At 43.1% G+C, this 144179-nt stretch overlaps 1 protein-coding gene across 1 annotated transcript; it reads right to left on the minus strand.

Moving 5' to 3' along the window:
- Window positions 1-5843: 5843 nt before the first annotated feature.
- LOC311223912 (uncharacterized protein) lies at window positions 5844-66785 on the minus strand. Its single transcript, XM_084308679.1, has 2 exons — window positions 66669-66785; window positions 5844-7754 (listed from the first exon to the last, which is right to left on the minus strand). The coding sequence occupies exons 1-2, from the start codon at window positions 66748-66750 to the stop codon at window positions 7393-7395; spliced, it is 444 nt and encodes a 147-aa protein (XP_084164805.1). The 5' UTR covers window positions 66751-66785; the 3' UTR covers window positions 5844-7392.
- Between the last annotated feature and the right edge of the window lie 77394 nt (window positions 66786-144179).

The raw sequence follows: 144179 nt of genomic DNA on the forward strand, positions 1-144179 counted from the left end.
CAGTTGATTGTGGGCGGGCGGTGGCAGGTCAGTGCCTATTCACGTCAGTGAGCGAGTCAAATCAGAATGGCTTGGTTCAGTGGGGGAGGATTTTGTCTCATCTCAACTGGAGGAATGTGCCAAAAATTGAATTTGAGACCTAGACAGTGTTGGTACAACGCCACATTGCTAGAAAACAATGCAACCCCCTGGAAAAGGCCATTTATAAGATAGTTCCCCTTTAAAGATAATACAGCCATAATGATTTATGTAAAGACACTTAACGGATGTAAACTTAATCTGAATGTTTCCCATTTACCTCTGCTAGTCCACATTTATCAATACCAGTTGTTTTTGTGATGAAATGTGATATTTGTCCAAATAAATCCATCAAAACATGGATGGAATAAAATAAATGTTTACATCATTAACCCCCCTGTCTGCAACTGGATACTTGACTTCCTAACCAACAAACCCCAGTATGTTATGATATTATCTCACCTCCTCCACCCACACGCTGAGCCCTCTCCACCCACGACTGCACTCCTACATGGCACCAACACCAGTATTGAGCTTGCAGATGACACAGCGGTGGTGGGCCTCAAGCCAGTTCCCAAGCCAAGTCAAACTCTGCCCCTTCATGGACTCGCATGGCCTCACTCAGAGCTGGAGGTCGTCTCACAAAATCAGGAATACATTCTGATGAAACCCCTCGAATACTTGTTCCCGGCAAGCAACATATTTCCACGTTGGTAATCAGACACTTCCACAAGCAAGTTCATCCCCAAGGCCGGCACTTCACAGGAGCCATAAGGGGTAGCTGGTGTTTGAGTAGCTGGGAGGAAAGTGATCTATCAGCAGCAGAATCCACAACTGCATGACTACGTGTGAATAATGAGGAGAAGATGGCGAACATGCCTGCTGCCCCAAGCAGCACAGACCCTCTTCACTTGGAATGTTTAAGCGTATGATTTCTGATCATTGTGTGACCTGTAATGATAAAAAATTGTATTCATCTGTTGTGGTTCATGTCCTGTGAAAATTGCTGCTTCATTGTGTACCGTTTTGGATTTGTACGATCGTCGTTTCTGTAAACGAGGGAAACTTACTAAACGTATGATTTTAAATAAAGAAACATGTCGGGTTAGATGTGTTCAGCCCTCGGGTATGTGTCTTTTTTCGTGTCTCAGGGATGTGGGGGTGGTGGGTGCCCAGGGAGATTGGGAGGGGGTGGGCCGGGTTGATGGTTGAGCTGGGGCAGTGGGTGTTTTTTTTTTTTTTTTTTTTCAACTTTTTCTCTTCCTTTTTCTGTGATTTTTCTCCCATCCCAATTTTCCTCTTGTGCCAATTCTCCCTCCCCTGTCCTGATCGTTGCTCGCATGTGCCCCCCACTGGCCGGTCGTAGGGAGGATAGAAGCCCATCACATGTCCCCTCTGATACATGTGGAGGCAGCCAGTCACATCTTTTCACCTGCCAGCGCGGACTCTCATTGGCGAGGAGTAACGTGTGGGAGGCTCACACTGCCCCCGCGATTTTCCTGTCTTTGCTGTGCAGGCGCCCTGACGACAAGACTACCACCCATCGACTCCCCTCCCACTGGCTCTGCCAATTGAGTCAGTACGACGGCCGGCCCAAGCCGGAGGCAACGCTGACAGCCGGATTCGAGACTGGTGTCTCTTGCGTTGGTGACAAGCGCAATGTCCGCTGCGCCACCCAGCCGCCCGTACAGTGGGTGTTTGTTTAATTGTCTATACATTTTTTAAATAAAGTTTGTGCATTTTGAAATATGCATAAACAGATGTATAAAAAAAATTAAAATTAGAGAACGGGCCCTTACAAATTCAGAGCACAGGGGACATTACACAGAAAGACAGTTAAAATCCTCAGTGCACGTCACACAAGAATGGGTGGCAAACATAAAACGGAGTCCAACTAATTGCGATCCTCGTCCATGTGATGTAGACTGGAGCGCTGTGGCATAGGGAAATCCCCAGAGAGACAGACTGTGTGTCAATGTCCCCAGGATAGGGACACTAATAGAAGGCTCTCTCTCTCTCTATGCACAACGCCTACTTCTTGTCCCCTCTCTCTCTCTGTGTGAACTAAGTTAACGTGACAGTGTGATGTCTCACAGACTCTCCAGCAGGATCTCATGTGGTTCCGAGTCAAAGGGCACCTGATCAAGATCAGACTACTGTATATGAACCCTTCCACAATTGGAAGACTGTTGCTTATAGGCTGAAGACAGGGAGGGGTCAGGCTGGATAAGCAATTATGCAACAGTGACCTTTACCACATTCATAAACAAAGATCAGTAGCTCGTCCTCTGCATGTATAAAAGACAACATATAAACCTTATGTTAAAAACACAATGAACCCACATAAACAGTACCTTCCTTTTTGATGACTATATTTTATGGTCCAAGTCTGAGCAGCACCGGTCCTCGTCTGAACAGGTTTAGAGCCTGAACTATTCAGGTCATATTCTCTCACTCTCTCTCTCTCTTACACAGGCAGGAACACAGAAAATGCATGGGGATACTGTATTGAAGTGGAGTGATTGCAAGCAGATGAACGAGGGAGGCAAAAACTGTGGTTTTGGTGACATCTTACTAACAAATCCTGCCCTTCTGCCCCTCAATCGATCGGCCAAGCCCTGATATGGGAAAACCGAAGGATTCGTATACTGTGGGGACAGTGATACAATGGTAATATAATAGGTTGGAAAACTATTTTTTGAGTTGAGTTGATCAAAGTAACGGCAACAACCACATAATTGTATTTTATTCAATTTCCTATGAAAGGAAATACATTTTTTTTGTATCAATCTGACACGACTCACTATAATCTAAACTATGATATAATAAATATTTAGATCAGGTTAAAAGAGGTGAACTTGGTGAGTTTAGGTGAGCATGGTGAGTTTAGGTGGGCAGTTTAGGTGGGCATGGTGAGTTTAGGTGAGTATGGTGCGTTTAGGTGAGTATGGTGAGTTTAAGTGAGCATGATGAGTTTAGGTGAGCATGGTGAGTTTAGGTGAGTATGGTGAGTTTAGTTGAGTAAGGTGTCAACAACAAGTTTAGGTGGGTATGGTGAGTTTAGGTGAGTATGGTGAGTTTAGTTGAGTAAGGTGTCAACAACAAGTTTAGGTGGGTATGGTGAGTTTAGGTGAGTATGGTGAGTTTAGGTGAGTATGGTGAGTTTAGGTGAGTGGTGAGTTTAGGTGAGTTTAAGTGAGCATGATGAGTTTAGGTGAGCATGGTGAGATTAGGTGAGTAAAGTGAGTTTAGGTGAGTAAAGTGAGGTTAGGTGAGCAAAGTGAGTTTAGGTGGGTATAGGTGGGTATGGTGAGTTTAGGTGGGTATGGTGAGTTTAGGTGAGTAAGGTGAGATTAGGTGAGTAAAGTGAGTTTAGGTGAGTAAAGTGTGATTAGGTGAGCAAAGTGAGTATAGGTGGGTTTAGGTGGGTATGGTGAGTTTAGGTGAGTAAGGTGAGATTAGGTGAGTAAAGTAGGGATGCACGATATTGATTTTTTGACACCGATACCGATAACTTTATGCTCCTCAAGCCGATACCGATAACCGATATTTATTGTATTATAATATTTTTTTTAACTGATTGATATATATATCAATTTTTTTTTTTTTTTTTTTTATTTATAAGCTCCGACGTCATCGGTACTGCTATCGGTACTCGAGAAATTATGGAGTTTTTTTTTGAGGAATTTAAACGTCGCAAACTAATCTTGTTGGCAGTTGTCTGCGCGGGGAGCTCTGTGCTCTCTGCCTGCTGTGCTCTCCTCTCTTCCCCTCCCTCCCACACACACACACACTCACTCACTCACACACACACACACAGACACGGGTGCTGCGCTGCCGAGTAGGCTACAGACAGCTCTGCTCTCATAATGGCGGACAGAACGAAATGTTCAAAAGTCTGGGTCTATTTTACTAAAGTCGATCTATCTATCTCTCCTCCCTCGGTCTCTCTCTGCCTGCGCGAGCGGGCTGTGCTCTTACACACACTCACTCTCACACACACACACAGGTGCTGCCGAGTAGACAGCTCTGCTCTCGACAGCACCCGTGTGTGTGTAAGAGCACAGCCCCCTCGCGCAGGCAGAGAGAGACCGAGGGAGGAGAGATAGAAAACGGCCAACAAGATTAGTTTGCGACGTTTAAATTCCTAAAAAAAAGTCTGGGTCTATTTTACTAAAGTCGATGCTGACAACGCTCATTGCCACAAGTGCAACAAGACATTTGCCAGTAATGTATAAGCGCTGGTACTTGTCAATGTGGCTGGCGGGGAGATAACGTTAGCTCCGAGTAGAGTAATGGCTGACAATCCGGAGGTAAATAAACGAACGAGAGCTTCTGATTGGTGGTAAGAAGAAGAGGTGGGTGCAAGCCGTGGGACGTAATTGGCAGATCGACTGTCTGTCTCCGAATGTAACGTGACTACGTCACAGCCAAGAAAGGGAGCGCTGGATTTGTGAAAAACTCCCTGTTCCTAAACCACACGCTATCAGTTTTACCACAGTACTGGCAAAACGGGAGGAGGCTATAATAAAAACAAGCGCCCTTCATCCAAATCCACCCACACCGGATTTCTTTTAACCAAAAAATGTATTATGTTATTGGAGCTATCAATAACGTTATCGAGTTTATCGGGATGACGTCATAATTGCTGATATCGGCCCGATAATTATCGGCCCGATAATTATCGTGCATCCCTAGAGTAAAGTGAGTTTAGGTGAGTAAAGTGAGATTAGGTGAGTAAAGTGAGTTTAGGTGGGTAAGGTGAGTTTAGGTGAGTAAGGTAAGTTTAGGTGAGCATGGTGAGTTTAGGTGGGTATGGTGAGTTTAGGTGAGCATGGTGAGTTTAGGTGAGTAAGGTGAGTTTAGGTGAGTAAGGTAAGTTTAGGTGAGCATGGTGAGTTTAGGTGGGTAAGGTGAGTTTAGGTGAGTAAGGTGAGTTTAGGTGGGTATGGTGAGTTTAGGTGAGCATGGTGAGTTTAGGTGAGCATGGTGAGTTTAGGTGGATATGGTGAGTAAGGTGAGTTTAGGTGAGTTTAGGTGAGTAAGGTGAGTTTAGGTGGGTATGGTGAGTTTAGGTGAGTATGGTGAGTTTAGGTGAGCATGGTGAGTTTAGGTGGGTATGGTGAGTTTAGGTGAGTACGGTGAGTAAGGTGAGTTTAGGTGGGTATGGTGTAGCGCTGTCCCCGACTAAGGATTTGGATAGTCGACTTTGATTGGCCGAAATTTGCCGATAGTCGACTTGTAGTCGACTACCCCCCTGAATGCAAAAAAAGTATAATAATAATTTTTTTTTTACATTCCATTTGGGCTGTGGGGGTGTTTAATGTCTGAAGGAGTCGACTGAAGGTGTTTTGTCCGTTTTTTTAGGCAGTTAGCCTCGCTGGTATGTGCGCTATTAGCGTTAGCCACGCTTCAAGACCTCTTTGCTTTTGAACAAAAAAGAAAGAAAAAAAGATATATATATATATCTTTTTTTCTTTCTTTTTTTTGCATTCGACTAAGAGGTTGGCAGTCGACTACGGCTCCTTTCGATCGATTAGTCGACTATTCGACTAATTGGGGTCAGCCCTAGTATGGTGTGGTCCTACTGTGAGGAAGTGAAGTGGATTCATGTACTCAAATTCCAGTGACAAGGTTTTAATTTATTAATAGAAGGTGTATTGATTTTTACCAACCCGGGTAGTACAAGAACATTGTCTTTTAATGCAAACAAATGACGAGCACAACGTGAAACGCAATTAACTGTTCAATGTTTTGAATCTTCCTAATCAATGAAACATAACTCAGATAATTCCCTTAATTTCTTTTATTGCAAATTGGTCTACAAAAGACAGCACGCATTCTATCAACAGCTCGCTAAAAACACACTCGAGAACAACAGACACAAATCGATTCGATGACATGAGTAGAGAAGGTGACATGAAACACAATCCTGAGATGGACAAGTGTTTCTATTAACTTTATTTGTGCGTTTGTTCAGAAATTGTGATTGGATGTGAGTTCCCAGTGCAAGATGTTAGGAGAGTAGTACAGTGAGGAGCCATTCTAAACATCCCACCAAAGGCCTCTATTCAATCAAATTAGTAAGTGGGTTTTTCTTGAAATCTAAAATATTGAAAAACCTTTGCTGCAAGAAGATTGCGCTCTCCAACCTATTAAGGAATAACTGATGATGACGGTTCCATCATTAGCCAATGAATTGCGGTTTCTTTATTTATTTTCAAAAAAAATTTAATTGATTGAATCGAGCACAACCCTGATAGGTACATACATCTCTTCACCACCAACACCACAGAGAATAAACACTCCTAGCAATTAATGAAAAGGCATCTATCACTACAATAATGACCTGTCTTTAGCAGAGTAATAAAAAAACACAAACAAATAAAACATGAAACAGCAAAGCAAGAGCCACCCATGATCTCTACTTATTTCTATATTTTGGAATGTAAATATTGATGGTAAAGTATACAAATAATAATACCAATTGATTTTAATACAAATTATTATAATTGTCTTTACATAAACACCCCACGTATCTGGCGCTCTTGAGTTTAGCGTGGAATGGTAGTGAATTAAAGAGAAAAGGACAACACAGAAAACAATAAAAGTATTAAAGAAACCACAAACAAGTAAGAAACACACAACATTGTAGAGTAAATGTATGATAAAACCTTCAAGACAGAAGTAATAATACAATCATGGATAATACAATCTTGCTAATGTGTGATTGGCTATAATCATAAGCTGATATATATCCACTAGACTAGAGGAGTGGAGATATGATACGATACAATATGAAATATGTAAAAAAATATACACTTTCAATACTATATTTAGTTTCGTTATACTGTATATAAAACTCCAGCGAATGCACATTGCATACTACAGGGTTACATGGAAAGTGCACAAAAATAATATTGCTTCTTGCATCATCAGAGGAAGGCTACAGCATGTCGTAGTCTTGTTATTTGGTAGGTGTGTCAGCTACGGCCTGTTTTGGCAGTGCAAAAAGGGTTTAGATCCACCTGTCTATGTAGGTGGACTCACCCCCTATGACACAAAACATGTGAATCCCTTCCCACTGTCCGCCGTACAGACTGAACGGAGAATCTCATGTTTCACAGTGTTAACTGACGATGTTCAGGTTGAACTGAAGCCGTGTCATCTGCATGTAGATGACCTGTTGGCTCTGTAGTACCGCAGGAAGCGTTAACAGCATGGTCGTCTTCTACAGTTAAAGATACACACGTTTCTTTTATGAAGCTCTTCTAAGCTGTCCCAGCACACCTGCTAGGTTGATGTTGATGGTGTGTGATGGTGTGTGTGTGTGAGTGCGAGTGTGTGTGTTGGTTGAGAGGTGAAGGCAGCCTCTCACAGGGCTCTGAGTCGAGCCAGGAGAGCCTCTACATCTGATTCTCCGTTAGTTTTGGTGCCGGTGCTAGTGGTGGTGCCACAGGTTGAAGGATGAGGGAAGACCGGAGGTTCTGCCACCTCCACCTCCTTCTCCGTCCCTCTATCTCTCTCCCTCTCCCTCTCGGGCCCGTGGCTGTGACCGGGGGTGTGCCTGTGCCTGTGTCCCGGCTCTGTGCGTGTGGCTGCCTTGCCCCGGGCTACAGATGGATTGCCCTCCGCCTCGTAATGAGCCTCCTTGGCAGGGAGCCTTTTCACCGCCGCCAAGGCCACATTCATATTCTGCCGAGAGCGAGACCTTTGCAAAGGTACCTTGGTGTTTTCTGCCAGAGAAAGAAAAACAGAAAAGAAAGAGTGAGTGACTGCAGGAGTGAGTGAGTGAGTGAGTGAGTGAGTGTGTGTGGTGGTGGTGGGGGAAAATTGGCCAGATCTTGTGAAGACGTTTATTCCGCATTTGAAAGGGAAAGTCAATGCATTAATGAGAGTGAGGAGGAGGGGGACAGCGAGGTCGAGAGAAGAGAGGAATGGAACAGAGGGAGGGAGGACATAAAGGAGAAAGGAAAGCAACATCAAGCAGCGGGAAAAACACAGAGGCGTCAATCATACTTCAGTCATACCTCAATCACACCTCAATCACACCTCAGTCATACCTCCTCCATCATACCTCAGTGAAAACAAATGACAAACAGGAAAAGAAACATTAGACAAGAACACAGCAGCGTGGGAAGAGATACAGGTAAGTACACATAAGCAGCACAATATACATTATAGTCTGGGAACCATGGGGTTGAACCTTGTTTTGTCGGTTCATGTTTCTTGGAGCTTGGGGGTACCTCTTCAAAACACAAGAGGGTGCTCGGTGATATCCCTTGGGCAGTTATAGATATGAACCCCTTCATGCCAGAAAATGCCCTTATGATATGCATGCTGAATATAAATTAAATGCATACAATTACATTATCTAATGTTTTTTCATACAAGGGGTGATGTGAAATTAATATTAACCCTTTCAAGCCAGGCCTGTAACACAACTTTTGTAGCAGTTATTAGCAGCGACACACACACTTACGTTTGCATTGTGTTGGTCCATTTATTCATATGGTGAACAAAAAAATTTGCAACAGGAAAAGGGGTGCAGCTCTTTACCCCCCACAATTATTAGGAGTGAGCACACACACACACACACACACACACACACACACACACACACACACACACACACACACACACACACACACACACACACACACACACACACACACACACACACACACACACACACACACACACACACACACACACACACACACACACACACACACACACACACACACACACACACACACACACACACACACACACACAGTGATGAGAAGAACATATCTTTGTCCAGCAGACTGTGGCATTGGGCCAACCCACCATGATGAAATGGGTATGGCTGATCTACTGCAACACAGCGACTCAATAAGCGTACTCCCCATCCTCCTCCTCTCATTCCCTTGACCCTACCTCGCCTCTCCCCAACACACACACACAACACACACATATATATCTAGACTTGTGAGGACTACTGACATAATTATATTGACTACAGTACATGCCTATTTGCGCATTGGCAAAACTATTTAAAAAATAAAACATCATTATATATGTATATATTTTTTTTTAATGTTCCGTCAACATATTTTGGCTAAATATGCCTCGTTTTATAAATGTGTATTGATAACATAGTGCTGTAAATCATTTTCTAATAAATATGCATGATTTGCCTGCTGGTGCCCGGCGCCACTTTGGCGACATCTAGCGGCTCGTGTGTGCATATTATATAGATAATATAGATAGAATTAAAGCCATATTTGTTGTCTGTCGATTGCCATTTCAGGCGACAAAATCTGTTCAGCGGTTCTCGAGTTACATGCCGATATGTGAGGCGTGCGCTGAACGTTGAAATGATGCAATACATTAAGTGTGGGGTCGCCAAAAATAATCCTAAATAAAATGGGGTCGTGGTATAAAAAAGTTTGAGAACCCCTGCTCTAAACACAGGTGCCTCCCAGACCTCCTAAAATCCACAATCAGTTATTTGACTCCTCCCATATCTCCTCTATCTGACTCCTCCCATCTCTCCTGTCTGATTCCTCTCTTTTCTATCTGACTCCTCCCATCCCTCCTCTATCTGACTCCTCCCATGTCTCCTCTATCTGACTCCTCCCATGTCTCCTCTATCTGACTCCTCTCTATCTGACTCCTCCCATCTCTCCTATATCTGACTCCTCCCATGTCTCCTCTATCTGACTCCTCTCTATCCGACTCCTCCCATGTCTCCTCTTATCTGACTACTCCCCTCTCTGACTCACCTTTCCTCTATCTGCCCCCCCTCTCCCCTATTTGACTCCTCCCCTCCTCAATCCAACTCCAATCACCTCTATTTAACCCCCCCCCCCCCCCCCCCCCCCCCCGCCCTCTCTACCCCCCGCCCCCTGGCTTTCTATCTAACAGCACACAGCCTCAGTGTGACAGACAGCCAGACCTCTGTTGTGAATTACAATGTCCTGAGTAGATTTAAGACTTTATCATGAGTATATATGTGTGTGTGCGTTGAAGAGAGAGAGAGAGAGAGAGAGAGAGAGAGAGAGAGAGAGAGAGAGAGGGCAAATCCATATTCATGTGACCTTGAGCACGAGTCTGAGAGGAGTGACGGGAGGGAGGCGCCGCGGTATTTCACGTCTCCTCAGCACCAAGTGCCCGGAGAAAAGGAGGAGAGGAGAAGAGCGGCGTACTCTGTCAGCCAATCGGTAATGAGTTTGGAGCGTGGCCAGTCTGTCATGACGGTGTGTTTTATGGGCTGACAAACGACAGGGAACGTCCCTGAACACACACACACACACACACACACACACACACACACACACACACACACACACACACACACACACACACACACACACACACACACACACACACACACACACACAAAAATAGGGAGGGGAGATATAGAGGATATAGGATAGCAGGTGACAGAGAGGAACTAACAAGCAAACGTAGCAGTCAGTAAGCTAAAGATTACAAACACAAACACCTGTATATATGCGTGTGTGTTTGTTTGTGTGTGAGCACATGCACACGCTCGCACACTCACATTAATCTTCAACATAATGCAAGCAATTTCCGTGATGCCAGCAGACACGAAACTAGTTAGTGATACAACAGGCAATGGTGGCTTCTTGGAGGGTGAAATGAGCAGGCTGTGAGTTGCTCTGCTGCTGTGACTTAACATTCACCACTGTCATTATTGCTCTGTCTGCTCCCTCTCTCCCTGTGTTTGGTGGAGTCTCACTTGTAAACAATGGCTAAATTATTCCCCCACCTTGGTTCCTTACTCTCCCTAACCGCCCCTCCCATCACACACACGCACACACACACACACAAATTTAGATTTCATGCCACGTTGAAGACGGTATAATTCCCCCCCACCTCCTTGTGGTTCTTTATTCACATAGAATACACTCCCCTAACCGCCCCTCCCATCACACACACGCACACACACACACACACATTTAGATTTCATGCCACGTTGAAGACGGTATAATTCCCCCCCACCTCCTTGTGGTTCTTTATTCACATAGAATACACTCCCTCCCGCAAATGCCCCCCCAAGCCTGCTCCACCCCTCTGGCCAATTGTGTCTCCAGAGAGTTCTGTCCACCGCTGCCCGCCTCCACCAGAGGGAATCAAGAGCAATCTTCACGGACGGAACACATTCAGAGTTAATGTGTTTAGAATTGATGGTGTAAACTCGTATTGAAGAGTTCATTCTGGCATTGGAACAAAGAAGCCTGGACTCTAGACTAGTCATTAAAGAAAGAAAGAAAGAAAGAAAGAAAGAAAGAAAGAAAGAAAGAAAGAAAGAAAGAAAGAAAGAAAGAAAGAAAGAAAGAAAGAAAGAAAGAAAGAAAGAAAGAAAGAAAGAAAGAAAGAAAGAAAGGAAGAAAGAAAGAAAGAAAGAAAGAAAGAAAGAAAGAAAGAAAGAAAGAAAGAAAGAAAGAAAGAAAGAAAGAAAGAAAGAAAGAAAGAAATAAGAAGAGGAATACGAAGGGAGGTTTCACACACTTCAGCATCTTGTTAAATTGACTACATTTATATAATGCTTTTATGAAAAGCACTTTACAACTTATTCTTATTTACAACACATTCACCCATTCACTCACACACCGACTGGAGGCAACCATGCAAGGTGCCAACCTGCTCATCGGGAGCAGTTAGCGGTTAAGAGTCTTGCTCAAGGACACGTCTTATTCACCATTTAAATTAATAATATTGTCTCATCTTTGAATCAGTCAAGTTCATCTTTATGCGGATGACACTCGCTGACTCTGTACAAATAGCCATTGAGAACTCAACTCGCCTTGAATGCTTTGCAAGATGTGCTTATTCATCTTGAAATGGTACTTAATGAAATAATACCCAATTCATGCTGTTCTCTGGAGACAGGTATTCACAGAGAGTGCACACACACATGCGCACACAGGTATTTCTCACAGGCACATAACCTAATAAAGGAAAGATTATTCACTATTGAAATTAAAATGCATCACCGCTACAACAAGACATGAATTGACAATATTTTATTTCCAACAGGAAGGTGTCTGACACGTTGAGCCACAATAAAATGCCTTCTAAATCACAGAACAATTTGCAGCTGAATAGCTTCAGCCTATACATAACAGCTTTAAGTGCCTGCCTGATAACTTAAGTGGCTCAAATCATTTGTTACATCCTAGCGTACATGCGAGGGCTCGGCAGCCAAAATAAATCAACACAGTAAGTTCATTCATAGGTCTGTAGGCGACTCATTAGAGCCGAATCCTCCTCGCCAATCAAAGTGTAAAAAAGGAAATCCAGATGCCACCAAGTTAACGTCCAAAAGTCACGCAGGCTAGGTACACACTCCTGCCATTGCCCTTGTTCAAGGTACTGGCATTACAACTGGAGTTGGTCCCCAGGCGCCCGTCTGGCTGCTCACCTGCTCCTAAGTAGTTAGGATGGGACAAATGCAGAGGACAAATGTCCCTGCAGGGATTATTAAAGTATAACTTAACTCTCTCTCTCACTGAAGAGTGACCGACACAACAAGTCTGTACCCTTTATTCTTTCTTCACCCTTTACTTTTTTTATTCTGATATATTTGTATTGTCATTTCTATTGTACACCTCCCACCCTCCTCCTCTGTGCTGCTATGACCCCTGGATTTCCCCAAGGGGATTCATGAAGATATACATCTTGATATATCTTGGAGGTACATCAAACAAAACCAACCAACCAACCATGCCCCCCCCCCCCCCCTTCTCCAGATTGAAGTTGATATCTATTCCCACATATATCAATTTGGGTCTCCCTCCCCCTTGCTGGAGTATCCTTCCAGAAAATAATCAGCATGACGACAGCGTTAGGGGATTGTAGCCAACATGTCAAGCACGTACTGTACGTCTGCACATACTTTATAATGTATGTAAAGCATATACAGCCATACCCTGATGATAAACCCCCTCCCAGTGCATCAGACACCAGTCTCTTCCTGTCCTCTCTTGCCTCTTGCTAGCAAGTGAAAAAAGGAACGAAGGGGAGAGGCAGAACATAGTGATAAATGGAGTGTCCCTCTACCAAGCTGTGCTTCCTGAACACTAGTTAGCCTGCCTCCAGCTCAGCTGTGAAAACACGGCTGGTGAATTACCACCAGCCGAACGCTGGGATTTTTTTGGTCCGCAACTGTCAGTTCATCTGGTCCCCGTGACATTAGTTTCTATAAAAACTACTTTCACTAATAACACATTCAACATTCTGAATCCACAAGCCACCAAAAACAAGTTTCCTACAGTAATAATAATAATAATAATAATAATAATAATAATAATAATAATAATAATAATAATAATAATAATAATAATAATAATAATAATAATAATAATAATAATAATAATAATAATAATAGATTGGATTTTAAGAGAGAAGCGCCTTTCTCAGACTCAAGGACACTGTACAAGGAAAGGATGGAAAAAAATAAGAAATAAAATTGAAAAAATATAATAAAATACATAAAAGATCTGTGTATAGTAACAACAAGAAAAAACAAATAAGATAAAAGAGATAAAAAATAAAATAAAAAGGAGGCAAGTTCTGTCCAATTGGATGAAGTGGTTGAAATTAACAAACAAACAAACAACAAAACAAAACAACGGAATCTGTGGCTTAAGAAAAAAAGTCAGGGGTGGGCTACTTGGGAGCGGGGCCGTGTTGCGTGAAGGCAAGTGTTACAGGTGGGTTTTTAGCTTGGTTTTGAAGAGGTTGATGGTGTCAGAGCCTCGGATTTACAGTCTGTAAAACATCTTCAACATATGAAACTGGCTCCATAGCAGATCGAGCCGAGTGAAACAGCCCACTAGCTGGTGTAGATGTGAATCTCAATCAGAACAGCCCACTAGCTGGTGTAGATGTGAATCTCAATCAGAACAGCCCACTAGCTGGTGTAGATGTGATCTCAATCAGAACAGCCCACTAGCTGGTGTAGATGTGATCTCAATCAGAACAGCCCACTAGCTGGTGTAGATGTGATCTCAATCAGAACAGCCCACTAGCTGGTGTAGAATTTAGGGCTGCACGATTTTGGGAAATAAGTTTATTGTAAAATGCGGCTTGCATCTGGCCTATGCGTCGGTCTTTTCGGGACACTGAGCCTGAAAATGTGTATTTTTACCTGGGAATCTGTACTTCTGTACTTTACTCTCCCTCTCTGAAGTCTAAACTTCACAACACACAATCTAAACCCCCTTACCTCCCTCTCCCAAACGTCCTGGTTAAAACAAAAAAAATATATATATAAAAAAAAAATATATATATATATATATATATATATATATTGAGATCTTATTATTTTTTTTGTGATTTGATAATTGCATCATTCCAAATCGCGATTTCGATTTAAAAACGATTAATTGTTCAGCCCTAGTGTAGATGTGATCTCAATCAGAACAGCCCACTAGCTGGTGTAGATGTGAATCTCAATCAGAACAACCCACTAGCTGGTGTAGATGTGAATCTCAATCAGAACAGCCCACTATGACTGTGTTACATCTGGATAATTTGATTCTGCTGGCACCCGGCATGGAATGTCTGTTGTTGAGCTGATGTACTCTACCGTACGCTCTTATTGTTTTTTACCATTAGGGCTTGGCACAATGTCTCTGCTTTAAATGACTCCAGCTCACGAGGCTCTGACAAGAAATCCCTATAAAGGATTTAAATGTTGTTATTGTTGTTAAGTTCAGGCCATATTAAAACTAATCTGGGTCCTGAGCTGCCTTGTGTTGATAGTAATAGGCATGGTCTAGGCGTCTTGCATGTAAATGCGAGAAGTCTCATTCCCAAATTAGATATATTCAGCGCATGGTTTTTGACAGCCAAGCCCGATGTTGTTGTGGTCTCTGAGACATGGCTGAAACCCTCTACCCCTGACCACATTATTAATATAGCTAGGTTTAATGTCTTCAGATCGTAAGGGTAGGGCTGGGGGGGGGGGGACGGCAATATATGTCTCTGAGAAGCTGCAAGTTACTGTCCTTCATTCAGTCTCTATTCCTCGTCAGTTTGAATTTTGAAATCGTTCTGGGTAATTCACCTCTTACTATACAGTATATGGCTGCTAAAGGCCTCCATCTGCCATTAAAGATTCCATCAGTCTAACTGATTTATTATCTAGATTTAGTTCTTCTGAACTCATTTTACTCAGGGATTTGAACTGGGATTGGCTGAGTGATAGTTCTGAAAACTTCAAACTTGCTTAATTTATGCCAACTTATTAACAGTCTCACTAGAATCAAATCCTTCCAAACCTGACCGTAATTCTCTTCTTGATGGTATCCTTACAAATGCAGTTCATAAATATGTATCTATAGGTGTTTTTTCCAATGACATCAGCGATCATTGCACTATTGCATGTATTAGGAGCACAAAATGGCCCAAGACAAAATGCCTGACTGTTTTAAATGCCTCAGTTTTAAACAGTTCTTTAAACAGGTCTTCATTCACGATTTGGCTGAGGTTAATTGGTCTCGTTTTGCATTGCTAAAGTGTTTTTAATGTTTTTAATTGTTTTCTTATTACTCCAATGTTTTAAGTTATGTGTTTGGACCCCAGGAAGAATAGTCTTTCACCCATGGGTGTGGACTAATGGGGATCCAAATAATGAACAAATAAACAAACCCTACAGTAAGTAACCCCTCCAAGTTTTGGACTACAGTGAAAGCCTTACAGAATAAGAGAGTGGCTGTATATGTGAGTCTCAATCAGAACAGCCTAATAACTGGTGTGTAGATGTGCCTGAGACCATCACAAGGAATTTCTAGACGGAACCATCAGCATTTTATTAAATGTGTGATGTGATGGCAATTCTCAGGCCTGCAAAAAGCCCCCATTCCAATACGAGAACAGAGTGTGAGAGACGTTTATATATTCTTTTCTATCTGCAAACAGCAGCAGAGGAATTCACATTTTCCTCTTGTCAGATAATTTGCTCCATTTGCATTTGGCACTTAGAATGAGGCTGATGAGCTTTTCCTCTCACCCTCCCTTGTGAGGTTTGGAACATTTGATCATTCTAACTGGGAAGAGAGACAGACAGAGCCAGCCAGAGACATGAAGGCAGAGACAGACAGACAGAGCCAGCCAGAGACAGACAGACAGAGACATGAAGGCAGACAGAGACATGAAGGCAGAGACAGACAGACAGAGCCAGCCAGAGACAGACAGACAGAGACATGAAGGCAGACAGAGACATGAAGGCAGAGACAGCCAGACAGAGACATACAGAGACAGTGCCTTATCCGTAGCTTAACACTGTATTGCACTATCGCAGGACCTTAGCATGTCTTTTACCATGCATTTTAAAAACTTTTATGTACATTATACCCGTTATGTCTTATTACTTGTATTATTGCACAATCGCTTCGGGCATGACCACCCGCATCTCACTGTATGCCTTGTATGCCGTGACAAATAAAACTCTTGACTTGACAGGCAGACAGAGACATGCAGAGACAGGAAGACGTGGCTGTTTCTGTCTTTACAGTGTTGGACAGAAAGTTCACTGAATTCAACACACACACACACACACACACACACACACACACACACACACACACACACACACACACACACACACACACACACACACACACACACACACACACACACACACACACACACACACACACACACAGACACACACACACACACACACACACACAGACACACACACAGACACACACACACACACACACACACACACACACACACACACGCTCGCGCACCCACACATCCAGCCGCCATCACTCATTCCCAACTTGATTAGCTGGCTGGCTTGGCAGTTTGCTGATCGAGCTAAACAACAAAATGCCACATTATATTCACAGCAGAAATATTTCCCTAAGATCACAATCAAGGCAGATACACAGATTTAGCAGTTTCCCCTCATCTTTATTGGCTAAAACGTTTGTCAGCAGCTCACTTGTCAGACATCACAGGCACAGCTGAGACCTGCCTTCATTAGCTAGGATCTACAGACAGGTGACAAATTAAAGGAACAACCAACATAAAGTGTCTCAGTAAGGTGTCTCAGAGAGGTGGTTCAGTGGCTCAGTGATAGGGATGGGTACTGAATCCGGTACTTTTAAGGGTATCGACCGAATCACGTCGGTTCTACCGAGTACCGATTCACGTGAGATCCACCGGTATTATACAGGGTGTTTTTATTTTTATTATACATTAAAAAATATATAATAATAAATAAATAAATAAAAAAGTCAGTGTAGTGTAGGTTTCGTTACCGCAAAACGAAACCTACAGTATGAAGTGTGCCGCACGGTCACGTCAACGTTCACGCGCACAATACACGCTTACCTAGGATTTTACTTGATTCAACAACAAAGCAGTCGGGGCAATGGCAAGCCGAAACCGGTCACAATTGTGGTTACACTTTACAAAGCTAGATGCAGACAACGCTCTCTGCAATATTATATATATATTAACAAATTGTTCTAAATAAATAATAATGATAATAAATATTTAGAAGTTTGGATTTTTTTTATACAACTGAGGTAGGTAGATAAAATAATTTGAGACTAAAGTACAGAAAAAAGGTACCGTTGGGTACCAGTATCAATTCACAGGTGAGGTGTCTCAGTGAGGTGTCTCAGTGCAGTGTCTCAGTGCAGTGTCTCAGTGAGGTGTCTCAGTGAGGTGTCTCAGTGATGTGTTTCAGTGAGGTGTTTCAGTGAGGTGTTTCAGTGATGTGTCTCAGTGAGGTGTTTCAGTGAGGTGTCTCAGTGAGGTGTCTCAGTGATGTGTCTCAGTGAGGTGTCTCAGTGATGTGTCTCAGTGAGGTGTTTCAGTGAGGTGTTTCAGTGAGGTGTTTCAGTGATGTGTCTCAGTAAGGTGTTTCAGTGAGGTGTCTCAGTGAGGTGTTTCAGTGAGGTGTTTCAGTGAGGTGTCTCAGTGAGGTGTTTCAGTGATGTGTCTCAGTGAGGTGTCTCAGTGAGGTGTTTCAGTGATGTGTCTCAGTGAGGTGTTTCAGTGAGGTGTTTCAGTGATGTGTCTCAGTGAGGTGTTTCAGTGAGGTGTTTCAGTGAGGTGTCTCAGTGAGGTGTTTCAGTGATGTGTCTCAGTGAGGTGTTTCAGTGAGGTGTCTCAGTGAGGAGTTTCAGTGAGGTGTTTCAGTGAGGTGTCTCAGTGAGGTGTTTCAGTGAGGTGTCTCAGTGAGGTGTTTCAGTGAGGTGTTTCAGTGAGGTGTTTCAGTGAGGTGTTTCAGTGATGTGTTTCAGTGAGGTGGCTCAGTGAGGTGGCTCAGTGAGGTGGCTCAGTGAGGTGTTTCAGTGAGGTGTTTCAGTGAGGTGGCTCAGTGAGGTGTTTCAGTGAGGTGGCTCAGTGAGGTGTTTCAGTGAGGTGTTTCAGTAAGGTGTCTCAGTGAGGTGTCAGGTCTCTACTAAGACATTCCCTCATTTGGTGTTTTGTTAATGGTGGTGGTAGATATGAATTTGGCTTAGATCTGGTGCGACTATGAAGGCCAACGCATATGATTCACATACTTTTCATACTCATCAAAGCATTCAGTGACCCCTTGTGCCCTGTGGATGGGTTAGGGTTAGTGTCCTGTGGATGGGTTAAGGTTAGTGTCCTGTGGATGGGTTAAGGTTAGTGTCCTGTGGATGGGTTAAGGTTAGTGCCCTGTAGATGGGGGCATTGTCATCGTTTCTCCAGTAATTTATTCAGGTTTCTTCTTTGACTTGTGAGCCATCTGTATGAACTAAACCCTCTACCCTCATCTATACACTCCCCTGGTATCCATCTAGTAATTTTCCTCACTGGGCTTTTAATACCAGTCACTAATTTCATACCTACTTGTTTTTTGGTAAAAGCCTGTGTCTGCCTGCCATGTCTGTCCGAGAGGAGCTGCACTCATCCCAGTTTGATTAGGTTTTAGCTCTAATTTAAACCACTCGGTTGATGAGGACAACGTTTTCCGTCTTCTAAAGAGACATCAATCCAGTTGTTGTGCTCAAGGATTCAGTCCCACAGCAACGAGATGCACGTCGGAAGAGACGCACAGGACTGGACTCGTATCACTGATTTGTGGCTACCGGGAGGACACTACTTTATGAAGTATGTAAAGCAAGAAAGGCCAAATGCCGATGATGAAAACTATTAGCACATCACAGCCACCAGTCTGTTCTTGTCCTCTCTTTTCAGAGAGAGAAAGAGAGGGGAGGGAGGGAAAGAGAGAGACAGAAATAATGAATGAGATAAACATACAAGTAACTCTATTAGCTGTGGAAAGCCGAGAACGTGATGACTACATTGGGCTTAAGGGACGGCCTCACCCTCTGGAAGCGCTATGGCCACCGTTTATCTACATTAGAAGGCAGTGAAGGAGAGAGAGAGGCCAGGAGTGTGTGGGGAGGAAGACAAAGCAGTGGAGAAAAGGTAAAAGCAGGGCAGGCAGAGAAGAAGGATGGAGAGAAGGAGAGAGAGATGGATGACATTAAAGACAGAACAGAGAGAGATAGAGTGAGAAAGGGAGGTAGACTAAAAGCCAGCGGAGATGGATTGAGAAGCGGGGAGGAGAGGAAGGAGGAGGAGAGGAAGGTTGGCGATGCCACCTTGAGTGGAGGGCAGGTAGCAGAGCAGGGCTAATAGTGTAAGCAGAAGAAGCAGACCAGAAACCGCCCTCAGCACTTATGGACGACCTCCTCTCAGTCTCCACAGAGGTCACACCCTACATGCTAAACAGTCCCACCGCTCAGCGCCACGCTGTTGAAACAACGTGTCCACACGGAGACCACAGACCGAAATTAAGAGCGTACCCGCGGCCATGGAAATTGTGTCTGGGACGGTGCGAAACAGATTTAGAGACGGTCCCGCGGCGGTAGATGAAAAAAGCCTGTATTCATATTTCATTTGGTTTTTATTAGGATCCTGATTCGGGAGAAAGCGGCGGCTATTCTTCCCGGTGTTCCAGACAAAACACAACATACTGAACACAACCAAAATAAAACATGACTACTGCTACTACTGTAGCAAGGAGACACAGAACACAAAGGCCTATCTGTTTGTACTGAAAACAGAAAACAAAAACAAATTTCATTGAGAAAATATCTCATTTCTGAGTTGGATCCCTTGAGCAGACCGTGTCCTATTATAAGAATCTAGTGTTTTGAAGAATAATCCTAATAAACTGAACTAAATTCTACCGGTTCGATTTTTACTGAGGACATTGAAAAGAGAACAGAGGTACATACTGAAACTGGGCTTCACTGCATGAGGTGGTTATTTCACTTTGATTCAGGTATTCTTTGCTACTCAAATTGAAAGCTATTGTGGCCAGTTGTTTGTTTCAGGTCCTTACTGAACTGAACTATGACTTTTTACAATTCTATAGATAGAAAGCTATTGTGCCCACTGCCCTGGTTCTCAGGTATCGAATAACAGCCATGCTGTTACTGTTTATGTGAAATATAGGCCTACATTCAAACTGCACTGCGTCATTGAAAATTGTGAAGACATGAAACTGTACTGTTGATTGACAGTTGTTTTAACTGTAATAATCAAGTACCACATTCCAATGGCCGTGAATGTGTTAAGCACTGCAGGCAAGGTAACATCATTTCCACCGTGGTAATGTTGGAGGAGAATAATGAGTGGATAGCCCTCCTATATGGGTGTGTAATTGGCATTGTTGTGCACGGGCCACGGAGTGGTCCTGCGAGCAAGCCCATTTCTTCAGAAGCTTATTATCTTTGAAGGCTAACAAGCATCGTTGGAAATACAAGGGGGACAAAGGGCAAAAATGCCCCAAGAGATCTCAGAATGACCCTAGGATATGAAGGAAGGGGTCAAAAATAGACCCCAATATTGTCAGCAAAAATATTTAAATGGTTTCGATTCCCGCTTAGGGGCCAGGTTTCCGTGTTGCCAGGTACCCAGGTGGGTTATCTCCCAGGCCTTTCTGTGTGGAGTTTGCATGTTCTCCCCGTGCTCGCAAGGGTTTCCCTTCCCGATAAGAGAAACCCAATGGAAAAACATGCACAACAGATCGCTAACGCTGTCGCTTTCCCTGACGAAGACGGACAGGAGCACTTGGATTGGTCCCCGGGGCGCGGCCCCACGCCGCATCCCCTATCTGCTCCCGGCTGCCCTTGGGGAGGAAGGACGACGGGATGGGTCAAGCGCAGAGACTCAATTTCATCTGCAACCCAAAAAAAGTGCATGTGTGTGTTCCTGTGTGTGCCGCCCATCGCATGTGTGTGTCACTGCATGATGAATAAAGACTTCTTCAAAAGTCCAGTTTATTATTATTATTATTATTATTATTATTATTATTATTATTATTATTATTATTATTATTATTATTATTATTATTATTATTATTATATATCACTAGTCTGTTTCCTGCTTTCCTTCTCTATCTGGGGAGAGAGAGTTTATATATTCATATTGGTGTTACGAAAAAAATAAGATAATAGCCCAGAAATGACTGGAATTACTTTTGTCAGCTCTCCTGAGTCGACACACGTGAGAATAGCCTGCCTGGAAACTGCGTGTGCATGCACACCCACACACACAAACACGAAGGAATGACGTGGTGGAAGCACGAGGTAGGAAGATGAGGTAGAAGGATGTGGTAGGAGGACTAGGTGGAAGGATGAGGTGGAAGGACTAGGTGGAAGGATGAGGTGGAAGTACGTGGTAGAAGGATGAGGTAGGAGGACTAGGTGGAAGGATGAGGTAGGAGGACTAGGTGGAAGGATGAGGTAGGAGGATGAGGTAGAAGGATGAGGTAGAATGATGAGGTAGGAGGATGTGGTATGAGGACGTGGTGGAAGGATGGGGTAGGAGGATGAGGTGGAAGGACGAGGTAGAAAGATGAAGTAGAAGGATGAGGTAGAAGGATGAGGTAGGAGGATGAGGTGGAAGGACGTGGTAGGAGGACGTGGTGGAAGGATGAGGTAGGAGGATGAGGTGGAAGGATGAGGTAGAAAGATGAGGTAGAAGGATGATGTAGAAATATGAGGTAGAATGATGTGGTAGAAGGATGAGGTGGAAGGACATGGTGGAAGGATGAGGTAGAAGGATGAGGTAGAAGGATGAGGTGGAAGGATGAGGTAGAATGATGAGGTGGAAGGATGAGGTAGGAGGATGAGGTAGAAGGATGAGGTAGAAGGATGAGGTAGAATGATGAGGTAGAAGGATGAGGTAGAAGGATGAGGTAGAAAGATGAGGTAGAAAGATGAGGTAGAAGGATGAGGTAGGATGATGAGGTAGAAAGATGAGGTAGAAAGATGAGGTAGGAGGATGAGGTAGAAAGATGAGGTAGAAAGATGAGGTAGGAGGATGAGGTAGAAGGATGAGGTAGAAAGATGAGGTAGAAGGATGAGGTAGGAGGATGAGGTAGAAGGATGAGGTAGAAGGATGAGGTAGAATGATGAGGTAGAAGGATGAGGTAGAAAGATGAGGTGGAAGGATGAGGTGGAAGGATGAGGTAGGATGATGAGGTAGAAAGATGAGGTGGAAGAACGTGGTGGAAGGATGAGGTAGAAGGATGAGGTAGAAGGATGAGGTAGAACGATGAGGTAGAAAGATGAGGTAGGAGGATGAGGTAGAAGGATGAGGTAGAAAGATGAGGTAGAAAGATGAGGTAGAAAGATGAGGTAGAAGGATGAGGTAGAAAGATGAGGTAGAACGATGAGGTAGAAAGATGAGGTAGAAGGATGAGGTAGAAAGATGAGGTAGAAGGATGAGGTGGAAGGATGAGGTAGAAAGATGAGGTGGAAGGATGAGGTAGAAGGATGAGGTAGAATGATGAGGTAGAAGGATGAGGTAGAAAGATGAGGTGGAAGGATGAGGTAGAAGGATGAGGTAGAAAGATGAGGTAGAAGGACATGGTGGAAGGATGAGGTAGAAGGACATGGTGGAAGGATGAGGTAGGAGGACATGGTGGAAGGATGAGGTAGGAGGGCGTGGTGGAAGGATGAGGTAGGAGGGCGTGGTGGAAGGATGAGGTAGGAGGGCGTGGTGGAAGGATGAGGTAGGAGGACTAGGTGGAAGGATGAGGTAGGAGGGCGTGGTGGAAGGATGATGTAGGAGGGCGTGGTGGAAGGACGTGGCAGCTAGCAGGCAGCTTGTTAGCTGCCTGTGTGCATTAGCCTGGCTGTAATTAAAGATCATTACCTGGCAACACACCAGTCACACAGCCTCTGTCCCTCAGCTGTTAATCACAGATACCTGTCTGACCGACTCCCCTGAGAACAGAGACAATACTGATACATGGAGAACACTGACACATAGAAAGAGACAACACTGACACAGAGACAACACTGACACAGAGACAACACTGACACATAGAAAGAGACAACACTAACACAGAGACAACACTGACACATAGAGAACACTGACACATAGAGAACACTGACACAGAGAACACTGACACATAGAGAACACTGACACGGGGACACCACTGACACATAGACAACACTGACACATAGACAACACTAACACAGAGACAACACTGACACATAGAAAGAGACAACACTGACACAGAGACAACACTGACACATAGAAAGAGACAACACTGACACAGAGACAACACTGACACATAGAGAACACTGACACATAGACAACACTGACACATAGACAACACTAACACAGAGACAACACTGACACATAGAGAACACTGACACATAGACAACACTAACACAGAGACAACACTGACACATAGAGAACACTGACACATAGACAACACTGACACATAGACAACACTGACATATATACAGAGAACAGCTACAACACTGACACAGAACAGAGACAGAGGAGTAGAGGGGGAGGGGGAGGGATGAAGGTTGGTGGGGTGGAGGGCAGGTTTAAAAGGTTGTGGACTGGAGGGATGATGAGGAGACGATCATGGTGATTTAGACTAGACGGATGATACACACCTACAGTGGAAGCATAGCGGGAGGGAAGAGGAAGCAAAGGAGGAGAAGAGATTCTCCAGGGTGGATGTGCTAACCAGCATAGTTATACTTACTGAAGCCTGTTCTGATGTAATGCATATCAAGGGATTTCTCTCTCTCTCTCTCTCTCTCTCTCTCTCTCTCTCTCTGTCTCTCTCTCTCTCTCTCTCTCTCTCTCTCTCTCTCTCTCTCTCTCTCTCTCTGAGCCCTCGTAGCTCAAAGGTTTGCTACACACTGGTGTCTAGAGAAGAGCAATATACATGCAATGATACATTCATAATCAATGTTTTACTGGTGTGTGTGTGAATGAATAATAACAAGAGAGGAGCACATATTCATAGAAAGGAATAAACAGCAGGTAATCCATGCACAGCCAACACTTCTGAATAGTTCATTACCAAGTTAACAGGCTTGAAGCTTTACCTGAACCGTCGCCACGAAAGAGAAACACATATTCATAGAGAGGAATAAATAGTTAGTTAGAGAGAGAGAGAGAATGGTACCTGGAAAATGTTTCAATGAAGAAGTGAGTTATTTTGATGTATACAGTAGGTCACTTTGTGTGATTCACCCACCAACACAAGCATACAAAATATTATTTAACTAGCCATGGCAACGGCTAAACAACAAACACAAACAAACAAAGAAACGCACACACGCACGCACACACGCGCACACACACACACACACACACACACACACACACACACACACACACACACACACACACACACACACACACACACACACACACACACACACACACACACACACACACACACACACACACACACACACACACACACACACACACACACACACACACACACACACACACACACACACACACACACACACACAATGGAGGGAGACAGATGGAGGGAGAGAGAGAGAGAGGGAGATGGAGGGAGAGAGAAAGAGGGGAGATGGAGGCAGGGAGGGAGAGAGAGACAGAGAGAGAAAGATGGAGGCGGGGCGGGAGAAATAAAGACATGGAGGGGGGAGGGAGAGAGAGATGGAGGGGGGGATGGAGAAAGAGACAGAGGGAGGGAGAGAGAGAGGGAGGGAGGGAGGGAGAGAGAGAGGGAGGGGGGAGAGAGAGAGGGAGGGGGGAGAGAGAGAGGGAGGGGGGAGAGAGTGGGGAATGAGAGAAAGAGAGAGAAAGCAGTGAGTAAGGGTGGTGGGGGTGTGTGTGTCTCCCCCAGGTCTTTTGCCCCTGAGTATGAAGCCCAGTCACAGTGACATGACGTTAACACGCCTTGCTGGGTCTAACAATGTCTCCAAAGCAAGCCTGGCTCCCCATCACTAGCTCTGCCTCACTGTCGGCCTGCACACAGAACCCACGCTGAGGAGGAACATACTGAATAGACAATAGTGTGGCTAACTTCACCACAGAATACAACGTTACTCCCCCTGGTACACTGTGAAAAGAGATGTCACCAGTTCTGTATGCCGAGTTTGGAACATGTTATGACGGGTCAAGTCTATTAACTCATTGACCGCCATGTTGGGAAATGGATCTGACTATGTGCTGCCACGCATTAAACCAATGGAGTCGCTCACCTTATTTGCAGGGATATAACTATTTAAATATTATAGCTATATATGCAATACTATGGCCCATTTGACATCGAGTATCTATCGTTCAAGATGTGGAAAAGGAATATTTTTACCATCCATACATTATCGTTTTATACCGTGGTGGTGAATATAAGTATGTTTTTAGAGTGGTCTGGGGTAATTCCTGGAAGGCTAGTAATGACCCGTGACACATAGTATACTTAATCCATTGGCATTTCGTCCCTATACACGCTACAATAAAAAATTCAAATGCATATGATCGGAATATTATGTTCCATCATGCATGCATGAAAGGGGGGGGGGGGGGTCGTCTATGATTAATTGATTGTCAATAACGGCATTCGTTAGTACAACAGCATACGTTGATCAGGGCTAAGGCTATGACAACAATGGACAACCAAGCTGAAATTGACGTTAAAGTGCTCTTACCTGTGGCCAATGATAATTCAAAAAGAATTATTTGATTGCCATCTGCTAGATCGTATGTCCATTTGGCCCACACCATAACCCCCACAGTATAATGAATCCGGCGTCGGATTGACGATTCAATGCGATCATGTGAAGATCTTGATCCACGTTACAAGAAAACTCCGCCCGAATATAAAAAAATTATAAAAAATTAAATACAAAAAAAAAGAAGAAAACTCCGCCCGGATGACTTTCAGTGACAAACAGCCCCATACACAAAGATACAAAGGGGTTCAACATCGGACGCAGGGGCGGACCTTCCTACAGGCGATATAGGCGGTCGCCTAGATCCCCCCGCAGGGGGGCACCAATTTTTTTTTTTAACTTTTTTTTTCTCGTCGCAGTTTTGGCGCCCCCCCCTCTATATCTGCAACCATTATTTTTACATAAAAAATTCTAACATAAGGGAAAATGAGCCAAAAATCTAAAACGGTCGGTCGGTCTGAGCCTCAGCTTTAGGTGTTCACAGTCAGAACATGCTAGAGCGCTGTGCATTGATGGGTATCGGTCAAGTGTTTATAGAATTGAGCATTGAGGAAAGAAAGACTAACATTAGATAACTATGAAGAGGCAAAAGCCATCCGGCCATCCAGTTTAAAAAGAGAAGAAAAGAAGAAGACGAGAAACGTGCCAAGGTGAAAGGTATGCAATTTTGTACAACTTCCAAGACCTGCCACACCAAGAGCTGATGAAGCAAGCAGAGGCACTTGTACACACCTTAAACCATGGAGGGCAATCTGATTTGGATGGGAAGGAGCTGGCTCATGAGTTGGACAATTTGATGTGATTGATGACTTTGCAGCGAGGAAGGCCAGAAGGATTGCACTGTAAATGGAAACCAGTAGGAGCTACAGGCTAACCTTGAAGTGATGATAGGGAGTGGAATGTAAATAGTTCTTTAGACAAAGTTAATTTGTAATTTTCATTTATTTGTTTGTTTATTTAGCATATTATATTTTGATTATATATGTGTAACATTATTATTATTATTATTATTATTATTATTATTATTATTATTATTATTATTATTATTATTATTATTATTATTATTATTATTATTAGTGTGTTAGCTAAGTTGTTTATTTGTTTTAATTCTTTAGTGTGCTCTTTACATTTATTCTTAGCTCTTGTTCTTGCTTGTAAAAAATAAAGGTGCAGTACTTTACTGTATAACTGTTAACCCTTTCACTGCCACACGACGGAGGGTTAACCCTTTACTATCACACAACCGACGGTCGTGAAATGGTTAACCTTCTGTGTATTGTCGCAGTGAAAAGGGTTAACCGGTTGGTAGCACGGCGATGTTTTGATTTTTGGCTCATTTACCCTTATGTTAGAATTTTTTTTATGTAAAAATAATGGTTGCAGATATAGAGGGGTGCGCCAAAACTGCGCCGAGCAAAAAAAATAAATAAAAATAAAAAAATCGTTGTTGGCATTATTCGATTGGCGGGCTATAACGAGTTAACTAGTTTTTGGCGGGGAATAAGTTAAGGTATTTTTGTCTTATTTTCTTTTGGTACCCTACTGACGCTGGTTGGTCTCAATGCTTACAACAGATCCCATTAAAGGTCCAATAATGGATCCTAACATAAACAAAAGGTGTGGCCCCACCACTAAAAATGAAGACCGAGATGGAGATGTGTTTTCATTCACTAGTTGACTGATACAAGGACTAACACTAGACAACAGGTAAATATGACTGAGCTCCTGGTACAAGGACTGACACTAGACAACATGCAAGCATTCTCTAGTTGACTTGTTATGTTATAAATGTGCTTCTTGTTATGTTATCAATGTGCTGCTTGTTATGTTATGAATGTGCTTGTTATGTTATCAATGTGCTTGTTGTTATGTTATCAATGTGCTGCTTGTTATGTTATCAATGTGCTTGTTATGTTATCAATGTGCTTGTTATGTTATCAATGTGCTTGTTGTTATGTTATCAATGTGCTTGTTGTTATGTTATCAATGTGCTTGTTATGTTATCAATGTGCTGCTTGTTATGTTATCAATGTGCTTGTTATGTTATCAATGTGCTTGTTGTTATGTTATCAATGTGCTTGTTATGTTATCAATGTGCTTGTTATGTTATCAATGTGCTTGTTATGTTATCAATGTGCTTGTTGTTATGTTATCAATGTGCTTGTTATGCTATCAATGTGCTTGTTATGTTATCAATGTGCTTGTTGTTATGTTATCAATGTGCTTGTTATGTTATCAATGTGCTGCTTGTTATGTTATCAATGTGCTTGTTATGTTATCAATGTGCTTGTTATGTTATCAATGTGCTTGTTATGTTATCAATGTGCTTGTTATGTTATCAATGTGCTTGTTATGTTATCAATGTGCTGCTTGTTATGTTATCAATGTGCTGCTTGTTATGTTATCAATGTGCTGCTTGTTATGTTATCAATGTGCTGCTTGTTATCCATAACTGTTTTCTTTCCACACAAGTCTTACAGTGCAAACAACAACAAAACCAGATTCCCAATGTATTGGGGGAAGTCGGGAGCAGAGTTTGCCTATAGGAGCGGTTAATGTGCTGAAGTCAAAAGAGATATTTACAAACAGCACAGTGTCCTCTCTGCGGTCAGCTTTCTAAAGGCACAAACAGCAACGTTTTAAGACATAAAGCGAGCGCTGAAATGGAGACCCACTTGGCAGATGGCTGCAGCAGCCCGAGCACTCGCTCCTGCTTTACACTAATTAGATCTACATGCAGGGTAATGGGCTGAGAATGTTCTCATACAGGGACACAATCATCTCCTGGGCTGGATCTCCGTGTGTCTCACACACCCCTCTCTCTCTCTCTGTCTCTCTGTCTCTCTGTCTCTCTCTCTCTCTCAGTGCTCGTAGATGATTCTGGTGATGGTGTTACTGTGTCTGTGTCGCTGGTGATGGTGTTACTGTGTCTGTGTCGCTGGTGATGGTGTTACTGTGTCTGTGTAGCTGGTGATGGTGTTACTGTGTCTGTGTAGCTGGTGATGGTGTTACTGTGTCTGTGTCGCTGGTGATGGTGTTACTGTGTCTGTGTAGCTGGTGATGGTGTTACTGTGTCTGTGTAGCTGGTGATGGTGTTACTGTGTCTGTGTAGCTGGTGATGGTGTTACTGTGTCGCTGGTGATGGTGTTACTGTGTCTGTGTAGCTGGTGATGGTGTTACTGTGTCTGTGTAGCTGGTGATGGTGTTACTGTGTCGCTGGTGATGGTGTTACTGTGTCTGTGTAGCTGGTGATGGTGTTACTGTGTCGCTGGTGATGGTGTTACTGTGTCTGTGTAGCTGGTGCAGGCTGCATCCTCTGCTATGAATTAAACATCTCCTGCTTTGCGGCTCTGCTGCTACCTGTTGTTGTTTGTGTGGTTGCTGCTGCTGGTAAACAGCTAATGCATATGTATCTACCCCCCTCAGCCGTCCACACACTAACTACAGGTGTCGGGCTGCCTGCCTGTCTGTCTGCCTGTCTGTGTCTCTGTCTCCCACAGTGTTCACCTGTCACACTGGGAGGGGAGAGTATTGATCCCTGGGCCTTCAAATGCCTCCGCACACATAGACAAGACACACACACACACACACACACACACACACACACACACACACACACACACACACACACACACACACACACACACACACACACACACACACACACACACACACACACACACACACACACACACACACACACACACACACACACACACACACACACACACACACACACACACACACACACAGCTCTCTCTCAGTCTGCCATCAGTCAGCAGTGTGGATTAATGAGCTAGTTGACTGATGAGGAATAGCGATTCCATGATAGACCCCCAGGATCTACTGGGCCTGTTAGCATATAGAGACACTCTAAACATCTCTCTTTATACACATACACAATAATAATAATAATAATAATAATAATAATAATAATAATAATAATAATAATAATAATAATAATAATAATAATAATAATAATAATAATAATAATAAATATGATTTATATAGTGCTTTTCTAGAACTCAAAGTGTCATTACACTAAGGGAAGGTGGTAATGAGACAGGCATAACACAAACACACAAGGATGGATATGGGAGGGGCTATGAGAAGAGGTGGGTCTTGAGGCAGGATTGGTAAATTGAGAGAGACCCCGAGTCTCTAATGTCTTTGGGGGAGGAGGGAGCCGCAGAGCCGGGGAGCTGCCCTGGGCAAGGCTCACTAGGGACGGAACGGTTAATACAATTTAATAAAAAAAATCCTACGGTTCGGAGTAGGCCTAGAAACCATCTGGTTCACTTTGCTACTATAATATATCACTTGTGGCGCGTATACGGAGTGCTTTTGTTTGTAGAACTGGCAAAGCATGTTGTGTAGAAGGAGCATTCCATTTACTGCAATGCAACACCAGAAGTAGGGAATACTAATTTTGTTCAAATAACGTAAAACATAAGCCACGCTGTTATCATTTAGCCTGAACGCAAAACCCAGTGGAACCTTTCAGTTTCCCAGGTGAGGTGGTAAATGGCTGCATTTATATAGCGCTTTTATCCAAAGCGCTTTACAATTTGTTCCTCACATTTTACCCACTCACATTCACACACCGGCGGCAGAGGCAACCATGCAAGGTGCCAACCTGCTCATCGGGAGCAGTTAGGGGCCTCTAGAGTCTGGGCTGTTATGCTCCTCCTCCCTCAGAATTTTACATAATATGAAACTACAGGTTTATACCTTCAAAATAAGCCATCAATTGTAAAATCTTTCAATCAATGTCCTATGAAACATTCTGGTAACATTCTAACTAAATCCCAGTACAGAGCTTTGAAAGGAAGAAAGTGAATTCAGCTATTTTATGAAAGGACTACACTCCCAGAATTCAATGTGATCAATGTCACTCCAGACCAATTCACACCTGAACAAAGGCCCAGCTTCCAGTCTGTCGTTCCTTTGTTATTCCAATGACTAGACCCAAGAGGCCCATAGAGAGTTTTTATGTGACACACACACACAGCATGTTTATATCTCGTTTATATCACTATATATATAAAAGATTAATGAAACGGAATGCATTGGTATCACTCCGGAATCACGTTTCACAATCACAGTGATCAAGTAAATAAAATGTCCAACTCGGGCAACGACTCTGCAAAATGTCGAGCCCTGTGGATATTATTGCGAGAGATAATTCATACATATTATGAAAAGCCAATGTGTTCTTTAGAATTTGGAGGGGGTAGCGACAGTCTGACAAGTCTCTGCGGGGGTCTAACACCTATTCAAAGCGCACACACCGCTCTGTCTCTCAGTGTGTGTGTGTGTGCGCGTGCGTGTATTTTCGTTTCGTGACGCGATGTAGTTCTCTGGAAAACCGGGATAATTACAACCATACGATCTAGCAATAATTAAACATATTTACAAGTCGTATTAAGTTTAGAAAATAAGGAGACATATATATAACATCTCAAAGCACAAAAAAATGCCATTTCTCTATTTTGACTGATTTCTGAAATGCGCGACACTCTGGCCATTTCTGACACATCCTCTCTGCCTTTGTTTACGCGCACGCGGGTGCAAACAGCGAGGTCCGACTCCAGAGGGTAAGACTTCTGATGACCACTAGGACCCACAGAACATTTATAATAAGTAAAGACTTCTGATGACCACTAGGACCCACAGAACATTTATAATAAGTAAAGACTTCTGATGACCACTAGGACCCACAGCAAATTTATAATAAGTAAAGACTTCTGATGACCACTAGGACCCACAGAACATTAATAATAAGTAAAGACCTCTGATGACCACTAGGACCCACAGAACATTTATAATAAGTAAAGACTTCTGATGACCACTAGGACCCACAGAACATTTATAATAAGTAAAGACCTCTGATGACCACTAGGACCCACAGCACATTTATAATAAGTAAAGACCTCTGATGACCACTAGGACCCACAGAACATTAATAATAAGTAAAGACCTCTGATGACCACTAGGACCTGCAGAACATTTATAATAAGTAAAGACCTCTGATGGGCACTAGGACCCACAGAACATTTATAATAAGTAAAGACCTCTGATGGGCACTAGGACCCACAGAACATTTATAATAAGTAAAGACCTCTGATGACCACCAGGACCTGCAGAACATATCTAATGAATAAAAACCTCTGATGGCCAATAGGACCCACAGAACATCTCTAATGAGTAAACGACACACAGCCGAGAGGCAGAGATTAATGCTATGTTATCAGCAAGACACAGAAACACAGCTGACAACAACGCTTGCCACGTCCGTGGGTTGTTTCTCACTCTGTTTCCACAGTGGCCCGGGGTTCAAGTGAGGTAAGAGACGTAAGATGTAACACAGGAGGCGTTCGGAGGGCGGACCGTATCGCGGGGAGGATCAGACGGCCAGGGCCATCAAACAGCCCATCTCAATGGGAGCGTATCAATCTGACCAATTAGCACAATCTGGGAGCCCCTGATAACACTGGCGAGTCTCAACATCAAATAGGTGATTACATAATTCAGCGTTCGATTGAAGTCACTCTTTCATTCTCTCTCTGAGGTCTCTCTTTTCTTCCATGCCGTTGTTCCTACCTCCAGCTGAGGGTGGCGGCGTTGTATTTTACGCTGAGGTCGCTTCTTGACAGCTCTCAATATGCAGGGCCAGTCCTGCCAAACAGACTTATGAATTCCAAACAGCCCGGAGTCATGCTCCATATTTCATTGAAGTTGAATATTTAAAAAGATCAACCCACTCAATACACTATAAAACCTATCGTTCAGGGGCCTTGTGTCCTAAAAATAAAATCACATCTGCCATATCGCATTACAGAGAGCCACGTCAGCCTCCTGTTCTTCTCTCTCTCTGACGGAGGCCCTCTGGTAACCAGCCTGGTTCCATCAGTACAGGTTCATCTCACTCTCTGAACAACCACTCTCTCCTGCTTTCTTTCTCTCTTTGTTATTCACATCCATCTCTCCATTCTCTCTGTGAATTGTATCGGTTCTCTCTTTTTGTTTCTGGCACTGTTACTCTCTCCATCTCTCCGCCACCCTTCCTCCTCTCTGCAGAGTCTTTGGTGGAGCACACAGACCTCTGGTCGTTACTCTCTCCATCTCTCCGCCACCCTTCCTCCTCTCTGCAGAGTCTTTGGTGGAGCACACAGACCTCTGGTCGTTACTCTCTCCATCTCTCCGCCACCCTTCCTCCTCTCTGCAGAGTCTTTGGTGGAGCACACAGGCCTCTGGTCGTTACTCTCTCCACCACCCTTCCTCCTCTCTGCAGAGTCTTTGGTGGAGCACACAGGCCTCTGGTCGTTACTCTCTCCACCACCCTTCCTCCTCTCTGCAGAGTCTTTGGTGGAGCACACAGGCCTCTGGTCGTTACTCTCTCCACCACCCTTCCTCCTCTCTGCAGAGTCTTTGGTGGAGCACACAGGCCTCTGGTCGTTACTCTCTCCACCACCCTTCCTCCTCTCTGCAGAGTCTTTGGTGGAGCACACAGGCCTCTGGTCGTTACTCTCTCCACCACCCTTCCTCCTCTCTGCAGAGTCTCTGGTGGAGCACACAGGCCTCTGGTCGTTACTCTCTCCACCACCCTTCCTCCTCTCTGCAGAGTCTCTGGTGGAGCACACAGGCCTCTGGTCGTTACTCTCTCCACCACCCTTCCTCCTCTCTGCAGAGTCTCTGGTGGAGCACACAGGCCTCTGGTCGTTACTCTCTCCACCACCCTTCCTCCTCTCTGCAGAGTCTCTGGTGGAGCACACAGGCCTCTGGTCGTTACTCTCTCCACCACCCTTCCTCCTCTCTGCAGAGTCTCTGGTGGAGCACACAGACCTCTGGTCAGAGGAAACCTCCAAGGCAAAAAACAAACAAGAAAAACAACAACTAACCTTCATACTGTCTTCTACTATTATGTACTTAAGTACTCTACTATGCCTACATATATTCCTACCTACTATGCTAATATGTCTATACTAAAATGCACTCAAGAGTGTAGCACTCAAGTTCAACACTGTTTGATGAACAATCATACTTGATTGTAGATACCTGAAAATAGATAACACGATCATCTCTGACAAATTGAGTGTGGCAAATTGTTTAAACACTTTCTTCACAACTGTTGCTACCACTTTGGTGAACAAACTGCCGATCCACTCTGGCCGATATGGCATACAGCACATCCAGGCCTTTTATAAGGAACAGGGTGTACGTGAAAATGATTTTAAATTAAGATTAAATTAAAATAAGAAGCAGGAAGTGACGGGGGCAGCGTGAGCCTCCCACGCGTTACTCCTCGCCACTGAGAGTTCGAGCTGCTGCGGTGAAAAGATGCGACAGGCTGCCTCCTCGTGTACCGGAGGGGACACGTGATGCAAGGCTTATGTCCTCACTACAACCGACCTGTGGGAGGCATAGTCTAGCAACGTTCAAGACAGGGGACGGAAGAATTGGATATATGAAATTGGGATATTAGAAAAATAGAAAATGGGGAGAAAAAGTGGATAAAAAAAAAAACATTAGTTGACTATGAGTTTTCAGGTTAGGTGTTATTGTACTTATTTTTAGGGTGTCCTGTCTAGTGTACGTGTCCATTCGTGTTTTTGTGCCTTTTATGTTCCATGTATGGACCACAATGGAAACAAGCCTTGGCTTTATTGTGTTTTATCCATTTTTGACCAGCGTGTTGACACTGTTATTGTTTGTTTTTCAAATGTTTGTCCTACGATTGTGTCAAAATAAAGTATTCAATCAATCAATCAATCAATACTTACTCTTAGCTGCCAAAGTATACCCTTCCTGCTGACTTGTTGTACACAACTTGTAAGTGGCTTTGGATAAAAGCGTCAGCTAAATGACTAAATGTAAATGTAAATAAAGTGAGAAGGGAGAGAAATGCAGCAACAACTCCAGCTAGAACTGAATCCAGTCAGTACACAAGGTGGTTTCTCAGCCAGTCTAGGGTCCAGTACACAATGAACACCTTCTCGCCTTCACCTCTCCTCTCACTACCTCTCACCTTGCAAAACTCCGTAAACAAACAATCTCTTTCTCTCAATACTCGCTCCTACCTCACCTCCTCTCAACTCAACTCTATCTGTCCTAGTGTATTATTGTGTGTGCGTGTGGGATGTGGGTGATCTAATGGTGCACAGGTGTGTTCTATCAGTACGAATCAGCTGCCTAATTGCTTCCACTCCTCCCGTGGCAGTAGTATCGCCCCTGTCCTTCACATATCCATGAGACGGGGGTGATATCTGCCACAATATATATATTTTCTTTTAGGTTTGGGTCATTTTATGTGAATATGAAATATGCTGTAGGCCAATTACTGATAACTGTATATATATATATATATATATATATATATATATATATATATATATATATATATATATATATATATATATACACACACACACTGTAGGACTGAGCACAATGGACGTATGGATGGATGGATGGATGGACGGACAGTGGGATGATGGGTTGGGTGAGTGCGTCAATTAGTGACAGTTAGATTGTCGTTTATCTACATGGCTGTTCTTTCTATTCATAAGTACGGGTCATTTTAACTGTGAGAGTGGAAAAACAGACGGAAGCTGTTTGCTGAGACACGTTGATTTTCTTGACTGCTGCGATGCATTAAAAAAACATTGAAACATATCTCAGAGTAGAAAACAGTGTTATTCTCTGGCGTGTTCCTGAGTCTGCACCCATGTTTCTTTGGTCAACGTTGTGGATGAGTGGGTTAATCCAGCACTGGTGGACGGCTACTGGGCACCTGAGGGCAAAATTATGTCACCCACTGACGTGCACGTCCATGGGTAAAAAACCTCAGAGTAATCTTGAAATTAGTCCTATTTATGAGAGAACGAGTGGTTTTGAACACTTCATTCTGACCCTCTTTGGCCAACTAAAATGGTACACTCTCAACTAGTGTTAATAACAGTGACAACCAAAGCAACACATAATACAACTTGGAGAGAAGCAACTTGGAGGTTTGGAGGAAATGAGGTTTGTAAATAAAATTGGAGGTTTGTAATGAAAACTGAGGTTTTCATTACAGTCTTTACAAAAAAGGCATATAAAATCACACAGAATATACAATCATAACAATTAGACAAGTAAGGATAACAATCAATTGAGTTGAGCTGAGTTTATTTTATCTCAAACCATCAACCATATAAAAAACACAATAAAAAGGATAAACTAAAGAAAATTATATAAAATATTACATTCTTCATTAAATGATAAACAAATGAGTTTGAGAAGGAGCAGAAGGAAGCAAATGCTTATCTAGTCCTTTATATCATACATAAAACAATCTCTTCCAAACCTAAAATAGCAAACAAAATCAACATCAATAAAAAGTAACACAAATTTTTGTAGCAATAAAAAGTAACAATTTTAGAGCTCCTCGTTTTTGTACTCAATGACAGTTTTCCTATACCTATTTTTTAACCGTTTTTTGAGTATTACCTGGCAGTACATTATGTCTTGCAGTTCTAAATGTAACTATGTCCATACATTTCAATGTTTGTGTCTTTAAAAATAAATTATTAGTATGCTCACGATACCCAACATGATTTACTATTCTTATTGCATTTTTTTTGCCCTTCTGTAGGGTGCTCTTATAGGTATTTCCCCAAATGTCCACACAGTACATTAAATATGGCAATATAAGTGCGCAATACAGAGTGTGCAGTGTTTTTTGGCTCAGGATGTGTCGTATTTTATCCAGAATGCCAGTGCTCCTAGCTATCTTAGTGCAAACATTTTTTATTTTGGGTTTCCAGCAGAGTGTATGGTCAATTACCACACCCAAATAAATTCATATAGTCTTTCTATTATGACATTTGCAATTTTCACTTGAACATCTGCACTGATTTTACGATTTCCAAATAGCATACATGAGGTGGACACTGAGGTGGAGAAGAGGATCCAGCTCTCTTGTGGATAGAGAAGGGTGGGGGTTAGGGGGGGTTCTCTAGGTGTGAGATTCAAGTTATTGTTGGAACAAACAAAGGGATTCCTCCACACACTATTACTCAGTAGTACTTTACATTTTAATCTAATCTAATCTAAAGAATGACAACATCAGAGGGATCCAGGATACAGACGTGTATCATCAGCGTAGGCTTTGAGAGACACCGCTTTCTCCCGGATTCTCCTGTGTAGCGTGAAGATGAGATTCCAGATAATAGGCAATAAAGAAATAGTGGTGGAAACAGATTATGCTGCTCTCCCTTCTCTATGGAGGTATTTCACTGCTCTATGGAGGTTTTCTCAGAGCGAGAATACTAACAAACACACAGGATTGCCATCAGGGAGTGCTGACAATCAAATAATTTCAGCCAAGCAGGGTACGCCAGCTGTGTGTTGTCCCTGGAGGCCTGGCGCCCCGGGCAGCTGCCCACGCTCTCTCTCTCCCCACTGCCCATCCACCCGCAGGTACCGATTATCACAGAGGAAGTCAAATGATACACAGAAGAAGCAACGCAAGGCAGGCACAGGGAGGAACTCACCATCTGACTCCACGAGGAAGCGATAGTCTTCAGCCAGATTGCTGTGACATCCTAATAATTACGTAAATTGAAGATAAATGTTGATTATTATTCCCTGTAATGAAGTGGAATGACTGATGATTTAATCATATGTTTTGTGGATGTGAGGGGGGTGGGTGTCCTGGGATTGTGGGGGGGGGGGGGGGGGGGTAAGCGGTTGGCACTTGAGTCTATTTTCTTTATAAAACATGTAAATAGAAAAACTTTAATAAACAGATTGATATAAAAAAAGGTTTGATCATATTGACTGTGACAGTGTTGAAGTTTGATTCAGAGCTCACACTACAGTGACCAATAGGAGGCCTATTCCCACAACACTTCCTCTGATGTTGACACACACTAGATACAAAGTAACGCAGATCCTTTGATTAAAAAGACAAAAAAAAAACGAAATGAGCCGAGTGATACATCAAGGAAACAGATACTGTACAGAGGGAGGCTCAGAACGTCATCATACAATATGTATGCAGCTCTTAACTCTGTACATATGCTGTACGTGATATTCCCCAGAGGCCAACTGTCCCCCGTTTGGGAGGCGTGTAGCTTATTGCCAGCGGAAGAGTGCAAGAATGCTTCCGCATTCGTCACCGCACGCCAGTACGGTAATGCGCCTTTCCTTTCGCCCCGCTCAGACAAATGCATGTAGTACATTGCAACACAACGCAGCATTTCCGCGTACATTGCAACGAATCACTTGGAGTTTGAAAGTGATATCGGAAGAAACTACTCAACCTCGGCTGTCTTTAACTATGAGTGAACACAACGCATTGTAACGTTAACGCAGCTGTCAACTGTACTTTACTATGGAATATACATGTATATTATCGCGACGCGTCGTCACAGACTAAACAGTGTTCTGGATTTTCCTACAATGGATTATTGATTGTAAATTGAACCCTTGCACTGAAGAACCATTATGAATCTGTGTTAGAAAATGTTTTGGATCTAAATCACTTGGAGTTTGAAAGTGATATCAGAAGAAACTACTCAACCTCGGCTGTCTTTAACTATGAGTGAACACAACACTCTAACTTACCATGTTTAGATAATGAAGTACTCAACCTCTACTGTATTTAACTATGAGTGAACACAACACTCTAACTTACCATGTTTAGATAATAAAGTACTCAACCTCTACTTGTCTACTGTCTGACTGAACACAACACTCTAACTTACCATCTTTAGATAATGAAGTACTCAACCTCTACTGTATTTAACTATGAGTGAACACAGCACTCTAACTTACCATGTTTAGATAAGTACAGTTGACAGCTGCGTTAACGTTACAATGTGTTGTGTTCACTCATAGTTAAAGACAGCCGAGGTTGAGTAGTTTCTTCTGATATCACTTTCAAACTCCAAGTGATTTAGATCCAAAACATTTTCTAACACAGATTCATAATGGTTCTTCAGTGCAAGGGTTCAATTTACAATCAATAATCCATTGTAGGAAAATCCAGAACACTGTTTAGTCTGTGACGACGCGTCGCGATAATATACATGTATATTCCATAGTAAAGTACAGTTGACAGCTGCGTTAACGTTACAATGCGTTGTGTTCACTCATAGTTAAAGACAGCCGAGGTTGAGTAATTTCTTCTGATATCACTTTCAAACTCCAAGTGATTCGTTGCAATGTACGCGGAAATGCTGCGTTGTGTTGCAATGTACTACATGCATTTGTCTAAGCGGGGCGAAAGGAAAGGCGCATTACCGTACTGGCGTGCGGTGACGAATGCGGAAGCATTCTTGCACTCTTCCGCTGGCAATAAGCTACACGCGTTTGGGAGACGTGACAATACTGGGGGCGGAATCCACAAAGGGTTTGCGCGGCTTTTTACGATGCAAAGCCGGTGCAAATAGCACTGAAACAGAGTGAAATGAGGTGGTAACTGCGTTCCATCAGCATTGCGTCCAGTGCAATGAGGTAATATGGGCGGACATGTTCCCCTTTCTATGCAAATGAGCCTCGTCCAAAAACGCTCCCAATCCACAAAGCCGGGCGAAAATTGCACCGAGCAGTTAACGCGACGCACCTACCGTCCTCACAGACATGGTGGTAACTACAGGTAAGCGCAAAGCCCTAAGCGCTATAAAGAGGCATCATGCCAGCGTCACTGCCAGCGTCACAGATGATCATGGCAGCAGTAATTGTTGCCAGAAGCAGGCATCGTAATGCCAGGCATGCCCGTGAAAGAATATTTCAAAGGAGAATATAACCTTTTTATTTAAGTGAGACGGAAATCATCCGGAGACACAGGTTGCCAGCTCAAGCCATCCTTGATCTACTGGATGAAATCAAGGATGATATTGAGCCAGCCACCCAGAGATCCCATGCAATTTAAATGCACTATTTAAATATTGTTATTTAACATTGTCTGCTTTCCCAATGTTGTCAGTGTTATTGATTTTGAAACGAGATTTAGATTTTGCATCATGCTGCAACTTTTATTTGTGTTATGCATTGCTCTTGCTGCTTGTTTTATTATGTATTCATTATATAAAGCACTTTGACCTGCAATCCTTGTATGAAAGGTGCTGTATAAATAAAGATTATTATTATTATAATGATTGAGTGCACTGCAGTGTTCCAATTGTACCACCACGCGAAAACGATTGTACCACTGCACACTCATATGCTCCAGAATAAACTTAATATATAACGTTTCATCGGGTCCATGAGGAGCTGGAAACAAGGCCAATGAAAATATGGCTAGGGATTAAAAGGTTAACAGGTTACAACAATGGCTTAAGTCTGAATAAACTGAACCAAATATAGAATATATGATACTTATGAATAATTTCACAAAGAAAGGTTATGACTATAACAAATAACGTCTGTCAAATGTTACAAAAGAGGATTCGATTATTTAGGCCACATTACGAACATGCCGTTCTGACTTAGGCCATTTTAAACCTGACTTAGGCCACAGTACTTCCACTAAAAATAATATATGAATTAAATTAACACATTTCCACTTAACATTCTTTTTTTTTATCCACTTTTTCTCCTCTTTTTAAAATGTTCTCCCATCCCAATTTCGCTGTGCCAATTCTCCCCTCCCCTGTCTTGAACATTGCTCGCATATGCCCCCCACTGGCCGGTTGTAGGGAGGATAAAAGCCTTGCATCACGTGGAGCATTGGAGTCTATGAGAAAACTGAAACCGGCAGAGCTTATTTTTTTCTCCCAGTTTACCAAAATCACTCCTAATCACTCATTTCTGAACGGATTTTTATGAAATTTGGACATGTACTACACTAGACTATGGCTTGTGGCTATGGACCCAGGGTGTTTTTCCAGCCATACCAATTCTTTGGAAATATACTTTTGGATATTGCAACTACTACAGAAAAACATGAGTAACAAGTTTTTCTACAACTCAAGTTCAGACCTATGTTACTCTATTTCTTTAGCACTAAAAGTGAAGAGACCAGGCTCATGCATGTGCTATAAGTATAAAGTATAGTATTTTGGTTTGCAAAAAAAGTATGCAGTCTTCAAGTACAAGTTCAATAATAGCCACTTTTCTGCCCACTTCGGGGCCAACGCTTGACGGCCAACCACGTATATATACGTGGCAAGGTTGTTTTGGCTTTTATTCCATTGTAATATCCTACTCAATGTCACCCTGCAGCACTGCAGATTTACCCTACTCTTGGAATTCGGAAAAGTGCATTACCGGCCAGATCCTCATAGGGGCGCTGTCTCGATAATGCAGTGTTCCCTGTTACAGACCAGTGTTTATTTAAATGTTTTATTATGAATAGACCACTGCACTTCCGCGTTACATTGAAATCGGGGAGGAGATAGCGGGGGGAGCAAATTAATGAATGTGGATGAGAGCCGTGATGTAAGTGGTTGCAGCTACGGCTGTGGGGGTGCTAGAGACATGATCCAATAGACTTTTATGCGCCTGAGTTTCCTGAACACGGCGCGACCCATTCCTAATCGATCAGAACTAAATCGGCCGAGATCAAGTCCCTTTTCCAGCACCTACTCCCCATACACATGCGCAGATTGTCAACAGAGTCTGGACGACGCAAGATGACGCACGAATGAATGTGGACTGTTCCATCAGAGGGGGGAGCTTCGGTGGCCAGTGTCCTTTCAGCCGAACATGATAATGAAAAAATTACATCTACAATTACCTCATTGAGTCTCCAGGTAGACTCAATGTTTATATTTAAAGGGGAACTCCAACATTTTGGGAAATTAGCTTATTTAACATCTTCCCTGGAGTTAGACAAGAAGATACATACCTTTTTTGTCTCTGTGTGTGCATTTTAGCTTTGGGAATAGACGCTCCGTTAGCATAGCTTAGCTTCATCACTGGAAGTGGGGGAGGGTTAGAGCCTTACAGTGCCTTACAGTGTATTGCAAGGTCTGACATTGACCAAACTTGATATGCATGACCTTGGTGGGCTCTAGGTCAACTCCTGAAAAGGGGGTCAATGTCAGACCTTGCAATCAAAAGTTAGGGGGCTAGGACTTCCGGTTTAGCGTAATATGTAGCACACGCATTTGGCAACTGCTCCGCTCCCACCAACGTTAATTTAGTTTAAAAACATTATTTGGACAATACCAAAAGAGATTAGACCACATCGTATGTATTGATAAGACCTTCTACTAGCTACATCAAAAGACAACATGAGTAAGAATAGAGGAAAGCCGGGAAAGAAACAAGATACGGTAACTTCAGCGGCGCAGAAAGAAACACGGTCAAGAAGACACGTTCCAGCCGACGCGGTTAAAGAGCCGTTGGCGACAAGCCCCGACGTGGAGAATGAAGAGGAAAATACACCGGGACCATCGACTATGGTCCCCGACAGAGAGTCAATAGATTTCAACATAACAGGAGTGACAGGAACAAGCTCCGTGAAAGATAGAGCAGCCGATCTGGATAAGATAATAGCAAACAAATCCACCGTCACTGCACCTATATCACCAATTGAAACAAGCAGTACAACCACACCACCCGATTTCAACACACTGTCTAACCTGATGAAAGAACAGATTACACACATCGAGGCGCTCAAAGCAAACGTCGAAGATAAATTCGATCGCATCGATGCTAAATTGGAGGAAGTCAAGAAAGCGGTCGCTGCACAGTCCGAGCGAATCACGACAGTGGAGAATTCGGTGACAGATATTACACTGGCAGTCAAAGTGATCGAAAACACCATCGACAAGGGCATGACAGAGATGGCAATTGAGATAGAAATTGTGAAAGAAGCATGCCGGAGGGAAATACAAGAGGTTAAAAATGAATCGATGGAGAGGCTACTCGAATCCCAACGCTACCACAGGCGAAATAACATCTGCATTGTAGGGCTTGATGAAGCAGTAAATTGCGAAGACGCCAACTTTCCAACAGTGCTATCAACGATTTTGGGTAACAACCCTCCAAACAAAGTGCCGAAAGTGGACCAAGTTTACAGAATCGGTCCTCGGGAGCAAAGAAACAAAGGGCCAAGAGTCATCATTGTTACTCTGCGGAAGACATCATTAAGAGATGACATCATCAAAATTGCTCGCACCCAACGTGGGAATCTGAAATATGGTGATAATTCAATATTTATCTACGAAGATCTAAGCAAAGACGCCATCGCTCGACGTCTACCATACAAGGAGGTGATGCAAAAATTGTTCAAAGCTGGTCACAAGCCAAGGCTAGCATACCCGGCGCTGTTATCGATCGTGGGCAGTGACGGCCGCAGGTTTGGATTATGCACACCTAAAGAGGCTGAGGATTATTTGAATCGACATGGAGTGGATACCCCAAGGCAGGACGACAATGTCTGAAAGCAGATAAGCCTCTTTCTCAGTGTATATCAGAATTAGAATGACTTTATTGTGTTCATCAAGGTAGCAGACGATATGCAGGCCGTCTATACCAATGCGAACTGTGTATAATACGATCCGTAATACATTATAATTTCAGACTCTGGTCTCCGGGGACACAAATATATATCATTGCAAAAAGATCAATCTGGAATATTCTGGGTTTATCGCTCGAATGCCCTGGGTCTCTTAGATCATTCTGGAACATAACAACAGTCTATTGGCACTAGTATATTCTACATCCTTCTAGAATATAATGCACCATGACAACGAAGGCCTACAACTCTAACATTAAACATCCGGTGTGTATATACATAGCAGATAATCAATTGAATGAAGTTCAATCAGTCCTTAATAATACTTTAAAAATCAACCACACCTAAACGTATGAACACTACAAGGTTATTCTAACAATTTAAGTAATCACTCCACTGATGAAGTGACTGGCACATTGAAGCTCTAAAAGGCTCTGCTTTTCTATTTTATCTAATCAGTTAATTCGGTTCTAGTGGCTTCTCCACGTTGATTATTATTCTATCTCTCATTCCTTATCTATATCTTTCTTTTCTTTTTTTTCTTTTTTCTCTCTTATTATTCTATTTTTTATCTCTATCTTTTAACTTACATTGTTCTTTTCCATTGTTCTTCACATTAAGGTGTCAATATTCTCTACAATCTTTTCCTTTTTCCTGACTTTCCTACATGTTAGTAGAGGGTTCAAATGAATATGTCGATGAAAGTTTATTCTCTTTTTTTATTTTTTGTCATTTATCACAATATTTCATTACAGTAAGGGAAGGTGCAAGACCAAAAGCGACATTCTATTGCATTAGAATGAAAATGTTAGATCCTATGGCAATTAGCATAGGAAGATTAGGATTACAATGCTCAGTTTGGGCAATCCGGTGGACTAAGGGAGAGAGTCATTCGCGGAGGATGTGTTTTTGGAACACAGGCCTGTACGACTCTCTGGGCGAGGGGAAAATAGGGGATTTTTATTTGTATATATATATGTTTTTAAGCTCGGCTCTCAACGGGACCTCATTAATTGGATGTACATCTATTGTAGCTTCACACTCCAGAAGCATTACCAAAAACTACACAAAAACATGCATAGATTATGGCTAGTTTGAATATAATGGTATGGAACACCGGTGGGATAAACAAACAACACAAACGCAAAAGCGTGCTCACACTGATGAAAAAAGAACATGTGGACGTGGCTCTATTAAGCGAAACGCACATTTTAGAGGAAGACATAAATACGTTAGCGGATAACATATACCATAATATTAGTCACTCTTCTTTTGGTACGAGAACTAGAGGTGTAGCCATAGTCGTCAGACGTAAATTAAATATCGAATTGAAAGGGGTATGGTCGGATGCTGAGGGGCGTATAACTATAGCTAGGATTGTACATAATAACAGGAAAATTGCGTTGGCAGCGGTATATGCCCCAAATTTGTACGAAGTAGGTTTCTTCACTTCACTAACCGGAGAAATGTTAAACCATCCCGAGTACTCATATATAATAGGTGCGGATTTTAATGCCATTTGGAATCCAAGGTTGGACAAATCTTACCTTGCCTTTTCCAGCGAACAAAAAAATTCATCTAAAGCATTAAAAGATTGGTCAAAGTCTACAGGGGTAATTGATTTATGGCGTTCACTTAATCCCATGACCCGTAAGTACTCCTGTCGTTCGGCGAGACACAACACATTATCCAGAATTGATTACGTCTTTGCATCCCCGAGAATATTTGATAAATATGAAGTGGAAATGATACCCAATGCGCTATCAGATCACTGTTACTTAATCCTGAAAGCAACATTTGGTACACTATCTTCCCGGGCCCCAAGATGGCGTTTTAATACTATGCTGCTTAACAACAAGGAATTCATTACACAATTTAAAGAAGCTCTCACAGTATTCCTACGGGATAATGCAAACGCGGAGCAAGACCCCAGAATATTATGGATGTCGGCAGGGGAGGAAACTAACTTTTTGGCTTACCAGCCAACTGGCGAGTATCTGATTTTTTTTACCAGACAAACAGATTTTTTACCAGACAAAAAAAATCGCTAATTGTGATAATTACTTCTTTGTATGTCGAGCCGCGTCAATGTTGTGTATGCATCTGGGTAGGCACACTGTGCCTTTAAGACAGCACAGTGGTCTTACGACAGTGCTGTGAAAGTACCGTCAAGTGTTGTGGTAACGTCAGTTGGGTTGGTGTGCTGTTGACGTTGTGCACATAGATATCTATGGTTGTGCACACAGTGCACTGGTTGAGCTAGCCCCTTTCGTGACTGCGATGTGCAAGCCAGGGGCTTTTGAGCATGAAATAAAATGTCTAACCTTACGTCGTAGTCCGGTGCTTTTTCGGAAACATTATAGTCATAACAGATACACCTAGCTGGCTGCTTTGAGCACACGGGGCTAACGTTAGCTAGCAAGCAGCTATATAACGCTAACTAGAAGCTAACCACTGTATACAGTTCTAGTAGACAACATTACACCTCTGTGATTTAAATGTGTCCTTACTCCTTAGTAACTTATACTCGATGGTTGTACTAGGGTTGGATGCAGTTCCCCGTTGGTCAGTCTGTCTGTTTTCCATATTCTGCTGTGTTTAACGTTATCTGTTTGCGAGTGCTCCTGATGGCTAGCCTAGTAGTACCGCGGGACTTTTATTATTATATGTCCGCGGGTTGGCCAGTACTGCGCAAACGTTTATTAAACATTATATGTCCGCGGGTGGTCTTGTGCAGTGCTCTCGTGGCACTGTCTGTCAACTAAAGCGAACACTCAGAAGACGCGCACCGTTTGCCAGTCCAGTGATTGCAGAATGTTTTATTTTTTTGTATACTCGCCAGAGTGGCGAGTGGTCTTCATGAATCACTCGCCAAACGTAAAAAATACTCGCATTTGGCGAGTAAAGTGGCCTAATTTCCTCCCCTGGATGTCGGTAAAGGGTATGATCAAGGATTTCACGGATAGATTTTCCTCCATATTGCGCAAAAATCAATGCACAAAACTGTCGGAAATGGAAACGCTTTATTCAACGCTTTTTAATTCTTTAGAATACAACAACTCTACTAGACTAGAAAACCAAGTTAACATTCTAAAGACAGAGATCAAAGCAATATACAGACAAAAATCGGAAATGCAAATACGCAGCACAAGACAACAGCAGTATTTCCAAGGTTCTAAACCTAGTCACCTATTAGCCATGCGATTAAGAATTAATGCAAAATGTGCAGATATAACTGCCATTAGAAAACAACAAGTACTTGTAACAGACCCCAAAATAATAAACGATACATTCAAAGAATTCTACTCCGACTTGTATAATTCAGAAACGACCTTTGATCAAAACAAATTAGACACATATCTTAATCAAATTACTCTCCCTAAACTTTCGGAGGACGACGCTAAACAGTTAGAAGCACCGATCACATTAGAAGAACTCAAGAAGGCCATATCCGGAATGAAAAACGGTAAGGCTCCGGGAAAAGACGGTATCCCATCAGAAATGTACCTTTCTTGCTGGGACATATTTGGACCCTTATTACTAAATATGATCTTATACTCAGTCAAGGAGGGGAGCTTCCATAAACACCACAATATCGCACTCATTTCAGTCCTTATCAAAAAAGACAAAGACCCCACTGAGTGCGGTAGTTACCGACCTTTAAGCCTTCTCGGAACCGATGTCAAACTGTACTCTAAGATATTAGCCATCAGATTGCAAAAGCATATGACGTCTTTAGTTCATCCGGACCAAACTGGCTTCATAAGAGGTCGCCTGATCAATGATAACATAAGGCGAATACTGCACGTACTAGATGCAGACAAAGAGGACACCACACCTAAGGCGATGCTATCCCTGGATGCTATGAAAGCATTTGACAGGCTGGAATGGTCGTTTCTATGGGCAGTATTAGAAAGGATGGGGTTAGGAAAAGGATTCATTGATATGATTAAAGTACTATACAAGGACCCATCGGCCATGATTACAACAGGCACATTCATCTCCGAAATCTTTCCGGTATCACGCTCAGCCAGACAGGGTTGCCCTCTTAGTCCCGGACTATTCGATCTATCATTAGAGCCTTTAGCACAATTTATAAGACAATCCCAACACATAGAACCAATCGTAATCAAGGGCACACAACATAAAATTAGTTTATATGCGGACGACGTAATATTGTTCATGCAAAACCCCAACACCACATTGCTGCATCTACTCAAGTTGATAGAGAACTTTGGTGACTTATCGGGATTTAAAATAAATTGGCCTAAGTCGGCTTTCCTTCCTCTTAACATCCGTGCAAAAAAAGACACAACCCTCCCAGGCGCGATACCCATGGTTAAACATTTTAGATGCTTGGGTGTGGAAATATTTCCCACCATAAGACAAATGGTGAAGCACAATTACACAAAAATACAGAACAAAATCAAAGACGACCTGGACAGGTGGGCAAAACTTAAAAACTCAGTACAGGCAAGGGTATCAATAGTTAAGATGGATGTATTACCAAGAATCAATTTCATCAGCTCAATGCTACCGTTACCTCCTCCAGAGGGCTACTGGAAAAGATTACAATCCTCCACATACAAATTTATTTGGAATAACAAACCACCTCGCATAAAAAGATCCACCGCACAGAGAAATAAAGCAGACGGTGGCATGGCAGTTCCAGATTTTTTACAATATTTTAAGGCTTTCACATTAAGACCATTGAAAATATGGTTTGATCCCCAGGCTTTGGTATCTTGGAGAGAATTGGAAGAAAACATAGTAGCCCCACAGAGACTGAAAGACATAGCACACACTAAACTTTCAATCAAGCATTGTGAGCGGGAATTTGGCCCCATAATTACCCATGCAATCAGAACATGGCGGGAAACACAAAAGAAATATCCTAACCCTCAAAAATGGCATAATCACACTCCCATATTCAATAACAATGCACTCTTAATGGGAAAACGCCCTATAAGATTCCCTATATGGGAAGAGCAAGGCATACACTCATTAGGGGATATTTTTAATAACCAGGGCTTCTGTAGTTATGGCGAAATATGCACAAAGTTTTACCTCACCGAGTCCACATGGCTTTTTTACATACAGTTACGACTATGTCTGAGGTCTCACGGTGTTCCATTACTCATACCAATTGAACACCACAGATACCACACATTTTTCTATGAAAGAGAAACATTGGGAGGTTTTGTATCGGGTTTTTATTATCAATTACTAACGTCCTCGTATGAAACCCTTCAACTAGACACTGTCTGGAGGAGGGATATACCAGACCTGGAAAATGACTTTGATTGGCAAGGAGCCTGGGCAAATGTCCGACTTACATCAAGGAACCCGGATCATCAACAAATCAATCTGAACTATATTCACAGGCATACTTGACTCCTATAAGACAGTGCAGAATGGGGCTTAAACAAGACTCCAAATGCTCCCAATGTACAAATGGGGACAAAGGAACATTTATGCACATGTATTGGGACTGCCCACCAGTTAAGGCATTCTGGAAAGATGTGTCCCAACAATTATCAATACTCGTATCTTGGAATATACCTGTACACCCCTCGGTATTACTATTGAATGATGTTTTTGAGTTTGCAGTGAATCCACAGCTAAAGAGATTGGTTTTATCGGGTATCACAGTAGCTAAAAAGCTGATCGCATCACGCTGGTTTCAACCGGAAAAAATGTGCCGGAAAGTTTGGTTTCTTACATATCTCGATGTGATATATCAAGAAATATCTACAGCAATAATTCTGGGTCTCAATGAATCCAAAATGTCAATGTGGGTAGAAGTGGTGGAGAGAATAAAAGCTAGCTTATAATGGTAGTGTCTGGTTAGGAGTGAGGGATAATGGAGGTACTATCCAAGGGGGGGTCCGGGAGGGGGGGTTCGAGCTGGAGCATATGTGTGTAGGGTTTTAGAAAATAGGTATTAGGGGTATATTCTATACTAACATTTATATAATTGTAATTTCTCTGGATATACACTGTATACGGTTAAAATGTTATTATGGACTATTTTTGTTTTATCTTGTTTCTGTACTTGCATGTAATTTTAATCACCTTGACTGAAAGTTTCATTATGCATTATGTGTTGAGTACTGAATTTTAATAATTTTTGTTTTGCAATAATAAAAAAAAATATAAAAAAAAAAAAAAAATTAGGGGGCTAATAACCCTTTATAATTTCAGTGCGCCCCCTAACTTTTGATTGCAAGGTCTGACATTGACCCCCTTTTCAGGAGTTGACCTAGAGCCCACCAAGGTCATGCATATCAAGTTTGGTCAATGTCAGACCTTGCAATACACTGTAAGGCACTGTAAGGCTCTAACCCTCCCCCACTTCCAGTGATGAAGCTAAGCTATGCTAACGGAGCGTCTATTCCCAAAGCTAAAATGCACGCACAGAGACAAAAAAGGTATGTATCTTCTTGTCTAACTCCAGGGAAGATGTTAAATAAGCTAATTTCCCAAAATGTTGGAGTTCCCCTTTAAGTGCAGTGGTCTGTAGCCACTCACACTACCACAGAAGCTCCCCCCTCTGATGGAACAGTCCACATTCATTTGTGCGTCATCTTGCGTCGTTTGGAAAGACCAAATGAAGTATAGTATATTTATAGTAAATTTACTGAGGATGGACAGATAATGTTGATATTTAAACATAAAAAATACAATACATATTAAATGTATTCATGATCATCATGCAACATAAAACAATTGCAGGCACAATTTGGGAGAGGAAGGGGTTTTAGGTTGCGTGTTCTAAGTTCCAAAAAAAATTACTTAAAGTTTAAAGCTCAATATATCAAAACGTGGCACTTTACAGTGAACAGGAGGTTTATTTGTATTAAAAACAATATTGTTTTCATTTAAATGTCTGGAAGAGCTCAAAAATAAAAATGTCAAATGATATTTCCATTGCCTTTTTTGAGTTGATCTAAATGTTACTGATTGAATGAATGAATGAATGCATTATTTATTTAGAATTCTTTTTACAACTAAACACGCGAAAATGATAAGTTTGAAGCACAAAAGGCTTATAGAGCAACCTACCCCTAATTCAAAAACAAATTCAAAAAAGTTAAAGTTTGCAAAACGAAAAATAAAATAAAAATCAACAATCAACAAAAACCGTTCCCGAAAAGAACATAAGTCAACATAGGAAAATCAATACTTCATGGTAGAGAAAAACAGATTCTACATGTTAAATTTGACTATAGGATTCTAGAACCATGTTTTTAAACTTATTTTTAAACTTAAAAATACTCCTGCTGTTTTTTATTTCATCCGGTAGATTGTTCCAGACTGACACAGACATACTTTTAAGTGTGGTTCGAGCTCTAGGCTGTTTGAAATTGAGTGCTCTTCTTAAATTATACCTCACCTCTCGTTCTTTAAACAAAATGTGTAAGTTGCTTGGCAGTTGATAACTTCTAGCTTTAAAAACTATCTAACACAAAAATGTTGTTAAATGGGCATATAATATCGTCTCATATCGATTGCAGGCACCTGAATCGTATCGTATCGTGGCAGACTTTGTGATATCGGCAAATATCGTATCGTTGTCCAAAGAATTGATATCGTATCATATCGTGATGACACTGGTGATTCCCACCCCTACTAATTATGTGGCAAATTGTTGAAGAAGTGATGACACTCGACAGGCATGACATGTTTCATGGACTGAAGGTCCTGGAACTTTCTCTCCTTGATTGGCAGAAGCATGTGGAAACGTTGTAATCCGCGCTGTCAGCTCATTTGGCACCGGTAGCCTCTGTGGCAGTGCTTCCTACGCAGAGTTCTCTGAGAAGGAGAGCTTGTAATGGACCTCGCCATCACTGCTAAACTGAAGAGCCAGCAAATCATGTACAGTCGGATCTCCAGCTTTTTAGCCTGGTCTGATGCTCGACAAGTACGATTTCAGTATTTCATCATGCTAGACCACATTCACATGGTAGGGTGATTCTTGAAATTGGCAAAAAATAACACACGCTTGACATAGGCCATTATACTAACTGGATAGGAACAGCAAGATCTTTTCAATTAACTCATTGACTGCCGGGGATTAGCCATGGCCCTGTGGTAGCATTGCCACACTTTAAAAGATAGGACTGAGTCACCTTGTTTGTAGAGCTATAACTATATTCTATATTATAGCTATGGATACAATACTATGGCCCATTTGACATCACCTATCTATCGTTTCCATCCATACGTCCCGTGTTATACCGTGGTGAATATAAGTATGGTTTTAGAGTGGTCTAGGGTAATTCATGAAATGCTGAGTTATAGCCCTACAAGTCAATTCCACTATCGACATTGCCATTTCTTGCCTGTATACGCTATTATTATACTATTATACGCGATAACGATATGATAATGCTATCATATTTCTCGATATCGATAATTATAATTTTTTTTTTTTAAACAACAGATGTATGTTTATTTTGCAGCAATTCTTTGTCGTTGCCGCCATCTTTATCCAGTTCTCAGGCTGCAGCTGGTTTAAAAGCGAAAGTAAACCGGCTTCTCTGCTGGCTGTGGCTCCAGGGGAGTTGAACAGTTCTGGCTCTGCTAGTTTATTTTCGCTCTTTTGGCGCTTTTTTGGTGGACAAACCACTGCACATGTGCACCGTGACTCGTGACTGGAGTCTAGCTCTGCTAGCACACATATCCTACTGTGTACAGACGGTTTCAAACTGTATTTTAAATTAGAAAGCAAACTAAATAAATGGACAAGAGAAAAATAAATCTCAATTTGGTCAGTATTGTCATTTGGACAAGCAAAGCCATTACTTTAAGTTGCAGGCAAGAAAGACAAGTCTGTCCACTGTCTCTGGTTTTAAAACTGCCCTGTTGCACGGATCAACTCAGACCTCACAGCGTGTGTGCTACAGCATCACCCAAACATATTCACCATTGACTTGTTGTGTCCAAAAACGTAGGCAAACAGCCACAGATACACACACACACGGAGGCCCAGCCAAAACAAGGGGTCGAATATATTCCGTTGCAACTGTGCCAAGTTGCATTCACTTTGAATGGATAAATTACACAGTTGCACTTGTAATTATTCGCACCCCACAAAAAAAATAATAATAATTATATCAAAAAAAAATGTGGATATTCGATATCGATTATTAAAATATATCGCGATATTTATCGTTATCGTTATATCGCCCAGCCCTACTACCACCCCTGCAGGACTTATATAACAATGCAAATTGGGGGTGCAAATCCAGAGCCTGCAGAATAATGAAAGACCCCCACCACCCCAACAACAGCCTGTTCAAGCTGCTGCGGTCAGGCAAGCGCCTACGTACACACGCTGCGAGAACAGAGAGACTCCGGCTCAGCTTCTTCCCCCAGGCCATCAGAACACTGAACACTGAACTCTCCACTCACAAGTACACATGAGCACACACAGACACACACACACATAACACTCATGCGGCAACCGCCAAAACAATCACTTTAAACAAAATGATACTTTAAATAATGGAAAAGTCACTTTAAAGGAAGGAGGTATTGTATAGTATAGTTTAGATACATTAAGAGTTAAAATTGTATATTGTATAGTAGTGCACATAGGAACCAGTTTCTCAGCAACTATGTCTTTTTTTATCATGCATATCTTGTGTCTTACCTATTTTCTTTTTTCTATGCCTATTTTTATTATTGTATTTTGCACAATCAATGCGGGCATGACCACCCGCATTTCACTGTATGCCCTGGTGTATGTGACAAATAAACCTCTTGATTCTTGAGAACGGCTGCCCTCGCCCGACAAGGAAACATGAAACCGGAGACATTTGGCCATCCCACAGGCGAAGGTAGAAGGGTACAAAGGGTGCTCAATACCGCCATCTAACGGGATGCGGCCGGTATTGCACTTTTACATTCTCAGGCTGATTCACCATGTTAACACCAAGTCTGTGTGCCTGTAATGAATAGAAATATCGAATAAAAGAAATAACAATCAAATAACGAGTATACTCGTTGTTGGTGTTCAACGATTGGCGCCCAATAACTTGTATACTCGTCATTGGCAGTGAATGAGTTAAGAATGTAGGCAATTTTACCAGAGGTGGCCAGCATTATGAAGAGATGTCTTAAGCAATAACATAATTTTCCTCAAAGTGACATAAGCCATTATTTTAATAATGTGACAATATGTGAATTCTTAAAATGGGTGGCATTCCCCTTTAATATCCGATATACCTCCCAGCTCTACTGCCCGTACACATGAATGAATGCTCCTTTGAGTTGAGAGATAAGAGAGAATAGACATGAGAGGACCAAGCCCTAACCACACAATATAAGCCACTTCATATTGTATCTACAGATTGACATTTTCAACATGCAAATGTTATGCTTCCATTTGACTTGAGAGTTCATCTGCAAAACACACACACTGGGAAGGTTGTGACATGGGGATTAACACAAATGGCAAAGAGGCCAACAACAGTTTCCCCAGTTGAATCAAATAATAGTGCAGATGAAACAAAGAGACAGTCTGAGCGTGGAGGTGGGGGATGCCAGAAAGATGAATGTACACTCCTGCTATGCAACAGAGGTGTTAGGATGGGAGAATAATAGATGGCATAGAGGTGTTACAATGCAACATAAGTGGTACAATGCAATAGAGGTTTTAGAATGCAACATACGCGTTACAATGCAACAGAGGTGTTACGATGCAACAGAGGTGTTACGATGCAACAGAGGTGTTACAATGCAACCGAGGTGTTACGATGCAACAGAGGTGTTACGATGCAACAGAGGTGTTACGATGCAACAGAGGTGTTACGATGCAACAGAAGTGTTACGATGCAACAGAAGTGTTACGATGCAACAGAGGTGTTACGATGCAACAGAGGTGTTACAATGCAACAGAGGTGTTACGATGCAACAGATGTGTTACAATGCAACAGAGGTGTTATGATGCAACAGAGGTGTTACGATGCAACAGAGGTGTTACGATGCAACAGAGGTGTTACATGTACAATGAGAAAGAGGTTTTATAATGAGACAGGTGTTACGATGAGCAGAGGTGTTACAATGCAACAGATGTGTTATGATGGGAGAAAGAGAGATGAAATGGAGGTGTTAGAATGGGAGAAAGATATAAGCAACGTGTGTTACAATGGGAGAAAGACAGCGATATAAGCAACAGAGGTGTTACGATGCAACAGAGGTGTTGCAATGGGATACACAAGCAATAGAGGTGTTATGATGCAACAGAGGTGTTACGATGAGACAGGTGTTACAATGGGAGAAAGACAGATGCAACAGAGGTGTTACAGTTCAACAGAGGTGAAAAGATGGCATGATGGGGAGAAACATTGACAGTTAAAATGAGCAGGAAGTCAGTTGACTGGTAGGATGTGAGATGGGATTGGGGAGATACATAGTAGAAAAAGGAGAGAGGATTGTACCTGTGTGTGTGTGGATTAGGCTGGGTGTGTGTGTCTGTCTCCATGTATCCAGGCTCCTGAGTATGTGGGCCATCAATAAAGAGCACATACTATTACTGTATGGCCAGTTCCCAGTTTTAATATTTACATTTTCAAACTATTTACAAACATTTGCATGTTTGTATTTGCGTGTCAGCATTAAACTTTTAAGCTCCTGTCTCTTTAAATGAAAATTAAACTGTGCAGCTGCACTTCCTGGTTCACAAAATTAGATCAAACTGTAAAACTAGGTAGTGCAAATCAGATCCAGCAATTGTATATCTTATCTCTTGCATAATATGGTCTCTTAAAAGGAAAAGCAAAACTGATGAGGGACCTGCTCCTGGTCAGTGGTGGAAGAACTACACAGTTCCTTTACTTAAAGCTGCTGTAGAAAACATTCAGCAAATGAGTGAATCTTCTGATTTTAAAAATCTTCGCTATTTTCACCATTCTCTCAGCAACCGAGCAACTGATCAGTAAAAGGATTTCACCAAATATAGTGGAGTAAAAAGTACAATAAACGTACATTTCTTACTTAAGTACAGTTATAATTATTTTCGACCACTGCTCCTGGGTTGCTTCCTCCCAAAAACCACTGGAGCTCACTGGCATCTCAGTGCAATTACGCCTGCTGCCGAGTCCCACTGAAGGCCAGCCAGCGCTACTCGCATCAACAGAGAGACAGAGAAAAGGACACAAATGAAGTGACAGAGCAGCACGGCTGGGTTAAGCTGTCCGGAGGGCTGCAGCCTCAAACTCACACTATACAGTTAGGCCTGGCAATTAAAAAGACACGCACCACTGTGCTGCTCTCTGAAGAACACTTGCACATACTGTACGTTAATACATTTACCCACAGGGCACACGTGCCACACACAAGCCACTGTCCGGATTCTATTAATTGATTTTAGTTCAGCGTTTAATACTGTGCAACCCTATACCCAGTGGCGGCCGGTGTGAACTACATTTGGGTGGGCGTGGGGGGGTGAAGGGGGGGGGGGGGCAAGCGGACAGCTGACCAAGCGAATACTGACTCGAGTCTCGACATAACGTTACCCCGTTTCCAACGTTAAGTCAAGTTCATTCATACTACACTAGTACACGTATGATCAACCAATAATGAACACATATATATATCTTGTCATTTTAAACAAGTTACCATTCATTCATTCATCCATTATGCGTCACCCACGGCGAAATTAAATGTTATAGTTCAACAACAACACGCTGTGTTGAGAGAGCGAGAGAGAGAGAGAGCGAGAGAGAGAGAGCGAGAGAGAGACCGCATTAACTCACTTTGTTTAGTTGAAACGTGGTCCATGAGGGCTTGATAAAGTGTATATGTCCACTGTCCCATAGTCCCAGACTGTTGATGTATATCCACTGTCCAGACTGCATCCAGCTAGCCAAATAGCTTCTTGTTAGCCAAGTTAGGCACACCAACACAAGTACTGTGATGAGCTGTGTCTTTGCCCATTTCCGCATCGAACAGCCTGCAAACTACCTGGCGTTCTATCGCCCTGCTCTAAGACAAACTCTAACCTTAACCAACTTTGAAAGAGTGCCTAAGCTTAACCGTCGAAAGAACTTGCCGTCATGCTCTAAGACAAACTCTAACCTTAACCAACTTCGAAGAGTGACTAAGCCTAACCAGTGTAGAAACTGACGTCGGCCAATCAGAGAGCGTCTCCGAGAAATGCGGCTACGGAAAGTATAGATGCTGCTTGCTTAGATGATATAGATCGCTTGAAAACGCGCCCGGCTTCCATCATATTACATCATATTTCAACGCACAGTGCGTTACGTGCGTTGCCCTATTTGATTGGTTGCGAGGATACAGCGATGAAACCAGTGCACGCCCTGCTGTGCGCGATATGTCTCGCCCCGGCCTGAGAGGTAGTTACTAGTGACTTCCTGTGAATGAAAAACTATTATTTATATTTGATATATTAACGTTATATTGTGCATTGGAAACACAAACACTTAAAATTTGTAAATATTATTCATTTTAAACATGTTTATTTTATTTCTAGGGCTCTAAATTTTTTTTTTTTAAATGTCTTCTTCTTCTCTCTTTTAACCAGGGAGGGCGGCGCTCTAGCGCCCACTATCGGCCGGCCGCCACTGCCTATACCTCCTTTTAGAAAAGCTGAAACAACACACACACATACAAAATTAACATTACTCAATATTTTTATCAGGGGAAATAAATACTTTTCTTCCGCACTTTTCTAAAAGCTCTGTGGATGTAATTATTTATGTATTACAGTAGTTATTATTATAATATTTTTATTATTATATATATTGTTTTTTATAAATGATTACTCTACATATAAATGTTATCTATAACACCTTTAACTAATAGGACACAGCAAGTGACGGTCAATGGGACACTGTCAGAGACCAAACACAGTAATACATGAGTCCCACAAGGTTGTAACATATCATCTATACTCTTTACATTGTACACTAATAAGTTAGTACACCCCAAAAATTACATTATACAATTTGCTGATGACACTGTGATTTTGTGCCTTGCTCCACAATAATATGGACCCTTCTGTGTACCACAACGAGACCAGATAGACACCTTCATCGAGTGGTGTGACACCAACCATCTCATTCTAAATGCCACCAAAACACAGGAGGATGGTTTTTAACCTGAGGCAAGAGAGGCACAACAAATGCTGGTATATAAGTATAAGCTATCTCCTTATACTACATCATTATTGGAATGGAATTTTGAAACCTATGGAACGCATTCTAATGACTGGCCAGTCCCCAGGTTTGCTCTGAACATGGTAAATCTGGCTTTCATTATGATGCCTCTAGCTCATGGAATGAACTCCAACAGTCATTAAAGCTTGAGATTCTCCCCTCTGTTTAAAGTTTAAAACCTTGATCTCCAACCTTTGTCAATCAAGTTGTACATGTTTTAATTGATGTGTTATCCTTGCTCTTTGCCTAGTCTTATTATCTTGTTTTATATGCTGTGTGATTTTATATGTTTTATGCTTTTTTCTGTATGTACACTAATATATATATATATATATATATATATATATATATATATATATATATATATATATATATATATATATATATATATATATATATATATATCTTTATTGATAATGAACATATATACAAAGAAAGCTTACAGCTTATTTAAATTGCGGTCCTTCAGATGTCTGTGAGTAATATGTACTGGTGAGTGTATGCCTGGATGTGTGTAGGTGTATGAGAGTAATGATACAACATGCACTTGTCAGAGCCTGTGGGTAAAGCTAGGGTGTGCCCACCATGCAGGGGGGAGGAAAACATAGGGAGATAAAATACAGTAAAAATGTTTATAAAATACAATTAATACAAATAAAAAATATACCCCATAAAACCTAATAGAATACCTTCAAAATAAATAAAATCAACTAAGATAAATAAAATATAATTAAACCCAGGTTCTGCTTCTCCTGATCCAGATCTTTAAAAGAGGAATAGGGGCTTATTAACTTAGTGTCTGCTGGTAGTCTATTCCAATCTACTGCCGCAGAGTACAGGAATGAATTCTGCCCAATGCATCTTTTGCATTTTATCTGTAGGGCTCCCTCTAGTGCCCTACAGACGTTCCAATGTCACTGACGTTGGGAAGTAGTTTCTGAGGTATTTTGGAAAACATTATTTACTATCCTGTGGAGTTTTATTTGGGTTACTCGCTCATCTACTCTGAGCCACTTGAGGCTGTCGAAATGAGACTGTAGTAGGTGAGTCCTGGGATGCAACTGTAAAATAAGTCTAACTAATTTATTTTGTGCGGTCTGCAGCCTATCGCCTTAGCGGTCTGCAGGCTATTGCCTTAGAAAAGGAAGTTGACATAACTGTAAATGAGGGAGACCTCAGTTGCTTGTGAAGTTTAAATAAAAGTGACTGACCATGAGCCAGTGGTCATCAAAAACCAGACAACGTTTCAGGTGTCCTCCTATAAATACTTCAGGTGTCGACATACTGTAGACAATCTTCTTTGCTGGAAAACGCACATTGATAACGCGTGCAAAAGACTGCAGCAGAGACTTCCTTTTCTAAGGCGATTGAGGCAGTATGGAGTCAGCAGCCAGATCATGCTGATGCTCTATGGGGGAACCCTAGAGAGCATCATTAGATATGGAATTACAGCACGGTTTGGCAGTGCAACTGAAAAGCAGGCTTGCCAGCGTGATGCACAAAAGTCATCAAAAGGGCAAAGTGCAAATCAAACCGTGTGAAGCCGCTGAACTCTAATGCTACATCTTAATAGAGAGCAACAGAGCAAAGTGCAATAAATATACAAGCACTTCAGCACTTAGCTCTTTAGAATTTAGCTCTTCAGCACATAGCTCTTTAGCACTTAGTACTTCAGCATTTACAGACGCAGCTCTCAGGACTCTGAGCTCTGCTCTGCTCTGCTACTGCGGTAATCATGCACCATTAACCTGGCAGTGCTGTTAACTCTTAGCTCTTTAGCACTTTAATACTTCCAGTTTCCGCAGGTGCTGCAAGTGTGTTTTTGTGTTAAAATAAGAGCCATCACTGATATAGAGTGTTTGGTCAGTAACATGGGTCTCCCAGTCCCTCTGCTCTGCAGTAAAAACTACAGCTGTCCTAAATACTTCAAAGCTTCGTTCGATGGGCATGGGATTCGAACGGGAAAATAAAATGTGATAAAAAAATATATATATATATATATATATATATTTAAAAATAAAATTACCTGCAAAATCTTGCGCCTCCAATGCAATGAACGTCATACGCCTCATTAACTCCACCTCTCTTTGTTAACTACAACAAGCATGTGGATATTCCTCATTAACTCCTCCTCTCTGTGCAGCAGACATGTCTAAGTCCTCAGGTGTGTGGTGCCGTTTCTCGCCTGGACACGCTACTATTTCCAAATCAAATGTATATAATAGGTATTATGTTTCATCATGAATGCATCAAAGGGGGGGGGGGGGGGGGGGGGGGGGGGGTCGTTTTTTGATGCTCTGATCGCCAGTAACGGCATTTGTTTTGAACACCACACACGCTGATCAGCTGGATCGATATGAAATCATTGTAGGATCAAGGTGGAATTGACGTCAGATAGTCCTTACCTTTGATCAGGGTTATTCCAAAAAGAATATTCCAACTAGGACTAGGGTTTTCAAAGGGTAGGCAATACTGCCACCTATCAGGTATTGCACTCTCTGGGAATCAGTATGGCTTTCAGCGGTAACATATAGGTCTGTGAGTGTAATATTGATATTAAAATCGAATAAAAGAAAAATCTATCTAAAAACGCGTCCAATGTGTTAAAATATGCAAAGACAACACCCAAAAAACTGAGTGCCAGATATGCCACAAGAAATTGGCATATCACAACTGTACGAGTCAAATCACTTAAAAAACATAAGTATCGGTGTACACGACGCCACACATTAATAAGGCTATGCCTATGCTATGGCTAATGTTGAGTTACCAAGTTGGCTAATTGTAATCATCCGCTTTTGTAGGTGCATTGTGTGAAAACGGATGCTTCGTCAGCCAATACATTTTAATTTATTATTTGTGTTTATGTTAAGGAAAGCGAAGCAATGCCGTTTGTTATTTAAAATGAGGTCGGACTAGGCACTGACAGATGTGTTCATTGTGCTGCTTTTATAAAGCCTCAAATGACGGCTTACACCGAAACAATATTTCATATATATATATATATATATATATATATATATATATATATATATATATATATATATATATATATATATATATATATATATATATATATATAATTTTTAAGTGAAGATTGGTGAAAGTTAGGTTTGCACTTCAATCCCAATAGGGAAATTCATCTTGGTTTGATAATTTTTATGTCAAATAAAAACAAAGCTTATTTGAATGATTTCCTTGCGTTTTTTTTTTTTTAAACTTTGGCCATTCCCCTGGCTCTTTTTTGCGTTTATCGCATTTATTCTGGTCAAGGATGACCGACAGAAACAGGCTGAAGGGGTTCAGATGGGGGGGAAGACACTCTGGGAAAGGCACGGCTGCAGTCCGGGATTCGAACTCGCTAAACCCCAGATCCGTGACGAGCACGGTTGTCCCCGGCGCCGAAATAGCGCTCGAGGTACGTGGTGAGCTACTGGAGCTCCCGCGTTTTTTGTTTTTAAGAGAAAAAAATCGATTAAAATCGTAAATCGGATGTGGTGTGAAAAAAAGTGGTGTGAGATAAAATATTTAGGCCATATCGCCCAGCCCTAGTGTTGTGTTAAACGTTCCTAGTTCCTAAATGGTAAATGGTGCATTTATAAAGTGCTTTTATCCAAAGCGCTTTACAATTTGTTCCTCACATTTTGCCCATTCACTCATACACACCGACGGTGGAGGCAACGATGCAAGGTGCCTACCTGCTCATCGGGAGCAATTAGGGGTTACGCAAGTGTCTTGCTCAAGGACACTTCGAATCAAACCGGGAACCTTCTGATTACCAGACGAGTGCTCTACCTCCTGAGCCACTGTCGACCCAGTGTCTAGCTTCGCCTTGAATGCTCCTCGTGTTTTTGTGATGTTTTTTTTTTTTTTTTACGTGAAGCAACTATCTAGCAACTATCTAGCTTTTTATGTGACGCAACGGACTGATGTGCCCGAGACTAATTTCCCTGTGGGGACAATGTAGCTTACACTACTCTACCCTACGCACACGCAACGGACACACATGTGAGACGACACTGTATGAAACCTGATGTGAGACTATTTCATATTCCCCAGACTACTTTTAGCCGGCCGGCCTCGTTCCATTGACCCCTGATCAATGAAGCTGACAAACGACATGTCACAACAGCAGGCTCTGCACACAACGCCTTGCAGGGCCACATTAACCCCATCACCTCAGAGGGTATGTATGGATCTGCACAGAGTCAAGCACCACACACACACACACACGCGAGCGCACACACACACACGCACACACACACACACACTCTTCAGTAGGCTGACCATCCGTAGGCCAAGGACAGTGGCGCTGATTAGATTGGAACATATTGATTTTAATCAATAAAAGGAACCGAACGGAGGCGTGCAACCTCCCCAGACAAGGGAACTTGATTTAATTCAATTGTAGAGCTTGGTCTTGTAACAGCACTCATGAGACCACCCAGGAGAATAGTCTGGCTGACTGGAACTAGCAACCGTGACCCGTGTATGTGAGAGAGAGGGTGCTTCTGTATGCGAGTGTGTAGGACATAAAATGATTATTTGAGTTCACATGCATGGAAATTATGTTTGTCTGTGCGTGTGTGCTTCTGTATGTGAGTGTGTAGAACAGGGGTCCCCAAACTTTTCCCTTCTCTGGTGGGGGCCGGGGTCAGTTTGTAACAGAAAAAGTGTGACGATCGCAGGGGTGCCTAAACGTAAACATTTATTGTTTTCCAGAAAGCCACACAACCAAATATTAATAACCCTTTCCGGGATCTTCACAGAAAAAAAAGTCAGGAAATAAATAATAACACTATTAACTCATTCAGCGCCGGAGCTTAATCCGCAAGATGGTGCTACAGTAGAACGCCACCGCTTTAATCAATGGGGGGACTGCGAGATTTGCGAGTGCTTATAATATATCTTAAATTATAGCTATGGGTCTAATACACCCGTCGATTATCAGTGAGTTGCTTCCAGTCAACATGTACAAAACGGATAGTTTTTTCATCTGTACATTTCCGTTTTATACCGTTTTGAATATGAGTATAGTTTGGGTGCTTCTGAGTAATTCCAGAGAAAGACGCGATAATAGCGTTTTAGTGGAATACACAAAACACGTTGTAATTTTTCGCCTGATTATCAAATCTTCCTGAAATCAACGCTAGAACATCATTATTATCCTTCCTCGTGCAAGCATGCAATGTGGCTTAGACCGGGGCCCCACCCCACCCCCCCCCCCCTCTTGCCACCAACGGCACACAGCCACACATACACACACAGAGACAGCGTCGATCGGGGTAGAAATAAATATCAGATCAACGATCAAATTTATATATAGTGTTCTTACCTTGTATCTGATGTAATGCAAAAGAAATAATCCAATTATCTGATCGCCATTTCAAATACTGCTCGTGGAGGTCCGTACCACATTACCGAGCGTTACACACTGACGGGCGGGTATTTGCCCTTTTGCGAGCTCAGACCCATTCCCAACGATAACATCAGGCTGGATGGATGAAAATGAATAGATATCGCTAATAAAATAAATAGCGATTAAAACTCGGGTCTGGCGCTGAACGGTCGGCGAGTTAACCCGACTATCATCGTGACTGGCGCTGAATGAGTTAATTAAATAAATAACACTATTTATGAAATAAATATACAGTACCTACAGACCACCTAGCTCTAGCTCTGTACTATTTAAAAGCACAGTGGAGGACACACTCAAAGGTTATCGCACCTCAGAGATGGCAGTGGACATGTATGACAGGACAAAGGCCATATGTAATGGCCTTGGGATTGAGGAACATACTACCAGTCAAAGGAGGAAGCAGAAAAGGATGGACGAGTATGTAGTTGAGTCATCTTGTGGCACAAGCTCAGACTTCAGCTCAGGAGATCAGCTGAGACAGAGACTGTTCTAACTTCTATCCAGTCCTCGACAGAATGCTGCAAGAGCTTGAGAGCAGGTTCTCATGAGTTGGAGAACAACTTATGAGAGGCATACAGGCATGTTATCCAGCCTCAGACCAGTTTCTCTCAGTGGAATTGCTGCAATCCCTCGCCACACATTACAATATCCAACTACTGCCAGAGGAGATCACAGTTGCAAAGTGTTTCCTGGCCAGGACAGGCAGAGATGCAGTCCCTACTATCCAAAGTGTCTTTTCCCTCCTGGATGATAATAATAATAATAATAATAATAATAATAATAATAATAATAATAATAATAATAATAATAATAATAATAATAATAATGATCATGATCATGATCATGATCATGATAATAATAATAATAATAATAATAATAATAATAATAATAATAATAATAATAATAATGCATTTTATTTATAAGGCGTCTTTCAGGGGGGGAAAAAAAGTCCACAAATCGGTGAATGAAAAAATTATAGGATCAAATGAAAACTACTACTAAATTGATGTTTAAAAGTACTAAAAACCAACAAAAAAGATCAAACACTAACAAACATTCAGAACAGACAATGGGGATGCTGCCATCTTAAAAAAAAAAATATATATTATATTTTTTTAGGGGGCCAGATCCGGCCCGCGGGCCGTAGTTTGGGGACAACTGGTGTAGAACATCAATTGTTATTTTAGTTTACATGCATGTGTGTGTGTGGTGTGGGCACATATGTGTGTGTGCACATATACTGTGTGTGTGTGTGTGCGTGTGTGTGGTGTGGGCTATTATGTGTGTGTGTGCACATATACTGTGTGTGTGTGTGTGTGTGTGTGTGTGTGTGTGTGTGTGTGTGTGTGTGTGTGTGTGTGTGTGTGTGTGTGTGTGTGTGTGTGTGTGTAGGAGAGTGGAGGAGTGCTCTACTGTAACTGTACCATCTATCCCGTTCCTACTGAGAGCTCCCCAGGGCCACATTGCTCCATGCAGTCCTCAGATGTGTTCTAAGGCTAAACAGTCCACACAGCCAGTAGCTGTTTGGTTAGAATATTGGGTTAATATTGTAGAGTGGGATAAAGGAACAGTGAGAGGGAGTAGTCTAGGCTCTGTGTGAGGGCAGATCTGAATACAACAGTACAATACAATAGCAATAATAATACAATAGTCTAGGCTCTGTGTGAGGGCAGATCTGAATACAACAGTACAATACAATAGCAATAATAATACAATAGTCTAGGCTCTGTGTGAGGGCAGATCTGAATACAGCAGTACAATACAATAGCAATAATAATACAATAGTCTAGGCTCTGTGTGAGGGCAGATCTGAATACAACAGTACAGTACAATACAATAGCAATACAATAGTCTAGTGTGTGTGTGTGTGTGTGTGTGTGTGTGTGTGTGTGTGTGTGTGTGTGTGTGTGTGTGTGTGTGTGTGTGTGTGTGTGTGTCAGGGCAGCTCTGAATACAACAGTACAATACAATAATAATACAATAGTCTAGTGTGTGTGAGGGCAGATCTGAATACAGCAGTACAATACAATAATAATACAATAGTCTAGTGTGTGTGAGGGCAGATCTGAATACAACAGTACAATACAATAGCAATAATAATACAATAGTCTAGTGTGTGTGAGGGCAGATCTGAATACAACAGTACAATACAATAGCAATAATAATACAATAGTCTAGTGTGTGTGAGGGCAGATCTGAATACAGCAGTACAATACAATAATAATACAATAGTCTAGTGTGTGTGTGGTGTGTGTGTGTGTGTGTGTGTGTGTGTGTGTGTGTGTGTGTGTGTGTGTGTGTGTGTGTGTGTGTGTGTCAGGGCAGCTCTGAATACAACAGTACAATACAATAGCAATAACAATACAATAGTCTAGTATGTGTGAGGGCAGATCTGAATATAGCAGTACAATACAGTAGCAATAATAATACAATAGTCTAGTGTGTGTGTGTGTGTGTCAGGGACATTTGCAAAATGTCCCAAACTACGATCGACCTGATTTTAGTGTAAGATTAATCAAATATAGTACAGAGTGGGGTCATAGAATACGGACTAAGTGATCATTACCTTGTCCACAGCACAAGAAATAAACAGAAAGTATCTTTCCTCTGTGCACAAAACCATTCATATCAGAAAAGTACTCTGTAGACACTTTTAGATATTTTTTTACAGAAGTGGATTGGTCTCCTGTAATAAATACTAGTGATGTAGACAAGGCGTGGGACAGTTTTAAAAGGCTATTCCTCCAAGTAGTGGACGTAGTCGCCCCTCTCAGGGTGCTTTCACACCAGAGCTGTTTGGTCCGGACTATCGGACCAGAGTTCGTTTCCTCGGATAGTCCGCTTTTTTTGGGGTGGTGTGAATGCTCAGTCGAACTCTCGTGCGGACCAAACACGCAAACTCTGGTCCGCCTGAAAACGTAGGTCTCGGTTCGCTTCATCGGACCAAACGCAAGACCAAATATAGGAAGTGACCTGATAAACTGTGCATCTTGGGTAGAACGCGCATTCACTGCAAAACAAGCATGCGGTAAACATGTCTCGTGGACAGACGTGGGCGAATGACGAGGTGAAAGCCCTGATAGAAATATGGGCAGAAGACCAAATTAAACAGCTGTGGGCACTCATAAAAACAACGCGGTGTACAAGTTGTTTAGCGAAAGGATGGTGGTAATGGGCTTCAATAGAACAATGCCACGTCAAAATAAAAAAACTGCATCAGCAATATATTAATAAATAAGCAGATAATTAAATTAGCAAACACACAGGTATGTGAAAACATCCATGCATTTAATTTAATATCACTTTAAACGTCATTTATTCTCCAAACATTAAAGTTACATTAAGAGACATTAAGGTTTCCCCTCATTTTCAATGCTGTGGAGATTACAGACTTGTTAAAACAGGTCAACACACAAATAACAACAAAGGAAGAGAAGGATCAGTTTAGATAGTTAGACACTCAATAAATAGGACAAAAGGAAATACACACAGGGACACACATATGAAAGAAAGAGCACACACACACACACACACACACACACACACACACACGCATGCAATGAAGGAGCAGAGAGAAACAAACTAGTAAATACCTTCAGAGGAGTCAATGCACTCTGACAGCATATCTGTGGAAACCATCAGTGAAGCTTTGGTACTGTTTTCTGCCTCTAGCATAGCATTGATCAGACAGGAAATATAAAACGTGGGGTGAAAGCAGGGCTGTATGTGTGTGTGTGTGTGTGTGTGTGTGTGTGTGTGTGTGTGTGTGTGTACATCATCCGACTGCTGTGGACGGTTTCAGTTAAATTACCGTTGTTTCAACCGTTTCCACTTCCCTTTCTGAAAGCACAAACGGAGCTAAGTCTCACCAGATGGAAAACTAACTCAAAACATCCACCTAAGAAGTACATACCATGACGACCTCCAGTTTGCTGACAAACTAGTTAGATGTGTAGTGAAACATGTAGTGAAACCACACTGCCAGATCTGTCGCCATCTTCCACAGAACAAACTCGTAAACATGACATTTATCAATGAAAGGGAATAAATGAGTGAAAATAATCACAAGAGGCCATAAAGGAGAAGAAAAAAGGCCAACAACGTGCCTTGGTGGCAAAGGCTAGCAGCATCGAAGATAACCAAGCGAGCAGCATTGAAGCTAACCAAGCTAGCAGCATCGAAGCTAACCAAGCTAGCAGTATCAAAGCAAACCAAGCTAGCAGCATTGAAGCAAACCAATGTAGCAGCAGCAAAGGTAATAAAGCTAGTGGTACCGAAGCTAATCAAGCTAGTGCCATAGAACCAAACCAAGCTAGCAGCATCAAAGCAAACCAAGCTAGTGGCATCAAAGCTAATCAAGCAAGCAGCATCAAAACGAATCAAGCTAGCGGCATTGAAGCTAACCAAGCTAGCAGCATTGAAGCTAACCAAACTAACTGTATAGAAGCAAACCAAGCTAGCGGCATCGAAGTGAAGCTGATGAAGGCCAGAGGAGCCTCGCAAAGAGCATAGATTCCAATGACATAATTAAGGCGATAAAGGAGCTAAAAACGGATCTCAACTGCCTGAGACAGGGCAGATCAATGGCAAACTGGACAACCTTGAGACGGAAATGCAGAGTCTATCCGACGAGTTGGAGACGCGGAGACCGCAGAGAAACAGGTGGAGGGCAGACTGAAGACCTACTGACCTACCTAGAACAGCAAAGAGTCATACAGCAAGAGGAGCTTGGTACCACAGTTCATAGTGAAACTCCATTACCACAAGACATGGATCTGATAATACAGGGGGCTCATCGGTCCCTGGTGCAAAAACCCAGACCCGAAGCCCCACCGAGACCTATTATTATCAACTTCCAGGAGTTCACAGCCAAGGAGACGGCACTGAGAGAAGCTAGGAAAAAGGGGGGGGGGAATCCAAAAGGATTTTTTTAAAGGATAAGAGGATTCACTTTCAAAAGCCATAAAGGAATAAGCGGATCCACTGGGACACAGGGATCCGAACATACAGCGGTGCGCAGGAGGCGCAGGGGGAGCTGAGGAGGCGCAGATTCCCATGTGGAAGAGCCGGAGACAGTCAAGGAAGAGAGCAGTGGGGAAATGTGGCTTTGTGAGCTATTGGAAAGACAGCAGGCAGCGGGCCGCCGTGATAAAGTGCCAGCCACGGCCCAGAGAGCGAGGAGTAGATAGGAGTGCTCAATAGGAACAGCAGATATATCAGACCACAACTCAATTTAGGTGTTATAGATAACATTTTTATGTAGAGTAATCATTTTGAAAAAAATAACATCCACAGAACTTTTAGAAAGGTGTGGAATAAAAAATATTGCTTCCCCACCCAAAAAACATTTATTTGTGAATACATTTCATCAATCATTTAAAAAACGTTTGCGGGATGTTGTTGTTTACATGTTGCAGGCATGTATACCCTCCCTACTTCCCATTTCCCGACGTGGAATGCACCTAATTGGATAAATGACATGCAGCTGCTCTAGTGCAACATCTAGAGGCTGAATGTTATCTATAGCAGGGGTTCCCAAAGTTTTCAGGCCGCAACCCCCGAAATAACGGTGTCCGGTACCGGACCGCAAATTACATCACATCATAAATCATTCTCTCTAGACTGTCTGACATAATTATCGTTTAATTTTTCAAATGTATTCAAGAGTAAACATCTACAAAACCTTCTGTTTAATCATCTTCCCTTTATTCATTTCCCTAGATTTATTTGTACAGGTTATCTCAAGAAGGTGCTGAACGAGCTCAGTGGCCATTTTTCATGTCTGGTCATTTTTAGCATGGTGTTATTCACTGTCAAAGATGCTAAGAAAAATCATAATTTATATTGTCCTTTGTTGCATCACAATTTACTCAAGCCTAGTAACAGACACAATATACCTGAATACATTCCCTGAGATCCATAGATGTCCCTAGATATTAAAAATAAAAAGATAAATTAAATATGTCTAACCCTAACTAACCTTACTGTCATATCACGCAACACTTTGATGAACATTGTTACTCAGCTGATAGAGCTGTACCCTTCCTGATGACTTGTCGTACAGAACTTGTAAGTCGCTTTGGATAAAAGCGTCAGCTAAATGACTAAATGTAAATGTAAATGTAACCATGTCACTCACAACAGCAGTCATAGTGTATATTTTCAGCAATACATTTGTTTACCAATAGGTTAAAGTGTTATTAGTGAGATTTTAGATTTTGAAATGTATTGTTTTGATCACGGAGGTTGGCCATTTTGAATTAGTGGCCGTCGCTGAATGATGACGATTGTAGTTTCTTTGTAGATTCTAGCTGCCTTCAAGCAAATTACTTGTGTATGCATTTTGTTTTATTTCTCTTATTACTCTGGATTATATACCACAAAACTGAACGTTATTGGCATATATTGGAGCACGGTTAGTTTGTCTCTCCTATTGTGAACATTTAGCAACCATCCAATTTGAAATCAGTTTCAAAATGGCGGAGCTGTCGCAAGAATAAAAAACCTACTGTACATACAGTAGATTTCATTCTCTGTTCTTCATAAACGCCTGGTGATACTAAATCAAAATTGACCTCTGCCATTGGAAAGAGTAGATTTGGCCCGATCCATAGATCGGCCACCAGATGGCGCTCTTGAACCGCTAGAGAGTTGAGAGGAGATCAGCAGTGTGTCTCAGGGCTCCGGAAAGGAAATATGATTTCGATGACAGATTTTTGAAATATTGACATCAAAGACGAGTTACGGCGTCTTCGGCAGAATGCGCATGGCTCGGAATGACGTGAAAACTCGTTCCCGGCGATCATAGTGTTAAGAGTTGGACAATATTGGTATCGGTAAAAAAGCCAATATCGAGCATCCCTAGTTTTAAGTACTCGCAAATAAGTCCTATTCTCCATTGGATACAGCGTTGGCCCAGAAGGGCATCAGCAGAGGGCACTGTTGGCCCTGAATGAGTTAATGTCGTATTGTTGTGATGTTGTTTACTAAATAAAAATGCATACCATTACCCACAACAACAATAATAACAACAAACAAAAACAAAAATCCTCAATCAAAAATGTATGTGTTTTTTTGTGACAAGAATGTTTTTTCTAAAGCACAAAAGCACTAATGACGGCAGTGTATTGTGTATTCGAGAGGGGGCACAGGGCCATGGACTGAATGGAGGTAGTTATTGCTTGAACACCAGCCCTGGCTGAAAGTCAAGTCTTAGTACAAACAACATGTCACACTAATAAATGGAACAACGGACCCCAACAGAAGCAATTATGCAGGGGGGAATTCAATTGGTTTCACCGGGTCCTTGTGATGAGGAGAGGAAATAGCCCCTATGTAGCAAACAGACAGCAAGCAGGAATAGATGGATATTGAAAGTGATAGAGAGATAAAAACATGGCTTACTATTGTAATATTTCTAATTATGTCACTGTGGATCATGATGGATACTTGACAAAGACTTAACGGTGGGGTAGGCTTCTGTTGCTCTGATGATATGTTATTGCTGCTGCTGTTGTTTTTTTGTGTCTGTATGTAATGTCTGCTTACATGTATCCTTGTAATACGTCTGTATAGTTTGTTTATGTTCCTCTGTTTTTAAGATTTGTACATTATAATTCCAATTCAGTCTACTGAACATGGCAAATAAAGTAAAGTTGAACTTGAAACGTGAACTTATTTTAGAAACATTTTGGTAACATTTGGGGAAATTCTCTTTATATCAAATGCAAAAATAAAAAATGGTCTCTGACCCTGTAATCAAGACATTCCAAAATATCAGGGTGACCTGACCTGGTGTTTCCACTCTGAGGGTCTAGTAGCAAACATCTAGAACCCCCTTGAACTGGAGCTGGTGGGCTCAACAGTCTAACAAAGATCTGACGCATCTGGGGGTAGAGGGCAATGCTTCACTAACAAGCACCTGGGAAAATATGACCATAGCAACAGAATTGTTGAACTGGCTGGTATGAGGTGCAGCACGGTGACTACTAATGCAACAGACCAAAGGAAGATCATGGCTGTGAGAGGGAGTGAAATAAACAGAGGCAGAGAAAGAGACAAATAGAGATAGCAAGAGAGAGAGAGAGGCATGGTGGGAGGAAAGAGACAGAGAGAGAGAGAGAGAGAGAGAGAGAGAGAGAGAGAGAGAGAGAGAGAGAGAGAGAGAGAGAGAGACAGAGACAGAGACAGAGAGAGAGAGAGAGAGAGAGAGAGAGAGAGAGAGAGAGAGAGAGAGAGAGAGAGAGAGAAAGAGAGGGGAAGGGAGAGAGAGAGAGAAAGAAAGAGAGAGAGAGAGAGAGAGAGAGAGAGAGAGAGAGAGAGAGAGAGAGAGAGAGAGAGAGAGAGAGAGAGAGAGAGAGAGAGACATTGAGAGATACTTCAGGATCTTTGTTGACCTGGTTTCTTCTTCTCCCAGCATGGACACACACTACAGTGAAGGGAAATCACTGAATGTGGGGGAGAAAAGGAAAAGGAAAAGGAAGGTGGATAACTTAATAATTGATTGGACATTTTATTAACAGATTGCAGAATGGGTACAATACAGTACAGCTCAATACACACAATTGTTAAGGGGATGCAGACCAGAGAAATACTTTCATCTTGTTTACATCAGGGTCCCCCATTTTCAATTCATCATAACATATATGACATACATGACATACAGATAGACATCACTGCTACATCTATACATTTATGACATACCAGATTTACAAATACAGTACTGTTTGTGATACAAAAAGAGTTTAAAAAAAGAGAATATATACATTTGACGAAGAAACTGTACATTGGAGGAGGTGGGGTGGGGAGGGGTGGGTAGGGGGGGTGGGGGTAACCGTACATTGGATTATCGACGAAACCTTACTTGGTCCCAAGAAGAGGGTCTCGTGTATTACTGGGTTAGGACATTTACTGTACATTGGAGGGGGTTGGGTTAGGACATTTACAGGGGCCAGTTTCGAATTGCAGTCTCCCATAGGTGCTCCTTGAGAGTGGTTTTAAAAGTGGGTAGTGATTCACATTCCTTTACAGCTGTGGGTAGGGCGTTCCACATTGATGTGGCATAATTGCGAAACGTGTTTAGTCCCTTGTTTGAGCCGAATCTGGGTTTAACATGAGAGAAGATGAAACTGAAACCTACTGAACATTAGTAGCAGCACAACTTAAATCAACATTCAGCACAACACATTGATATTCATTTCATTATCCCCTTTCTTTCATGGATTCTATTCAATGTGCGCTCTTTCTCTTTTTATGTACTCTACTGAAATGGACTGACAGTGCTCTTCAAATGCAGTCTATTAAAATGTATTAGCAACAGCTTTTCTCCAACTATGTTACACAATGAGACTTGTGGTTGATATGTTACAGAGAGAGACTTCTGGTTGATATGTTACATAATGAGACTTCTGGTTGATATGTTACATAATGAGACTTCTGGTTGATATGTTACATAATGAGACTTCTGGTTGATATGTTACAGAGAGAGACTTCTGATTGATATGTTACATAATTAGACTTCTGGTTGATATGTTACAGAGAGAGACTTCTGGTTGATATGTTACAGAGAGAGACTTCTGGTTGATATGTTACATAATGAGACTTCTGGTTGATATGTTACATAATGAGACTTCTGGTTGATATGTTACAGAGAGAGACTTCTGGTTGATATGTTACAGAGAGAGACTTCTGGTTGATATGTTACAGAGAGAGACTTCTGGTTGATATGTTACAGAGAGAGACTTCTGGTTGATATGTTACATAGAGAGACTTCTGGTTGATATGTTACATAATGAGACTTCTGGTTGATATGTTACATAATGATACTTGTGGGTGATATGTTACAGAGAGAGACTTCTGGTTGATATGTTACATAATGAGACTTCTGGTTGATATGTTACAGAGAGAGACTTCTGGTTGATATGTTACATAATGAGACTTCTGGTTGATATGTTACATAATGATACTTGTGGGTGATATGTTACAGAGAGAGACTTCTGGTTGATATGTTACAGAGAGAGACTTCTGGTTGATATGTTACAGAGAGAGACTTCTGGTTGATATGTTACAGAGAGAGACTTCTGGTTGATATGTTACAGAGAGAGACTTCTGGTTGATATGTTACATAATGATACTTCTGGTTGATATGTTACATAATGAGACTTCTGGTTGATATGTTACAGAGAGACTTCTGGTTGATATGTTACAGAGAGAGACTTCTGGTTGATATGTTACAGATAGAGACTTCTGGTTGATATGTTACAGAGAGAGACTTCTGGTTGATATGTTACAGAGAGAGACTTCTGGTTGATATGTTACAGAGAGAGACTTCTGGTTGATATGTTACAGAGAGAGACTTCTGGTTGATATGTTACAGAGAGAGACTTCTGGTTGATATGTTACAGAGAGAGACTTCTGGTTGATATGTTACAGAGAGACTTCTGGTTGATATGTTACAGAGAGAGACTTCTGGTTGATATGTTACAGAGAGAGACTTCTGGTTGATATGTTACAGAGAGAGACTTCTGGTTGATATGTTACAGAGAGAGACTTCTGGTTGATATGTTACAGAGAGAGACTTCTGGTTGATATGTTACAGAGAGAGACTTCTGGTTGATATGTTACAGATAGAGACTTCTGGTTGATATGTTACAGAGAGAGACTTCTGGTTGATATGTTACATAGAGAGACTTCTGGTTGATATGTTACATAATGAGACTTCTGGTTGATATGTTACAGAGAGAGACTTCTGGTTGATATGTTACAGAGAGAGACTTCTGGTTGATATGTTACAGAGAGAGACTTCTGGTTGATATGTTACAGAGATAGACTTCTGGTTGATATGTTACAGATAGAGACTTCTGGTTGATATGTTACAGAGAGAGACTTCTGGTTGATATGTTACAGAGAGAGACTTCTGGTTGATATGTTACAGAGAGAGACTTCTGGTTGATATGTTACAGAGAGAGACTTCTGGTTGATATGTTACAGAGAGACTTCTGGTTGATATGTTACATAATGAGACTTCTGGTTGATATGTTACAGAGAGAGACTTCTGGTTGATATGTTACAGAGAGAGACTTCTGGTTGATATGTTACAGATAGAGACTTCTGGTTGATATGTTACAGAGAGAGACTTCTGGTTGATATGTTACAGAGAGAGACTTCTGGTTGATATGTTACAGAGAGAGACTTCTGGTTGATATGTTACAGAGAGAGACTTCTGGTTGATATGTTACAGAGAGAGACTTCTGGTTGATATGTTACATAATGAGACTTCTGGTTGATATGTTACAGAGAGAGACTTCTGGTTGATATGTTACAGATAGAGACTTCTGGTTGATATGTTACAGAGAGAGACTTCTGGTTGATATGTTACAGAGAGAGACTTCTGGTTGATATGTTACAGAGAGAGACTTCTGGTTGATATGTTACAGAGAGAGACTTCTGGTTGATATGTTACAGAGAGAGACTTCTGGTTGATATGTTACATAATGAGACTTCTGGTTGATATGTTACATAATGAGACTTCTGGTTGATATGTTACATAATGAGACTTCTGGTTGATATGTTACATAATGAGACTTCTGGTTGATATGTTACAGAGAGAGACTTCTGGTTGATATGTTACATAATGAGACTTCTGGTTGATATGTTACATAATGAGACTTCTGGTTGATATGTTACAGAGAGATACTTCTGATTGATATGTTACATAATGAGACTTCTGGTTGATATGTTACAGAGAGAGACTTCTGGTTGATATGTTACAGAGAGAGACTTCTGGTTGATATGTTACAGAGAGAGACTTCTGGTTGATATGTTACAGAGAGAGACTTCTGGTTGATATGTTACAGAGAGAGACTTCTGGTTGATATGTTACATAGAGAGACTTCTGGTTGATATGTTACAGAGAGAGACTTCTGGTTGATATGTTACAGAGAGAGACTTCTGGTTGATATGTTACAGATAGAGACTTCTGGTTGATATGTTACATAATGAGACTTCTGGTTGATATGTTACATAATGAGACTTCTGGTTGATATGTTACAGAGAGAGACTTCTGGTTGATATGTTACAGAGAGAGACTTCTGGTTGATATGTTACATAATGAGACTTCTGGTTGATATGTTACATAATGAGACTTCTGGTTGATATGTTACAGAGAGAGACTTCTGGTTGATATGTTACAGAGAGAGACTTCTGGTTGATATGTTACATAATGATACTTCTGGTTGATATGTTACATAATGAGACTTCTGGTTGATATGTTACATAATGAGACTTCTGGTTGATATGTTACAGAGAGATACTTCTGATTGTTATGTTACATAATGAGACTTCTGGTTGATATGTTACAGAGAGAGACTTCTGATTGATATGTTACATAATGAGACTTCTGGTTGATATGTTACATAATGAGACTTCTGGTTGATATGTTACATAATGAGACTTCTGGTTGATATGTTACAGAAAGAGACTTCTGGTTGATATGTTACAGAGAGAGACTTCTGGTTGATATGTTACAGAGAGAGACTTCTGGTTGATATGTTACAGAGAGAGACTTCTGGTTGATATGTTACAGAGAGAGACTTCTGGTTGATATGTTACATAATGAGACTTCTGGTTGATATGTTACAGAAAGAGACTTCTGGTTGATATGTTACATAATGAGACTTCTGGTTGATATGTTACAGAGAGAGACTTCTGGTTGATATGTTACAGAGAGACTTCTGGTTGATATGTTACAGAGAGAGACTTCTGGTTGATATGTTACAGAGAGAGACTTCTGGTTGATATGTTACAGAGAGACTTCTGGTTGATATGTTACATAATGAGACTTCTGGTTGATATGTTACAGAGAGAGACTTCTGGTTGATATGTTACAGAGAGAGACTTCTGGTTGATATGTTACATAATGAGACTTCTGGTTGATATGTTACAGAGAGAGACTTCTGGTTGATATGTTACAGAAAGAGACTTCTGGTTGATATGTTACAGAGAGAGACTTCTGGTTGATATGTTACAGAGAGAGACTTCTGGTTGATATGTTACATAATGAGACTTCTGGTTGATATGTTACAGAGAGAGACTTCTGGTTGATATGTTACAGAGAGAGACTTCTGGTTGATATGTTACAGAGAGACTTCTGGTTGATATGTTACAGAGAGACTTCTGGTTGATATGTTGCATAATGAGACTTCTGGTTGATATGTTATGTAATGAGACTTCTGGTTGATATGTTACATAATGAGACTTCTGGTTGATATGTTACAGAGAGAGACTTCTGGTTGATATGTTACAGAGAGAGACTTCTGGTTGATATGTTACAGAGAGACTTCTGGTTGATATGTTACAGAGAGACTTCTGGTTGATATGTTGCATAATGAGACTTCTGGTTGATATGTTATATAATGAGACTTCTGGTTGATATGTTACATAATGAGACTTCTGGTTGATATGTTACATAATGAGACTTCTGGTTGATATGTTACAGAGAGAGACTTCTGGTTGATATGTTACAGAGAGAGACTTCTGGTTGATATGTTACAGAGAGAGACTTCTGGTTGATATGTTACATAATGAGACTTCTGGTTGATATGTTACATAATGAGACTTCTGGTTGATATGTTACATAATGAGACTTCTGGTTGATGTTACAGAGAAACTTCTGGTTGGGGTTAGAAGTGGACTGATATGTTATAGAGAGAGATGTTTTAGGTTAGCTAGCATGCGACACCAACTCCGCTTTTCGCAATTGGCACATAGAAAGCATTCTTCCAAGCTCTCATATTTGCACAGAATATATGCTGATAACGATTCCTTCCTTTACCTCCTTCTAGGGCTGGATAATATGACCTGAAATCCATATTGCGGTATTATTATCACATTTACTTCGGGACAATAAATTAAACAATAATTCACAAACAAATACCTCATTCGTGTTGGCCCTCTGTTGCCCCCTGGTTCCCCTAAGGGGATTAATACATTATCTGTCCATCTCCAACATGTCTGTAATGTTTGTCTGTCAGCATGTGATTGGTTTTTGTACATTCAGCTGAATTAAAGGGGTCTATGCAATGGAGAAATGCATTTGTCTGACATATCGAAACAGGCTAAATAATGTCGGTATCGGCACATACAGCCCTCCCTCCTCCCTACCTGATCTTCAGGAAGGAATCTGTGTACTTTTCCCAACAGTGAATGCAAACATATTCCAGTGATCCAGCCTATACTCCTCACCATAGCAACAAGCACAAAGCCCTATCAATATGACAGATCCACCAGTGCAACAGAACAGCTTACAGTATGAAACCTTTATGTCAAGCCTCTCTGCGACTCATTATAACCCGACTAATTTACCTGGTTGAAGGCAGCTGTACACATACAGCGCAGGTGAAACAGTCCCAGAAACAAAGACACAAAACACATGAATGTGGAATGAATGTCCTGACCGCTGTGGCTCCTGTTTCAAAACGCCAGTTTCATACAAGAGGCCGGAGACCATGATGAATACTGACAACGTATCCCTTGTTCCCCTTCCTTCTCCTCCTCCACGCCTCCTTTCTAGCAGTCAGGAGGTGTTCCATCGGCGAACGGACAAAATACCTTGGTGGCGACGGTGGCCGTGTTTTGTGGGAATGGAGAATGGGCAGGTAAATGTACAGGCTGAGGCTGTCAGTCCACATAATCTGTCTACCGGGCGGACAACGGGGGGGGATGTGAGGGTGGAGGAGAGAAGGAGAGACAGAGAACACACACATAGAAGAAGAAAGGGATGCAGGAAAGGATATAGAGAGCATGTTATGAATCAACAAGAGGGGGAAAGAGAGATGGGTAGGGGGGTGTATGCAGGGTGTAAACTGATTACTGTGAGAGGAGGAGGAGGCAGAGGAACTGGCACAGCGAGACAAGGTAGATACAGCGAGGAGGAGGGGGAAGCAGAGGAACTGGCACAGCGAGACAAGGTAGATACAGAGATGAGGAGGAGGAGGAGGAGGAGGAGGAGGAGGAGGAGGATGAGGAGGAGGAGGAGGAAGCAGGTGAACTGGCACAGCGAGACAAGGTAGATACAGAGAGGAGGAGGAGGAGGAGGAGGAAGCAGGTGAACTGGCACAGTGAGATAATGTAGATAGAGAGGAGGAGGAGGAGGAGGAGGAGGAGGAGGAGGAGGAGGAGGAGGAGGAGGAGGAGGAGGAGGAGGAGGAGGCGGAGGAGGAGGAGGAGGAGGAAGCAGGTGAACTGGCACAGTGAGACAAGGTAGATACAGAGAGGAGGATGATGAGGATGAAGCAGAGGAATTGGCACAGTGAGACAAGGTAGATACAGAGAGGAGGAGGAGGAGGAGGAGGAGGAGGAGGAGGAGGAGGAGGAGGAGGAGGAGGAGGAGGAGGATGAATCAGAGGAATTGGCGCAGTGAGACAAGGTAGATACAGAGAGGAGGAGGAGGAGGAGGAGGAGGAGGAGGAGGAGGAGGAGGAGGAGGAGGAGGAGGAAGCAGAGGAATTGGCACAGTGAGACAAGGTAGATACAGAGAGGAGGAGGATGAAGCAGAGGAACTGGCACAGTGAGACAAGGTAGATACAGAGAGGCGGATGAGGAGGAGGATGAAGCAGAGGAACTGGCACAGTGAGTTCAAGTTCAAGTTCTTTAATAGTTGTCATACAGAAGTACAGAATACTTTCATACAAGGTAGATACAGAGAGGAGGAGGAGGAGGAAGCAGAGGAACTGGCACAGCGAGACAAGGTAGATACAGAGAGGAGGAAGAGGAGGATGAAGCAGAGGAACTGGCACAGTGAGACAAGGTAGATACAGAGGAGGAGGAGGAGGAGGAGGAGGAGGAGGAAGCAGGTGAACTGGCACAGCGAGACAATGTAGATACAGAGAGGAGGAGGATGAGGAGGAGGAGGAGGAGGAGGAGGAGGAGGAGGAGGAGGAGGAGGAGGAGGAGTAGGAGGAGGAAGAAGCAGAGGAACTGACACAGCGAGACAAGGTAGACACAGAGAGGAGGAGGAAGCAGAGGCACTGGCACAGCGAGACAAGGTAGATACAGAGATGAGGAGGAGGAAGCAGAGGAACTGGCACAGTGAGACAAGGTAGATACAGAGAGGAGGATGAGGAGGAAGCAGAGGAACTGGCAAAGCCAGACAAGGCAGAGAGGGGAGAAGAGAGGAGGAGGAGGAGGAGGAAACAGAGGAACTGGCACAGCCAGACGAGGCATATAGGGGAAGAGAGGAGGAGGAGGAAACAGAGGAACTGGCACAGCCAGACGAGGCATAGAGGGGAAGAGAGGAGGAGGGGGAAACAGAGGCACTGGCAAAGCCAGACGAGGCAGAGAGGGGAAGAGAGGAGGAGGAGGAAACAGAGGAACTGGCAAAGCCAGACAAGGCATAGAGGGGAGAAGAGAGGAGGAGGAGGAAACAGAGGAACTGGCAAAGCCAGACAAGGCATAGAGGGGAGAAGAGAGGAGGAGGAGGAGGAGGAAACAGAGGAACTGGCAAAGCCAGACGAGGCAGAGAGGGGAGAAGAGAGGAGGAGGAGGAGGAAACAGAGGAACTGGCAAAGCCAGACAAGGCAGAGAGGGGAAGAGAGAGGAGGAGGGAGGGACTTGTTTTTCACTGTCAACAGCACTTAGGACAATAAATACATACAGTGCTGCCGGGGGCATTGGAAGAGAGAGAGAGAGAGTGTGTGTGTGTGTGTGTGTGTGTGTGTGTGTGTGTGTGTGTGTGTGTGTGTGTGTGTGTGTGTGTGTGTGTGTGTGTGTGTGTGTGTGTGTGTGTGTGTGTGTGTGTGTGTGTGTGTGTGTGTGTGTGTGTGTGTGTGTGTGTGTGTGTGTGTGTGTGTGTGTGTGTGTGTGTGTGTGTGTGTGTGTGTGTGTGTGTGTGTGTGTGTGTGTGTGTGAGTAGTATGTTGCCGTGTGTATGTTGCACATGTTTGTCTGTGTGTGTGTTGCGTATGTTTGTGTGTGTGAGTAGTATGTTTATTTGTGTGTGTGTGTGTGTGTGTGTGTGTGTGTGTGTGTGTGTGTGTGTGAGTAGTATGTTGCCGTGTGTATGTTGCGCATGTTTGTTTGTGTGTGTGTTGCGTATGTTTGTGTGTGTGAGTAGTATGTTTATTTGTGTGTGTGTGTGTGTGTGTGTGTGTGTGTGTGTGTGTGTGTGTGTGTGTGTGTGTGTGTGTGTGTGTGTGTGTGTGTGTGTGTGGGTGTGTGTGTGTGTGTGTGTGTGTGTGTGTGTGAAAGACGATTCCTACATGTAGTTTATCATCCAGGGCTTGACCGTGTCAGGACCCCTGGCTGAATCTAATCTCCAGTGAGAAAACACTGTGGTGAACACGGCACCACTTACCACATCACACCACAAACACATAGACACACCGCTGGCTGAGGGACAATGCTGGAGATCACAAAGTATGAGGAATTATGGAATCTTGAAGTCTAGTCATCTGATGTTTCTGCAGCAACAGCAAAGGCCACAGTTCACATATAACACCAGGTCTGAACTATTTGGTCCTTCATGTTATCTTCGTTGACCGTTTTCTTATTTTATTTTTTTTATTCCTCAGGATTCTATCTTAGAATCCTACTGTTCTAGTGTTCACTAATATAGATAGCCGACAAGAAATAAACTTGGGTCCGACTCCTAGCTGTTCCCTAGCAACGCAATTTCACCGCAATTGTCTATAGCTTCCGCTGTGCAGTAACCATTGTGACATCATCACTGTGTCCTTTATGAGAAGGTTGGTTGGCCCTCTCTGATGGAGAGGTCCCCTTACCTTATCCCATTTTATAGCGTCTTGAATATAAGCGGTATATGGGATTGGTCTGGTATATTTCCTGCAAAACGAGATACAGGCTGCTAAGCTAATAACGTTAAATCGAATGGCGTTTCGGCCCTACAGAAGCTAGAGCTAAAAATCAAAATGCATATGATCGATATAATGTTCCACCATGAATGCATGAAAGGGGGGGGGGGGGAGACGTTGTTTCTGATTATTGATTGCCAATAACGGTGTTAGCCTTAGTAGCCACATTCGCTGATCGCCTGGTTGGCTATGATAACAAGGCCTGATCAGCGTGTAATTTACGTGAAAAAGATCTTACCTGTGGCCGGTTGGACTGCAAAAAGGATTTCCCAGTTATCGATCGCCATTTGGTAGATCCATATGTCCATTGGCTGATGATATATTCCTTTACTGCATACTGAATTCTGCGTCCCAAAACGTATTCCATGCTACATGCTACACGCATAGATTCACCCTAACAGGAAAGTCAATTCGAGATCCAAAAAAATAAAACACCTTTCTGCCACAGGGAACACTGCATTATCGAGACAGCGCCCCTACGAGGATCTGGCCGGTAATGCACTTTTCCGAATTCCAAGAGTAGGGTAAATCTGCAGTGCCGCTCTGTGACATTGAGTAGGTTATTAAAATGGAATAAAAGCCAAAACAACCTTGCCACGGACATGTCCGTGGTTGGCCCTCTACCGTTGGATCTGAAACACGGACATGTGCCCCTTAGCTCATGGAATGAACTCTAAGTCTTTAAAGCTTGAGTTGCAGAATTTAACCAACCACCAACCTTTGTCAATCAAGTTGTACATGTTTTAATTGATTTGTTATCCTTACCTTTTGCCTCGTCTTGTTGTCTTATTGTTATGATTTTATATGCCGTGTGCTTTTTTGCTTATTTCTGTATGTACACTTGACGTGACTGTAAATGAGGGAAACCTCTCGTGCCTTTTGAGTTTACTTAAAGATTTGAACAGGCGGGGTCCCTGAAACGGTGTCTGTATCAACTTGGAGGTCCTTGAGACAAACAGTGTTGTATCAACTTGGAGGACCTTGAGACAAACAGTGTCTGTATAAACTTGGAGGACCTTGAGACAAACAGTGTCTGTATCAACTTGGAGGTCCTTGACGAGCAAAAGGATGATAAGCACTGATTTAGAGAACCGATCAATAAAACAAATAATACTTTTCGATTCCCCCCCCACCGTAGGCCAAACAAAGCTGAATAGAGTTACTATGAAACCACCAACACTAAGCACAAAGCTATTAAAATATACAGAGTCCAAGGCCTTGATATCTGATCTATGTTTAGAGCAATGCCAAATATAAACTGACCACTGGCTAATATGAATTGTATGATGCACAGCTGTGTGGATGGAACCACGGACAAAAAGTGTGTCTGAGCCTCCCAGAGACTTGGATGTGTTCTTCTCCTCTGCCCAGGGCTGTACGTTAACTTTTTTTGCACATAGCACTGGTGCTACAGAGGTTGATAGTTTTGTAGCACAGGCCAAAATCTTGTAGCACAAGTATAAAACGTGTTATATTTGTAACAGTCACAAATGTGCCTATTGTATTTGTGTTATTTAGTTGCAGTGCCATGTTTGGCTGTCATTTAGTATATCGCCATGTGTTATTATTACTATGATACTCTCATATGCTATTTTCAATTAATATCATAAACAACATAAGGAATATTAGCATAATTTTGAGTGGACTGAAGGAATGAGTCAGCGTTAATAGTTTTAAATGCAAATAATTTATTGAAACATAGAAGTGGGGTCGGTTGGGACACACACACACACACACAATGGGGGACCCTGATGTAAACAAGACAAACGTCTTTCTCTGGTCTGCATCCCCTTAACAATTGTGTGTATTGAGCCGTACTGTACCCATTCTGCAATCTGTTAAATAAAGTTTTCATTCATTCATTCACACACACTGTTTCAACTCACCACCCCTGCATCATATTGTAGTCTAGTCTGTCTTCAAACTTCCACTCCTCTCGAAACTTGTTTATATTTGAATATCATCATTATCTGTCCATCCTCAGTTTACTATAATATACTCCTGTCCTGAGTCCTGACTAGTGACTTCATCGTCTTTCCAAACGCACGCACGCACACACACACACAGGGAAGGGGAGAGAGTGCCCCCCATTTCCCTTTCCACACTGTCTGCTGGCTCTGCGCCTCTGATCAGGATTAGCTTGTTAGCTTGCTAACATTGTAGTGATTGTAATGGTACATAAACGTTAATTTCGGGCGATGTGCGCATAAAGGAATGGCGACGGTGCAAAGCATGTAGATGCATTTTACCCGTTGCGAGAAAGAAAAAACACCACGGACTTATTTCGGGACGTGTAGGCGCACTGCTGTGTTAACGCAGCAGTGCGCACCAACCGACCAACGCGCTGCTCTGCTTGCAGAAGCACGGATAGGGCGGATACGACTCGTCAAGTTGTCACAAGAGTTTTTTCAAAATAAGAGTATCATATGCACCTGAACGTTGCTAGCTTTCGGAGCCTAGCTGGAGCTGCGCGTGGGCAGAAATGAGACCCGCTACAGGATTTTCAAAATAAGAGTATCTATATGAACCGAATCGCTATCGCACCAGTGCTACTGAAGTAAATCCATCCATCGCACAGACAGCTGTTGCTGTAGCACGTGCGATATATATGTCGCACTGTACACCCCTGCCTCTGCCGTCTAATACTCTTCAGATAACCAACTACCAACGTTTTAACCCCACAGCCCCACACCTCCTCTCACCCTGTGGTCACACAGACAGGATTCACAGTCAGAACACGGTGCTCTCTGTGAGTGTGTGTAAATGAATGGAAAGAAAGAGAGATGAAGAGAGAGAGAGAGAGAGAGAGAGAGAGAGAGAGAGAGAGAGAGAGAGAGAGAGAGAGAGGAGAGAAAGAGATATGGAGGGGGAGGGGGAGAGAAAGAAAGAGATACGAGGGATGCGTCTACCTTAATGATAAGCAAGCAGTGCAAAAATGCGGAAGCATTCGTCACCGCACGCCACTACGGTAAAGCGCCTTTCTTTTCAGGCCCGCTTTGGGAGCTGTCGCGCGGAAATAGGCTGTCTATTGCCATTCTCTTTGACAAACTCTAACCTTAACCAGCTCCTTAACAGCGCCTAAACTTAACCGTTCTAACCTTAACCAACTCCGAAACAATGCCTAACCTTAACCTTAACCTTAACCATGCCTAACCTTAACCATAGAAATTATATTGCCATTCTCTTTGACAAACTCTAACCTTAACCAGCTCCTTAACAGCGCCTAAACTTAACCGTTCTAACCTTAACCAACTCCGAAACAATGCCTAACCTTAACCTTAACCTTAACCATGCCTAACCTTAACCGGCGAAAGAATACATGTTAAAAAAAAAAATCACGTTAAAAAAAAAATATTCGATGGGATTCGAACTCGCCAGCAAACGAGCCATAGGATCCACAGCCATGTAGTCTTGCCAATTGAGCTATTTCTAGATACTGAATAAGGGGCGGTGACTTATATATATTGAGCTCCGCTCGTGTCGAACCAAGGCGGGATCTCATGCGCATGCGCGGGCACCTCGCGCGAGCACGCCGGCGCACGCACGCACCTGAGCGAGCACGCCGCCGCCGGTGCACGCACGGGCGCTGGGCGGCGGAAAATGAAAGGCGCATTACCGCACGACACTACGGTAGAATGCTTCCGCATTCTTGCACTGCTTGCTTATCATTAAGGAAAACGCACGAGGGATAGATAAGAGAGAGTGGGAGAGGAAGAGAGAGAGGGAGACTGACAAGAGGAAGTGTATTTGCTCAAATACATTTCTGCGTATACCTAAAGCAGACTTTGTATTACTGAAGAGATACACTTTACTTGCAAATGAAACATACATCTGTGCATGTTTAATAAACTGCGTGTGGATCTCCAGTCAGGACAGACTGACTCAGAGGTTTGAGAACGGCTGTTTAGGAGCAAAACGTTCGCGAGAGCCGTGCTTCTCAACAGGTCCTTGAGGAGGTTCCACAAGGTTTGTTCAAATTAGAAAAATATGTTCAAATTCACTATTTCATTCACAAGAAATCAGCCCAATGAGAGAATATAGAATGATGTTATCTCCTCAACTACAGCATAGACAGCTACGCTATTCTGGACAACAAAAACCTTCTTAAAAGGTTCCTAAGACAATATCTATAGGCGTCAGCGACCTGACAACTTCAATCCGTGGGTCCTTGACATGAAGAAGGTTGAGAACCACAGCGCTAGACTGACGTCTTCTGTCTCAGGTCATCCTCTGCACACTACAGACTCTACCTTCACACTACAAACTCTACCTTCACACTACAGACTCTACCTTCACACTAGACTCTAGCTTCACACTAGAGACTCTACCTTCACACTAGACTCTAGCTTCACACTAGAGACTGTAGCTTCACACTACAGACTCTACCTTCACACTAGAGACTCTACCTTCACACTACAGACTCTACCTTCACACTAGAGACTCTACCTTCACACTAGAGACTATACCTTCACACTAGAGACTCTACCATCACACTAGACTCTAGCTTCACACTACAGACTCTAGCTTCACACTACAGACTCTACCTTCACACTAGAGACTCTACCTTCACACTAGATACTCTACCTTCACACTAGAGACTCTACCTTCACACTAGAGACTCTACCTTCACACTACAGACTCTACCTTCACACTAGAGACTACCTTCACACTAGAGACTCTACCTTCACACTACAGACTCTACCTTCACACTAGAGACTCTACCTTCACACTAGAGACTCTACCTTCACACTACATACTCTACCTTCACACTACAGACTCTACCTTCACACTACAGACTCTACCTTCACACTAGAGACTCTAGCTTCACACTACAGACTCTAGCTTCACACTACAGACTCTACCTTCACACTACAGACTCTACCTTCACACTAGAGACTCTACCTTCACACTACAGACTCTACCTGCACACTACAGACTCTACCTTCACACTACAGACTCTACCTGCACACTACAGACTCTACCTGCACACTACAGACTCTACCTTCACACTAGACTCTACCTTCACACTAGAGACTCTACCTTCACACCAGAGACTCTACCTTCACACTACAGACTCTACCTTCAGACTACATACTCTACCTTCACACCAGAGACTCTACCTTCACACTACAGACTCTACCTTCACACTAGACTCTAATTGTTCAAATTAGAAAAATATGTTCAAATTCACTATTTCATTCACAAGAAATCAGCCCAATGAGAGAATATAGAATGATGTTATCTCCTCAACTACAGCATAGACAGCTACGCTATTCTGGACAACAAAAACCTTCTTAAAAGGTTCCTAAGACAATATCTATAGGCGTCAGCGACCTGACAACTTCAATCCGTGGGTCCTTGACATGAAGAAGGTTGAGAACCACAGCGCTAGACTGACGTCTTCTGTCTCAGGTCATCCTCTGCACACTACAGACTCTACCTTCACACTACAAACTCTACCTTCACACTACAGACTCTACCTTCACACTAGACTCTAGCTTCACACTAGAGACTCTACCTTCACACTAGACTCTAGCTTCACACTAGAGACTGTAGCTTCACACTACAGACTCTACCTTCACACTAGAGACTCTACCTTCACACTACAGACTCTACCTTCACACTAGAGACTCTACCTTCACACTAGAGACTCTACCTTCACACTAGAGACTCTACCATCACACTAGACTCTAGCTTCACACTACAGACTCTAGCTTCACACTACAGACTCTACCTTCACACTAGAGACTCTACCTTCACACTAGATACTCTACCTTCACACTAGAGACTCTACCTTCACACTAGAGACTCTACCTTCACACTACAGACTCTACCTTCACACTAGAGACTCTACCTTCACACTACAGACTCTACCTTCACACTAGAGACTACATTCACACTAGAGACTCTACCTTCACACTACAGACTCTACCTTCACACTAGAGACTCTACCTTCACACTACATACTCTACCTTCACACTACAGACTCTACCTTCACACTACAGACTCTACCTTCACACTAGAGACTCTAGCTTCACACTACAGACTCTAGCTTCACACTACAGACTCTACCTTCACACTACAGACTCTACCTTCACACTAGAGACTCTACCTTCACACTACAGACTCTACCTGCACACTACAGACTCTACCTTCACACTACAGACTCTACCTGCACACTACAGACTCTACCTTCACACTAGACTCTACCTTCACACTAGAGACTCTACCTTCACACCAGAGACTCTACCTTCACACTACAGACTCTACCTTCACACTACATACTCTACCTTCACACCAGAGACTCTACCTTCACACTACAGACTCTACCTTCACACTAGACTCTACCTTCACACCAGAGACTCTACCTTCACACTAGACTCTACCTTCACACTAGAGAATCTACCTTCACACCAGAGACTCTACCTTCACACTACAGACTCTACCTTCACACTACAGACTCTACCTTCACACCAGAGACTCTACCTTCACACTACAGACTCTACCTTCACACTAGAGACTCTACCTTCACACCAGAGACTCTACCTTCACACTACAGACTCTACCTTCACACTAGACTCTAGCTTCACACTACAGACTCTACCTTCACACTAGACTCTAGCTTCACACTACAGACTCTACCTTCACACTAGAGACTCTACCTTCACACTACAGACTCTACCTTCACACTCTACCTTCATACTACATACTTTACTTTAACACTACAGACTCTACCTTCACACTACATACTTGACCTTCACACTACATACTCTACCTTCACACTAGAGACTCTACCTTCACACTAGAGACTCTACCTTCACACTACAGACTCTACCTTCACACTACAGACTCTACCTGCACACTACAGACTTGACCTTCACACTAGAGACTCTACCTTCACACTACAGACTCTACCTTCACACTACAGACTCTACCTTCACACTAGAGACTCTACCTTCACACTACAGACTACCTTCACAATACAGACTACCTTCACACTACATACTTTACTTTAACACTACAGACTCTACCTTCACACTACAGACTTGACCTTCACACTACATACTCTACCTTCACACTAGAGACTCTACCTGCACACTACAGACTTGACCTTCACACTAGATACTCTACCTTCACACTACATACTCTACCTTCACACTACAGACTCTACCTTCACACTACATACTCTACCTTCACACTACATACTCTACCTTCACACTAGAGACTCTACCTTCACACTAGAGACTCTACCTTCACACTAGAGACTCTACCTTCACACTAGAGACTCTACCTTCACACTACAGACTCTACCTTCACACTAGAGACTCTACCTTCACACTAGAGACTCTACCTTCACACTAGAGACTCTACCATCACACTAGACTCTAGCTTCACACTACAGACTCTAGCTTCACACTAGAGACTCTACCTTCACACTAGAGACTCTACCTTCACACTAGAGACTCTACCTTCACACTAGACTCTACCTTCACACTACAGACTCTACCTTCACACTAGAGACTACCTTCACACTAGAGACTCTACCTTCACACTACAGACTACCTTCACACTAGAGACTCTACCTTCACACTACAGACTCTACCTTCACACTACAGACTCTACCTTCACACTACAGACTCTACCTTCACACTACAGACTCTACCTTCACACTAGAGACTCTAGCTTCACACTACAGACTCTAGCTTCACACTACAGACTCTACCTTCACACTAGAGACTCTACCTTCACACCAGAGACTCTACCTTCACACTACAGACTCTACCTTCACACTACATACTCTACCTTCACACCAGAGACTCTACCTTCACACTACAGACTCTACCTTCACACTAGAATCTACCTTCACACCAGAGACTCTACCTTCACACTAGACTCTACCTTCACACTAGAGACTCTACCTTCACACCAGAGACTCTACCTTCACACTACAGACTCTACCTTCACACCAGAGACTCTACCTTCACACTACAGACTCTACCTTCACACTAGAGACTCTACCTTCACACCAGAGACTCTACCTTCACACTACAGACTCTACCTTCACACTAGACTCTAGCTTCACACTACAGACTCTACCTTCACACTAGACTCTAGCTTCACACTACAGACTCTACCTTCACACTACAGACTCTACCTTCACACTACATACTTGACCTTCACACTACATACTCTACCGTCACACTAGAGACTCTACCTTCACACTAGAGACTCTACCTTCACACTACAGACTATACCTTCACACTACAGACTCTACCTGCACACTACAGACTTTACCTTCACACTAGAGACTCTACCTTCACACTAGAGACTCTACCTTCACACTACAGACTATACCTTCACACTACAGACTCTACCTGCACACTACAGACTTGACCTTCACACTAGAGACTCTACCTTCACACTACAGACTCTACCTTCACACTACAGACTCTACCTTCACACTAGAGACTCTACCTTCACACTACAGACTCTACCTTCACAATACAGACTCTACCTTCATACTACATACTTTACTTTAACACTACAGACTCTACCTTCACACTACAGACTTGACCTTCACACTACATACTCTACCTTCACACTAGAGACTCTACCTGCACACTACAGACTTGACCTTCACACTAGAGACTCTACCTTCACACTACATACTCTACCTTCACACTACAGACTCTACCTTCACACTACATACTCTACCTTCACACTAGAGACTACCTTCACACTAGAGACTCTACCTTCACACTACAGACTACCTTCACACTAGAGACTCTACCTTCACACTACAGACTCTACCTTCACACTACAGACTCTACCTTCACACTACAGACTCTACCTTCACACTAGAGACTCTAGCTTCACACTACAGACTCTAGCTTCACACTACAGACTCTACCTTCACACTAGATACTCTACCTTCACACCAGAGACTCTACCTTCACACTACAGACTCTACCTTCACACTACATACTCTACCTTCACACCAGAGACTCTACCTTCACACTACAGACTCTACCTTCACACTAGAATCTACCTTCACACCAGAGACTCTACCTTCACACTAGACTCTACCTTCACACTAGACTCTACCTTCACACTAGAGACTCTACCTTCACACCAGAGACTCTACCTTCACACTACAGACTCTACCTTCACACCAGAGACTCTACCTTCACACTACAGACTCTACCTTCACACTAGAGACTCTACCTTCACACCAGAGACTCTACCTTCACACTACAGACTCTACCTTCACACTAGACTCTAGCTTCACACTACAGACTCTACCTTCACACTAGACTCTAGCTTCACACTACAGACTCTACCTTCACACTACAGACTCTACCTTCACACTACATACTTGACCTTCACACTACATACTCTACCTTCACACTAGAGACTCTACCTTCACACTAGAGACTCTACCTTCACACTACAGACTCTACCTTCACACTACAGACTCTACCTGCACACTACAGACTTGACCTTCACACTAGAGACTCTACCTTCACACTAGAGACTCTACCTTCACACTACAGACTCTACCTTCACACTAGAGACTCTACCTTCACACTACAGACTCTACCTTCACACTACAGACTTGACCTTCACACTAGAGACTCTACCTTCACACTACAGACTCTACCTTCACACTACAGACTCTACCTTCACACTAGAGACTCTACCTTCACACTACAGACTCTACCTTCACAATACAGACTCTACCTTCATACTACATACTTTACTTTAACACTACAGACTCTACCTTCACACTACAGACTTGACCTTCACACTACATACTCTACCTTCACACTAGAGACTCTACCTGCACACTACAGACTTGACCTTAACACTAGAGACTCTACCTTCACACTACATACTCTACCTTCACACTACAGACTCTACCTTCACACTACATACTCTACCTTCACACTACATACTCTAACTTCACACTAGAGACTCTACCTTCACACTAGAGACTCTACCTTCACACTACAGACTCTACCTTCACACTAGAGACTCTACCTTCACACTAGAGACTCTACCTTCACACTACAGACTCTACCTTCACACTACAGACTCTACCTTCACACTAGAGACTCTACCTTCACACTAGAGACTCTACCTTCACACTAGAGACTCTACCTTCACACTACAGACTCTACCTTCACACTAGAGACTCTACCTTCACACTACAGACTCTACCTTCACACTAGAGACTCTACCTTCACACTAGAGACTCTACCTTCACACTACAGACTCTACCTTCATACTACATACTTTACTTTAACACTACATACTTTACCTTCACACTACATACTTTACCTTCACACTACAGACTCTACCTTCACACTACAGACTTGACCTTCACACTACATACTCTACCTTCACACTAGAGACTCTACCTTCACACTAGAGACTCTACATTCACACTAGAGACTCTACATTCACACTAGAGACTACCTTCACACTACAGACTCTACCTTCACACTACAGACTCTACCTTCACACTACAGACTCTACCTTCACACTAGAGACTCTACCTTCACACTACAGACTCTACCTTCATACTACATACTTTACTTTAACACTACAGACTCTACCTTCACACTACAGACTTGACCTTCACACTACATACTCTACCTTCACACTAGAGACTCTACCTTCACACTACATACTTGACCTTCACACTAGAGACTCTAGCTTCACACTACAGACTCTACCTTCACACTACAGACTCTACCTTCACACTACAGACTCTAGCTTCACACTACACACTCTACTTTCACACTAGAGACTCTACCTTCACACTAGAGACTCTACCTTCACACTAGAGACTCTAACTTCACACTAGACTCTACCTTCACACTAGAAACTCTACCTTCACACTACAGACTCTACCTTCACACTAGAGACTACCTTCACACTACAGACTCTACCTTCACACTACAGATCTACCTTCACACTACAGACTCTACCTTCACACTACAGACTACCTTCACACTACAGACTCTACCTTCACACTAGACTCTAGCTTCACACTACAGACTCTACCTTCATACTACATACTTTACTTTAACACTACATACTTTACCTTCACACTACATACTTTACCTTTACACTACAGACTCTACCTTCACACTACAGACTGTAGCTTCACACTACAGACTCTACCTTCACACTACAGACTGTAGCTTCACACTACAGACTCTACCTTCACACTAGAGACTCTACCTTCACACTAGAGACTCTACATTCACACTAGAGACTCTACATTCACACTAGAGACTCTACCTTCACACTACAGACTCTACCTTCACACTAGACTCTACCTTCACACTACAGACTCTACCTTCACACTAGAGACTCTACCTTCACACTACGGACTCTACCTTCACACTACAGACTTGACCTTCACACTACATACTCTACCTTCACACTACAGACTCTACCTTCACACTAGAGACTCTACCTTCACACTAGAGACTATACCTTCACACTAGAGACTCTACCTTCACACTACGGACTCTACCTTCACACTACAGACTTGACCTTCACACTACATACTCTACCTTCACACTACAGACTCTACCTTCACACTAGAGACTCTACCTTCACACTAGAGACTATACCTTCACACTAGAGACTCTACCATCACACTAGACTCTAGCTTCACACTACAGACTCTAGCTTCACACTACATACTCTACCTTCACACTAGAGACTCTACCTTCACACTAGAGACTCTACCTTCACACTAGAGACTCTACCTTCACACTAGACTCTACCTTCACACTACAGACTCTACCTTCACACTAGAGACTACCTTCACACTAGAGACTCTACCTTCACACTACAGAATACCTTCACACTAGAGACTCTACCTTCACACTACAGACTCTACCTTCACACTACAGACTCTACCTTCACACTACAGACTCTACCTTCACACTACAGACTCTACCTTCACACTAGAGACTCTAGCTTCACACTACAGACTCTAGCTTCACACTACAGACTCTACCTTCACACTAGAGACTCTACCTTCACACCAGAGACTCTACCTTCACACTACAGACTCTACCTTCACACTACATACTCTACCTTCACACCAGAGACTCTACCTTCACACTAGACTCTACCTTCACACTAGAGACTCTACCTTCACACCAGAGACTCTACCTTCACACTACAGACTCTACCTTCACACCAGAGACTCTACCTTCACACTACAGACTCTACCTTCACACTACAGACTCTAGCTTCACACTACAGACTCTACCTTCACACTAGAGACTCTACCTTCACACCAGAGACTCTACCTTCACACTACAGACTCTACCTTCACACTACATACTCTACCTTCACACCAGAGACTCTACCTTCACACTAGACTCTACCTTCACACTAGAGACTCTACCTTCACACCAGAGACTCTACCTTCACACTACAGACTCTACCTTCACACCAGAGACTCTACCTTCACACTACAGACTCTACCTTCACACTAGAGACTCTACCTTCACACTAGAGACTACCTTCACACTACAGACTCTACCTTCACACTAGACTCTAGCTTCACACTACAGACTCTACCTTCACACTAGACTCTAGCTTCACACTACAGACTCTACCTTCACACTACAGACTCTACCTTCACACTACATACTTGACCTTCACACTACATACTCTACCTTCACACTAGAGACTCTACCTTCACACTAGAGACTCTACCTTCACACTACAGACTCTACCTTCACACTACAGACTCTACCTGCACACTACAGACTTGACCTTCACACTAGAGACTCTACCTTCACACTACAGACTCTACCTTCACACTACAGACTCTACCTTCACACTAGAGACTCTACCTTCACACTACAGACTCTACCTTCACAATACAGACTCTACCTTCATACTACATACTTTACTTTAACACTACAGACTCTACCTTCACACTACAGACTTGACCTTCACACTACAGACTCTACCTTCACACTACAGACTTGACCTTCACACTACAGACTCTACCTTCACAATACAGACTCTACCTTCATACTACATACTTTACTTTAACACTACAGACTTGACCTTCACACTACAGACTTGACCTTCACACTAGAGACTCTACCTTCACACTACATACTCTACCTTCACACTACAGACTCTACCTTCACACTACATACTCTACCTTCACACTACATACTCTACCTTCACACTAGAGACTCTACCTTCACACTAGAGACTCTACCTTCACACTACAGACTCTACCTTCACACTAGAGACTCTACCTTCACACTACAGACTCTACCTTCACACTAGAGACTCTACCTTCACACTACAGACTCTACCTTCACACTAGAGACTCTACCTTCACACTACAGACTCTACCTTCACACTATAGACTACATTCACACTAGAGACTCTACCTTCACACTACAGACTCTACCTTCACACTAGAGACTCTACCTTCACACTACAGACTCTACTTTCACACTAGAGACTCTACCTTCACACTACAGACTCTACCTTCACACTAGAGACTCTAGCTTCACACTACAGACTCTAGCTTCACACTACAGACTCTACCTTCACACTACAGACTCTACCTTCACACTAGAGACTCTACCTTCACACTACAGACTCTACCTTCACACTACAGACTCTACCTGCACACTACAGACTCTACCTTCACACTAGACTCTACCTTCACACTAGAGACTCTACCTTCACACCAGAGACTCTACCTTCACACTACAGACTCTACCTTCACACTACATACTCTACCTTCACACCAGAGACTATACCTTCACACTACATACTCTACCTTCACACTAGACTCTACCTTCACACCAGAGACTCTACCTTCACACTAGACTCTACCTTCACACTAGAGACTCTACCTTCACACCAGAGACTCTACCTTCACACTACAGACTCGACCTTCACACTACAGACTCTACCTTCACACCAGAGACTCTACCTTCACACTACAGACTCTACCTTCACACTAGAGACTCTACCTTCACACCAGAGACTCTACCTTCACACTACAGACTCTACCTTCACACTAGACTCTAGCTTCACACTACAGACTCTACCTTCGCACTAGACTCTAGCTTCACACTACAGACTCTACCTTCACACTAGAGACTCTACCTTCACACTACAGACTCTACCTTCACACTAGACTCTACCTTCATACTACATACTTTACTTTAACACTACAGACTCTACCTTCACACTACATACTTGACCTTCACACTACATACTCTACCTTCACACTAGAGACTCTACCTTCACACTAGAGACTCTACCTTCACACTACAGACTCTACCTTCACACTACAGACTCTACCTTCACACTACAGACTCTACCTGCACACTACAGACTTGACCTTCACACTAGAGACTCTACCTTCACACTACAGACTCTACCTTCACACTACAGACTCTACCTTCACACTAGAGACTCTACCTTCACACTACAGACTCTACCTTCACAATACAGACTCTACCTTCATACTACATACTTTACTTTAACACTACAGACTCTACCTTCACACTACAGACTTGACCTTCACACTACATACTCTACCTTCACACTACATACTCTACCTTCACACTACAGACTCTACCTTCACACTACATACTCTACCTTCACACTACATACTCTAACTTCACACTAGAGACTCTACCTTCACACTAGAGACTCTACCTTCACACTAGAGACTCTACCTTCACACTACAGACTCTACCTTCACACTAGAGACTCTACCTTCACACTACAGACTCTACCTTCACACTAGACTCTAGCTTCACACTACAGACTCTACCTTCACACTACAGACTCTACCTTCACACTAGAGACTACCTTCACACTACAGACTCTACCTTCACACTACAGACTCTACCTTCACACTAGACTCTACCTTCACACTAGAGACTCTACCTTCACACCAGAGACTCTACCTTCACACTACAGACTCTACCTTCACACCAGAGACTCTACCTTCACACTACAGACTCTACCTTCACACTAGAGACTCTACCTTCACACTAGAGACTACCTTCACACTACAGACTCTACCTTCACACTAGACTCTAGCTTCACACTACAGACTCTACCTTCACACTAGACTCTAGCTTCACACTACAGACTCTACCTTCACACTACAGACTCTACCTTCACACTACATACTTGACCTTCACACTACATACTCTACCTTCACACTAGAGACTCTACCTTCACACTAGAGACTCTACCTTCACACTACAGACTCTACCTTCACACTACAGACTCTACCTGCACACTACAGACTTGACCTTCACACTAGAGACTCTACCTTCACACTACAGACTCTACCTTCACACTACAGACTCTACCTTCACACTAGAGACTCTACCTTCACACTACAGACTCTACCTTCACAATACAGACTCTACCTTCATACTACATACTTTACTTTAACACTACAGACTCTACCTTCACACTACAGACTTGACCTTCACACTACAGACTCTACCTTCACACTACAGACTTGACCTTCACACTACAGACTCTACCTTCACAATACAGACTCTACCTTCATACTACATACTTTACTTTAACACTACAGACTTGACCTTCACACTACAGACTTGACCTTCACACTAGAGACTCTACCTTCACACTACATACTCTACCTTCACACTACAGACTCTACCTTCACACTACATACTCTACCTTCACACTACATACTCTACCTTCACACTAGAGACTCTACCTTCACACTAGAGACTCTACCTTCACACTACAGACTCTACCTTCACACTAGAGACTCTACCTTCACACTACAGACTCTACCTTCACACTAGAGACTCTACCTTCACACTACAGACTCTACCTTCACACTAGAGACTCTACCTTCACACTACAGACTCTACCTTCACACTATAGACTACATTCACACTAGAGACTCTACCTTCACACTACAGACTCTACCTTCACACTAGAGACTCTACCTTCACACTACAGACTCTACTTTCACACTAGAGACTCTACCTTCACACTACAGACTCTACCTTCACACTAGAGACTCTAGCTTCACACTACAGACTCTAGCTTCACACTACAGACTCTACCTTCACACTACAGACTCTACCTTCACACTAGAGACTCTACCTTCACACTACAGACTCTACCTTCACACTACAGACTCTACCTGCACACTACAGACTCTACCTTCACACTAGACTCTACCTTCACACTAGAGACTCTACCTTCACACCAGAGACTCTACCTTCACACTACAGACTCTACCTTCACACTACATACTCTACCTTCACACCAGAGACTATACCTTCACACTACATACTCTACCTTCACACTAGACTCTACCTTCACACCAGAGACTCTACCTTCACACTAGACTCTACCTTCACACTAGAGACTCTACCTTCACACCAGAGACTCTACCTTCACACTACAGACTCGACCTTCACACTACAGACTCTACCTTCACACCAGAGACTCTACCTTCACACTACAGACTCTACCTTCACACTAGAGACTCTACCTTCACACCAGAGACTCTACCTTCACACTACAGACTCTACCTTCACACTAGACTCTAGCTTCACACTACAGACTCTACCTTCGCACTAGACTCTAGCTTCACACTACAGACTCTACCTTCACACTAGAGACTCTACCTTCACACTACAGACTCTACCTTCACACTAGACTCTACCTTCATACTACATACTTTACTTTAACACTACAGACTCTACCTTCACACTACATACTTGACCTTCACACTACATACTCTACCTTCACACTAGAGACTCTACCTTCACACTAGAGACTCTACCTTCACACTACAGACTCTACCTTCACACTACAGACTCTACCTTCACACTACAGACTCTACCTGCACACTACAGACTTGACCTTCACACTAGAGACTCTACCTTCACACTACAGACTCTACCTTCACACTACAGACTCTACCTTCACACTAGAGACTCTACCTTCACACTACAGACTCTACCTTCACAATACAGACTCTACCTTCATACTACATACTTTACTTTAACACTACAGACTCTACCTTCACACTACAGACTTGACCTTCACACTACATACTCTACCTTCACACTACATACTCTACCTTCACACTACAGACTCTACCTTCACACTACATACTCTACCTTCACACTACATACTCTAACTTCACACTAGAGACTCTACCTTCACACTAGAGACTCTACCTTCACACTAGAGACTCTACCTTCACACTACAGACTCTACCTTCACACTAGAGACTCTACCTTCACACTACAGACTCTACCTTCACACTAGACTCTAGCTTCACACTACAGACTCTACCTTCACACTACAGACTCTACCTTCACACTAGAGACTACCTTCACACTACAGACTCTACCTTCACACTACAGACTCTACCTTCACACTACATATCTACCTTCACACTACAGACTCTACCTTCACACTAGACTCTAGCTTCACACTAGAGACTCTACCTTCACACTAGAGACTACCTTCACACTACAGACTCTACCTTCACACTACAGACTCTACCTTCACACTACATATCTACCTTCACACTACAGACTCTACCTTCACACTAGACTCTAGCTTCACAATACAGACTCTACCTTCATACTACATACTTTACTTTAACACTACATACTTTACCTTCACACTACATACTTTACCTTCACACTACAGACTCTACCTTCACACTACAGACTGTAGCTTCACACTACATACTTTACCTTCACACTACATACTCTAGCTTCACACTACAGACTCTAACTTCATACTACAGACTCTAGCTTCACACTACATACTCTACCTCCACACATACACAACAAAAAAGCATCCATGTGTTTTTCAAGCATCTGTCTATAACGTGTATGTGTGTGTGTGTGTGTGCTGGAGAGAGTGAGCAGGCACACAGCCATGGGTCTGTGCAGCATGTGTGGACTCAGACTCCAGATAGTGACCTTGTATGTATGATTAGTGGAGCCACTGGGGTATGATTGGCCCTGTTACATTATTCTTCCTTCTTAACCTCTCTCTCCTTCCTGTCATCCTTTATTCATCAGTCTCTCTCTCCCTCTCTCCCGTCCTCCTCCCTCCTACCTTCACGTTTGAAGTTCACCGCTGAAACACATTTATGGTTGAAATTGCTCGGCAGCGTAGGAAAACGACGCTCTTTCTTCAGTTCTGAGAATCCGTTACTCTGTAATCACATCCAGTAAAGAATCCTGAAAGCATCCAAGATGTTCAGGTTGTTTTGACAGTCGTAACTCCCACATGGCGGAACCTGCCTTTTCCCCAGGAGATGATATAAAGGATGTTTTAAAAAATATGATAAAAAGATGATGTAAGGGATGCTTTTAGAAATACCCTATATAAAGAGATGATGAAAAGGACGTTTTTAGAAATACAGCCGGACAATCCTTGAAGATGGGCCTTGGAAATAGGAATGAGTTTGGAAGAGGATTCAAGAAACTGTCAAGGATTCCCTTTAGCATTCCTGACAAACACATTTCAGCAACCAGGGCCTCAGTTCACAGGCTAAACACTGCAAAACTAGCTAAGAGTACAGGCTTCCCATCGAGTTAGACTTGACTCCATTGAAACACAGACAGAGATGACACTCTAATTTGACTTCAATGACTATAAAGCATTTTTTTCTCCACAATTTATGAAGGATTTGTAAGGCACAGCCAGCCTGAACTGACAGAGCTGAATAGCCACGGCCCTGATGTAATGACTTGAGAGGGTCTGACAGTGACAAACACAGGTGAGGACATTTGAATGACAGGGGCAAAATGGCACCTGGCGGCCGACCAGTTATGTGAGTATTTTCAACTGTCATTTATGTCCCGGGAACACAGAGCGAGAGGGAGGGTAGAGATGTGTGAGAGACAAGGGAGAGAGAGAGAGGGAGAGAAACACACACACACGTTTGTCAGTCAAAGATCGTAGTCAAACAAACTCATCCTTGCTCCAATCAAGAACAGTGTGGACGACTAAGACCTAGAAGAAAGCTTCAGAAGAAGAACACAGAACAATCAGGCTTGGGAGGTTAGATGGTTTCTATGGATGCCGGTTGCCATCTTTGGAGAATCACTTCCATTTTATTGTATAGATAAATATAGGACAGGTTTCTTCGTGTTTGAGCCAATCAGCAATACATGAGTCACCCCCTTTCTGCACTGAGATGCTGCGCTAAAAAAGTAGAATGGGGCTCTATGGAGAAACCATGGCACTCCCCTGACTAAAAGTATAATGGAGTTCTATGTAGAAACAACGGCACTCCCCTGACTAAACATATAATGTAGCTCTATGGAGAAACCACAGCACTCCCCTGACTAAAAGTATAATGGAGCTCTATGGAGAAACCACAGCACTCCCCTGACTAAAAGTATAATGGAGCTCTATGGAGAAACCGTGGCACTCCCCTGACTAAAAGTATAATGGAGCTATATGGAGAAAACTTGGCACTCCCCTGACTAAAAGTATAATGGAGCTCTATGGAGATTTTTATTTTATTTATTTTTTATTGACCATGTTTCATATGTATATCGAGGAAAAATATATTGCAATAATTATCGTTATTGTTTTATCGCGCAGCCCTACCTCATACGCAACTGTAGTTTTTTCACACAGCGAGGAAAATAATACTGTCAGACAATCTAACAAGAATTAACATATTTACAAGTCGTATTACGTTTTGCAAATAAGGAAACAGATAGATAACATCTAAAAGCACTCAAAATTGCCAATATCTCCATTTTGACCTATTTCTGAATCGTGCAACGTTTTCGGCTTTTGTGAGGAATGTCCCCTTGCGCCGTATGGCAGATGAGACATGTGGCGGGTCACATCTGCACACCATCTTCTACCTGTCAACCGGAGTGATCTTCTATTATGGTGGCTTGCTTCCTCAGCCCGACTGAACCCCTCAGACAAAGACGAATATTTGTCCGTTTAAGTTTTCAGATCAACAATGTTTTCAACCCTAATTATACAAAGATTGTAAGTTGGAGTGTTTTGTACATTCACAGTTAAGACGAGGAGTATCTGCGGGTGACTTATCACATTCACACTTCTAAAAACATGCAAGTAAGTTGATGATCCAATTAAAAGCAACAAAAGTAATTTGTGCCAGTAGTAGCCATCAGGCTGATGAACTTGCAAACTGTCTGACTCTTAATAATTGTTACGTTCCACCCGGTTCTGCCCTCGTCCCCCCTCGCATTCCTGGACTTATCCCTGCACCTCACCTCCCATCTCCTTCCCTTGGACAGTTCCCCTCACATCCTCCACTCATTCATGGTCCTCTTCCTCCACCTGCTGGACAATTCCCATCATTACCCATCATACTCTGTGTATATTTATGTCTGGTTAAATTGTTTCTCAGTGTTCTCCCCATCTTGTTGTCTCCCAGTGTGCCTGTTGCCCTTTGTTTTCACTTGTCTGGTTTAGGTTGTATTCTTGGCTTTAGTATTATGTCCCCTGTGTGTTTAGTCTTGTCTTGTCGTTCTGTTCCCATCCCAGGTGTGTCTCGTTTCCAATCAACCCTCATGTGTCAATTAGTCTGTGTATACATGTCTTGTGTGCCCTGCCTATGTTGTCTGTTCATTACTCTGTTATCCTGTTTCCTGTCGTATTCGTGGTTAGTCTTATTCCTGTGCATTTAGCTGTTGTTTCCTTCATAGTACTTAGTGTTCCCATGACAGCTTTTGTGCCTTGACGTTTTCGCCTTTTTACAGCATTGCTGAGGTTTTTGTTAGTGTGTTTTGAAGTTCGTTTTTGGTTGTTGTATTTAGCTTTTTTTTTTTTTTTTTTTTAAACATTCATTCACATGCATACACATTCATACGAGGCAAGTAGGTTAAGTGTCTTGCCCAAGGACACAACGGCAGTGGGATGGACATGGGCTTGAGCGGGATTCGAACCACCAACCCTTCGATCATTGGACGACCCACTCTACCCCTGAGCCACGCCGCCCCACTGTATTTAGCTTTATGTTCCGAGTAAAGATCTTTCTCTTTGAATTACACCCTGCGGTGTCCTGCCTGCTTCCTCCTCGTTCTGTCTGCTATTGGGTCCTACCACAACACCCACCCCATAACAATAATAAACACTGTTAGGACTATCTGACTCGTAATAATGAATACTGTTAGGACTATAAAGAAGTGGAGCAATCTTAACCCATTCAGTGCCAACCACGAGTATAGTCGGGTTAACTCGCCATCGCTTGAGTGCCAATCACGAGTATAGTCGGGTTTTAATCGTTATTTCTTTTATTAGCGATATCCATTCATTTTTCATCCATCCAGCCTGACGTTATCATTGGGAATGGGTCTGAGTTCGCAAAGGGCAAATACCGCCGCATATAGTCTCCCGGATGGTATTGCACATCATTGGATTGGATTGGCTGGGACTGTGCATCAAAAAAATAAGTCCGGTCCAGGTTTTACTTCTCGGGCATGCAGTATCGTTATAACAGATGGACTGAGGACACTCAGAGCAGCGTGGATTATGTGTTTTGGATATATAACGTTGGATCAATAAACACGATCAATATTTGGAATGGCGATCAGGAATTGGATTAATCTTTTTGCATGACATCAGATGTGAGGTAAGGCCTTTATGTTACGAATCTTGGGGTAATCAGATGTTCCTATCACCGCCATCGGAGCGCGTGTGTGTGTGTGTGTGTGAGGTTCGCGCCGACCAAAGTACGGAGAAACGATTTTTCAAACCCCGCTTCTCTTCGTGCATGAGGACACATACTATAGATAATCTAGCGTTTATTTGAAAACTATTCATAAATCAAGCGACAAATGGCACGATTTCAAAGGAAATAAATTTAAGCTCGATTTGCTGGAGTTTATTGAGATGAGAGAGAACGCCCTAGAAATATATTGATATTCATCACGGTATAAAATGGAAATGTTCTATTATCTATTATCACTATCATCATTATTACTCTGCACTTTGTTCTATGCTCTATTATTACTTATCCTATCTGTATCCCCCTCCCCCCCCCATGCTGCTATGACACCTGAATTTCCCCAAGGGGATTAATAAAGGAAAACAAAGATAAAATAGAGGTTTTCCATTGTTTCAAATGAGCCACACATCATTACATGGAATAAGCAGGTGGTTTAGTGCTCGTGTCTACACAGTCCTCATTCCACATGTTCCAGCGATGAAGACCATGTACTACATTCCGTGCTCATTCTACATCATTGTATGTGGCTGAGACTAGAGTAGAGGTGTCATGATTAATCGACTGAATCAAATAATTAAATGACAAAAATGTATATATTGAAAAAACAACCGTGTCGATGCTTAAAAAAATGTCATTGGTGGCGGTTAAATGTTACAAATCTTCTGATGGAAATACAAAGGAAGATCATTTCATTCAGAGCTATTGTTATTGTTAAAAAATGCTCTAAAAAGGTCCTGTTGAAATGCTGCGTCAGCTTCATTTCAGTGCATTCATGGAGAAAATAAAACACAAGTATTAATTGATCAAATAATCGTTGGATGAATTGATAACTTAAAATAATGGTTAGCTGCAGCTCTAGTAGAGAGTACATGGTCCTCATTCAAATCATCAATATTAGTGCATTATTAATTTTGAGAGTACCACCCAAAATAGAGGGACATTTACTTTCAAGTATGTGTGCATGTGCATACAAATACATATGTGACCATGACAAGCGATTGTTGCCACGTCTCCATTTCCAGATCCTTCTAGGTTGTGAAAGTACATAATGTAAGCTTTCAAATGATGTGTCATACGTTTAAATCTGAGAATGTTTGAAGAAGATGTGCTCATTTGGATCTTGTAAAACAGTCTTTTTTCTAAGTGATTAAAGCTGAGAAAACTGCTCTCAAAGAACGGACAGCATTTAACACTTCTGCCGATTAGGGCTGGGCGTGAACAATAGCCCAACATAAACACTAACCCAAACTATACTTATTCGTGCAGAGCACACGTGAAAGGAAGCATTAAAACAATTTTCAAACATAAAATTAAAGAAGAGTGAGTTGTTTGTTGTAATAAAGAGTAATTATTTGAATCTGTGTTGTAGTGCTATTTCTGGAAGGGGGGGAAGGCGCACCTGCCGTCTGATTGTGATTAAATAGTGTAGACAGTGAGCAGTATATATTCTTTCTTTGTTATTGGTGAAAGAGGTCAATTCTCAGATGAATGGTTCTATATGCTCACTACCACAGGTTGTCAGGCCCTGCCTCCCCTTGTGTCAACGCACCATTTTAATGTTTACAAATAATCCCTGAAATAAACCCTGGAACCTACTTTGGGTGCCCTGAGGAGAAGGTATCAGCTGACATGCTCCACATTGCACCCACAACTCTCCAACTAGAATGTAAATATGTATTTTAAACCCTTACAATTTTCTATATTTAATCGTCTTTTTCCCGTCTAAGTTCCGTTAGTGGGGAAGGGGGGGGGGTATATTGACAAGGCGTGACAACAGAGGTTCAAAGATAACTCCACATTTATTGGCTGTTGGTTTATATTATATCATCAGGGCTTCTCCTTCCAATGCAGTGTTACTGTTTACTATTTACTTCCTTGTGTGACGTCACTTCAAATACGGCTAGCAAGAAGACACTCAAAAAGCAAAAGCGAGTCGAGTCGATTAGGTACCATGCAGTGAAAAGCGGCATAATAGAATACTTCATAATGTTTCATGCAATTAAAAAGTTTATATATATTTAGTACACATGATTTATTTATTTTAAATAACAGTCACTTTTCCATTTTGATAAGAAAGTCTAGTGCTGGTTGAGCATAATGCATACTTTGATGTTGATGGCCTTTGTCTATAATGTGGCCACAAAAATAGAAAATGTTTAATTATTTTGTTAGTTTGCACTAAGTTAATACTTTGACAAATCTTGCCTATATTTTTCAGTCAGTTCAGTCTTTGTGTGCCAAACATTATTAAAGGTAAACTTTTTTTTTTTACCAAATAAATGAGAAGCATGTTTACCGGCAATGCCTCCCCTCTCTCTCCTAGCTCTAACCGTCACTGTCAAAATAATGTGCCTGATGTCAAACTGCTTCATTCTTTCAGTTTTAGCATGACTACGTCCTTGAGAATAACTGAAAAGTTGGATTATTTTTAGGCTATATATCTTGCTGATGTATGGTATTTTTGGAGTGTACATTTAAAAAAAATAAACGTATACCGAACCAAACCGAAAACCGTCACACCAAAACCGCGATACGAACCGAACCGTAGATTTTGTTAACAGATTTGGCAATGGGGCGACAATAATGTATACAAGAGGCATGGTATTCTATCTTTGGCCTAGCTCTGCTGGCAGCGGTTTATTTATCATGTTGTCTCATAATACAGCAGCACATATGATCTCCTCTCTGGGAGGGGCAGGAGTGAGAAGAAGGAACAGTAGGAGGGAACCAAGGTTTATATAGTCCCAACCTGGTGTAGACAGTAGACGCTCCGCCTACAGCGCCCTCCAGTGGACACAGATATACATGCAGTCATGAGGGCAGTAGAGAGCAATTACAGTCAGTTACAACCATACATACACCCTCTATATTCAACAGATTTTGTGAACCGTTCCACCCCTAATCTGTATAGTCAAATTCACAAAGAACAATCTGTATAGTCAAAGCCACAGATAACAATCTGTATAGTCAAAGCCACAGATAACAATCTGTATAGTCAAAGCCACAGATAACAATCTGTATAGTCAAAGCCACAGATAACAATCTGTATAGTCAAAGCCACAGATAACAATCTGTATAGTCAAAGCCATGCCTCCAAGAGGAGTTAAAGGTGCTACAGTATATATAATAATTTAAAACAAATAATACATCCACAGAGCTTTTCAAAATGTGTGAAATTAAAGTATTGCTTTTCCCCCCGCGTAACATTATTGATTAATACATTTATTATTTAACCTATTATCCATCGGGCAAGTATCGGGCTAGTTTTACATAAAAAGTCTGTCGATTGCATACCCAAAGTCATTTAATATTTATTCTTGAACCACTTATAGCACATGCATGAGTCTGGTCTCTTTTGAAAGGAAACATTCAGGATTTTCTTACATAACAGGACAAATCACTCTGAGTGCTAATGTGATAAGAGTTACATAGGGTTGAACACACTGAAATAAAAGCCATTTTAGCTTTCAAACAATGTGTTGGTTGATCGGCAATAACACAGCCTGAAGCTGACAGACAAGGGTTAAACATTCTTGGCAGGTCCAAAATGAATGTTGTTGTTTACATGTTGCGTGCATGTATCCCCTCTCTACTTTCCCTCCGTAGAATGCACCTGCTTGGATAAATTACAGGCTGGTGTTCTAGTGCAACATCTAGAGGCTGAATGTTATCTATAGCACCTTTAACCAAAAAATATGTTTTTGAATGGAGGGGGAGCTGGAAGGACTGCATGACTGTGCTGTGGCCTCATCGTTCCATCTCTCCATTACCTCTCCGAGCCACTGACTCCGCCCTCCCTTCATTCCGCTGAGCTTAATGAGTCAATGAGAGTTTTTACATCCAGCTTCCTGACAGAAAAGCTTAGCTCCCTCAGCATCACCGATGCCAAATCCTCATCTGCACCAAGACTGCTGGCCCATTCTGTCACCACACTGACTGACTTGACTGACTAACTGGTCTGTGCAATACTCACAGAAACACACACATGTGCATGCACACATGCACATACACAGCTGTATTTATGTGAGATATGGGAACATTACATTTTAAGTTTAACATTAAGACACATTAATTCTGTAACACTAACCTTAAGTCTAACCCTAACATTAAGCCTAATATTAAGCCTAACCCTAACATTAAGCCTAAACCTAACCTTAACTGTGACACTACAATAGCTCATCAAATAAATGTCCACATTTGGTCCCAAAATGTCCTGATTTTGTGGTGTTAATCCTCAAAGTTGGTCCTAATTTTCCACAGAAACATTCACACACACACACAGGAAGTGTCCAGACAGCCAGCTATGTGCCAAGTGTTTAATGAACGTCAGCTGGCAGGATATCATGAGCAAACCCTGGCCAGCACCACTGTTTGATGATTAGCCTCAACCCATGGGGATGCACACGCACACGCACACACACGGACGGACGGACGGACGGACGGACGGACAGACAGACAGACAGACAGACAGACAGACAGACAGACAGACAGACAGACAGACAGACAGACAGACAGACGGCTCACTATTCTCTCATCGCTCCCCATTTGTCTCTTGTTATTTCCAGCAGGCGGAGCCACCCTGAATATTATGTGTTTGGTCATGTCTGTGTAGATCTGCCCACAGCTGATCTCTCGTACCACTGGGCCGATCAAGTCCAATTTATTTGTATAGCCCAAAATCACAACAAGTTGCCTTGATGGGCTTCACAATAGATCAACAATAAAAACCACCATCAAATCCACAATGTTACAACAATGTTTGCTGTGCATGCTGAGAGCAGGCCAAGGACATGGCAGCTTGAATATTTTTTCACATTGGTCGACGACAACTTTTTATTTGAATGAATTTCCATCATTGTTGCCCATTGCACTAACGTTAGGTAGCCAGTATAAAGTTACACCTTTGCATCCAAGAGGGCGATACTATCACAGGTCTGTTTGTAACCAGCCAGAATATTTATCACGTTGGTCAACGACAACTATTTTATTTGCATAATTTCCATCATTATACACTCTCTCTCCCTGCCTCCGCTGCCTGAGTGCACTTTGTGGCTGCCCGGGAAATCTGCCCACCTTCCGTGGTGCCGTAACGAGTTGGGATAATCTAAATCTGCAGCTGTAAAATAAAGCATTGGACTTTCCTGAGCCAGATAACACCATCCACCGACGGTGGCTCAGGAGGTAGAGTGGTCGCCTGGTAATCGGAAGGTTCCTGGTTCGATTCCTAATTGTGTCTATGCACAGCGGTTCGTGCCACATGTCTACATTTTCATTTTCCATTTCAAATGATGTGTCATATTTTTTAATCTGAGAATGTTTTGAAGATGATTTTGATCATTTAAATCTTGTAAAGCAGTCTGTTTTCTAGAACAGGACGGAAGGAGATACATCGCCTCTCAAAGATTTCACACTTCAGCTAGTTTGAGCTGGGCATCAACAATACCCCCCCAGCAACGCCCCTCACCTGAATAGCATTAACATAATTAAGTTCTGTCACAGGAATGCTGTCATGACATAGTGGTGAGAGCACTAACTATAATCATAGTTACATGGTGGTGAGAGCACTAACTATAATCATAGTGAGATACTGGTGAGAGCACTACATATAATCATAGTTACATAGTGATGAGAGCACTAACTATAATCATAGTTACATAGTGGTGAGAGCACTAACTATAATCATAGTGAGATACTGGTGAGAGTACTAACTATAATCATAGTTACATAGTGATGAGAGCACTAACTATAATCATAGTTACATAGTGGTGAGAGCACTAACTATAATCATAGTGAGATACTGGTGAGAGTACTAACTATAATCATAGTTACATAGTGGTGAGAGCACTAACTATAATCATAGTGAGATACTGGTGAGACTGAGAGTACTAACTATAATCATAGTTAGATAGTGATGAGAACACTAACTATAATCACAGTTACATAGTGGTGAGAGCACTAACTATAATCATAGTTACATAGTGATGAGAGCACTAACTATAATCATAGTTACATAGTGATGAGAGCACTAACTATAATCACAGTTACATAGTGGTGAGAGCACTAACTATAATCATAGTTACATAGTGATGAGAGCACTAACTATAATCACAGTTACATAGTGGTGAGAGCACTAACTATAATCACAGTTACATAGTGGTGAGAGCACTAACTATAATCATAGTGAGATACTGGTGAGAGTACTAACTATAATCATAGTGAGATACTGGTGAGACTGAGAGTACTAACTATAATCACAGTTACATAGTGGTGAGAGCACTAACTATAATCATAGTTACATAGTGATGAGAGCACTAACTATAATCATAGTTACATAGTGATGAGAGCACTAACTATAATCACAGTTACATAGTGGTGAGAGCACTAACTATAATCATAGTTACATAGTGATGAGAGCACTAACTATAATCACAGTTACATAGTGGTGAGAGCACTAACTATAATCACAGTTACATAGTGGTGAGAGCACTAACTATAATCATAGTGAGATACTGGTGAGAGTACTAACTATAATCATAGTGAGATACTGGTGAGACTGAGAGTACTAACTATAATCATAGTTACATAGTGATAAGAGCACTAACTATAATCACAGTTACATAGTGGTGAGAGCACTAACTATAATCATAGTAACATGGTGGTGAGAGCACTCACTATAATCACAGTTATGTATATTGTGTGTGAGTGAGTGAGTGAGTGAGTGAGTGAGTGAGTGAGTGAGTGAGTGAGTGAGTGAGTGAGTGAGTGAGTGAGTGAGTGAGTGAGTGAGTGAGTGAGTGAGTGAGTGAGTGTGTGTGTGTGTGTGTGTGTGTGTGTGTGCGTGTGCTCAAGAATGTTTACCTACGTCGCTATCGTTACTCGGGCACGCTGCCTGCCGGAGGTTTGTGCTCCGCTGAGCACAGCTTTCTAGTTGACATTTCTCTCTAGATTCTCCCTCTGTCTGTCTCTTCCCTCCCTCCCTGCTCTCTGATGACAGACAGCTAGCTGTCAACAGTGATAGCTGTATAAAGGAGGCCTAATTTCTCCAAAAAGGAAAAGTCAACTGATGTTTCTGCAATAAGCATGGAGAATAACACCACTCACTCACTCACTCACACAACGCACACGCACACACACAGACACACACACACACACACACACACACACACAGAGAGAACAAAAATGCTCTCAGCCATTGCTCTTCTCCTGTGGCATACTCTCTGACACGTTCTACTTCCACACACAGAGAGTCAGTCATGTCAGTAGGGAACATGTTCCTCTGTACATCATTTGAAACTTTTTGTCTATCCTGTACAAAAACATCATGGGAGTACCCGGTACTAAACTGTATTGGGGAAAAGTGCTACAGTATATTAATAAATGTTTACTTATTCAATTCTATCTCTCACCCACCCTGATACGCATTCTCTATTCCCTCTCATCTTCAAAGGACATCAGGTAGGGTTTAACAGGGCAAACCGTGTTGCCGAAGTTGACAGCAACGTTATACGTTATACTCATATTAATGACAGAATGCACCAAGTCCAAGTGTGAGAGTGAGAACTTCGATCATGTATGTTCTTGTGGTTATTTGCTTTTTGATTCTGGCAAGTCAATTAAAATGTACATCAGGAGAATATAGTACCAGTACCATTGCCCTGGAGAGATCCCTGGAGAGACTACAGAACCAGTACCACAGTCCTGGAGTGAAACAGAACCAGTACCACAGTCCTGGAGTGAAACAGAACCAGTACCACAGTCCTGGAGTGAAACAGAACCAGTACCACAGTCCTGGAGTGAAACAGAACCAGTACCACAGTCCTGGAGTGAAACAGAACCAGTACCACAGTCCTGGAGTGATACAGAACCAGTACCACAGTCCTGGAGTGAAACAGAACCAGTACCACAGTCCTGGAGTGAAACAGAACCAGTACCACAGTCCTGGAGTGAAACAGAACCAGTACCACAGTCCTGGAGTGATACAGAACCAGTACCACAGTCCTGGAGTGAAACAGAACCAGTACCACAGTCCTGGAGTGAAACAGAACCAGTACCACAGTCCTGGAGTGAAACAGAACCAGTACCACAGTCCTGGAGTGATACAGAACCAGTACCACAGTCCTGGAGTGAAACAGAACCAGTACCACAGTCCTGGAGTGATACAGAACCAGTACCACAGTCCTTGAAAGATCCCTGCCCAAGACTACGACCAGGGAGACGGTTAAACTGGGCAGAATACGCACATAGACTAAACAGAGCGGTGAATACGTAGCGAGCTGGTGCCGTGAGACTATGGCGTGATTGGTAACTAAACCCAAGCAGCAGGGTGCCCTCACTATACCGCTATAGCCTCAGTGTACCTGAGGCCTGAGGGTATGTGTAGCTTCATGTGTTCCTCATTAGAACCCCACACGCTTTCAATTACCAGTGTTTCCATTAGCACACGCAGCAGGGGCACACGAACACTTCAGCGAAGCCCACTCACTACCTGTGGGCTCGTTCACCGCCTCCGCTTCCACCGCGGCGTCTCTCCTCGTCCCCCTGCTGTCACCGTCTTCCCGCAGTTTGAGGGCTTTGCCTTCAAACTTTGCCTTTTTATTATTGTACTTTATTATTGTACTTTATTATTGTCTATTGTCTTCAAACTCTTAATGGGGGCCAGGAGCCAGGACATTGGGTGAAACTAACCTCTTTACATTACTCGTTATGTGTTGGTCAGTTGATGAGAGTAGAGTAGGTCGATTAAGTGTTTATTTGTTTGTCAATTGATTCAGTCTCTCAGATACAACAATCCTCCTGTCATCATATGTACCGTTACCCTGTTAAGAGGTGTCGTTAGTTATGGCATAGCATCATAGCATTATTATTGTAAAATTGCCATAAAATATGGAGTGATTACATTTGAATACCATCATTGAGAGACATAGTTTGCGTATCTATTTTATATGCATTGGTCACCATTTCTTGGTTTCTCTCTTTCACATGCAGACAAAATAATTACTGGACTGTCTTATTGTTATTATTATTTCTGTTATTGTCCTGTGATTTATCATTGATTATTACTGTTACTGTATTGTTTGTCTTGTTTCATGTTAAAAAAAGGGAAAATAAAAAAAATTTGTACATGCACAGACAAAACACAAAGACGCACATGCACACCTCTGCAAACCCCTGACTCGAGTCCTGTGCCTTATAATCGGTTTACAGCAACAGGGCAAAGATGTAGGTAAACTGCAACTGTGTTGTCCAGAAGTAGCCGGCCACGCTTGTAGGCTGGAACACGGTCCTGAAACTCGTTTCTCTGCTCCGCGCAGTGTTACTCCTACATCTGTAGTAAACTGACAGCCGATCTGAGAACTTGTAACGATTTGTTTCATGCAGTGGTTTGAGAGAAGAGCATTGTGTTCCATCGCCGACACACGGTATCATGTGATTCAAAGGCACTGGTAATCAACTGTAAACAGCGGCTGAGTGAGAGCCGGTGAAAAGAGACCCTGAGACAAGACAGAAAAGCTTTTACTGTAGCCTGAACGACTGCACACAATAGTGATGTCCTCCTAATGTATCCTACAATGCAACAAATTTGACACATACAAGACCGAAAATTACAGCTGATGGCTACCGCCTTTAATGAGCTCTAGTGTCTGGTTGAAAATGTTAGCGCTAATGCTAAAAGCAGAAGATGCTCTGCATTGTGGGATTGACGCTTTTCATCGTGGAACAGATTGGGACAGTTTTGATGACTTATTGGAGACAGCCATACATTTGTGATCCCCCATTGTGATCTGTTCCTCGTGGCAAGGAGAACGCGTGCTGGTAGAGTACAGGGGGAAGGGGTTCAGCAGTACTTTACTTGTTTTGTCGTATAACATATAACGTATACCCAACTCTGTTTTACTGTACTTGTGTTGTAAGATGACAATACATTTCAATCTAATCTAAAGTCCAACTAGTGTCTTGTTTCCCCCCCATGAGATCCCTCTATCATACAAATGTTACACGCAATGACACACGTATTCATGAAGGACGGCGGATGCCGGGGGTCTGAAAGTCAGGTGTAGATTTTTCTAATACTGAAAAAATAATAAGTACATTTATTTTTTATGTATTCATGAGGTATGTATGTACAGGATGTATCGTTCCTTTAACCCATTTGTATTGTTGGTGTCTAATATTATCTCTCGCTACTTCTTTGATGATTGTTCTTTCTGGGATGGATGAGACATGTTCCAGCCTGGCGTCGTGTCACAGATGCTGCAGTATGTGACTCTATCCCTCTCTGTCAATATAATGACCCCCCTTGAGAGGCAACCACACACCCAGCGCACACACTGTTACACACACCATGCAAACGCTAGCAACTTACGCGCGCACGCACGCACGCGCACACACACACACACACACACACACACACACACACACACACACACACACACACACACACACACACACACACACACACACACACACACACACACACACACACACACACACACACACACACACACACACACACACACACACACACACACACACACACACACACACACACACACACTATGGGAAGAGATGTTATGAATGATTTACCAGCACCAACCAAATTTATTGATTTATATAGCTATATTCCTTAGCCCACATGGGGGGGGGGGGGGGGGGGGGGGGTTACTACATAAAGCAAACTAAACTATGTCAATCTAAGTAATTTATTTAAAGACCAATTAAAATAATTGAGAAAAAATCCACAATGCAAACCATACTGTATGCTACACTACAGTCAATGAAGTCAATGCAGGCTGTATGGCTTTACAGTATAGTGAAGACATAGGCCCAATATAAAGGAGAAACTGAATGCAACAATGTTGTCTACAGTATTTACAACTAAACTTATATAGGCTACGTGTTCACTGTGTCAGATTAAGATTGTATTCAAAGTGAAAACAGTAGTTGTTTGTGTTGTGCGTAATGATTATTAGGTTTAAATACAATTATTTTACCATGTTTGATTAGCTGAGGGGAGATGGTATGGGATGACAAGATGAAGCTAGAAGGAAGATAGAGAGATATATAAAATTAGTGAAAGAGAGAGAGAAAGAGAGTGAAGAGAGAGAAAAAGAGTGATAGAGAAAGAAAGTGAAAGAGAAAGTGAAAGAGAGAGAAAGAGAGAGATGCTTGTCAATGGTCTATGACTATCTAGTTTATTCATCAAATCCTCAGTAGAAAAGGAGGTGGCTATTGTATAAATTGTATTCAATACAAGGGGAACAGGATGGTCTTGTTCAGGGATGTGATTGCGCCTTAAGAAAAAAAACAGAAAATCTTCTAAACTATATATTTTTTTTATAAACACTGCATTTGAATGAATGAACACATTTTATTTGTATATATTGAACTGTTCACAGGGAAGAGGAAGGTGGGAGAGGAAAGGGACAAAGAAAATGTATCAAATATCTCAGTGTCCCCCTAAAAAATTTAAAGGGGGTCATCTTGACCCCTCCCAAGTCATCCTGGCTCAAACACTAACGTTAGGACCTTATCTTTTCTTTTTTGCAACCAGATTGTGCAACACCTGTAACCGCCTCCTCTCGAAGTCTTGCCTACTGCGAAGGGCTGCAGTTGGACTAATGGACTCTTTTGCTTTTCTTTTGCTCTCAGGTCGATTTTGAGAATGAAGGTGGTGACATTTCTCCATCTCAGCTTCATTGTTATGTCTAGGTTGGCTTCTGTACCTCATGCTTGAGAGTTTGATGTTTCTACAGAGCTTCCCATTAACTGGACAATGCTTGCTCTCCCTTGAGTAGTGTTGAGTGGCAGACTGCGGCACTGCTTGCAAGTAACCTTCCCTGGTTGGTCAGTTTTACAAAAGCAATCCAGTGTTAGTGTGTTTCCTAGTGTGTTGACGTCTTTACAGCATCTCGCGCCACTCAACAAAACTGCTAACATTATCGATAGCCAATAAAAATGTTGCTTTCGCGTTTCACTTAGACCAGGTGGAAAAATAATCAAAACATAAAAAATATATATATTTAATTACTAATAAAAAAACAAGTTTATGGATATTTTTTTATCATGATTTTAGGTCCGAAAAAACCGGAAATCCGGTTAAAAACGGAGAAATCACACCCCTGCTTGTTGAGACTTCTTGTTGCCTGTCGATTGCCGTTTCAGAAGACAAAATCCGTCAATCATTTGGCGATCTCGAAAATGATTGGACAGGGTTGTAACGAATGAGTGTGGCTTTCCAATGGTACCCCATTGATCTAGGTGAAAAGTCACGAGCGAAGACAGGAAGAGAATTCTCCGTCGAATTGGAGTCAATGAGAAAATCGTTCTGAGCTTTTTTTTGTTTTTGTTTAGCTTTTTACCAAAACCGCTCCTAATTACTCATTTCTGAATGGATATTTATGAAATTTGGAAACATTTACTACACAAGACTTCAGGCTATGGACCCAGGGTGTTTTTTCAGCCATACCAAATTTTTTTGGAAATACTACTTCTGGACTACTAACTAAGTACTACAGAACAACGTGAGTAACACATTTTTCTACAACTCAAGTTCAGACCTATGTTACTCTATTTCATTAGCACTAAAAGTGAATTTTCTTTATTGTATCAGACACTTCAGAATGTCATCTTTCAAAAGAGACCAGGCTCATGCATGTGCTATAAGTATACATTTTGGTTTGCAAAAAAAGTATGCAGTCCTCAAGTTCAAGTAAAAAAAAATTCACTTTTGGGGGCCTGTGAAGAGGTTAAAGGCAGTGTTGGGAAAGTTCACTTTCTACATGAACTTGTTCAGTTCACAGTTCACAAATTTTAAAATGAACTAGTTCAGTTATATATCGTATTTGCTTTCGCGTCCCGCTCTGAGCCTTATGAGATACCCCTTATCTCATATGATACCTAATGTATCTCCCACGAAACAACTACATGCACCCCACCTGTATGGGGCCCCGCCCCTATGGTGGCATAGCCCATATAACCGTGACTCTGGTCACCAAACACCCTTCCTCTATTTTCGTCCCAGCGTACTGGCTGCGTGCACCATACGTCAACTAGTAGGATGAAAAGATTAAGGAAGATTCGTAATGTTGAGGGCTTACCGGAGGATTGTTTTTCCCTGGATTCTCCGGAGCTTGTTTCGGCGACACATGAGACCTGTGCTGGTGGTTCCTCGGCTGACGGCGACGGACCGAGGGGCAGCGTACAAGGTTTGACTAACGGGTCGGCTTGTACAAAGGTGAGGTCTGTGTCAGTAGGCATCAATGTCGGTGTTGGTCGTGCTGTGGAGTATGTTTCGGCACCAGGGCCGGGGCGGCTTGGCGATCATTCCACTGTAGTGGGCGATGTCCTGGCGATCCTGGAACATGCTGTTGACGCTAATGCTACTACTGCTTTTTCTGCCGACACTGATGTTGACGCTGGAATGTCTAATAATCCCCGCCGCAGGATTCCGCTTTTCCCTCCTCTTGCCAGCTTCATTAATGAAGGTCAGTCGGTGGTGGATGTGGGGGGGTTTGCTGAGCTCTATTTACCTTTTTTACGGGTGAAGGGGCTGACAACGGGGTGCAGGCCGGGGGTACCTTGGCTAAGCAGCCAGGTAGCTTCTTTTCTGTGCCCAGGCGGGGATGAACGACGTTCCGCCCGGCCGATGCTTGATAGCATATCGGCTCGGAGGGTGGCAGTATGGACGAATGAGTGATATACTGCTGCAGGATGGCATTTAGCGGCGGCCAGTGTTATGGCTCAGCTGGCTACTTTCCTATTCAAGATGGCGTCGGGTTGTAGGTCTTTGGGTCCAGCCGACATTGTAAACGTGATTCATGTTTGTGGTGTTATAGAGATCTTGACTCAGTCGCAAGCTATAACTGCGGGGAGGATTCGGATGCTATCGACTTTGGTTGTTAGGCATGTTTGGTTGGAGCAGTCTCCTCTTGGGGAAGAGGATAGGTTTTCTCTCCTCATGACTCCTTTTTCCACAGATAGTCTTTTTGGGCGTTCTGTGGAGGCGCAGGCGGTTATTGATCTGGGACCTACACCGCCTCACGCTGTGCAGCCAGAGGTGGGAGCACGGTCTCGTCAACGACTGTGGCGAGATCCTCGACAGGCGGCCATGTTTCCCCCACCAGTGGTGCCCTGGTTGGAGAGTCAACAGGGTATCGCGAGGCCGACAGCCTTGGCGGCCGAGGGATCGGCCATTTTGGGTGATTTCGGGTTTGGTAAACCAACCCGTCGTCATTTTGCCGCGAGCAGCCCGCTCCCCGTTCAATCCTCTCTCTGTTACCCCCAGAAGCGGGGCTCTGAGCGTTCTCCTTTGGCTGCGGGCCGCGAACCTTCATTGAAGCGTATGCAGCCCCATTCTTCGCTTCTCATGGGGGCAGGGGCTGACACCCAGTTGATGGCTGAGCCTGGGTCTGTCCGTGAGAATGTTCCGTCGTCGCGTGGTTCCTACACCGCAGGTTGTGGGTGGGTGGAACCTGGTGTTACAGCTGCCACTAGCTCCAGTGGTCAGCAGGGGGACTTGGTGCCTCTTCTGTTGAATGCTCAGCAGGGGTTACCCCGGCTTCGCCCTCGCCAGGCGGGGTATCGCGCTGTTGCCTCCCACTCCCGTCAAACCGCCAGTGGTCTGCAAAGGAGAGGCGAGCGTGATTTGAGTGGTAGCAATATCACTGCAGGGCTTCGGCGTGTAGGAGCCCATGGGGTCCTCATGCCTTGCGTGTCTAGCTGCGGAACAACTCCTCAGCATGCGCTGGAGGGGTGTTCAGGGGGCGAGTGTGTGTCCACAAGTTTGATGACAGCTCCTCCCGTATCAAACCGGCCCTTTCTGTCGGGGTCCTCCCTTGGGTGCTTTGCACGACGGGGGGGACCAGGCCAACTATCTACTGTTCCTTGCGGCCCAGCGTCAGTTGACGGCGGGGGCGCTGTGGGATTATATTCACATATGGCGACGGGAATGCCCTTTGAATCGGTGGATGCGGAGAACGTTAGAGGCGGGGCTGGTTTTGCAGTTCGCACAGCCCCATCCTCCGTTCTCAGGTTTGGTGCCGACCCTATTATTAGGGTCAGACGCAGTGACAGCCCTGGCCGACGAGATCCAATCTCTGTTGGCGAAGCAGGCCGTCATTGTGGTCCCGAGCGAGGACGCAATGTCAGGCGTCTATTCCCGTTATTTTCTGGTGCCCAAGAAAACAGGGGGGGTCAGACCTATACTGGATCTGTCCGCGTTCAATCGGTTGATTGTAGCGAGACCATTCAAGATGTTGACCGTCCAACTCCTTCTGCTTGCTGTCATGGAGGGGGGACTGGTTCATCTCCATAGACCTGAAGGATGCGTATTTTCACGTTCCTATTTTCCCTCCTCACAGGAAGTTCCTACGGTTCCTGTTTCAGGGCGTAGCGTACGAGTACCACAGAATGCCGTTCGGTTATTCTCTGGCTCCCCGCACATTCACCAAGTGCGTGGCGGCTGCTCTGGGGCCTTTACGTCGTCGGGGGATACAAGTCCTATTCTATCTCGATGACATTCTACTCCTCAGCCGTTCAGAGGAGGTTGCCAGGTCTCATACTCGGCTAGTGGTGGAATTCCTCACCAGCCTGGGTTTTGCTGTGAATTGGAAGAAGAGTACCCCTCTTCCCAGTCGACAGGTGGAGTACTTGGGCTTGACATTGAGGTCGAAGCCCATGATTGCGACCCTCTCGGAGCAGCGTCGGGGGGATCTCCGTCGCGCGCTCGAGGGTCTCCGTCTGGGAGGGACGGTTACGGCACTGCAGGTGATGCGTCTGCTGGGCCTTATGGCAGCTGCTCACACGGTGGTTCCTCTTGGCCTTCTCTTTATGAGGAGGATACAGAGGTGGTTTATCTCTTTGAGAATAGATCCGGTGAGGGACAAAAGGAAATGGTTGACGGTTCCTTTTTCGATATGGGGAGATCTCGCCCAGTGGAAGAGGCTGGGTATCCTCTCCATTGGGGTCCCCATGGGCAGCAGGGGCTCACACGTCACGGTCTTCACCGACGCCTCTCTCACAGGTTGGGGAGGCATGTGTCGGACCCATGCAGTGGGGGGCAGCTGGACAGGTCATGCTGGCCCGGCTACCCTGCATATCAATGTGTTGGAGTTGAAGGCGGTTCTTCTGGTCCTCAAACGGTTCGACCGCCTGGTGGTAGGCAGGCACGTTTTGGTCAGGACGGACAATGTGACGGCGGCGGCATATATCAACAGGCAGGGTGGGACTCGTTCCGCCCGCCTGCTCCGGGCGGCGCGCAAACTGTTGCTATGGGCATCCCGTAGGCTGCGCAGTCTGAGGGCGCTCCACGTTCCTGGTACGGAGAATGTGGGGGCGGATATAATGTCTCGGGGCGGTCTTCGTCGCGACGAGTGGGAACTCCGCCCCGACATAGTCAGACAGATCTGGGATCGGTTCGGGGAGGCCTCGGTAGATCTGTTTGCGTGCCGACGTTCTCACAAGTGCCCCTTGTGGTTCTCGCTCAGTCGAGCAGATCATCCCCCCTTGGGGGTGGATGCCTTCTCGACCTTTCCGTGGCCGCCCGGTCTTCTGTACGCCTTCCCTCCTGTACAGCTGTTGAGTCAGCTGTTGGAGCGGATACGGAGGGAGCGCAGGACGGTGATCCTGGTCGCGCCGGACCGGGGCATGTCAGTGTGGTTCCCGGTCTTAATCCAGCTTCTGGTCACTCCTCCTTGGGTCATTCCGTGGTCAGCGACGGCCCTCTCACAGCACAACGGAGTGTTTTTCCAGCCTCCGGTGTTGGGTCAACGCCTGGTGGTGTGGCTGGTGGGAGGGTGAGTCTGGAGAGGATGGATCCCTCGGTGGTTGATACCATCCGGTGTGCGCATGCTCCCTCCACTGTCGCGGTTTACGCGGGCAGGTGGCGTGCGTTCTAAGAGTGGTGTAAGGGGAGGGGGGCTGGGACCCAGTCTCCTGCCCCCTGGATGCTGTTCTGGGTTATCTCCAGTCTCTTCTTGGTAGGCTGTCGGCTTCGATGGTGAGGGTATATGCGGCAGCTATATCCTCCTATCATGAGGGTTTTGAGGGGACTGTTTTGTTCAGCCACCCTCTTGTGAAGCGTTTCCTGCTTGGCGCTCGACGCGTTAAGCCGGTGCAACGCTCCTTGGCTCCGACTTGGGATCTTCAGTTGGTCCTCGGTCGGTTGTCCTTGGCCCCGTTTGAGCCGCTCGAGCAGGCGCCGGTGGGACAGCTGTCCTTCAAGACCGCGTTCCTACTGGCTGTCACTTCCGCTAAACACGTAGGTGAGCTCTGTGCTCTCTCGGTATGTCCAGAGTGCCTGTCTTTTCGGACCGATTGCGGTGCCACTCTGCGACCTAATCCTGCTTTCGTGCCTAAGAATATCCGGAGTTCCTTCCGCTCCCGGGATATTGTGGTTCAGGCTTTTCGTCCTCCTCCTCACACTAGTGAGTTAGATGCGGGCCTTCACCTGTCATGTCCAGTCCGTGCTTTGGGGATTTACCTCAGCCGTACTCAGGACTTCAGGGTTACCGACCAGCTTTTTGTCTGTTACGGTGGGGCTCGTGCTGGTAAGGCACTGTCGAAGCAGCGCCTGTCCCATTGGTTGTGCGAGGGTATTACCCTCTGCTACACGTTGGCTGGGCTGGATCCCCCTGGGGGCATCAGGGCGCACTCCTGGGTGGGGCCTCGGTGGAGGACATCTGTGCTGCGGTTTCATGGTCCTCCCCGGGCCCCTTTGTAAGGTTTTACCTCATGGACATGACCGGGGGTTCTGTCTCCCAGGCGGTTCTGGGGTCTGTGGCCTTTCCTGCTTCCCGTCCTTTGGTCGGGTAGCAGGAGTGTATGGGTATGGGCCACAGTGTGTTGAGTCACACGTGGTTCCGCCTGTACGGTGTGTTCAAGGGGTTCTAGTTCCCTCTTGTTTGCATTCAGGTGGAGTTGACTGCGCCCCCCCTTCGTTAGGAAGGATGGGGTGACAGGGCTCCCCGCACCCCTTGATGTGGGCTTACGGGTCCTCAGGGGGTACATTTGTCGGGTCTCGCGTCCGCTCTTCCCCATATCTCATAAGGCTCAGAGCGGGACGCGAAAGCAAATACGATATATAACGATAGGTTATGTAGATAACCTAGTTATATTAGTATTGGCTGAGCGTCCCGATCTGCGCGACCCTGAGTTCCCTCTTGAGGGATCTTTTCCTGGGACGGGATTTGGCGAGGAAGGGTCACGGTTATATGGGCTATGCCACCATAGGGACGGGGCCCCATACAGGTGGGGTGCATGTAGTTGTTTCGTGGGAGATACATTAGGTATCATAGGAGATAAGGGGTATCTCATAAGGCTCAGAGCGGGACGCTCAGCCAATACTAATATAACTAGGTTATCTACATAACCTATCGTTCATAGTTCATAATAAAAAAAATTTTAACTAAAGTTCATGGTTTCAAAAATGAACAAATTTATAGTTTATAGTTATTTTTTCAATACGTTGCTGCAAGCTATTATTTGTAAAATGTATTGCCACAACCCAGAATACTGGCATTTCCATAACGCTTTGCTGCCGTCCATTCAGTCCACACTAGTAGCAGCTGCAGCTTTCATCTCTACAGTATATTTTCAAAAACATGAGGAAAAACGTAATCTAAATATACTTAAAGTACCAAAAGTGAAAGTAGTCATTGTGCAAACAATAAACATATAATATATAAACATGTGCCGACATAACTCTGTACTAACACAACACGAGGTAGGAACCAGGCTGAGGTATGAAACTAAGGTTGTACCTCAAAGTTCAATATTCAAGCTCCACCCAGAGCGGTTGCCAGATTGGGTGGTTTTCCGCATTATTTTGAAGCCTGTTTATGGTGTGTTTTAACTGGGTTTTCGGCTGAAAGGCATATGAAATCTGGCACACTTTAGTGCTGAGAATGAACGCACTTTTGAATGCCGTTATACAGCGCTGAGAATGAACGCGTTCTCAATTACGTTCATTTAGCGGAAATACAGTACATTCAGTTCACGTTCGCCCAAAATACGAACGCGTTCACGAACGATCCTTCATTGAACGCGTTCAGGTACATCACTGGTTAAAGGTAACAGGAAGTTACCATATGTGATGCTGTTTCTTAAAACAGGCTTCTGTAGTAACAAGACCTCTCAGTGCCATACAAAGTTATAAAAGCAACAACCAGCTAGGGAGGGGATTAGGCCCCCCGGACTTTAGCTGGTAATAGGCGGCGGCAGAATTGCAAAGTTCCGAGGGCACGTTAAGCTCTTACCACGCACCGGCCTGAATTCGGGCCGCCATGCCCATGCATGCACGTGGCAGCACTTTGTGAGCGTCTACCGGCTCGGGGCTGCATTTTTCACCGATCAAATAATATACTGTTCGAAACTTGAATTTGCCGCCGTTCGAATGCCACCTCACTCGACCAATTCCGTGCCTCGGTTCTCGAGTTATAAGACGATATGTCAGGAGAGTGTTTTTTTACAGACTGCACATCAAATGACCACGTCAGACTGTATAGGCTTGAGAACTGACTGGTCAGCTTTGTAGCCAACGAGTGTCCACTTCCAACGATACCCCACGTTGGGAGGGGGTGTGAATATAGGAAGTAGGTGAAAGTTGACAAGCGAAAATGTGTTGTGACTCAAGACTGCAGAAATGGATTTTGGAACTTTTTTTGCGGGGCGCACAGTTTACTAAAACCTCTCTCAAACACTCATTTCTGAACAGATTTTTATAAAGTCTTGACCTGTACTACATAAGAACCACAGTGTTTTCCAGCTCATACCTCTATGCTGGAATAACTGAATCTGGAATATGGCAACCACTAAATAAAAATGTGAGTACACAAGTTCAAGTTCAACTCAAGTTCAAACCTCTGTTAATCTATCATTCATTAGTACTAAAAGTGATTATCCTTTTTTGCATTAGTAACTTCAGAATGTTATCTTTCAAAAGAGACCAGGCTCATGCATGTGCTATAAGTATAAAGTATAAAGCTAAGTTTTGCAAAAAAAGTATGCAGTCGTCAAGTTCAAGTAAACAAATTTACACTTTTCTGCCTGCCTGTTAAGAGGTTAAAGACGTTGTATAGTGCTGGGGAGAAGACTGAAGGCCCTCATGTCTAAGGAAAGATGAATGAACATCTCGCCGTGATAGTCTAGTCGGTGCAGTTGTCGCATGTACATCTTGTGGGCAATGCGTGGTATGTGGGTGACAGCCCACACCTAGCAGAGGTGCACTGGGTACCTCTGTGAACAGGCAAGGCTGGTGAAAACGGTCAAAATTCCTGTAGCCCATAGCAAAGTGGGGAAGGGATGAGACCGTCGGTTTCCTAACTGGGTGGCTAATAACCACTACGGGATCCTGATTAGATGATGGATAAGGATCGCTAGTTTCAAGTTCAAGTTTCTTTATTAGTTGTCATACAGAAATACAGGATACTTTTGTATGAAATGCTTCTTTATGTTTTGCTCCTGAGAATGTGCTAGGTAAAAATAGATAATTATAAAAAGTATAATAAGTATAAAAAAGTACTTAAACAAGTGTAAACAAGACAAAAATGTTCAATATACATATTATGTACAATATACAATGCAGAGTAGTTACAATACAATATAAATGTGATGAGGTAAATGGGATGAGGTAGCTTATGGTGGTAAGGTAAGGTGCAAGGCTTGGCTATGTGCAATGAGTTGCCAATAATATATAAATATAAAGTGTGTTAGTGTCTAAAGTGTGTAAAATGGGTGCTACAGTGAGTTGTCCATTTAAAGTAGGTGTGTGTGCTGTGAGTGTGTTTGATGGTTTGTTACATAGTGTTAATTATCATTAAGCATCCTGCTGGCCTGGGGATAGAAGCTCTTTCTGAGTCTCTCTGTGCTTGCCATGAGACTCCGGTATCGCTTGCCTGACTGCAGCAGTTCAAAGAGGCAGTTGTTTGGGTGGCTAGAGTCTTTTATTATTCTCTTGGCCTTATTCTTACAACGCTTGTTGTAAATGTCTTGGAGAGTGGGAAACCCACCTCCAATTGTGCGTTCGGCTGAACGGGCCACTCTTTGCAGTCTGCTACGGCCTTGTGCGCTATTGACTGCATCACCGGTCGGTCGGATCGCAGATTGGCATTAAGACCATGATGATGGTGGCCGGCCGCATTCGGCTCAATGTACAGTCAGGCCACTATAAGCTGAAACCGAATGAGTTAGTAAGTGAGTACTGTTTTCTGTGATCAGAGTTTTTGAAAAGAAAACTCTGGGAAGCAGGATACTGAGGTTTGTCAATCCAGGGGAGTCTGGATTGTAAACTGCGGCCTAAGACGTCTGATGTCTGTTATTAACACTATGGTCGCCGATGACGTGTTTAAACGTCATTCCTAGCCATGCTCATTCTGCCGAAGACGCCGTAACTCGTCTTTGATATCAATATTTCAAAAATCTGTGATCGAAATCATATTTCCCCTCCGGAGCCCTGAGATACACTGCAAAGCTCCACTCAACTCTCTTCAAGAGCGCCATCTGGTGGCCGATCGGCAGATCACCAACAGGAAAAAACTCGTCGAACCGGAAGTGCTCATCCATATGTCGTCCGGGCACTCGCTATCGTTAGAGAGACTCCGTCTTGACACAGTGAACATCGATCGGTGCAAATAACTCGAAAAAACAACATGATTTGGACGTATATACTATTATACAACCTGGAAATGGATCGGGCATTTCTCCATCCCATAATAGAAAAAATTCTGTTCCACGCTCATCTGCAAGCGGCGCGAGGAAGCCACAGTGAGTTGCAGCTTTATATTCTAACGTGTTCCATATAAACTGCTATGATGACCATATGACCCACACTGGATGAATCATCTAACGCTGCCCACGGAATTATAAACGCCCCCTCGCCCATCCGGTCATCATCAGATGATACGTAGTAACTTCTAGAAGTACATCCAGTTGAAATTTTTTTTTCTCGCACAGATTCCTACCAAACTGTATTTGATCTAACAATATATTCGTTATCACCATACATAAAGCTTATATTGAAACACGTTGACATTAGGGCCATTCTTTCAACCTCGAACCTATTCCTTAGCAACCCGTGTTACCAGGTAAACAAATCACAGAACGATAGCCACGTTAGTTAGCCAGCACCAGAGTCATAGAATACATGGCTCTGGCCAGCACCAGCCAGGTCCCGACGTTAGCTCTCAGTACGATAGCCACGTTAGTTAGCCCAGCACCAGCCAGGTCCCGACGTTGGCTCTCAGTACGATAGCCACGTTAGTTAGCCCAGCACCAGCCAGGTCCCGACGTTAGCTCCCAGTACGATAGCCACGTTAGTTAGCCCAGCACCAGCCATGTCCTGATGGTAGCTCTCAGTACGATAGCCACGTTAGTTAGCCCAGCACCAGCCAGGTCCCGACGTTAGCTCTCAGAACGGTAGCCACTAGCCAGTTAGCCCGCAGCACCAGCAATGGTAAGCTGATTTTCAATACCGTCGGGATTTCTAAATACCCTGGTATACCATCATACCTCCCACGCCTAGTAACCACTTTGTCGGAGTTGTGAAAACAGAGGCAGACTTTAGTGATAAAGTATTTAGAGATAATGACACATCTCTGGCCCTTGATGACGTGCACGCCTGATAAATTTGCACATTACTGCTCACACAGATTCTCTGTTGTTTCTTTAATATCCATACTAAAGCTGATTGATGCCACGGCATAAAGCCTGTGCATGTTGCTTTATGGAACCTCTAAAAGACATTTATGTGGCAGACACTACACATATGGAAGTGGTTGTTAAATACGTTATCTGATCATTTAAAATAAGTTATCCGATTGGTCAGCTCTACAAAAACTGTATGTATGCAACCTGACACGTTGCTTACCAAAAACAAAAACAGACATATGCACATAAGCATTAATGGCACTTGATGCCTACAAATAATATGCTCTTTTTAGTTGCAAGCACCTCATAGACACACAATGCCACTCGCTGGTTCAATTAATCACTCACTCACTCTAAGCCGCTCTGCTCGTGTTCTTATTTAAACAACAAAGTAGATTCAAAACCATAACATACCATACCAGACAAGTTACTTTTTTTTTATGTACTTCACCACTATCTAGGATGCACTATGTTACTATCCTTATACTACTACCTATCAACCTAATATGTATATATTACTATAAACTCAAAGTGGAACACTCAATCTTGTTACTATTTTACGAACAATATCACTGACCCTTAGCTGCCAGCATTGTACCCCTCCTTCTGACTTGTTGTTCACAATTTCTTAATTCAAAAGTGACTTTGGATAAAGGCGGCAGCTACTAAATGTAAATTTGTATGTAAATTGGTGGAACTGATGGGTGACTTACTGGTGGTAAACTGGAAAAAAACTAATTTAATATTTAAATGTTTCACAGTATGTAATAAGTACAATAGAATGCTTACTCCCTTGCTCATCACCACAGCATACAATATGAAAAGTAGACGGTTTGCATGCAGTAGTATCAGGTGGCGAGACCGCAGTGGCGAGAACAGTTCATACACAGGGTGACTGAGGTCTCAGTAGAGAACAGTTCATACCCAGGGTGACTGAGGTCTCAGTAGAGAACAGTTCATACCCAGGGTGACTGAGGTCTCAGTAGAGAACAGTTCATACCCAGGGTGACTGAGGTCTCAGTAGAGAACAGTTCATACCCATAGAGACTGAGGTCTCAGTAGAGAATAGTACCCAGGGTGACTGAGGTCTCAGTAGAGAACAGTTCATACCCATAGAGACTGAGGTCTCAGTAGAGAATAGTACCCAGGGTGACTGAGGTCTCAGTAGAGAACAGTTCATACCCATGGTGACTGATATCTCAGTAGAGAACAGTTCATACCCAGGGTGCCTGAGGTCTCAGTAGAGAACAGTTCATACCCATAGAGACTGAGGTCTCAGTAGAGAATAGTACCCAGGGTGACTGAGGTCTCAGTAGAGAACAGTTCATACCCATAGAGACTGAGGTCTCAGTAGAGAATAGTACCCAGGGTGACTGAGGTCTCAGTAGAGAACAGTTCATACCCAGACTGACAAAATGGAAGATTATCTGAACATGAGATCAAAGTGATTCAAAAGCAGCTATATGTGTCCATGAAAAAGGTCCATAGTGCAGGTTGAAGACGCAGTGAGAAGACGATATATGACAGCCACAGCATCAGAGGGACTGTAGTGTAAGGCGATATATGGCGGCCACAGCATCAGAGGGACTGTAGTGTAAGGCGATATATGGCAGCCACAGCATCAGAGGGACTGTAGTGTAATTAGGAGGTGCTGCCTCTTGTAGCCTCGCGCTCATAGGGGGGGAAAAAAGGCCAAGTGGAGCCACTAAAAGAGCAGTGTCCTCTAACAGGAAATGGCAGAACGGACCATCAACCCTGACATAACCGGTAATTGTTAGGGACAAGTGAGAGGAACAACGGAACACAAGGAGAAAGCCATTATCCAATTAATCTGCTTTTAGAGAAGAACATTAACTATTCCTGGGTGCTGCGTGTGGTGTGTAGTGTGTTTGTAGTGTGTGTGTGTGTGTGTGTGTGTGCTATGCGTGCATGTTGCATAAATAGGCTTGTTATGTGTAAGAAAAAAAATAGGTAATCGGGTGCAGCTCAGGAGTGTTCAGATCAGCCTCTTTCATTTAATTTTTTTTATGTATATTGTCCCCAAACTACAGCCCTGCCCCAACAGCAGCAACAACAACAACAACAACAACAACAACAAAGACAGCAACAACAACAACAACAACAACAGGAGAGCCAGAAGCCGTTCTTCCAGCACATTTAACCTGAGTCATCAACTTATCAATGTGGCTGGTGAACAGTTGTGTGTGGGAGGTGTGTGTGTCTATGTGAGATCATAGGAGCAACGGTACGTGTCTACAAGTTTCAAGTTTCTTTATTAGTTGTCATACAGAAGTACAGAATACTTTCATACACAATGCTTCTTTCTGTTACGCTCCAGAGACTGTGCTAGACAAAAGGATACGTATAAAATAAAATAAGTATAGCAAGTATAAAATAGAAGTCACGTACGTAGACACAAGTGTTCAGTATGTACATATGTACAATGTTCAATGCAGAGTAGAAGTAACTGAGTTACCATACAATATACTATACAATATACTAATTACAATATACTATATAGTGCAAAGCAGAATGGGATGAGGTACAATTTAGGTACAATTTACAGTAAGGTGTACTGAGGTATGGGTTTGCAAATTCTTTGCCAATAAATATAAAGTGTGTTTAGGTGTTCTAAAGTGTGTAGAGTGGGTGCTGCAGTGAGTTGTTTGTTTAAAGTGAGTGTGTGCGTGTGGATGTGTGTGCTGTGAGTGCTTTTGATGGTTGTTGCATATTGTTATTGTTATTGTTAAGGCAATGATCTCTCACTTAAAAAGGCAGTATACGAGAGAAAGAGAGCGAGAGAGAAAGAGAGCGAGAAAGGATATGTGTGTGTGTGTGTGGAGGGTGAGGGGTATCAATGGGGCTCTTTACACCCCACCCCCTTGTTTGTCAAGCTCTTCGCGCCTATACCTTCATCTCCATGGCGACCACGCCGGGCCCTGGATACAGAGAACTGGTGATCCGGTAAGCGCTGTGCTCATGGTGACAGCGGTGGCAGAGGAGAGGAGCGGGCCGATGATTGATAGGCGGACTTGCCTACCTCAGGCTCTACTCTGCTCTGCTCTGACAGGACAAAACAGCACTCTGCAGAGCCTGCCATTGACATTTGTTATAAATCACTGGCAATTTCATCAGTCAAGAGACAGGGAGGGAGAGAAAGACAGAGAGAGATGGGGGGGAGAGGGAGAGAAACAGTGAGCAGGAGAGAGAGAGAGAGAGAGAGAGAGAGAGAGAGAGAGAGAGAGAGAGAGAGAGAGAGAGAGAGAGAGAGAGAGAGAGAGAGAGAGAGAGAGAGAGAGAGAGAGAGGTCTGTCAACATAGCTTGCTCCATCGGTTTTCACTTTGAACTCAAAGTCCCTGTACCCTCCCATCTCCTCTCCTCTCGCCTTCCCTCATCTCCTCTCCTCTCCCCCCCCCCCCCCCCTCTGGGCCATCCAGGATCGCTACAACACCCAAAACAATAAAACCTACAGACAGCTTCATTGAGAAATGCTGAGGTGAAGTAGACCTGCAGTGACATGTGAGACATAAGAGATCATCATGTGTGTGCAATGCATGTGTACATTTTGTAAACAGGTATAACGCTGTCAAAGGTGTTTATTTGTCACACACACACACACACATCACACAAGTACAGTGGCAGTGAAATGTTTGTTCTGCTAACCCCCCTCCTCCCCCAAGCATCAAAAAGACAGAGATAAAGACATGAAAGACGTGGAAGAAGGGATAGACGACGTATCATCTGATGTATCCACCGTTTGTGTCCAAAGAGAACAACAACAGCATGTTGGTGGAACAACTACTTGTGGGAACATTTTTTATTATTGTGGGAGGGAGACATAAACACAGATAAATGTGTAGATCACATGGCATAAACACAGATAAATGTGTAGATCACATGGCATAAACACAGATAAATGTGTAGATCACATGGCCTAAACACAGATAAATGTGTAGATCACATGGCATAAACACAGATAAATGTGTAGATCACATGGCCTAAACACAGATAAATGTGTAGATCACATGGCATAAACACAGATAAATGTGTAGATCACATGGCATAAACACAGATACATGTGTAGATCACATGGCATAAACACAGATAAATGTGTAGATCACATGGCATAAACACAGATAAATGCATAGATCACATGGCATAAACACAGATAAATGCATAGATTGCATGGCCTAAACATCCACAAATGCATAGATTGCATGGCCTAAACACCAACAAATGCATAGATCACATGGCCTAAACACCAACAAATGTGTAGATCACAACGGCTTAAACACCAACAAATGTGTAGATCACAACGGCCTAAACACCAACAAATGTGTAGATCACAACGGCTTAAACACCAACAAATGTGTAGATCACAACGGCCTAAACACCAACAAATGTGTAGATCACAACGGCCTAAACACCAACAAATGTGTAGATCACAACGGCTTAAACACCAACAAATGTGTAGATCACAACGGCTTAAACACCAACAAATGTGTAGATCACAACGGCCTAAACACCAACAAATGTGTAGATCACAACGGCCTAAACACCAACAAATGTGTAGATCACAACGGCTTAAACACCAACAAATGTGTAGATCACAACGGCTTAAACACCAACAAATGTGTAGATCACAACGGCCTAAACACCAACAAATGTGTAGATCACAACGGCTTAAACACCAACAAATGTGTAGATCACAACGGCCTAAACACCAACAAATGTGTAGATCACAACGGCTTAAACACCAACAAATGTGTAGAGTGCTGTCCGTGCACTGAATAAATGTAAGCTTCTGGTCCCCTGGTTTACAAGACTATGTTGACAAGGAAAGGTCCACCCCTTGGATAACTACACTGGAAAGGCGTGTATATACAGAGATTGCATATTTGCCAAAAACTGTCTGAGGATAGTGAATGTCTATTCAAAGCTGTGCGGATTGTTACTGTCTATTCTAAGCTGCCTGATGATAGTCAATGTCTATTCAAAGCTGTCTGATAATAGTGAATATCTATTCAAAAACACAAGTTGTCTGTCATTCTCCTATGTAGAGGGTTGTACTACAATTCACTGACTTCAACGTGTGATTCAGTAGTGTATGTGTATGTATCATACAGTATATACTTCATAACATATAATCATATGTGCTTTGTTAATTATATCTCAGCCAAGGGGTGGAATCTTCCTTTCCTTTGGTCTGACCTGTGTGTTTGGTAGCATGATTGTCAACCCAAGACCAGCCAAGCGCACACTGATTCATATAATATAAGATTCCCTGAGCAACTGGCATTTTTAGGGCAGTTAATATTCACTGAGTACCTTCCCTTTGAAAGATTACAGTCATAATCAGCCAGTATCACCTGTGTTCAGGAAGTTTCTGCGTTGTGTTTATCTCTACTCCGAAGTCGACCTTCTCATACTGGCTGACTGTACAACTGTTTCATCCCTGTTAATGCAATCCGACTCAAAAAGATAATTAACGAGACACAGGAAGCAGGATACCTCTCCTGGATGTTATGTTTATTCTCATAAACATACTCTGTACACGATGGAAACAGTTCTGAAATGTCCTTGAACAGTCTTTGAAGGAAAAACTAAATTCATTATTCTACCGTCTCTTCTGCTTTTAATCCAATGGTGGTTGAGGCCTCGTCGTTAGCCAACACCTTCCCTGTTAGCCGGAGCTAGCCTCCTCGAGGCCTAGGAGGGGGGAGGCCCCTCCCACCACACTCTATTATTTATTTAAATAGTTTTTTATTGGTTTTTTAAAGGTTCAACAACATTATATACATACGTACAAACATACATACAATACATGACTACATATAACCGCACAATACCTAAAATAAATGAAAAATAAAGTAGACAAAAATAAAATAAAAATAGTAATAATAATCAAAGAAAATTGCATTGTTCCTATAGAGGTTGTCACTTGCCATATAGAAATTGCCTATCCTATGCCTAAGCATCCTCAGCCGGGAATTTTAGATTGAAATAATCCAGAAATGGCTGCCAAACTTGGAAGAATTTCTGGGTAGAGCCCCTGGTGGAGTATTTAAGTCTCTCAAGTTTTAGGTGTGCCATCACATCTTCGACCCAGCGTCGATGTGATGGAGGAATGGCTGACTTCCAATTAAGCAAAATAAGGCGTCTAGCCAACAAAGAGGAGAAGGCCACAGCATCTGTTTGAGCGACAGACACCCTAATTTCACCAGGGAGCACTCCAAAAACTGCAACCAGGTGGTTGGGGCTGATCTCCCTGTCACACATGAATGAAAATGTTTCAAAAACAGAAAGCAAGAATCGGGATAGTGATGGGCATGACCAGAACATATGGCAGAGAGTGGCTGGAGCCTGATGGCACCTGGGGCAGGTCGGATCCACATCCGGGTAGATCTCGGCAAGTCTGCTCTTAGAGAGGTGTAGTCTATGAAATACCTTGAATTGGAGTAATCCATGTCTGATGCAGACAGATGATGAATGTATTCTTTTAATTGCCAATTGCCAAGAATCTTCAGGGATTTCAGGTCCCATATCCTTACCCCATGACTCCCTGATACGGTCCAGTGATGGGGATGCCATCTCTTGGATATCACTGTATAGTGAACTCACTATCCTCTTTTGTTTTGGGTCTCCCTCCAGCCACTTATCCAGCCACCTGTCTGGTTGAAGTACAGGAAAAGAAGCAAAATATTTCTTTACAAAACCCTGCACCTGTAAATATCTAAAAAAAATTTAGCGGGGGATGTCATACCCGCCTACCAACTGTTCAAAGGACATACAAAGCCCTTCTTTAAACAGGTCCTTCACCTTCTTTAGCCCCTTTCCGGCCCATGTTTTGAATGCTGCATCCATGAGTGAGGGCGTAAAAAGTGCATTAGATGCAATTGGGAGATAGGGTGAGGCTTGTTTATATTTAAAGTGAGTCCTAAACTGTGCCCATATACGGAGTGAGCCAATCACCATGGGGTTATTTGTGAGGCGCTTTTTACTGAGTGGCAGTGGAGCACACACTAGTGAGGATAGCGATACCGGGTGGGCGGAGTGTTGTTCCATGTCAACCCACACCATTCCGCCTCCCCCATGTGATGCAGCCATCCAATATGTCAATTTATGGATGTTTGCCGCCCAATAGAATTGTAAAAAATTTGGGAGTGCTAATCCTCCATCCTCTTTGGGTCTTTCCAGGAATGCCCTTCTAATACGCGGGGTGGTCTTATTCCAGATAAAGGTTGTAATAAATGTGTCTAATTCTTTGAAAAAGGATTTGGGGATAAAGACGGGCACTGTTTGAAACAAAAATAGGAACCTGGGCATAATTGTCATCTTGATTGAGTTAATCCTGCCGGCTAGTGATAGGGGAAGTGTTGACCAGCGAGCAAGATCTTGTTTAGCCTTATCCAGGGCTGGTTTAAAGTTTAGCTTAAATAAGTCCCTATACTTGCGTGTCACAGTCACTCCCAGGTATGTGAAAGATTCAGATATTATCTTCAGTGGGTATGCCCCGAACGACATCTTTCGAGCTAAATCATTAACCGGAAACAACAAGCTCTTAGAGACGTTAATTTTGTATCCTGAGAACTTGCCAAAGTTTGAGATAATATCCAGTGCCTTCGGGATGGAACATGGGGATCGGACAGGTACAGGATCAGGTCTTCTGCATAAACCCTCTAGTTAGTGCTCGGTCTCTCTGTCCACGTCTACACGGCTCAGCGTTGTGTCCTATTCTAATTTGTCTTCAGAAGAAACTCACATCTCGTAATGTCTTTCCTCTAGCAACGGGGCCCCGCCCCCTTTTCTCATTACTAAGTGACACGATACCATGGCAATGGCACTTTTGACCCAAATCACTATAGCAACGGTGATGTTGATATTACCGGCATCGCTTACCCAAAACAAAACGCTGTGGCTATCAGCTGTTGCTTGCCGGCCTTGGGGCACAGCCCAAATCCTCTCTCGCTGCTATTAGTCTGCTGCTAACACACACAACTGATATTGTCCTCTTAACACATTGGTTGCCAGCCAGATATGACGATTTATCGCTTGGATGCCACCACGTTAATCAATGGGAGGATGAGCACATTTGCGAGCGATTAAACTATATCTTAAATTATGTACATTGTATATTACTATTACACTCTGGTTGGATGCCACACTTCTTTCCGTTGTACTGTACTTGTTGTATGAATATACATTTTAATCTAATCTAATCTAATCTAGAATAAAATAGAAATCCAATACAGTGTTCTTCTGGGGGAAATGTTCATTTTTATTTTCATCTCATCCGAATGGATCACTTAGTATTTAATTACTGGGGAAATAGAAGACACACAGACAAAAAAAACTAAACTGAACCAGTCATCCAGCCAATGTGTAAAGTTGGATTCACACATGAAACACACAGCAGTTAACACATACGCTTCATTGTTTTGATTCTACTACGTTGCCAAGGAACCACCAGAGGCTTCTCCCCTTCGCTCATCTATCTCGTCACTCGCCCCTCTCCTGCGCCTAACATGGCAAGTTACCCGTTAACCCTCGTATGGTGTTCAGGTCCCTGGGACCCATTTTCAATCTTTACTGAGAGAGAAATTATACAATCAATTGTTTTTTTTAACCTGAGACTCATTGGCTCATTTTCTGTGAGGAACACACGTTCATTGAGTGCATACTGTGCACCCATCCGCTACACCTTTACATTACACATGTGATGTTCGGATCCACTGGAGCTGAACGTGGAAATTGTAGGTGAAAGCCAGTTCAGTGATTCTACCTTTTTGCATTTATATTGTTCAAGATAAACATAATTTATTCCATGTGTTGATTCCAATGGATTCTTTTAAAATTATTATAATACTTTTTTTTTTACAGATATCACATTTCATCACAAAAAACTCGTATTGATAAATGTGTTCTAACAGAAGTAAATGGCAAATATGAACCATATATGCTGTCTATATGGCTTGTAATTGAGATAAAGTTAACATCTGTTAAGTATTTTTAGTTTACATTAATTGTTATGGCTTCAATGTTTTAAAATCCCAATAATGTTGTGGGTCCACCTGACCTGTGAACACTGGGTAAGTAACACAAACATGCTTGCAGAAGAAACATGCTATATATGATCGTATTGCTTCTGAGCACGAACAGGATACATGAGTAATTAGACAACATAAATACAACATACAGTATATATTCCCCCCCTCCACCCAGTACATACTGGTCCCTGTTATGCTCCACCTTATAAAGTTTCAGAGCATTCGAATTTAAAACAGGCCTGTGATTCATTCATCCACAGTCTCTCCACGTAGGCCATTTTTCACATGCGCTCATGGACTACACCCTGTATGTTTCATGAGAGGGTATGGGGCCATCCTTTAGTCCTGCCTGTCTCTCTCTCACACATGGCTTTGCATAATCACTGAACACACTGATAAATCATGTCCCCTCAGCTGTATCCCAGGCCCCTGCCAGTGTCGCTCTGCAGTCCCAGCCTGCTGCTGAGCTGATGGATGGCTTACAGGCAGCCAAGCTCCTCTCTCTAAAACCTGCCTGTGTGGATTAGCCCTCTTCATTAACCCTCTCACACAGCTGAGCCCAACGCGCGGGCTACCCGGTGACATGCCGGCCAGGTCTAACAGGATGGACGGACAGCACTAGCGGGGTGCGATCTCTGGGGTAGTGTCAGGTTCTTATGCCTGTTCAAGCTGCTGTGGTCAGGCAAGCGCCTCCGCATAGACGCAGCAAAAACTGAGAGACTAAGGCCCCGTTTAGACGAGCGTTTTGTGAACAGAAACCGCAAAAGTCATCTTGCGGTTTCACTTTTAATTTTACGTTTAGACGAGCGTTTTGGAGTGGAATTCTCCGTGCAGACGATGCTGTAACGACGGAGACCCGCTGTCACACGATTGGCGCATATGTCACATGACGTGCTGTGAAGACCCGCCCTACTCTGCCTCTGATTCGCAGACTGTGGATGGGGAATGTGATTGCACCAAAGCAGAGTCACTCACAGACAGTGGGTCCACTCACGCCGCGGGACAGATTCTTGTGTATTTAACCCTTTCACTGCCACACGACAGCCGGTTGTGTGATAGTAAAGGGGTAACCTTCTGTCGTGTGGCAGTGAAAGGGTTAAAAGTACTGCCAATGTAGCCTTCAGGTGATCTCCGTTGATATAAGTCAGACATACTTGCTTTGTTTACGTCTCGGCTACTGGCGCATACCTGCTACCTGTGACGTAAGCAGTACGCGCGACCAGAGCCGTGACAAACCTTTCGTCATCTTTTTAACAGATTTATACGGTTTGACAGTTTAGACGAAAGCGCAAAGCTTTTGCGTTTCTAGGAATTCCACCCTGGAAGGTAGTCTCACTTTTTTGCGGTTTCACCCCGTAAAAACGCCGTTTCCGTATAAACGAAAGGCACATCCGTAAAAATATTTTTGCGGATTCACCTGCTAGCGTTTCCGTCTAAACGGGGCCTAAGGCTCAGCTTCTTCTCCCAGGCCATCAGAACATTGAACTCTCCACACACAAGCAAACATGAACACACACATACACACACACAACAAACATTCTGCACTCGCTCACACACAAACTCGCTCACACGGTCACTTTAAACACATAAGAAAAGGACACTTTAAAGGAAGGAGAAAAAAAAGGTCACTTTAAGGAAATAACTGTTGTGGTTCTTGTATAGTATAGTTAGTAATAGCAAGTATAGCATAGGGATATAGAGTAAAACTGTATATTGTATAGTAGTGTACATATGACCCAGTGCCTTTAATCCGTAGCTAACATTGTATTGCATTTATCTCAGGACTTTTAGCATGTCTATTTTATTACCTTTTACTTATTTTATTTGCTATTGTATTCTTGCACAATCGAAGCAGGCATGGCCACCCGCATTTCACTGTATGCCCTGGTTTGTATGTGATAAATAAACCTCTTGAATCTTGAATCTATGTGCTTTCTGGATCTCTGGATCTCAATGTAGGTGATGTGTTTGGAGATGCAGTATGCCTTAAGCCAGATGTGGAGGCTCCTTACGCGACTGAAGATCATGTCTGTGTATCTCGGAGATGGAAAGGGGCCAGAGACGATGAGTGTTTTACCAGTTGCAGCCGCGGTGGTGATGACGGTGTGTTATAACTTTCTTTGAGCACCTCTGACTGTTTGTGCCTGATGTCATTGGCCCCAATGTGTATGATGACGGAGGATATCTGTGGACGGTCTTCGATGAGGTTGGTGATGCAGGCGTTGATATCCAGGATCGTAGCACCAGAGAAGGAGCAGGTTTCACCCTTGGGAACAGTGACATGGCGCACCATGGAGGATCCAATAACAAGCACAGAGGGAGGAGGAGGTGGGGGGCTGGTGGTGGGCTTGTCGGGTCTGGATGCGGCCACTCAACAGATCTCTGGCTGGTGTGGCCTCTGGGTTTGACGTAATGGGCGGGGGTGGAAATACTGGGAGGAGGGGAGGCGATCCGCTTTGCGCTGCGGTGGCCAGGTCAATGAGAACGCTGCTCCAGCCTCTGCAACCCCTCTGGTTCTATGGGGTGGCTGCTGACAAGAGTGGTGGAATGGCAGGAGTGGGGAGGAGGGCTGGTCTGGACTGTGCTTGTTGGGGCACAAGGACAGCTGCTTCACTCAGCGCACATTCTCTGAACCGCTCAATGGAAGGACGCGGAAGCTGAGAGGGACAAGGGGTGCAATTAACAGAACCTGGGCGTCAGGTGGCGGGGCTTGGGTGTGCATGTGGGTGGTCTGTTGGATTGGTAGATGGTGGGATGAGGCATCGGCTGACACTCTAGGTCCGCTTACGTGCAGGAGAGACCCGGGGGGTGACCATGGTGCTCAGAGCTGAATACCTGTTTTCTGTGTGTATGGGTGGCAGCAAATGGGGGGTGAGGGCTGGGGTCCTGCCCCATTTCCTGTTGTTGCACTCAACAACAGTCCAGGGGTCTGATGACAGTGGGGTGGAGCATGATGGCTGTGGGCGAAGACTGTGGTCAGAACCAGGCCAGGGGCCGGAGGGCTCTGGAGCTGTAGCAGTGGAGTAGGTGGTGAGAGGCAGTTTGGTGTCAGGTGAGTCAGGAAGCAGTATGTCCAGGAGTTGCTCAGTCTGGTGGATAGAATGGAGGGTGGAGATTCTGCTTTTCAGCTCTATGATGGTGAGGAAAAGCCTTTATGTTACGAATATTGGGGTAGTCAGATGTTCCTTTCTCCGCCATCGGAGTGCGCGTGTGTGTGAGCAGGGGTGCAGTCGTAATATCAGAAGTGCCTGTACTCTGTTTAAATGACGCCACGTGCACGCGCGCGCATACATGTTCCCTCGCGTGCGCACAGAACAGATGATTATTATGCATAAATAGTAGGAAACATGTTTGTATAGGAAATTACTAGTTTTAGTTTAGTTTTTGTAAATATTGCCTTGAAATAGAGAAGCTGAAAAAGGTAGCAGGATGTAGCCTTCAATATATAAAGAAATTATATTGTCAACAGATATGGTTGAAAAACAAACAATGTTTTAAATGTAATTGTAGATACAATATTGTAGTTACTGTCGTATATTTATCTAAATAAAACCTGTAAATTAAACAATAGAAATTATGCACATATATGAAATAGCAAAGAACTAGGTTATTTTCTCTTAGAAAAATAGAGACTCACAGCCATGCCAAATCACCTGTTAGGTTAACCATACATTTGAGTCAACAAGAAGGCTGTTAACTGGCCTCAGTCTAAATGGTGACAGATGGCCAAAAGCTACCTTGAGATGTACGGAGAGGAAATACTGAATACAGCTGAGGGAGGTCAGATTACCTCTAAAAAATGGACTTAGGTTAAAACATTGCCATACGCATGGCAAGAATTGTAAAACTCAGCCTGGGTAAGAGCTGTAACGGAGTCACACGTTATTTGTGAAAGTTAATTAGTTATTAGGTCAGGGAAGGACAAATGTGGATAGCCTTCAAATAAGCTGAGACCAGCAGAAAAACGTGTTTGTGTAAGGTTTAGAAGAGATTTTATGACTACACAGCCCCACAGTTCAAAGGAAGGGTGATCGTTTCATACAGATGTACTGAGACCACAGGATGAAACCTCTTTCCCCACACAACAAAGTGGGATGGAGGGCCCAATACTTAACTTTAAGTCAGAAAATGACGGCCTGAAGGCCAGCACCAGAGTTCTGTTTACTTTAGCTAAGCAGTCCAAACAGGCCATTATTTCAATCTGTATGAGGGTCGCATTCAGGGACACTTGGGTAGATCATTCTAAGAGAAGACTAGTTCCTGTCCCCTCTGTAAGGTCACCTTGTAACGCTGTTTCGCAAGACCCAAATGACTGTCACTTAGAGGGGAGACCTTCTAGCCAATAGAAAAGCATGCTCTCTGGGGTGACGGCACTGGATGGCGCAAGGGCGGGGGGGATTCTCTCTTCTCTATAAAACCTGCAGGTTGAATGATGGAGGGGAGACAGAGACGCAGAGACACAGACACGCAGAGAGAACGGAGACGCAGAGACTGGAGAATCCACCCCACCAGTTCGAGAATAAGAGACGCCACTAAGAAGCCCTCCGGGAAAAGCTGATTAGAGATAGAAAATAATTGATGCTGTGAACCAGATAATTTAAGCTGTTGGATATTCCAATAAAGCAACGGTCAGACTGTTTACACCTGCCGCGCTGTCTCCGCCTCCACGTGATTTCCAAAGGACCACATTTGAATGAACTGTTACTTTAACGGGTAATACAACGAGCAGAGTAAGCTATTCCACTATACACTAGAGAACGATCATATAGCTATAACATAGAATCATTGAGAATATACATTATTACAATTTCTTTAATTGAATTAACTTAAACTAGAAAAGTAAATACAAACTAAATTAACAATGTAACTTACAGTTTACAGAAGGACAGTTTCCTTCTGAAGCACAACTTAAGAAATGTCTCATCCTTCCAGTCGGGACCATTTGTCACATAGTGAGAGCTCCACAGCTCAAGCAAACCCCCACAGGGCTTGTATTTTGGTTTTGCACTTCTCGTTCTTTGTTATGCTATTGCTATGATATTGTTATGCAAAGACTAGGTGATAGATAAGTGCCAGTACTTGGCGCACGTACGACGAGTCGAGTGAAAGTTGTGAACGCATTTTTGTGTGCGCGTACTTCTGTTCAGAAAAGTGCTGGGACGGCGTGGTACCGCGTGGCATGACCACTGCACCCCTGTGTGTGAGGTTCACGCCGAGCAAAGTACGGAGAAGAGATTTTTCAGACCCCGCTTCTCTTCGTACATGAGGACACATATACTATCGATAATCTAGCGTTTATTTGAAAACTATTCATAAATCAGCTGGAAAATTACAACGTGTTTTGTGTATTCCACTAAAGGGCTATTATCGTGTCTTTCTCTGGAATTACTAGAAATATCCAAAACTATACTCGTATTCAAAGCGGTATAAAACGGAAATGTACATGTTGACTGCAAGCAAGTCATTGATAAGCGACGGGTGTATTAGACCCATAGCCATAATTTAAGATATAGTTTAAGCGTTCGCAAATATCCCCGTCCTCCCATTGACTAAAGCGCTGGCCTACAAGCCCTAATTTGGTCATATGGGCGTGGCTCTGAATTACTTAAGAACGTCCCTCTTGGTAAATTAACTGCATTTATATAGCAGCTTTTAACCAAAGCGCTTTACAACTTATGCCTCTTATTCACCCATTCACTCACACATTCACACACGCGACGGCGGAGGTGACCGTGCAAGGTGCTGACCTGCTCATCGGGAGTTAGGTTAAGTGTTAGTTAGGGGTTAAGTGTCTTGCTGAAGCACACTTCAACACGCTGCCGGGAGGAGCCGGAATCGAACCGAGGACTTTCAGATCACCAGATGGCTGCTCTACCTCCTGGGCCACTGTCGCCCCCTCTTCATGCAGGTGTCACCCTCCCATCCGCTCAAGCCTTCTCTGCTAACAGGAGCTGGTAAAAAGGTGTGATAAACTCTACTGTGGTACTGACGGTGGTGAGGGGGTGTTATGAGTTTGCAGTAAAGCGACTAGTGGTGTGAAGTGAAATATTGCTCAAAGTGGTGCCTTTTAACACAAATGTGTGATCTCACTCACACACAGCAGAGAGGCTGCCGTCCTCCTCTTGAGAACATGTTAATACCATATTTTTTTTTAATCCTCTTTTTCTCCGCCTGATTTTCTGTGATTTTCCTCCCATCCCAATTTAGTCGTTATGCCAATTCCCCCCTCCCCTACCTGGTCGTTGTGTGCATGTGCCCCCTACTGGTCGGTCAAGGGAGCCTACCACATGCTTCCTCCGACACATGCAGAGACAGCCAGCGGCTCTCTTTTCACCTGACAGTGCGGAGTGTAACGCGTGGGAGCGGAGGTCACACTGCCTTCACCACTTCCTGTCTTTTGCTGTGCAGGCGCCCTGACCTGACCTGTAGGAGTCGCTGTCCACAACGCCAGTTACCACCCCATCGACTTCCCTCCCGCTAACTCAGCCAAACGAGTTAGTATGACGGCTGGCCCAAGAGACCGGAGTCTGATTGAATTGATTGATTGATTGATTGATTGATTGATTGAAAACTTTATTAACAGATTGCAGAATGGGTACAGTACAGTACATCTCAATACATACAATTGTTAAGGGGATGCAGACCAGAGAAAGACTTTCGTCTTGTTTACATCAGGGTCCCCCATTTTCAATTCATCGTAACATATATGACATACATGACATACAGATAGACAGTACTGCTACAGCTATACATTTATGACATACCAGATTTGCAATTACAGTACTGTTTGTGATACAAAAAGAGTCCAGAAAAAAAGAGTATATACATTTGACGTAGAAACTGTACATTGGATTGGGTAGGTGGGGGTGGGGGGGGGCACTGTACATTGGAGGTGGTTGGGTGGGTGGGGGGGGGGGGGGGGGTTGGGTGGGGGGGGGGTTGGGTAGGAGTGGGGGGGGGGGGGGTTGGGTAGGAGGGGTGGGTGGGGGATACTGTACAACTGTACAAACAAAACTGTACATTGGATTATTGACAAGACCATACTTGGTAATTTACTGTACATTGGAGGGGGTTGTGTTCGGACATTTACAGGGGCCAGTTTCGAGTTGCAGTCTCCCTTAGGTGTTTTTTGAGAGTGTTTTTGAAAGTGGGTAGTGATTCACATTCTCTCTCTCTCTCTCGCATTTGTGACGAGCGCAATCTCCGCTGCGCCACCCAGCCGCACCATGTTAATACCATCTTAACACCCCACTGAGCAATAACACGACAGGCTTGAAACATATGGCAACATAACTTAACTCAATGGCTGCCAACAACGAGTATACTCGTTATAGCCCGCCAATCGTTGGACGCCAACAACGAGTATAAATTATTATGATCGTTATTTATTTTATTCGCTATTTCCATTCATAATTCATCCTGGAAGGCACTGGTACTGTGTGGCAATGTGTCTGAGATAGCAACGGTTCGATACCGCCACCTGATGGTATGCGGCCGATGTTGCACTTCCTTTCTGACTCTGTGTATGTGGCTGTGCGTCATTGAAAGTCATCTAGGCGGAGTTTTCTTGTAACGTGGATCAAGATATTCCCCCGATCGCATTGAATCGCTTTCGGGATGCCATATTCATTATGCTGTTGGGGGTTATGGCGTGGACCAAATGGACATATGATCTAGCAGATGGCAATCAAATAATTGGAATATTCTTTTTGGAGTCTCATCGGCCACAGGTAAGAGCAATTTAACGTCAATTTCAGCTCGGTTGTCCATTGTTTTCATAGCCATCGCGCCCTGATCAGCGTATGCTGTTGTACTAACGAATGCCGTTATTGACAATCAATTAACCAGAAACAACCCCCGCCCCTTTCATGCATGCATGCATGATGGAACATAATATACCGATCATATGCATTTGAATTTTTTATTGTAGCGTGTATAGGGACGAAATGCCAATGGATTAAGTATAATATGCGTCGCAGGCTATTACTAGCCTCCCAGCAATTACCCTAGACCACTCTAAAACTATACTTATATTCACCACGGTATAAAACGAGAATGTATGGATGGATTTTTTTTTTTTTCACATCTTGAACGGAAGGTTCTTACTGTCAAATGACCATGGTATTGTATCCATAGCTATAATATAGAATATAGTTATAGCTCTACAAACAAGGTGACCGTTCCCTATCTATCTAGTGGTGGCCTCGCTACAGACGGTTGCGGGTAATAGCTGGCACCCAATCATTGGGTGCCAGCCGTCAGTCAATCAGTCAATCATTGACATTGGATTAAGGAAAACTTACCGTTTGGATTGCTCTCTGGATCGGATCGCTGAACAGCAGAAATGGCCCGCCGAGATCCTTTGTTATGGCCATGGCAAAGACCAGGAGAAGCCGCCGCGAAGACGTGGAAAGAGAGCCGGGGTCCGAAACAGACTGAGGTCCAAACGACACAGAACCACATTGCCCAGCATATTGTTGGCCAATGTGCAATCGATAGGAAATAAACTGGATGACATCAGAGCACGGATCCAATTCCAGAGGGACATTCGGGATTGTAACGTCCTCTGTTTCACAGAAACTTGGCTGAGTCCAGATGTCCCGAATCACGCAATAGAACCGGCAGACCACTTCTTCGTTCTCCGCAAGGACCGGACGGCAGAAGAGTCACTAAGGACGAAGGGAGGCGGCATTGCCTTCATGATAAACAAGGAGTGGTGCGATTTAGGCAACACAAAGGAACTGTCTAACCACTGCTCCCCAGACCTGGAGTTTATCACGATAAAATGTCGACCCTTCTTCCTCCCAAGAGAGTTAATGTCCATCATCCTCATCGGAGTGTACATTCCACCACACGCGAACACTGGGGTCGCACTTTCAAAACTTCACGACGAGGTAAACAAACTCCAGGCAGCTAATGTTGACGCTGCCATTTTGGTTCTGGGTGATTTCAACAGCGCGCGTCTTAAAAAGGTGCTGCCGAATTTCTATCAGCATGTGACCTGTCCCACCAGAGGCGAGAACATATTAGACCATGTATACTCGCAATTTAAGAATGGGTACAAGTCACAGGCTCTTAGTCCATTCGGTAAAAGCGATCACGCCGCAATATTTCTTTTGCCAAAGTACAAACAAAGTCTCAAGCGAACGCCGGTGGTCTCGCGAGAGGTTAAGCGTTGGGCCGTGACGTCAGAGGAGTCACTCCAAGCTGTACTGGAAAGCACAGACTGGAGTGTATTCCGTGATAACACAGCCAATATTAACGAATACACCGAAACGGTGATTGACTATGTCTGTACTCAGGTAGAAGAAACAATCCCCTCCACCAAAATTAAAATCTACCCAAATCAAAAGCCCTGGGTAGACAAATCCGTCCGTGAGGCTCTGAAAGTGCGCACATCAGCATACAACACCGGGCTGGTGACAGGCAACATGGAAGAACACAAGATGGCAAGATACAACATCAGGAGAGCAGTAATAGAGGCAAAACGGCGTTACAGGGATAAAGTTGAACTTCAGTTTGAACAGGCTGACTCTAGAGGCATGTGGCAGGGCCTCAGAACAATGACAGACTACAAAGGCACCCCCCTCAAACTGAACAGTGACATCTCCTTAGCAAATGATCTCAATTCCTTCTATGCGAGGTTTGAGGCTGTGAATAACAACACCAGCCTACAAACCACGGCAATGGGGGGGGGGGGGGGGGGGTCTGCTGATGGAGACTCAGTGTTCAGGGTAACAGAGCAAGAGGTGAGACGGATCTTTAAAAAA

This window comes from Notolepis coatsorum, assembly GCF_963971535.1.
Source record: "Notolepis coatsorum genome assembly, chromosome: 2".
In the NCBI taxonomy this organism is placed as follows: domain Eukaryota; kingdom Metazoa; phylum Chordata; class Actinopteri; order Aulopiformes; family Paralepididae; genus Notolepis; species Notolepis coatsorum.

Bases quoted from the DNA above. Each gene is read 5' to 3' on its own strand.
- LOC311223912 (XM_084308679.1), bottom strand. From the start codon at position 66,750: ATGCTAGAGGCAGAAAACAGTACCAAAGCTTCACTGATGGTTTCCACA. The intron at 7,755-66,668 runs GTATTTACTAGT...TTTCTCTGGCAG, and splicing joins GTGCATTGACTCCTCTGAAG to AAAACACCAAGGTACCTTTG.